The 121,896-nt window shown below is 36.0% G+C and overlaps 1 protein-coding gene across 1 annotated transcript; it reads left to right on the top strand.

Moving 5' to 3' along the window:
- Window positions 1-3,474: 3,474 nt before the first annotated feature.
- LOC149237687 (trihelix transcription factor GT-1-like) lies at window positions 3,475-51,426 on the top strand. Its single transcript, XM_089372748.1, has 4 exons — window positions 3,475-4,180; window positions 50,481-50,612; window positions 50,710-50,955; window positions 51,077-51,426. Exons 1-4 carry the CDS (start codon window positions 3,712-3,714, stop codon window positions 51,304-51,306), a joined length of 1,077 nt encoding a protein of 358 aa, XP_089228874.1. The 5' UTR covers window positions 3,475-3,711; the 3' UTR covers window positions 51,307-51,426.
- Window positions 51,427-121,896: the final 70,470 nt, after the last annotated feature.

Here is a 121,896-nt window from a genome sequence, read left to right as displayed (position 1 = left end):
ATCTTGGTTGCTAGAGTCCCAACATAAGATTATAAGAAGTCGATGGGAACTTGGAGAATACACTTCAGCAATTCGATTTCCTTGGCAAATCGGTTTCTAGAAAGCAACAATAGTTTCCAGAAAGCCAGAGATCGAAGCAGGGATAGTGAGGGGCAAGGATAGTGAAGTTGGAGGAAGTTTTCCAGAGGCAACATGTACATTTGGAGAGAGGTCGAGATATCTCTAGGAGGCTGTGTAGAGCCTTAAGAAGGCAGTTCGATTTGCTAAAGAGGGCAGACATTTTCAGTTCTAGAGGTCGGACAAAGGTTCCAAAGTACCAGAGAGACGTTTTTTCAGGCAACAATAGGTAGGACGACTAGACTGGCAGTCGATTCAGGTAGCATGTGTGCTTGCCAGCTCTATTGTGACGCAGAGCCAACACAGGCCTAATTGGACGACTTGCTTTTTAGGGGCAGCCTAGTGCCAGAAAAGCCCGAAGTGAGGGTAATTTCCCTCTAGATATTTTTGCTAGTATTTTCTCTACAAGATAGTTAGATTTCAACATCTGGATTGTACTCAGGATTTCTCACTGCTGTATAACAATAATAATAATGGTGTCATTTTTATTGTCATTTTATGTGTGTGTGTGTGTGCTAGAATTTTCTCAGTTTCCAATGCTATTATTTTTCCACAATTTATTTGTGAAAACCAAAGTATGAATTATTTGGTATTTGTCGTGGCAAACTGCAAATAAATGGTTAAATAAAATTAACAATTAGGAAAATAATTTCTAGTTGCTGTGATAGATGAAATTTTTCACACCTTGAAGGGCATGGTAGAGTCCATGTGATATGCTTGAATTTCACACATGATTTGTAGTTTTCAAATCTCATTTAGGTCTTGGCTCTTGGTGCCAATGGATTCTTTCTTGTGAGTTTGGCATGCACGAGTCCCTAACATCTCGATGGTAGAGAAGTATGCGAGATATATGGATGAAGTTGATTTACTTAGATAAATTGGTTACAAATGCACGCTTGTTGACAGAACTATACAGAGTTTTGGATGCTTTACGTGAGAGTAAGAGAGATCATCGTCATCAATTTCGTTTTGTAGTTTCATTGCATAATATACATTGACACCATTTGGTATTTCCTCATCAATGTTGTGCTCAAGTTACAATTTTACAATAGTGATTAAGCACAAACATTATTTGAACGGTACTGTCTTCCTACACAAATTTGCAAAAGAGTTTTTTCATTATTCAACTATGTTTAGTTCTAGAATTTTGTAATTTGCCTTTTATTAGTTAAAAAAATATTCAAAGAGATTATATTAAAAAACAAGAGATACAATATTTTTACATGTGAAGGATAATAATAATAATCTAATTTTAAGTTCACTACTAAGTTAGACACCAAATTGATGTATGCTATTCCCTAGATTTAGAGACAAGGGACCAACATCCACACAATGATTTTACTACTAAAATTTACTTACTCTTAACAACGAGATATAATCAAATTCTACATAAAAAAAACTTTGGCTAAATGATTTGACTTTGAAATTGTAAAAAAATATCCAATATGAAATCTTTAATATTACTATCTTAAAAATATAAACATATAAATTTTATTATAATTTAAGTTTTATATATGGTAAAATGAAATTCTATAAATTTTATAAAATTAAAAATTGAATAAAAATTCAATTAAAATCTTTCCCATAAAAAAACTTTAATTTTAAATTTCTATCATGAATTATAAAAAAAATTAAAATGTAATTAAAAAATTTACTCATTTTTGAAAATACAATTTTTGGGTTTTAACTTTAATTTATATAAATTTATTTTGGGTTTTAACTTTAATTTATATAAATTTACTATTATTTAAGGTTTAAATCTATTAGAATGAAAATTTTAAAATATTGTGTAATTTAAAATGAAATAACAATATTAAAAATTGGATTAAAAATTTCAAAAATAATTAAAAATTTATATTATATAATGTGAAAAGATTAAAATTTTTTATTACGTCAATAGGGGTTTTCCAATTTAGTATAGAAGAAATATTGTAATACCCTGTTATATTATATTTATCTAAACATTTTAAATCATTTAAATTATATAAACCTAAAAATAAATAAAATAAATAATTAAATCTCTCTATATCCATATTAATTTTAATTTATCAAATATTAATTAATCTATCAAATATTCAGACACTTTAAATGCAAGCGAAAATCTTTTTTCAAATTTTAACTTCAAAATAAAGATTCACAATGTGAGAAATATAATCTTTCTCATAAGTAACTTATATATATATATATATATATATATATTTTTTGATATGTGTCACTTGGTTTTGACTAATTCTTGGGTGGTGAATGTTTAGTGTTTTTTGTTTTTGTTTTTGTTTTTTTTTTTTTTTATATAAATATTTAATTCTCACCATTTATGATATAAGTTAAAAATCGGAGTCATCTAACGAGGAGGATTGTGTGGAGGGCCAAAAATGGCCGGAATCCGGTAAAAATAATTCAAAAAATCTTGTAGACACAGTGTTTGAATCGTGTTTTTGATGGTAGAAATGGATTCAACACCATCAAAAATGCCTGGGACACCTAAAAATTCGAAGTTTAACAACTATAATTTGGATTTACAAAAATCCTTGCCGGATTTTCTCTAAATATGACCGGAATTTCCATAACTTTGCGGGGAGTTCCTCTGGCTAGTTAGACTACGACTTAAAAATCAAGCTCAGTCATTATTGTTAAGTATTTTGCCAGGAGGTTACATGGGTCTATTCTCGAGAGACCGTTGGGGTTAGACCATGCTAGTTGGACGAAGGGCTTTAAAATATTCCCTTTGGAATTGATCTGCCCAGATTTTCCGTGGATGTATATATAAAAAAAATCAAGGAGCATATTTAATATATATATATCCACGGAAAATTTGGGCTGATCAACTCCGAAAAGAATCTTTTAAAGTCCTTCGGCCAACTAGCATGACCTAACCCCAAGAATGTCTAGAAAAATAATCCCCTTTGACCTCTTGACAAAATACTTAACAATAACAACTAACCTTGATTTTTAACCTATATCATAAATGGTGAGAATTAATTAAATATTTATATATATAAAAAAACACTAAACATTAACCACCCCAACCTACCTTGATTTTTAACCTATATCATAAATGGTGAGAATTAATTAAATATTTATATATATAAAAAAACACTAAACATTAACCACCCCAACCTAAAGAATTGGTCAAAACCAAGTTACACGTATCATATAAAAAATAAATTAAAAGGAAAATATTTTCAAGGATGCCCAGCTTGGAAACAAATTCTTAAATCATGCTAATTAAGGGTGAAAATTATCCCCCCTAAATCTATTCCCAATCTAATAGAGAAAGTGGTCAATTAATACGCTTGCTTTTCCATTTGAAACCGTTCAAAAAAAATAAGGTCCTAGCTACAACAATATATATCACTATCAAAATCCGCATTAAAATTCCATTTTGTGTTCAATCCACTGCGTTCGAACCCCGAATTCAGGTTCACTAACTAGGGTATGCTCTGCACTGCTCTGTGGAGAGTATTTTTCATTCCTTTCTGTGCCCGGTCACCATTCTCGGCCTCTAAATTCTTGAAAAATTAGGCCCAGTAGTACCCTGTTCGCACCCAATTCGAGCTAAAGATTCGAACCTGTGACCTACCTCTGGCCAACGCCATGGAAGCGATTCCCAATGGCGTGCCCCCGCTTCCGCTGGCCATGCCCTTCCAACAACAGCAGCAGCAGCAGCACCACATGGTCCTCACTGAGAGTAGCGGGGATGACCACGAGCTGAGGGCCCCTAAGAAGAGGGCTGAGACATGGGTTCAAGACGAGATTCAAACCATGCTCACCTACAGAAAAGAGTTAGAGAGTCTCTTCAATACTTCCAAGTCCAACAAGCACCTATGGGAGCAGATATCGCAGAGAATGAGGCAGAGGGGTTATGACAGGTCCCCCACCATGTGCAAGGACAAATGGCGGAATCTCCTCAAGGATTACAGGAAGCTCAGGCACCAGCAGAAGCCTGACACGCCCAAGGTAGGATATTATAAGGATATCGAAGATGTCATGGTCGAGAGGGCCAAGCATACGCCGCATCGGAGCCCTGTGAAGTACGAATCTACGATTCAGATGGTGCCCAAAGGTAAGCGAATCTTCATGCTTTTTTTGTGTTTTGCATTTTGAATTTTTTTATAGTCCTACATGGAAAACTTTTGGGTGATTTGAACCTTTGGCAACGTGTAAAATTGGCGTTATTACTTTAAATGTGAACACTGTTGATTGTTCTGTGCGGGGGTTGAGGGGTTGTGCTATGAAGCCTAACTGTGGGGCCAGTACTACTTGAGATTTGAATTTGGAACTCTACCTTTGATGGACAATGTCTCTCCCAAATGATTATGCGGTATCCCCTGGGTAAAATTGGTTGTTGTTGTAATTAGTTTGTGTATTTTTGGGGGAACTTTTTGCTTACTTGGCATGTTATCTGAAAGAAATTTCAGATGTCTCGTTTTGTTTTTGAAGCTGTTGAATTTTTGCCCCATGGAAAATTGTTTTACTATTCACTATCACTTAGTTCCTTCACTGTGATCGAGGACTAGGTGGAGGAGACGACTCTTCTACCCACTTCTTCTGGCCTTGGCTTTTAGTTCCAGCCCCTCTTGACATGTACTCGATGAGAATTCGATAATGTATTCCATATGTCTCTCTGTTACAGAGTTAGTTTAAAAAAATTGTTCTTCGATGTTCTATTGTTGCTGTTATGGTAGCTATAGGAGCTGCTTTTGCACTCCCGATTTGTATTATACTGGTTGTACTTTTTCCGTTTGATGGACCTACTTATGTGGTCTTTTATTGGGCATTAGTAAAATCATATTATTTTGTCTACTGCACTATCATCGTGGAAGTCCAAGGCGAATTGTTTCTGTTCTTTGCTAAGAATAGGTATGTTCAATGTAAAACTGATCTGTAACTCCCAAAATTAAATGCATCCATCACCAAAAATTGACCATCCCCTTGTGTATGTAAGGCAAATTGTTTCCCTTCTTTACTATGAATTGGTATGTTCAAAGGAAAATTGTTCTGTAAACATTTTCTCAGAAATTAAATGCAAAATCATTGCCAAAATTTGTATACAGCATTGCATTATTCTTTTTGAATGCATGCTACCTTTATCTATGGCTCTAATTTATATAACCAGAAAGTTCACCGAAGGATGTTGTACTATATTGAATGATCCTTCAAACTATCTGTTGCTTATGGTGGGTTGCTTCGATCATATGAGGTTGCCTTTATGTAACTTATACTAAGGATACTAAGGATTCTCATGTCTGTTGGTATCTAAACATGCTGGGAATTCAACCCAAGACCTACCCCCGTTTGGTGAACTCTGCTCTATCGCTGAGCAAGATGCCCATTGATGACTGACATTTTAACAACTTGAACTAATCGTGCATGTTGCTACCTCTATATTCTAATATCCTCCTTTAAGCCACACTAGCTCTTGCCACCTAGCTACCATAACCTCCCTGGCTTTTATACTCTAGTGGAAACTCGACAAGCTAGGAATCAAACCTTGGAGCTGCCACATCCAATGGGTTGCTCTGCCACTGAATTACATTTCCCTTTCATCATGGACACCCTCAATGGTTTAATCTAAAGGTGGACACTGCTAGCTCCAATGACACGTGACTTCTTTCCAACCACATTTCCTTTTATCAATATTTATGCTTATGTAAAATGTTTTGGTCCTTAAATGTTAGAGTCACTTGAAAGATATTTGAGATGTCTCTCATTCTCCCTACTTTATGCTAGGATGTTCATGGGGAATTTGACTTTCCTTATTTATCTAGAATCTGGATTCTCAATTTCATTTCCAAATAGTAATTTCTGTGTTTGTTATAGCAGTAAATAGCATCAGTGCTAATTCCAGTCTCATGCTACATGCATGAACTTGTTGAGGAATCCAGTTGATCACTTCTATTTTCTTTTTTCTTTGCTCGCTTATTGTTTATGTATTGGTCCTCTAGGAAGGTCTGAACTTTGGACAAGAAGAGTGCAGACAACGGGGCTAAGGATGCAACGTGTGCTGCTTACTTTATCCTTTGTTAGGAATTGAAATTGCCTGCATTGAGCAAGAAATAATGCAGCGACTGTAAACACAAGTTGACATGGGTAGTTGAATTTTTTCTCTAGGGCATAGCTTAGAATAATTTTCATGTTTTTCACAACATCAAAACATTATTAGTATTATTTAACATTCATATTATTAAACAGTGATAAGAAAATCATTCATAAGCATAAAAAAGCAGTAGTAAATCATAGTAGAAATATCAAGAAACCATGAGACAAGGGACACAGAAATTAGGCATGCAGCTAGGGCAAAACCCACAATGGAAAAACTCAGAATGCTTTCCTTATGAGAGAGAGAAAGTTCCATATTCATCAATACAACAAAAATAACCATAACAAAATGATAGTCAAACTAGTAACCAAGATCATGATCAAGTGCCATGACAAAAGGCAAGTTCCTGAAATTTCAACCCTCTTCAAATTTCGTCCACCTCCTGAAATTTTGGCCCTCCTGTAATTTTGTTAGATCAAAGATGTGTGAGACAAAATTTGATGTGTCCAAATGAGGAGAAACAATATCCTTTATACAGCCTTCAAGTAGGAGTTGAATGGGTGCCTCTTAAGGGCCCAATTGAGCTAATAAATTTGGAGGCAAATTTAAAAATTCAAATTTCCATTTATTTTTCAAGTTGAAAATACCGACCATGGCTACCATATTTTTCTTAAAAATTCAAATTTTCATTTATTTTTCAAGATGAAAATACCGACCGTGGCTACCATATTTTTCAATGTTCCCTCTTAGCCAGGGAGGTACTTTTCATTCTCTCTCAAGATCAATTGTCCTGACCAATCATAGGTCTCATAGCCCACAACCTAAGGAAGAGATCACAAATACAAATCCCTCTTTGTCAAGATCAATCTCCCTAATCAATTATAGGTCTCACAACCCACAACCTAAGGGAGAGATCATTAGTCTCATTGTAAGGAAAGATACATAACATCCATCTCAAATCATCTCCCCAACCACAAGGTCTCACAACACACAGCTTAAGGGAGGAACCAACAATACATCTCTTGGACCATAAAGTCTCACAGCACACAACCTACAAGAGGAATCAACAATACATCTCTTGGACCACAAGGTCTCACGACACACAACCTAAAGGTGGAATCAACAATACATCTCCCTGACGACAAAGTCTCATGGCACATAGCCTACAAGAGTAATCAACAATACATCTCTTGGACCACAAGGTCACATGACACACATCCTATAGGAGGAATCAACAATACATCTCCCAAATTACAAGGTCTCACGATACACAACCTACAGGAGGAATCAACAATACATCTCCTAGACCATAAGGTCTCATGGCACACAGCCTACAGGAGGAATCAACAATACATCTCCCGAACCACAAGGTCTCACGGCACAACCTACGGAAGATGGTCCTAATTATGATGCTATGTAATGAGTGCTCCCTCTTCAAGGGGATTCTCAGTTATTCTAGTTTCTTCACATAAACATCAACAACCATTTCATCATTAGAAATGTAGCCATGGTGGATCTCAAATATTTCAGCAAACAACATTTAGCTTCAGTCGGAGCTTCTTTTAGAAGCAAACATCAACAAATAATGACAGACTTCAACAATGGCTTCTCATAGAGGCAATCATCAGGAACCATAATAGAGTCCTACAGACAATAAGTGGCTTCTCACAGAAGCGAATATTAGTGGCTTCTCATAGAAGGGAATATCAATATCCATAGTCGAATCCAACAGAGAATAAGTGGCTTTTCACAGAAGCGAATATTAGTATCCATAATTGAATTTAGCAGATAATAAGTGGCTTCTCACAGAAGCAGGCATCAACAACCATAGTAGAATCCAAGAGACCATAATCGAGTCACAAGAGGCTTCAACGGAAACAAACATCATCAGATAGATCAATGAACCAATCAGAGAATCAACCAAGTCAATATTAGAGTCTTGCAACTTCAAATCATTCATCGTGGAGATGTCGATGGACCTACAGTCCATTGTGCCAAAGATATGACCAAGCTCATGCCTTTATAAAAGCATCTCCCTCTTGCACATAAGTCATCTACATAGCAAAAAATCGTGGGCTCATCTTTAGCAAATCTGGATCAACATTAGTCTTCAAAACTTCTAGCCACCTTCATAGAAACTTGTTTCAGTCAGGCTGATCTTGTTTGCTCCCTCTGAGTACAAAGCCTATCACGAGTCTTTTTGTCACATTGTTTGTTGTTTCCAACAATTGCCACATCTTGGCAGTCTCCAATACCTGTAAACCTCACTAGGAGGCTATTGAAGGACAAGAACAACCAAGCAAGCCAAGAGACTCGTAATGAAATAATCAATAGAAACAATCAAGATAATACTTTTTTCTTGAGAGTGTGTCAACTCCCTCTTGATCTTAGCCTTCTCTGATCGAGTCAATCTCATCACATCAAGTAGTCCATACAATCATCAAAGATTTGACATCACTAAGGAGTCCACATCATCAAGGAATCCACATCATCATTAAGGAGTTCTCATCATCAACAAAGAGTTTATGGAGTCCAAGTCATCAAGGAGTCCATATCATCATCTTCATCAAGAGTCTACATCATCAGCGAGTCCATATCTTCATCATCATCAAGTAGTCCACATCATTAAGGAATCATCATCATCATATCATCATGGAGTCCATGTCATCGTCAAGAAGTTGACCTAGCCCATATTATCATCATATCATTATCAAGAAGTTGACCTCGTTTATATCATTATCGAGAAATTCATTCAGGGAGTTTAATCTACATCATCATCAAGGAGTCCACAACAAGGAGTTCTCTTCATCATCATTAAGGAGTCCATATCATGATCCATATCACTAGGAAGTCATATTACTATCAAAGAGTTCACAAGGAGTCCATCATCCACATATTCACATCAACATCAACAAAGAGTTCACATCCACATTATCAAGGTGTTCACATCATCAAGGAATTCATCATTAAGGAGTTCATCATCAATGTATCCATATCATCAAGGAGTCCATCATCCACATCATCAAGGAGTTCACATCATCATCAACAAAGAGTTCACATTCACAGAGTTCATCATCAATAAGTCTATATCATCAAGGAGTCCACACCATTATTAAGTCAACATCATTATCATCAATATCATCAACGTGTCCACATCATGAGTTCACATCATCAACAAGCCTACATTGTTATCATCATCAATGAGTCCACATTATCAACAAGTCCACATTATCATTGAGTCCATATCATCAACAAGGAGTCCTTGTCATCATCAAAGAGTTCACATCATTAGTAACGATTTAAAAATAAAATGAAAAACATAAGATACTTATCTTTTCAGCTCCCTCTTAATCTTTAGCCCTCTTACATTCAACCTGCAAATCAACCTTAACAACAAGATGTCAGATCTTCTTAAGCGGAAGCAATTAATCCATAGGCCCAACCCAAAATAGGGTTATTATTTTATTGGCTAGGGTTATTATTTTATTTTAGGTGCCATCAGGATTTTCTGTCTTGATTCAATCATGGGATAATGTTGGCTCCATTGTATTCAGGCCAGCCTTCTCCAGTGACCTATATGTGTAGAATAGGGTGTCCTCCAAGCAATCACAAACCATAGAAATGATTCCAGACCTTTTCGGATCTTGTCATGCATAGAGAAGACAGGCCTCATTCCTGTTACAATGTCCAGACTTCAACCTAGTTATAATACATTGATCTATATCACATATTTCATAGTGCTTCAGCATGTTCTAGTAACATGTAACTAGTATTCCAATTTTTTGATAAGGCTCATAAATATTTTCAAAACTCCTTTTATATTTTCAGAGAGTAAAGCCTTCATAGCATCTTCACCCTATAAAAATTGAATAACATCACCAAGTGAATTCCAGACAGTCCCGTTATATGATATCCTTCATTTTCTTTTAAATAACTTCTGTAAATAACTTATTTCCAGAGTCAACAGTGTCCAACAATTTCTATGCCTCAACATTGTTCCTTACATATGGAGCTTTGAAACAATTTTTCAGAAGTCTAGATTCTTGAGCTCAATGTCAGCCCTTTTGTAGTGCTTGATCTTATATGTAAAGGAGGGACTTAGATTGATATCTGGATCCCTTAATTTCTTGCTCATACACTACTCAGTCACCCGAGATACTGTAGCCTGTGTAGCAATTTGGTCAAACTACAAATCTCATATAATGAGTTAGGATGTGGACAATGGAGGATAGTACAAATTATAAACAGACACTCTTTCCATAAATATCCTCCAGAATTTCGCAAATTTTCTTGTCACAGAACCCTGAGGAAATTCTCATACCACAGAACATGCATAGAGAAGTTCAAATAGGAAGCTCGCATAAGAGAGATAAATTCTATTCACAAAGCTCGGGTCAAGGATCTCTTTGCACTTCAAGATTTAGTGCCTTTAGATTGCATAGACCACTCACAGGAGTTCGCATACAGAGAATCAACGCTTTAGGATTTATATAGGATGTATCACATATAAGATCGCATCAAAGTCAACTCACATTTATAGGATCATAGTGCCATAAAGACATTCGCATAGCCGCACTAACAGAGTTCTGAGTTAATGATCATAACGAAGAAGTTCTCAGAGAATATTTTATACCAACCACAGGATCGAACCAAGCTTCCATCACAAATACTATTACAGGTACGGCCTTTAATACTGGAGATCAACTACAGAAATTGTTTGCGTCCACCACAGCAGTGGAAAAGAGTCTTTCGATCATTATAAAGGGCTTGAACTTTCACAGACTTAATGCTATCATTTTAGTCCTTGACCAAATAAACCCGGATCATACTCAGAACCATTTGGTCGAATCATAAAGCAGGGTTTAAACTTTAAATCCTTCAAAGGAGCTTGGACAGCCACAAAAGGTTCAGATCGGATGCCAAGCAGGGAGTTCTGGATGGTTTCTGAAACTTGCTCCATCACAATTCATAGGACGAACTTTATTGAACTCAGAAAATGGTCACACAGCCTTGGCAGGAACTACAGGTACACGACTTCAGTTTTGCAAACAGAGATAGGTAGCTTGTTGCTGAGGAGGCTTGCATTTGGAAGATACACAGCCTGTATAAGGAAGGGCTACAGAACTCACAAGAATCTCAGTCTCAGCCCTCTTCACATACCATGCCACAGGGAGAGTTACATACCTTCGGACGTTTGGATGTGTTGCAGATCCAGCCTCCTTTTTCATTGCCATAAACTTTTAATTCAGATCATGGAAGTTAGACTCGAAGGTCCTTTACTGTAGCATAAGCATAAATTTGATCCTCATAGAATCGGACCTCATGGTCCTGTACTGTATCATAAGCATAAATCTGATCCTCTTAGAATTGGACCTCACAGAATTCGCATAGCTCAGATGGAAAAATAATTCACAGGTCTTGACTTTCCTCAAACTGCTCTTCAATGCAGTCCTGGCTCTGATTCCTTGTTGAATTTTTTTATCTAGGGCATAGCTTAGAATAATTTTCATATTTTTCACAGCATTGAAACATTATTAGTATTATTTAACATTTATTTTATTAAACAGTGATAAGAAAATTATTCATAAGCATAAAAGAGCAGTAGCAAATCACAGCAGAAATATCAAGAAACCATGAGACAAGAGATACAGAAATAAGGCACACAGCTAGGGCAAAACCCACAATGGGAAAACCCAGAAATGCTTTCCTTATGAGAGACAGAGAAAGTTATAGATTCATCAATACAACAGAAATAACCATAACAGAATGATAGCCAAACTAGTAACCAAGATCATGATCAAGTGCCATGACAAAAAGCAAGTTCCTGAAATTTTGGCCCTCCTAGATTGTCGGCCAATCGGCCACCTCCTGAAATTTCGCTGGATCAGAGATGTGTGAGACAAAAGTTGATGTGTCCAAATGAGGAGAAACAATCCCCTTTGTAGAGCCTTCAAGTGGGGCTCGAATGGAGCCCACTTAATAAATTTGGAGGCAAATTTTAAATTTCAAATTTCCATTTATTTTTCAAGATGAAAATACCGACCATGGCTACCATATTTTTCAACAGTAGTAACCTTAGGGGCTTACCTTATCTGCTGCTAGTAAGTTAAGATATACGCTGCGTGTGCAATGGAAATTACAACATAAAATTTGAAAAGTTAATTTGCCTCTCTCAATGCCCTAGAGAAAAGCCACTTGAATATAAGTTGAGTTCATATGCTTTTTAGTCTACAACACAATGCAAGTGAAATCATGCTGACATGTTATCTTTCCCTTACTGAAGAAACCTTGGATAAGGAAACAAAGAAACTTCTCCATATTTCACTTTTCAAACTGTCCACAAAACTGGGGATGGACAAAATGACCATGCATCTTTGGGTAAATGCCCAAGCTGCTCATCCAAATGAAAGAGAGTTATGATTCATGAAGGTTCGTGGATTGTTTACTAATTAAATCAGCAATTGTGGTTTGCCACTAACGATTCTTTTGTTAAACCCACTTCTCTTATGTTAAAATCATACAATTCACAGATCATGGAGATCAATATTTCATCATAAATAATTATAGATGGAGTTAATGTCAAGAAACCAAAGCATGCACAAGATCCACCTTTGTATATAAGGATGCTGAGCTTATCTCCTTTGCCTTCATCTTCAAGAGTATTTGTTTCTTTCCTGAAAATGATATTTCTGAGAACTGAATAATCAGATCTGATCCAAAAGCAGACACTTCTTTCAGGTTGAATGGAGTGTTGACCTCATGAGAGTTGTTTAGCACCTTCACTTCTGTAAGAAGGAGATGCTTGTCAGTCAGATTGTCTTAAAATCTATCTACATTGCTTAATCCTCAAGAGTATTTGTATCTTTGCTAGAAATGCTATTCTCAAGCACTGAATAACTAGTTCTGATCCAAAAGCGGAGACTTCTTTTAGGTTGAATGGAGTATTTGCCTCATGATAAGTTTGTTTAACATCATCACTTCCATAACAAAGAGATGCTTGTTTGTCAGATTATTTCCATATATATCTACTTTGTCTTCAAGAGTATTTATATCTTTATTAAAAAATGGCAATCCTAGATGAGAATAGTACATCTAGATCTGATTCAAAAGCAAACATTTATTCCAGATTGAACAGAGTAATTACCTCATGAAAAGTTGTTCAACATTGTGTGTGTAATGAGATACTTATAGTTATTAGTCCGATTTCATCCCAAATACTCCTGCCTGCTTGTTGAACAGTGAACCATCAATTTGGTCCCTAAAATGAACCTTTACCATTGAAGGAAATGTGCAAGTAGAGACCTGTAATAGAGATAGACATTGTCTCATAACCTCTTTAGAGACCTAAGGTTTTATTCAAGATCGACATTCATCTCGTAGCCCCTTCACAGAACTAAAATTATTATGGAGACACACATTCCTAAAGATAAACTGCATTCTGCTTATGCCCAGGTGCCATTAATAGGATGTCACTTTACTTTTTTCTTAATTGCTCAAGCGTTTTAGGAAATGGCAAGTGTAAATGCTATGCATAATACCATATAGTATAGACTATCATGTTTACACGTGACTACAAATTTTGACGGTGAACTTCGAATTTTATGTGAAATGATTTGATGATGTGATACCAAACAAAATGACTGGATGAACAAATGCACATTAATACCTAGAACAATGGAAATAAATCTTGGTCAGAGGATCTTTTGCCCCATAATTGAACTTGACCAAAGCTAAGTTAAAAATGCCATAAAGCATACAACATTTACATCAAAAAGACCATTGGTCATAAAATGATTGGGACAAAGGATCTCATGCATGATTGAGTTTAAAAGTAAAAATTACCATCAACCAAAAAATACTACAGGAAATGGTGTTGAGAAATGAACAGCCATGAAGGCTAGTAGATCAAGCCACCTTGTAAGTGGGGAATTTGTTAGAAAAGAAACTTGAGAACTTACTTTGCTCCACTCATTATGTTAGTCTTGGTGTGAGCACTCAATGGAAGAAAATATAGAGGCACAAATTGAGATTTACATTTCTTCCTAGGAGTTGAGTCAACCCTTGGTTGAGCTCGTGAATCCACCTAATCTAAATAAGGTAAGATACTTTTATTAATGGCCAATGAATGACCAAAAAATAGGTCAATGGGATCGAGAGTACATTTGATGAAAATACACAAAGTGTGTGTGCAAAAGCACTTTGTAGGTCCATGATAAAAGCATAAGAAGATAATATCTAAGTGTTTAGCTATGGGAATAAATTCTAATAAAAAGTATCTGATAGAGTGCAAGTACAACAAAAATGCTTTTAAAGCTATTAACACTGAGGAACTCTTAATGTTTGGCTAGTTGGAGTAGGATGTTGATGATGAGTGACATTGAGTGGTAGGTTCTTCATCGGAGTCATCAATAATTGTGTGCGTGTTGATGCACTAGCAAGTTGATGTCCTCCATGGAGAGGGAACTTAACTTCAAGATAGTCGGGACATTCGAAAGAAATGCTCGTTTTAGTGGATTTTCAAAAAAGCCAATGAAATTTGTAGGAGGAAATGTAGGAGGAAGATTGTCTTCATCTGCAATAGGGTTTTATTTACCATTGTTAGGGGATGAGATGTCCATTTGGAAAAAGAAGATATCGTAGACTCTTTGGGATATTTTACCTAGAAAATCCTCCTTTTGATAAGTTGATTGTTGGTAAAAAGAGACCAACTTGAGCTAATGACCTCCCATAATTTGCACTTTAGTCCCTCATGGCTTTTGATGCAAAGGATTGATGGATTAGAGTTAACTCAAGTGTTCCTCAAGAAAAGAAGAGAGGTTGGTTTGCTAGTAGCCATTACAGTGAATGCTTGATGTCGATCATTAAAGACAAGCCACCTTCACTAACTTTAGTTGTAGTACTCCTTTAGACCTTATAGTTTCAAGAAACATGATCCTCCAATGCTCTTATATGTAGAAATCTGTCGCGTCCAATCATGAGCAAGAAGAATAGGTTTAGTTTGGTGATAGAATTGCACATGATGGGAATATTTTTGTAGTATATGTCTTGTTCCCATTCTAAACCCCTCCACACTTTATGATGATCTTATCATAAATGTGATTATTGATGCCCATTAAAACTGAAATCCTTGAGATGTTCTTGAATATGATTTAAATGTAGATGGAGCAATATATTAAAAAGATCCCAAACTCTAACAACTCAAAAGACATTGCTATTCTAGAAATCAAGAGGCAAACATAGAAGCCAAATATGTAGAGAATTGCAACCAATAGTGTCGGAGTTGAAATTTTCATTCAATGGGAAAAGCTCCAAACCTGAATCCTTGTACATAGAGGGTGCACCCTTAAAAATCACCTCCCTTTCTTTTGAGCATTTGAACAAGAAATTATAGAAACCATGATGCAATGGGGAGATTTTGATTTTATCATTGATGGAGCTAGACCACAAGGAATCGATGCATGAAACCAAAGATTGAAAGGATGGATTTTAGTGGTTGAAATATCTAACAAAAGTCCTTTGACAAAGCTCTTTCACTCTCTTTATGATCCAGTTACAAAGAAGAGGTATCCCTTTGTATCTTGATCCTTGCAAGCATCTTTTACTACCCTTCTATTGAACCTTTTAAGTTATTGACAGGTTTACCATTCACTTCTTCGAAAAACATCCATCTATGTGTATATGTATTTATGGTACCACACACACACACAATATAGGACCTACATGTTTTGGTCGTTGAGGGACTCTCAGGCAACAAGAATCGAAGCCATTGCAATGATAGACCCATCCAAAGGGGGGTAGATTATGTACATGTTTGTAGATTTTAGCGGTCAAATTGGTGCATGGAGGTGGGTCCCCTGTCCCACAAACAAGGGGGTCTCATACACCAATTACAACCATTTCTTGACAATTGAGGTAATTCTAATTATATTTGAGTCTCTTTGAGAATCATAGTAACAAGGTTTGGTACAATCTTCGATTTCTATACAGAAGTAGAAGCGATTAGTTCCTTATGAACTATGATTGACTATGCAACTTGTAAGTATTTTGAAGCTATGATTTTTTTCATTCAACCAACAAGATCTGTAGGATCATTTCAATTAGATGTACAAGGTGTCCAATCCCTAATCTCTAGTTTTATGAATGCAATGGCCAAAGTTGAATGAATAGTTTAACTCAAGTATATTATAGTAATTTGGTTAAATTAAGCAAATGTAGTGTAGACATAGTAGAAGATAATTTCACTCTTTGAACTTGATGGTGTTGAGAAATCTAGGGCATTAAGTATTAGGTGAGTTCTCTTCAATTAGTAACATCATGTGAGCATTTTTACTTCTTTAGATTAGGATCTTCTTTTACTTAAGTTATTATTGTTCTTCTTCATCAAACAGCTACCAATGCAAGAACATAAATAGACAAGAGACACAGAATGTAGGCTATGAACCAGGGCCAAAACCTCTCATTCTTTGAGAGGAAAACCAACACAAATTCTTCTTATAGAGATTCCAATTGACGAATACCAAGACCAAGACCCTTGACCTATTTGCCACTCTAAGACCATGACACTAGTTCGCTTGACTGTCAACCTTTTGCTTTTTTCCTCTTCCACTTCGACCTTCACATTGAGACTACATCACTGAGACATTCACTGTGATAGTAATGAGATAGCATCGAGATACATCACTGTAACATCATCAAAAACCTCATCACTGCTTGAGATCTTCATTACTGTAATACTACCGAGATCTTATCACTTGTAGGAGCACCAATACCTCATGAACTATAATGATACCCAAATTGTGATATCACCGAGACTATGACTTGAGCGAAGTTAAGACTGTGATAGCACTTGATCTTTCTTTTTGTGGTAGAACCGAGACCCTTTCATTGAAGTGACATCGAAACAGAAATTGCACCAAAACTGTGAGAGTACTGGACTGTGGGAATACCGAATCTGTGAAGTTGGCATAACACCGAACTGTAGTCTTCCCATATCATCGCACTGTAGTCTTCCCATATCATTGAATTGTAGTCTTCTCATAACACCAAATTGTAGTTTCTATACCCTTGTCTGAATTGTGTTTCTCTGTTATGGCACCGAAACTTCCTCTCTGAAATAGTCATCCAAATTTTAGAGGTGATCCGAACTTCTACCCTGTGGAATAGGCCGAGCTACCTATTTATAGTAGTCTGCTTATGAATTTAAGCCAACATGACCTTATGAAGGGATGTGTCTCTAATTTAGGCGAGCTGACATGAATTTTCTACTTCATCTTGAGGCTGACTTGAAGAGGAGTAACTTGTTCTTGTCTTGGAGGGCTATTGACAATCCTATAGACTTATATACATTTGTAACATGCCCAAGAAGGGTTCTTCATACATGACATTGATTCTTTTTTACAAATCCTAAAGGCTCACAATGGGAGCCATCTAAAAACGCATGAAGCAAGCATTACAATAATAATTTTATTTTGCTTCTTTACATCTTTTACAAAAATCGCAATTACATGTCATTATGAAGACTGAACCTAGTTACACTTTTCAACAGTTGGAGTCCAAAGAAATTGAGATGGTAATATGGTTAACATTGTGATATTTAATGTAGCAAGGATTGACCAAAGTGACTAGTAATACTTAATATATCATTGAAAGCATATCATCCTCATTCTGCAAGGGTTAGAGGTACCAATAATTAATCTATATGAATTGTGGCCATCTTAAGACATGTAGAACCATGTGTCGTGGATATCCTCATCATTTGAATCTCTTTTACATCTTCTCAAGGATAGTCATTTAACTATTCACTTGTCTTCAAACAATTGACTTGCAGCCTATAGTACAAGGCCTTGAAAAAGAGGATGCCTTGAAAGAGGGAATGTTTGGTATATACAAGGTGAGGTTTGGAAGCTTAACTGTATGCAAATGACAAAAGGTTTAGTGCTAGAATAAGGTTTATTACTTGCAAATTTTATGCAGATGTAGGGTTTTATGTAATCATTGAGGTTAATATCAAGCATGGATATAATATCTTTGTAATAAGGGTTTAGAGCTCACTAGTTGTTTTACTTGCATGTTAACCCTTGGCACGTTACATTGTCGTATTAGATGTCCCATTAACCAGTGTATCTACAATTTTGTACACTAACTTTTCCTTAACATATGTTCAGTCTTTGACTCCTTGCGAACTTTTGAGACAGGGTTTTTGGTTACTAATAATCAATATATATTTTATTATCCTCATTGCAACTATCTTATCATGTGCACAATTATATGTTATGTGGAAATCATAATTCATGTACTTTGTCATTCGTGTGCATTCAACATCTTTCCGAGGACATGCATTCACTTGTGTTCAAACAATTAACATCTAGCATTTTGTATAAAGGCCTTTCAAAGAGAGGGTCTTTGATACATCCAAGTTGAGGTTGGTGTTAGGATATTTAGACACTTAAGTGTTAGTTAAGTTCAACTTCAAATATTTCTATTAGTTAAAATTGTGTTTCTTCAATATGCATTATTTGCATTGTTACTTGATGGTCACAATATGTTCTAGACATAGAGTAATCTGATAGCTCATATTCTCCTTGATACTAATGGCTATCAATCTGTCGCTTAACACTCGATTGGTCCATGATCTCTATTTAAAGAGCATGGAGGGTCGTGGTTGATGATTGATGATTGATTGGGAGAACTCTCTTGTGTAAATTTTTTCTTTTGCTTTAATAAAATTGCCTCAGTGACCAGGTTGTTTGGGGTCGTGGATTGTTTCCCTGTTGGATGGTTTTAACCACATAAAAACATTGGCGTTGTGATCTTTGATCTGGTTGCGTGAGTGGTTATCGAAGGTGTTTGTCTTGTATGGAATACCTTGTTTTGTAGAAAATGGTATTAGAGTCCATTTGAAGAATTGCTCTTTTTGGTGATTGAGATCTTTAGCCAGTGTTGCTGCATTTATGAGATCTGCTATTTTTGTACTATTTTTGACTTGAATAAATTTGTCCATTGCATCTGAAATGTTGTTTTAAGCTTAGAACGCCTTTCATTTAATTCAAAAAGGTGTCCATTTGCTCGAGATATGACAATTTTCGTCAGATTCGAAGGTTATGTTTTTAGTGCTGGTTTCAGACCTATCACTTGGGCTTGTAAAAAGCAATAGGCTTATGCTCTTTCTTCAGTAGAAGCAGTGTACTAGGCAACAATTAATGCAAGTCAAGAAGTCTTGTGTCTTCGACAAATCCTTTTAGAGTTTGGACTCCAATAGGAGCATCCAACCACCCTTTGGAGCGACGGAGTGCCATCAATTTCGCTAAAGATCCAGTTAGTGCAATTTTGCCACAAATCCACTTCATCATAAAGCTCATTCGTGATTGAGTTGTTGAAGTGCTCTTTTGCTCTTCAAATGATCAAGTTGCATAAATTCTCACAAAGTCTCTTGCAAAAGCAAAGTTTCTAAACTTCGATCTATGTTAGGAGTTCAGGAAGTTGTCATTAAGGGGTAATAAGGCTCTAATTCTTCCTTCCTTCTCCTATTGTGTGACCTTTGTAAACCCTTCAATCCTATCCCAAGTTTTTCTTGAGGGTGGATGTCAGGATGTGTTTATTAGGTAAGTGTGTTTTCTTACTATGCATTAGTTGCATTGTAACTCGATGGTCATGATATGTTCTAGACATAGAGTGGTATGACGACTCATAATCTCCTCGATACTAACGACTATTGATCCATGGCATAAAACCCGATTGGTCCATAATCTCTATTTAAAGAGCATAGAGGGTTGTGGCCGATGATCAATTATGAGGACTCTCTTCTATAATTTTTTTTCTTTTGCATTAATAAAATTGCCTCAAGTGGTTGTGTTGGTTGGGGCCATGGACTACTTCCTTCCTATAGGGTTTCAACCACGTAAAAGCGCCGGCGTTGTGATCTTTGATCTGGTTATATGAGTGGTTATTGAAGGTGTTTGTCCTATATGGAATACCTTGTTTAATATCAAGAAGATGAATATAATATATTTGTGAACAAGTGTTTAGAGCTTCCAAGTTGCCTTCTTACTTGTATGAAAACCCTTGGCACATGCCATTCTAATATTCCATATCCACTGCTTGTACATTCTTAAGAGCATTTTATGCCCCATTAACTAGTGTATATATGGTTTTCGACATTGACTCGTCCTCAGCCAAGATATAGTTTTTAACCCTTATTCATTTTTCGCCATGTGAACTTTTGGGACAAGGTTTGTAGGTACCCTTAGTAAGGAAGCATAAGGCATGTTTGTAGACTTCTTGCTGCCTCTTGGAAGAATCTCCAGAAATACTTACCAACACGTTCCTTCTCATCTTCAGAGCTTTTTCATACAGGTTCATTTTGTTAGTTTGTCTTTAAGAGCATCAACTCCTTGTTGTAATTCTTTTTCATAGTCGTGGAGGTATTTTAGCATTCTTTCTTGCTACAAGATGAAGGATGTTGTGGTGCTTAATTGAATTGATGACACTTTGTGACTGAAATCCATCATTGCTTTGCTTCTTGTAGAGCCCTTGAGTCTCTTCACAGGTCCAAGGTTTCAAGGTAGACTCTTTTGAAGCTTCAATCGCTAATCGTATTGCATGCCAAGGAATTTGTTGTTCATACTGTAATACTCCTTTTTGATAGGTTGAGAAAGCCAATCTCATGCTCTCACTCAACCATTTGTACCTTGACATCAACTTCATAACAAATAATATGTCAAAGTTCAAACAATGTTAAATGATGTCAAATAAGACAACCAACTGCTTGCCTTCATTGTTATCATAAGTGCAAATTGTGTGCTAGATGGTTTGGTACTTCGTTCCTTTATTTACATCATTTGAGAATTGTCATCACCCATAAATTCATTCTTGTAAAACTAGAAAAGAGTTTGGATAACTTCTAGCAATAGAGGCAATGTCTCCTTTAATATTTTCTCTTCAGGCTGGTGTTTTGCCCACCACAAAGGGGCTTCCCTAAGTGATCTAAGGTATGCGATGTGGTTTCTAAGGCAACAAATCATGCTACTGCCCTAAATTAATAAAATAAAAAATGTGCAAGAACAAGTTAAGGGCACCAAAAAACAAGCATAAGTAATGATTTTAAATGATACACACACTAAATATGTTCACTAATATGTGATGAGCTTCTGTGGTCATGTTTTCCTAGAGATTGTAGGTTAGCATTGGTTCTTAGTTTGCAGGCAGGAGACGAGGAGCTTGGGAGGGGCCAGAGGATCAGGTGGAGTTGCTTGTTTGGCTAGTGACTCACTCCGGAACAGGGTATCTTTGGTAGTCAAAGATGAGTTTGCCAGGTTTATGTGGAATTGGATTAGCGTCGAAGTCTCTCCTTTAAGGGACATCTACATTGCAGTTTGTTACTTTCCCCCAACCTCTTGACCATTTTCCATCCATAATGGCTCAAATGGGGATCCCTTTATAGATTTGTACACTGACATTGCCCAATACTCTGCTGATGGGGAAGTCATCCTCCTGGATGACTTCAATGCTCGCACTGCAGATCTCCAGATCCCAATCCACGATCGATCAAAGGATGTGTTTTGTACCCAGGGGATTGATCCAGATTCAATAGGGCTTCATTGGATGTCAGATGATGATGTTTATGGTAAGCATATATTACAGTTGGGGGAATCCCAAGAGTTGTTGATTTTAAATGGTCTCCCTTGTTTCATAGCCTCCCGCTTTTTCACATGCCATCCATATGGTGGGGGTGCAAGTGTAGTTGATTATGTCCTCCCTAGCCAGAACTTGCTCCCTTTTATTCGCCATCTCTTGGTCTCCCCCATTCCCCTTGCCGATCATGCACTTGTTTCCTTCTCTCTCTGGTTTGACCCTCCCCTTCCACCCCATTCTTCTCCTTGGGGCCCACCCTTAACCACCTTTCGATTTGACAAAGGCGACCCTAACATCTTCTCCTCTACCTTGTGCAAGATACTCCCATCGGAGACCCAATTTTCCTTTCTTGATTCTGCTTCCACTAAACTCCTGTCTTTGATCTGTCATTTGGGAAGCAACACTCAAATCCTTCTCCCACTCCACTTGTTCCACTTCCATCTCCCCAAAAGTTGGATCTTACCTTATGAACAAATGGTACGATGACGAATGCAAGACTCTACATCGAGAACTTAGATATTCTTTCACCCATTCTCATCCCTTTTACTTCAACCTCAAAGCTTCTTATCATCGTCTCCTTTGTCGCAAGAAACAACTCTTTGTCTCTCATAGAAGAGGAGAACTTTCTGCTCTCCTTGCCCACTCCCTAAAACAATTTTGGCGTACCATCCTTTTCCGATGCTCCCCTCTTCCATTCGACCTCGACCCCATAACCATGTTCTCTCACACTTCCAACCTTTATGATATTCATGGGCATGCCCAAATTCATGTTACCTTCCCACCCTCTTCTTGTTACTTATTCTCAGACAAAGATATGAGAGAGGCCATTTGGGTGACGAACAACAGCAAGGTAGCCGATGATGAAGGCTACCAAGCAGAGCTCTTTAAGCACAATTTTTGTGCTTTGGTTAGCTACTTGGCTAATCTCTTCAACCATGTAGTCCATGAAGGTTTTCCACTGGCATGGTCACACCACATCATCCATCCGATCCACAAATCAAGTTCCAACTCAAATCCCAATAATTGCAGAGTGATCATGGTGGGCCACACGTTCTCGAAGTTGTATGCTATTGTTTTACATAGGAAGCTCTCCAGTGACCTTGAGCAGAGATAACTTAGAGCTAGGGGACAAGTAGGTTTTCGACCGACTCATCAGACCATTGACCACATCTTCACCTTCCATGCCGTGATTGAGGAGGCACGACAATGCTCTTCTAAAGTCTATTGTTGTTTTGTAAATTTTCGGAAAACTTTTGACTCTGTTCCGAGGGAAGCCTTACTCCAAAGACTCAGAGATATTGGCATCTCTGCGACCCTATTAACAACTATTATGCGCCTATATGAGTCTGTCCTTGGTCGTCTTCGCACGACTCATGGGATGTTTGATTTCATCCAAAGCACTATTGGGGTTAAATAAGGTTGTCCACTACCCCCTACCCTGTTTGGGACCTATATTGATGAGTTGGAGGCTTTCTACACAAGCATATCCAGGACTTCGATGGCTGCCTTCTTCACCAGTTTTTGATATCTATTCTACTCTTTGTTGATGACGTGGTCCTCCTCGCCTCATCCCTAGAAGGATTACAGAGACAACTGGATGCCTTAGCTCTGTTTTGTGATCTTCGACAATTGACAGTCAACCTGGGTAAAACCAAGGTTATGATCTTCAATGGGGTGAAGGAAACTTCGGACCTTCACTTCCTATTCAGAGGGGAGGAGGTTGAGATCACCAACACGTATACTTGGGGGTGAAATTCTCGGGTCCCCGCTTAAGTTTGCGACCAACGCTTCAGACTCAGATCAACAAAGGATATGGATCCTTAGCTTTTCTCGAGAGACAACGCTTTCGACATCACTTCTAGGACATCTTGTCCAAGATGAGCCTCATGGACACCTTGATCCTTCCCACTGTTTTATATGGCTCAAATATTTGGGGACCGTCTTTACTCGAGTCAGATTGGGCTTTAGTTGAGAGAGTCTAGATTCTTCTTCTCCGCCGCATCATTAGATGCCAACAGACAGTACCTCAACACATCATCCTTGCGAGTTTGGGGGTCAACCCTTTCGTCTTAAGACGGTCTCCAGTTTGGTTTCATTCTTGCATCGTGTCCCGGGCTTTGCAGACTTGATAAAGAGTAGGGACCGATATCCTTACTCGGCATATTGCTCTTCTGAGACTGTTGCCTGTTCTACTCCCTATGGCTGGGCTAGATGTTGGTTTACAAGAGTTTCAAATCTCTTAGAATCAATGGGTATTCAGTTGGATCGTCTTCCTCCTTTTTGATATTCCTTAGATGCTCCTGGTCACCTGTTACCTACTAGACAGGAGCTAAACAAGATCACTAGGGAGGACATCTACATGCTATTCGTCCAAGTCACCTGGGTCAATCCTCTTGGAGGTTGTGCCCAAAGATGGCCTTCTACGATGAGCACTTCTTGGAGATTAGGGACGGGCTCATTGTTCGACCCTAGTATGCGTTTCACCACTGGATGCATGCTCTTGGCATTCCTCTAGGCCAGTTCAAAGTAGGTTCTCATAGACTTAGGGTAGAGACAGACCATCAGATTGATAGACCAAACATTATCTACCAGGTATGTCATTTACAGGAAGTGGAGATCGAGGTGTACTTCATTTTTGGATGCCTTGTCTACTACAAGATCAAAGGAAGGTTCAATTGCTTGTTCAGAGATTCGTAGACCCTCGCTGACTTTTTCAGGTACCCCAATTAGAGATGTTTGGCCCTATATATGCAGGAGGCTCTTAGGTTCCAACCACATATTCTTCAGCCTCCCATCAGGTCAGACCACACACAAATGATCACGACATTTTCCAGGGTACTATCTTTAGACAGGGTCACCAAGAGACTGATTGATACCGTTACATATACTGACTCCAGATTAGTGAGGGTCTGTGGGACCTCACCTTGCCACACGAGATCTCAACAGTAGATCCATCGCAAATCCGTTCTTAGGAGACAAGACTAGGGCCTCTAGAGTCTAGACCTCAGCAGTGCACAAACTCTCCTAGGCAAATATTTAGTGGATTTAATAGTCCACACTTTCCACCGGCTCTTCATCGGGCCAACAAACTTTGTTGAGTTTTCTTTAGTGTTCTTCATTCAGCCTTGGATGTTAGGAGAGACGAGTCTGATCCTCAAGCCTATTAGCTCCTAGATCTTCTCTACCAAGGCATCTTTGCCCCATCATGAGATTCTACTTCATGCACTGTATTTTTCATAGGACACTGTATGGTTCTCCCGCTTTGTATGAACATCATTGTACTCAATAGTCCCGTTGAACTACTTTGTGGTCAATAGTTGGACATAAATATAATTATCTTACCTTATCTTTTCATGAGAAGAGTGAGCTGCCTTGAGCTAGTAGTGGCTTCTTTCAGGCAATTTATGATTTTATTGGAGCGATTTAGCATCTATCATGGTCCTTTTAGAGATTTATCGTTTATTTTGGAACTTTGGAAGAGAAAGTGAATTGATTTGCTTGTTAAAGGAGTGCATTGATTTGATAAAAGGGGAAGCCATCATTTTATCCTTTAAGCTGCCTTTTTCCCCTTCAACATTTTCATATTTTATGATTTCTTTTTAGCTGATTTCAGATTTCTCCTTTAGCATATTTTTGTGTTTCTCCTTTAATAAATTTCTTCATCTAGTATTGTTAGGGTGGGGTTAAGATTCCCTATCGCAAATTTGAAACTGAAATGTTTGTTGTTTTTAATTTCTGAGCAATTTCTTTGTTTTCTATTTCATTTTTTATTTCCAACCTTCAAACTCAATGCTTGGGCATGCAATCCATGAAAAGTTAAAAGCAAGTTTAAGTGGATCAATTTTATTGATAAACCCTTGTTACAAGTTACCAAAAGTTAAAAATCTGCACATAAATGCTTAAAACCAAAAATGAGTGATTCGAATGAAAGAACTAGTAATGGCAGCAATAATGATTATGATACCCAAGCAAAAGGTCATGCTGGGAGTGTTATAGAGGTTGGAAGAGGGAGTGAGGTTGCCACTTCATCAATTTTGAATGAAACTTGAGCCAATGCCAATCTTTGCTAACCAGTGGCATTAGCTAAACATGCAAAGGAGACATTTGATCCCAAAAAAAACCTTTTTTTAAATGCAACCAAATTACTTGGTCCCTTAACCAATTAAAAAACAAGAAAGCAAAGTTTTGGGTCACATTGTTGGACATGCAATGTTTGTATATCCTTGTGTTGGGAGCTATAGTATGGCCTTGCCTGATGTTTGGACTAGCCCTTTCCTATTGTCCAGATTTTCCCTTTGCCCTAATCATTTCTCTCTCATTGTAAACGTGATGAAAATAAACGTTGATTCAAACTAGCTATGATGCTTTGAATCTCCTAAAAATAGGAATTAACAAGAGGTTTTCTAAATAGTTCTTCTTGCGCCAAGCAAAAGGATTAACTTTAGAGCCATAAAATTTATTAGAACCTTTCCTTAGAACAACTTTAAACATTAGTACCTGTGTGTCCCTCATGAACAAAAGTCCACTTGGCCAATTGACCTATGGGTTTCCTTGAGCAACATCATTGTAATAAGTCGAAGCACCGGATCTATGCACCTCTTCCACTACAATTTGTCTTTTCACACTTTAAGGTTGTTTAAAACACCTCAGAATGTTCAGTCCTTGAGAGGAACATTAAATGGTTGGATTGACCTTGTCATTAAACAACCTAGCATTTCTTGATAATTGGTAAGGCTTTAAAACTCTTCAAATTTATGTTCTTATACCAATTCCTCAAGTGGCCCTATAACAAAGGACCCCTTCCATACATCTTTATACCTTGGAAGGTTCTCCATCTCTTTCGATATTTGCATAGTAAAGGGACATAGTAAAGCATAAGATGAATAATCTCCTCATCCTCCTTGTATATTAAACACTTATGAGGGCCATACCTACTTTTCTTTTGCAATTTTCTCTTGGGTATTACAAATGAAAGCAATTGGCTTGGAATCCAAGAGAGTGGAGTGTGGGTTATGGTATTGATCATTAGCTTGGACCTTAGGGTTCCTTAGGATAGATTATTCATATGCTCGAGAGTTGTATGGTTCCCATTTGAACTCCATACATGTGTTTGCTCTAGCTATTGTAATTGGAAGAGTTATATGAATAATAAGAAGGCCCTGCTTTTGTGGATTTTTCCCCATCTTGGGATTTTACCACATAAATTTCTTGACTCCCCTGTGTTATTTGGTAGATCTACTTTTATTTGTTTGATGCTTTTGTAGGAGTTTATATAGAATAGATTTTGGTATATGTTTCTATATATTGTTTTTGGTCTTTCGAACCTTATAGCCAATCTTTGGAGTGTAACTGTGATGCATTGTAGTTGGATTCTTTGACCATTTTTTTCCCCGAAGAAAAAAGCGTAGCTTTATTCAACCTGAAAATAGGGACAAAATTACATTTTGCAGGTGCCCGAGGGCATTACAACCAAACAAACTACCAAAAAAGAAGAGGTCAAGGTTCCCAAAAGAACATTTCTCCAAAAATCAGCGATCTGAATCTGACAACCATGGAACACACAATACATCACAATACATTCACTCTGAAACCCTATGCCAAAGAAACTGCAAAAACAAAAAAAGGGCACATAGGCCCGCCACAAAAAAACCTTGAGGGCTAGCACTGTCAATGGTCATAAGCCCAAAATGAGCCAAGAAAAAATTACAAAACGGGTTAAAACAACCCCTAGAAGGGAAACCCCCACAGAGAACGAGAAACCTGGGCATAGGCTACCTTGGTAGCTGAAAAAGTTTAAGCCTAGAGACAAGGCTGCAGAGGAAACAAGGCAAAAAACCCCCAACAAGACCCTAGAGGCGGGGGTAAGGCCCGAGACAAGGCGACAATATGGAGGGTTGGAAGGGCCACTGCATGCAACAACTCCTCTAGAGTTGGCGACCACAGGTGCAACAAGAAGCTCGAGATTGCAAGAGCCATGGAAATAGGCGGTGGCAGAATCGAAACAGACGAACACCACGCGGACAACGCGACAACACAAATGTCTAAGCCCCAAACACCCAAAACCCAACACCGCAACGATGACCACCACGAACCAACGACCCGAGAGGCACCTGCAAGGAGAAACCGCGATAGATAGAAAAACAGAGGCGACACGAAACAGGGGAGGCGGCTAGGGTAGCTGACCCTCCCCTATGCCCTCGAGATTCTTTGACCATATTAGTTCTTCCATTGTTTCATTTAACAAATCATGACCAAATATTAAAGAGGCAATATACCGTTCAAGCATCATCACCATGTAACCCCGCCATATCTTTTGATTTCCACTCTTGCCTCAATATCATGGTGAGTTTAGAATTTTCCACTTGGTTGAGAGTAAAGTAGCTCTTATTTGGCAAAATATTTACCGAATTTCTAGCGGGTTTGAAATTTTCACCACATGCAATGCATGGGTCGTCACCCAATTTGACCTCATTTCCCTTAGCTACCTTCCAAACAAGCCACCTCCTAATCAATGGAAATGCTAATACAATTGTATTAGCCTTCCACTTAATGAAAGCATCGTGATAAGACTTGCAGGTTTTCTAATTCAATGTTCAACACTATTAGGGGCCACATATTTTTGAATACAACTTGTTCCTAGAGACCTTGGCTTATAATCAATCTCCATCCCCATTTTGTGGCCAAAGTGTTGGCAAATTAGTGGATATTTTTTAGCCCCAATCCATCAAAGTTCAAACCCCTTTGGGCTTGCATTATTTTCCCTTTTACCCACATAGTATAATGAGGGAGGACAATGTTGATAGGGGGCACCCTTGTCTTAACTCTGAACCATGTGGATGCTGAATAATCGATCAAAATAGAAAATGGCATTGATGCAACACAAATGGTCACCCAATTTACAAAATGAACACTAAAGCCCAAGTGGAGGAGCATCATCCTTAAATTTAACCAATTAGCGCAATCACAAGTCTTTGATAGTTCCAGTTTAACAATGTTAGCTTGTAATCATTTTGTCTTTAGAATGGAGTTCCTCTTGAGCCACACTTATATCTTCATTGATTTGCCTACCTGGTAAGAAAACAAATTATTCATTAGAAATATAAACATATATCAATCTCTTAACTCTCATAGCTATGGTCTTTGTCTGTTGCACAATATTTTGAATACTCAATAAAATATATATGAATTTGTAAAGAATGAATGAATAATGAATAATGAATGTTGTTATGATGAATGGGGCTTGGCTTAAATATAGCCTAAGGTTTTCTTATGAATAGTCATAACCTTTAAGACATGACTTTTAATTAATATTCAATATTTCTTTCCATTTTTGGTTTGAAATATGTAGGAGATGGAGCAACCCTGGAGTTATAATATTTTCATTTTTATTTCTTTGGCATTCATTGCAGCTGCTACATATTTTTGAATATCTTTACTAATTCCCTTCCAAAAGAATGATTGCCAGGCATTATAGTAGGTTTTAAAAAAGCCCACATGTCCAACAATTGGTGAGTGGCTTTAAAAAAATCCATATGTCCAACAACTGGTGAGTGGCTTTAAAAATACCCACATGTCCAACAACTTGTCAGTCATGGGACTTAAAATTTGAAGTTGGGCTTAGGTAAATTCTTCCTTTATACCAAAGGATATTGTTGTGCTTAGGTAAATTCTTCTTTTATACAAAAGGATGTTGTTTTTCCATTCAAATTTGGAGTTTTGAACATGATTATTGATTATGGCACTTGCTTTTGGATTCTTTGCATATTTGCTTTGAATTTCATTTAGCCATTTTGGAGCTACAATTGAAACTGCAAGTGACAATGACTCTTTGTCCTTTCGTGAGAGAGCATGGGCTGCTATATTGTCCTTACCCCTTTTATGTAGTATCTCCATATCAAAGTTGGCAATTTTTTTGATCCATTTTTGTTGTTCTGTAGAAAGTGTCTTTTGTTGGACAAGGTGTTGAAAACTATTATGATGTTGTTCGTATCATCAACTTGCTTCCAAGAAGATATTGTTGTCATTTGGCTAGATCATGTGTAATGGAAAGGAATTCTTTGTTGTATGTAGATTTTAAACATTCCCTTTTATTGAGCTTCCTGTTTTTGAATGGCATTGGAGGGCCATCCTGCATCAACACTACCCCTATTCTGAAAAGGTTTTGAAAAATCTAGAGTTGCTAATACTAGTATGGTGGACACAATTTCCTTTAATATTTCAAAACATCTTTCTGCTTTATCATTCCATTGGAATGAGTTTTTTTTTAGAATGTTTGTTAGTGTTGATTTTCTTTAAGAGAAACTGATCTTCTAATTTGATAATTACTTCCAATGATTTTCAATCAATTTATCTTATTTCACATATATCATTAAGCAATTACAATTTTACCTTGGGAAAAACCCAATGTTAGGGAAAACCCAACCTTGGGTAAAACCCAATGTTAGGGAAAACCCAACCTTGGTTAAAACCCAACACATTTGTCTTTTCAAGGAAATTGTTATTCAACAATAATTACAATTCCAAAATTAATCTAGGAATTTGTGCCAAAATCTAGATCAAAGATACCAGTCAAACTTGGTCAAAATATCAACTAGTCAATGCTGGTCAAACCCTTAAAATCATCATTTTTGATAAGCTTTCGACCTAGTCAAACAATGTCTTGTAGTGAACTTCGGGTGTGTGGTTGACCCTTGCAGTCAACTCAGACTTGTGGTTGACTTCATGTGGTCAAACCTGCAATCAAAGATCCTTCTTTCTATGACCAAACTATCCATAATTTTGGTCAAACAAAGCCTCTTTTCTGTGGTAAAAGTTAGCTAGAAACTCGATCAAACACAACTTGTCAACTTTGTCAATCAACAAGTTGGTGCTATGCTTTTGGTCAAACTGAAAAATTTAGTCAAAACATTGTAATTTCGTCCTTTTACTCCCACGTGTAGTTGCTAGATTAGATTAGTTGGATGATCCGAATTGGTCCAAATTGAGGAATTTCAAATGTGTATTTATACTTGTCAACTTGAGAAATTTACCAAGGGTCTCACCTCTTCAAACATTGCGGCCGATTTGATAGTTGGGGCCTACATGAAGCCCAATATATGTATATATATATATATATATATATATATATTTATTTTAATTAATTAATTAATTTATTGACTTTTTTATTTTGTACAATTTTCTTTGGCCAACTTAGGAGGCCTTTTTGGCATGCGAGAATACCTCTCGATGCTACACAAATATCCACAGTTAGGGGAGCGGTTACATGAGCATAACTAAATAAACCTTTGATAGTATCTTGTTAGACACATAAATTATCTTAACTTGGAAATGTTAGTTTGCTCGGGTGATTGTGTGTTTGCCCTAATTTTGTTGGGATCTACCTTCCCTCCTTGCCATGATATCACATATCCCAAATAATCTATTTCTTTTCTGAAGGTACATTGTGACATCTTTGCATAAAATTGGTTCTTTTCTAGAAGAGAAAGAACTTGCTCCACGTACTTTGGATGTTCATCCCATGTTTTACTATATACAAGAATGTTGTCAAAGAAAACCAAAAGAAACTTCCTTTGGTAGGGTCGAAATGCCTCATTCATGGTTCCCTTAAGTGCTCGAAGTTATATTTATTTGTGGATTTTGTATGTTAGGTGAGGTCAATGGGTTGGAAGTATTGAAAGAATTTTGTTATGGATTGGCTATGTTTTGTGACATGGCAAGGTTTATTATGAGATTTTCTAATATAGTGAATTGGTCTTTTAATTCAACGTGATTTCTATCAACCAACCTCTTTAGCTTTGCTTGATTTTGTTGTATGACATTGCGATTTTGATTGATTTGTATTTCTAACAGTGCATGCTTTTCCCTTAACTCCTAAGTGCCACATGCTTTTCATTACTTTGTTTTTGTTGTTCTTTCATTCTGACAATCCTTGCATCGAATTTGCTCATAGACATTGTCTTAGTGACTGGTGGGGTTTTTCGAACTATTTTGATTGAATTTTAAGTACAAATTCCTCATATATATAATTATTTAACTATATATATTTTTTAATTTTTAATTTTTTATATTGTCCTAACTTATTAAAGCTTTTATATTATTCTAATTTCTAAAAGATACCCTTCCTAAGTTAACTATGTCAATGCTCATCATACAGATGCAACTACTTTGAATGTACGAACACAACTTAAAACATATGGTCGGGATTGTATTGATAGAGTGTATAGGGAAATTATCAGGATTATATGGCCAAAAGTGGACATTGTGGTTGGTGGGAATGTACGGACATAGCAGATAGTGTGAGTTGTTGTATGGACAGGTTGGTGGTTGTATGGTGATGAACATTGTGGATTGTACAATGGCAATTGTAGGTTTGTATAATGGCGACAAACAATGTGGATTGCATGGTGGCAACGTTAGGGTAGTACGATGGTGATCTTTAAAAACACTCGCTATATGGTTGGCTTTGATACCAAATGTTGCATGATATTTTCAATGCTCAATAAATGATATATTACTTTGTGAAGAATGAATGAATAGTGAATAATGAATGTTGTTACAATGAATGGGGCTTGACTTAAATATAACTTAAGGGTACCCTTATGAATAGTAATGACCTTTAAGACATGCCTTTTTAATTATTATTCATTTTGTTAGTTTCATTATATATACTTAGTCACCAGGTTCGACGAATTTGAATGAATTAAGTTCGAAATTTGTTGAACTTAAAACGAATACGAACTTATTCGTTCAAGTTTGCCGAATTTAATGGCGAACTCGAATCTAATAACGAACTCGAATTTAATGCCGAACAAAATCGATTAAGTTCGTTTTTGGTTCGAATTTTTTTGCTGTTTTAAAAAAATTTCCAAATCAATTGTGGGCTTCATTGTTCGCCGGAGGGTTAGTTTCATTGTTTGCGTCGTGTGGAGGGTTTCAGTTTGAATCGTTTGATACACAATTACACTCCCAGTCTACAAATTATCTGTTTTTCGTATAGTGGGCGGATCTCTGTTGAAGGAAACCCTACGATGCAGAGATGCAATAAACTTCATTAGCTGCGGGTGACATTGGGGGACTTATAACCGGATTGTTGACGTGTTTGGGGTGGGTTCGGGTAGGAAAGAGCAAAAAGTGAATCGCTGTGACAGGAGCTTCGCAACTTTTCCTGCGAGGAAAGATCCTTGCTTTTCTTACATTCCCCTTTTTATTTTCAATGAAGTGATCCTCTCAATTGAGTTTACTATTTTTTTGGGGTCATGCATTGTGCAACTTAATGGCTTTTGATGGTCACATTTTCTATCCAATGAGAAGGCAAGATTTATTATTGTATTTCCTTGGGCACATTGATTAATAAATGGTAAGTTTATGGTTATATTTTATCAATATGAAATTTTAAAAAAAGAATTTTTTTATTGGTGGAAGTTTTTTTTTTTTAATTTAAATAATTATATTTTTTTAAAAATTACTTTATTTTAAGTGGTTTGTTTTTTTAAGTGGTTTGTTTGTTATGTGGTATTTTGGGTAAAACTCAATTTGGTGGAGTGTGTATTTATGTGTTTCTAAGGTTCTAATTTAAATAGAAACTTTCTCTTTAATTATTATTTTTATTGGAATTTAATAATGATAATCATTAAGTTATGATTTTTACTATAAGTTCATTTCAAGAATGACTTTGCAAACAAATTTAACATAAAACTAACAACAATATATATATGAAATTGATAATAAATATACAAATTTATTAGTCAAATAATAATGAACTCAAAAACTAGTTTAAAAAGAGACAAGGTTTCAAAGTAAGAAAATGATTTGAAAATGTTTCATATGACAAAGGGCGGTTACCCATGGTTGATGAGAAGTGATTGTCATGCATTTAACATCTTAATCAAATTGCTCCAAGGTTATCTATAACCAACCTTCCACTCCATAGTTAAGGGAGAAAGAAACTCACAATTGTTCTTAGTATTGATTAGCCAAAACAAGATGTATGGCTAATGTGCAAATTATGATGAACTTATAATGTAGGTAACAACTCTAGAAGGTTTGTACAACATCAATAGATTGTGGGAACAATGTAACATGCAAGTTTCCCATGAGCTTGACCCCCTCCTTGGAAACAAAACTTGTTGGAATTCTATGACATGAATAGAAACTCAACTAAAGAATTATAGCAATCAGTTTCCCTTAATATATATACATTTTTTTCTTTCAAATTGCTATATGTCGAACTTATCGACAAAATTTTAGTTGCCGAACTTTATTCGAATTTCAAGGTTGCCGACTCGAACTCGAACACGAACCTGGTGACTTAGTGTATATATATATATATATATATATATATATATATAGTTATTATGAGGAAAGAAATCAACCTCCCTCTTGTTGTAGAATGTAACTAGGTTCGGTCTTCATAATGACATGTAAATGGTGTAATAAAGAAAATAATCGACTTGCTTCATGGGTTTCATGAGCAAGGGATTTTTTTTGTTTTTAAAATCAATGTCATGTATGACCCTTCTTGGGCATATAAAGAATATAACTAGGTCTACAAGTTGACTAGAAGCCCTCCAATAGACAAGAACAATCATCCTCTTCTTGATGTCGACCTTAGAATGTATACAAATGACAAGTCGGCTCACATATGGAGACACACTCTTTCAAATGGTCATGTCGGCTCAAATGTAGGGGCAAACAACTATATATAGGAGCTTATACCCCTCGTATTTTCACAGTGAGAAATCTTCGCATATCTCTATAATTTTAGATGGTAGATGCAGACGACAAGTTCAAACTTCTTTTGAGGTTATGGTAATGGAGTATGGACATACAGAAGTTAGGATTCTCTGAGGTTTTGATGATGAATCATAGAGAGAATCTCGCATATCTCTATAGTCTCGTACAACAGATCTATCTGTTGTCTGGAATGGACAATATTCAAGTCAAGCTCAGATCTCAGTATCTGGTGACCAATCACAATGAATTCAGATGGGACAGCAAAGGGAGACAGTTCAATATATCTCTGAGATTTTGGATGGGTAGAACATAAATGAGGTGCGGATCATCCACAACAACCTTATCGACATATTTTCAGAGGTTCTCGGTGGTCAAGACAGCAAGGACTTAGGTTACCACAGTGATCATAGTGCGGACTAGTTTGGGGTGACATTACAATGATATCTTCTTCACTATCTCGACATATATTCATTGTAATGCAGATGGACATATCATAGTGGTACAGTTTGGATGAGGTCTCAGTCCCGTGCTAACAAGATGGTACTCAGTGATGCTCGGTGCTAGATCTCAGCGATACCAAGTGTTGTGCTCGGTAGTAATACGTTGATTAGTGATGCTAGGTGCTACATGATGCAACTCGGTGCCAGTAACAGTAAGAAGGTATGATGTACAATTCTGTGAGGCCAAAGTTTAGGGATATATCACAACGTTTGGAACTTTGGATGTTGTAGTGATCATGTTTTGGTGCCATGAAGAAATTGAAGAATCAAGGAAGAAGGATGACTGTGTCTTAGTTTGGGAGTGACCACATAGGTCTAGGGTCTTGATTTTGGTATTCGTCAATTGGAATCTCCATAAGAAGAATTTGTGCGGGTTTTCCTGTCAAAGAGTGAGAGGTTTTGGCCTTAGCAGGTTGCCAACATCTTGTCTTCTTGTCTCTTTTATTTTGGTAACTATTTGATGAATTAAGAAAACACACTTTAGTAATAACAAGAGAAGACTGTGCTAATATGAAAAGGTAAAAAGTACCTCACAAATAATTATCATCGTGAGAAGAATCTTATTAACCTATTTTCCCTATATTCTTCAACATGGTATGAGAGCTAAGGTGATGAAGTCAAATGAAGGGAAACAAAGAGACATTCAAGGATCAAGTTTCAAAAAGGGCATCCAAACAAGTTAAAAAATCAAGATCTACAAGAAGCAGTCTACAACAGCAAGGGATTTTGTTTCTGTAGTCATCAAAAGGCCACAAAGACCCTCATCAAGTTGTCTACAAAGCAAGGTAGCTCAAAGGACCTTAAAAACGAAGATCACATCATCTTGGAGAAAGTCGAAATCCTAGAAGCAGTTCTGATCTACACTACAAAAGAAGGCAAAGCATATTGAAGGCGAGAAGGCATTGTCATCATATTCAAGGTTATAAAACAAACAAGGATCATCTCCTTGCCCTAGAAGAAGATCATCCGAGGAAGCAAAAATTCATCCTCATCAAAAGGAGCAACGTTTTCTATTAGAGAAAGGCTTTTTCATTTGAAAGAGGATCATCCAAGGGGAAGCTCTAATACTTCTTCAACCATCATCGTGATCAAGTAGAAGAAATCATCTTCACTTGTCAAGTAAGTATGTTTCATTCGTTAATTTATCTGGTAAAATGACTTCGTGGTTGCAAGGAGAACTATAAGTTCGATAGGTCATTAAAGGTCCTTGCATGGAATAAGGAGGATTATCATAGTCCTCGTAGATAAGTGAAGTCATTAAACATATCAATGAAAAAGGTCTCCTTTGAATTCATAGGGAGGAACTCTTAAGGTCCTCTCACATAAACAATATTGGAGACATCAAAGACGTTGGAAAAAAAATTATGAACATTACAAGAAAAGAAAGTTCATATCACTAGAATGGATAAGAGGAGTTGAGGAAAGGAATTCCAAGGTAAGAGAGAGTAAGAAATCATTAAGATAGTCTCTCCCACTATAGGTCTCTTTATGGCTCCTAGATCCTGCATAGGTTATGTCTACAATAAGATGCGGTGTGACATCATGGGAACATCAGCAACAAGAACTTGTGACATCATCACGAGGGTAACAAAATTCATGGCATAAGTAAGTTACCTCATTCAACTTGTGATTTCTATGCAAGATAGAAGAGGAGAAGTTGAGGGCAAAAGTGTTGAGGACTCAAACATTTGTTGGAAGTAAAAGATTATGTACTTTACAGGAAAGATTGTTCTTAGCTTATGAAGGAAAATAACAAGAAGAATCGAGAAGAAGTCCATTTCACCGAAGAAATGGAGGAAGTTGAAAGAAGGAAGAACAAGGAAGTAGAAGCATTAAGAGCTCGTGACACCACCATAGGAAAACATGAAGGATTGCTGGAACAAAATCTATTGTAGTCAACTTTGGAAGATATAACTCTTGGTGACCTCATTGGAAGATCAAAGGAAGAAGTCATCCAGGACAAGTCTCACCGTACATCAAGTTAAAAGGGAAACATCTGCTGAATAAGAATATGCGAGATAGAATTCTCATTAAAGGATTCACCGATCGAGAAAGGAAGCAAGTGTTTCATTAGAAACTCCAACTTGTGGAGTTCATGGGATGATGGCATGATGCCATAAGAAATGAAGCAGATCAAGGGATTGAAGGTCTTTTCAATCAAGGAAGCTGCTAAGAGAAGCCTAGATGACCTAAAGGTAAAATGAGGTATGTATGCTTGTATTTAATATTATAAAGTCATGTCGTATGGTTGCAAGTAACATGGATCACTACTTCTATCTTGAGAAGCATGATCAAGGGAAAAAGATCTCCTCCTCTGAAAGGATGCAGGAAGGCATAAGTCACACTAGATGAAATCAACATAATATGTCCTCATATGAAGTATGAGGTGGTTGACTACAATTAAGGAACTTTGATTGGAAGCTCCTGGGAATGGAATGTGTAAGGAAGGAAGAGATCGTAAGATATGCAACCATGATGAAGGTAATCAACATCCAAAAGACCAAGGAGATTTGACTAGGAAATCTCTTGGAAAGATATGAAGGCTCTGATGGAAGTCTGAAAAAGATGGATACCCTTGACAATGGATATCTTTGGGAGATGTGTCAACATGGATGCAGGATGTTGATACCTACAAGATGTCACCTCGTAAGGTACTATTTGATTTGATGTTATGTTTTGATTTCTTGAATAATATTTGGACAGGTTCATGCAGGGCTACTGGAACAAGAGTTGTGAGTGCAAGTACAACTAGCATTCATGTGGTGGATTGAAATTCATGAAAGAAGCATGATGAGAAAGCAGTAGCCATATGAAGAAGGTTCCAGATATGTACCAAGAAGGCCACTTTCCATGAAGAAAGGAATGACATGACGAACCAAGAAAGAAAGTGATCGATGGCTAATGCCCTACAAGGAAGAAACTTGACTGAATGACATCAAGGAAATAAATTGATCAAGCAGCGGAAGGACCCACGAAGAAGACACTGTTGATGAAAAGGAGAGTCCCTAATTAAGAGGGAGCTTGGGCAAGTCCATGGTCAGAGGGAGCTTGGGTACATTCCTTTACATGAATGGACATATCTTCCCTCGTTGAGAGGGAGAGATAGACACAACATTCTTGTCTTCACTTGGGAAGAAAGAATGGAGGATTGGGTAATCATCTGGCATCTGATGCTCTTTGAGGATGCGTAGGGCATCCAAGATAATAGTAGGCAAGAGGATCAATATTCTTGGAGGGATGGAAACCAAGGATAAGAATAGTCCTAGAAGGTCATACTCAGTGAACACCGGGGTGGGTATGTACCTCGCCAACATTGTGCTATGATCTGATGAAATATAGAGTTGTCAAGGCCCTGCTGTGGAAACAATGTTGGTTACTATGATGCTATACAGATGGATTACCAATCTGATTCTTCTTATGAGAAATTCTTCAGATTGAGAATGACCAAATACCATTATGAATACCTCCTTAATTAAGAGGGAGTGCTGTAGAATGTAACTAGGTTTGGTCTTCATAATGACATGTAGATGATGTAATAAAGAAAGTAATTGGCTTGCTTCATGGGTTTCATGAGCAAGGGATTTTTGTTGTTGTTTTTAAAATCAATGTCATGTATGACCCTTCTTGTGCATATAAAGAATGTATCTAGGTCTACAAGTTGACTAGAAGCCCTCCAATAGACAAGAACAGTGATCCTCTTCTTGATGTCGGCCTCAGAATGTATACAAATGACAAGTCGGCTCACATATGGAGACACGCCCTTTCAAATGGTCATGTCGGCTCAAATGTAGGGGCAAACAACTATATATAGGAGCCTATACCCTTTGCATTTCCACAATGGGAAATCTTTGCATATCTCTGTAATTTCGGATGGCAGAAGCAGAAGACAAGTTCATACTTATTTTGAGGTTTTGGTAATGGAGTATGGACATACAAAAGTTTGGATTCTCTGAGGTTTTGATGATGAATCATAGAGAGAATCTTGCAGATCTCTATTGTCTCGTACAACAGATCTCTTTGTTGTCTTGAATGGGCAATAGGTAAGTCAAGTTCAGATCTCAGTGTTTGGTGAGCAATCATAGTCAATTCAGATGGGACAACGAAGGGAGATAGTTTGATATATCTCTGAGATTTTGGATGGGTAGAATAGAGATGAGGTGTGGATCATCCACAACAATCTTATCGAAATATTTTCTGAGGTTCTCGGTGGTCAAGACAACAAGGAGTTCGGTTACCACAATGATCACAGTGCAGACTAGTTTGGGGTGACATTACAGTGATATATTCCTCACTGTCTCAGCATATATTAACTGTAATGCGGATGGACATATCACAGTGGTACAGTTTGGATAAGGTCTGAGTGCTGTGCTAACAAGATGGTACTCAGTGATGCTCGATGCTAGATCTCAGTGATACCAAGTGCTATGTTCAATAGTAATATGATGATCAATGATGCTAGGTGCTGCATGATGCAACTTGGTGCCAGTAAAAGTAAGAAGGTATGATGCACAATTCTATGGGGCCAAAGTTCAGGGATATATCACAATGTTTGGATGTTGTAGGGATCATGTTTTGTTGCCATGAAGAAATTGAAGAATCAAGGAAGAAGGATGACTATGTCTTGGTCTGGGAGTGACCGCATCGGTCTAGGGTCTTGATCTTGGTAGTCGTTAATTGGAATCTCTATAAGGAATTTGTGTGGGTTTTCCTCTCAAAGAGTGAGAGGTTTTGGTCCTGGTAGAAAGCCAACATCTTTTGTTCTTGTCTCTTTTATTTTGGTAACTATTTGATGAAGTAAGAAAACACACTCTAATAATAACAAGAGAAGATTGTGCTAATATGAAAAGGTAAAAAGTACCTCACAAATAGTTATCATCGTGAGAAGAATCTCATTAACCTAATTGCCCTAGATTCTTCAACACCTCTCAGCCTGAGGGTCGGAGTGATGTTGCTGGTAGCAGGCCAACCCACAGGAATACTTAAGAGTTCAAGAGGGCTCGAAGCTAATAGAACAATATTTATACGCATGAAGCCATTACAACAATATTTATTAAGGCATTATAGCTCATCATGTCACTAATAGGGATTTGAACCTAGGCGGGGAAGATAATAATTATTTTGGCCAACCACACGAGATAACCCCAATTGATGGTTTTATTATTTATTATATATACAACATTGTCATGTTTTTATATGTATAAGTACACAAATAAATGGCTTTGCAGTTTGTGAATAAAGAAGGATCTTCAATGTTGGGAATAAGTGCTATGAATGTGGCATTGAATACAACAAGCATCTTCTCAGATCATGTAGACTCATCTATAGCCCTCAACAAATCCTTTGGAGAAATCCATCAAAAGCTCCACAAGCTAACCATGAGGACCAAGACTTTTGTCATTTTGGAATGATATATATGTATGTAATTATATGCAATATTGATTAGAGATAAATAGATTAGTTAAAAAATATGACACATTGGATAGTTTTCTTATCTCTCGAATTCATGTGTTAAACACATGGGTCCTATGTGTCCTTTGTCGGATGGGTCTCCCATGCGTGACCTAGATGTTTGATATGTGGGCACCAAGAAAGTGTGGGTTTTGAGTTATGGAAGTGCAATAAAGGCCCACTCAAAACAATTGATTCGTGGGTATGTAGGCTTGTACAATTTTGGTAACAGGGTAACTAAAGTCAATATGATAGAGCCACACCATTTGAGGGGTAGTGAGCTTGCCCTGGTTTAAATTTGTGTCATTGTCATGACAATTGATCCAAGTTGTTGCTAGACCACAACTTGATTGCCACATGCACATACATATCTTGTTGACATGTTTTTTTTCCTTTTGGGGGATGGGGGGTTGGATTCTATGTTGTGTTGGATAATTGAATCCCTTTGTCCCCATGTTAGGGGACTTAAAATAGATACACTAGTCATCACTATAATAGAATATATATAAAATCATTTTATTTTTTCCATGGAAAATGTTCTTAGAGAAATCCTCTAAGCATTTTCTCACATTCTATGAATGGTGCTTGTGGTAAATCTTGTTGGACTACAACTTGTACTACTAAAACAAAGGGACTCTGTTGGACTTGAACCAATGATCTATCACCAATCTTTGCCTTGAAATTTGCTTAATCAAAATGATTGAGCTAACCCAATGGGCTCCCTTTCTCTCTGTCTCTGTCTCTCTATATATATGCAACCTAAGGAGAAACAAAGCTAATTAAAATACAACATTGTTAGATTTTCAACTCAGGTTGGATTCCTATGATAAGGGTTGATGGGTTTAGTGGCAGGCAAAGGTGGGGCTGTTTTGTCACTGTGACAAACACCCTCCAAAATTTTGTCTATACTTGAATTTTGGAGCCTATCGTGGATCTTTCGATTGACTTTTCCGTAGTCACTTCTAGCTCTATTAAGTCTTTGAGCTACCCTTTGGATTGTAAGTGTCGAAGTCAGCTGCTTGCATATGCTCGGTCTGTAATGAATTCATGAGTGCACTTCTTCATGCAAGCTCGAATAAGCCTAGCACAGTCTATTAAGACAGTGCTTGCGCTATGTTGAATCCATGTCGACAGTCAATGCGCATTGACATTGACAATTTCTCACTTTTGGATGCGTTTGTACTTCTATTTTGGTGAGTTTTCCAAACTGTTGCTTTGCGCACCCTTGCTTTCGTGAGTGTCGTTTTAATACTTTTGACTGTCGCTTTTGCTTGCGCTCACTTTAATTAGTGTCTTTTTCATGTTATCTTCACTCTGGCATGTGTTGCTTCCATTGTCGGTCGCATATCTCAAGTGTTGTTCACACTTTTCTTGTCATATCAGAAGTGTCATCTTTTGGCGTGGGAAATGTCGCTTATCACGTAAAGTGGAGTTTTGGTTTGTTTCAAGGGGCAATCTTTGTGATAATGAGTTGTTCTTATCATGTAAACATGTTTTACACTCATTTCCAAAGTTTCAAGCCCTGTCGCACAGTGTTGCCGTTTTTGTCGCAAAGTGTATTTTTTGTGTCGCACTTGGTAGGAGCTGTCACAAAGTTGTTGCATTGAGGAAGGTATGTTGTTCATATGTTCTGAGTGTTCCTTGTCATGTCATCAAGTGATCTAAGTGTGTTATCATGCTCAGAGTCTCTTTCTTGTTCATCTTCATCTCATTGATCCAACACTTAGTGCAATTGGGAAAACTCCCCGACCAGGCCAGTTAGTCTGAACTGCGCATTGCACAGTCCCAGCCCTCAAGCAACACCCTTGTCCCTTGGCACTGCGCAATGTGCAACCTTTGCCTTCCAAGACTGTGTACTGCGCAATCACAGTGCTCAAGCTCAACCTTTGACATCAAAAACTGCGCAATCTCTCTCTCCTGCCCAATCAGAACTTCGCATTGCGCAGTCTCAAGGCTTAGGCCTCAACCTTGAGTTCCTGAACTATGCAATTGCGCAGTCTCAAGGCTCAAGCCTCAGCATTGAGCTCATGAACTGCTCAGTCACCAACCTCCTTTGCCTTCCAAAACTGTGCAGTAGGCTGAATCAATGCTCAACCCCTCAGCCTGTCTCATTGAGCTCCTAAACTCAAGGCTTCTTCCTCAGTCCAGCCTCAAGGCTCAAGCCTAACCCTTGACTACATGAGCTGCTCAATTTCGCAGTCACTCAGCCTCTCCCTCATCTTATCACCCGTTTTCGGCTCAGCCAGTGGATCATCATGCAACATCTTAGACTAGGGGTTTATGGGACTAATGTCTTGTCATGAGTGAATTGAAAACACAGGTACTCTGTCATATCATGACGAGATGATGATGAAGAAGATGGAGACCGCCAGGAGACACTTCATTCGCAGCAAGACAAGCTGATCAATCAAGAGGAAGCAAAGGGACATCAAATTGAGACAATAACTGGAGATCAAGTTACATTGAAGACTCCTCATCTCCAAGCCGTTTTGGAGGAAAAAGAAGAAGGTCATCATCCATCTTTCAGACGACACAAATCAAGCAACAACAAAGAATACCCTGACATTGCCATGTCATCATGTAGTCCATATCATCAGTGTCATTTCATGTCATGTCATGAGTCATCATGTGCCACATCATTTTGTGGAATATGTAATTCAATATTGGAGAAATATAATGTAAAGTGGAAGTCCAAGAGTCATTCATGTAATGTGAAAAGTCATGTAGGAAGTCAAAAGGTCATAGAGAAGTCGAACAATCATGAGGGTAGCCCAAGAGTCACAAGGGAGGTGAAGGATCACCCCATTTGTTATATATACACCCTCATGGTACAAGAAAAGGACTTTTCACCTTGGCTTCTCCCATAAGGCATCAGAGAGACAAAGTTAGTACTTTTGGGGAGCAAGTCATGGCTCCAATGCTCCACTATTGGAGCTAGTGATGCTCGTTGTATTCATGTATCTTGGGACTTTTACTTAATACTTGAATCCTAATGGCTGACACGTTTTCATGCATGGATTGTGAATATTTGTAAGACTGTTCTGTGAATATTTATGATTCATGTTTTCTTTCACATGTACTAAAGTAGTTGAACTATTTTGGTTATTTTAGTACTTATCTAATTGAAGATGTGTTGTAATGGTTGTAACAATCGTCGCATCTATGTGGACTATTCTACTTGACGTTAGGCGGTTATCTTTTCACTTGTGTGCGCCTCTACAAGGGTGGTACTATTACCTCTCTCTTAGAAACTCACCTCTCCTCCCTCCGCAGTAGAAGAACCTAGATACACCTGCAATTGAACATTCACTAGGCACACTTGCTTTTCGCAAAGGCACAATACGTTTCTCTCTCTCACTGACAGTTAAAGCCAAGGCAAATCTACAAGTGTTAATTTTAGGCAACAATGGTATGTTCTATGCTTTAGAGCAATTTTACTTCAATTTCTTTATTAGCCCAGTATCAATATTCAGATTAGCAATCACATCAACATGATATTAAAATGCAGATAGAACATTAACATAAACAGTAGAAGACAAGCCAAGATAGGAGGACACAAGATGTGGCACCAGCTAAGGACAAACCCCAATGTGGGGAAACCCTTGATCAAATCTTCTTTTAGTCTTCAATAGTTCAACAGAGAGAGATAGTACAATTTACAAATCTGATAATCTATAAAAACAACAAAAGAGCCCTAACCAAAAAAGTCAACGTTGGTCAACAGGGTAGATTTGACCCTCAACAAATTGGTCAACTTCAGTCTCCAAACAACAAGATAAAACAAGCCTCAAAATAGTGAAATTCAGCCTAGTCAAAGTTTGGTCAAATGGCCCACTTGCGGTCAGCCCTAGCTACAGTCAACACTGGTCAACAATCAATGTTTAGATTTAATTTATTTGCCTAGAAATGTGGCCTGCCCAAATAGAGATAACCCTCACAAAAACACAGCCAAAGGAGGTCAATGCATGTTGGTCAACACTTGGTCAAATTGTCTTCAAATTTCGGCCTCTTGAAATTTCGCTCTCTTGAAATTTCGGCCTTCTTAAATTTCGCTCCTGAAATTTTGGACATGTGGAGAGGGAGAGGCCCAAAAATCTATACCCAATCAATGACGAGAGGGAGAGAGAAGTGCGAAGTGAAGTGTGAAGTGAAGTGTGTCCAAATGAGGACGAGGCATCATGTATTTATAGCAAACCTTGAGGATGAATAGACGTGACTGTTGGGCTTCTGAGCCAACATAAGTTTGCTGGTTGACCTTGACAATTTGTCCATAATCAAAATAAATTCATAACTTCATTTGTACATGTTGGAATCGGATGATATTTGGATCAATCCTACACCTTTGGGAGAGAGGAATCCAAGAAAAATATTAGCTGTCATAAATAAGATAACCCATGTGGAGTTTGGCCCTAGTTGCCAATTTTATCAATAAGAAAATATGGTAACCGGGTTGATACTCCGAATGGGGCTCCGATTCCAAATGGTGTGAGGTCTAATTGAGACTTCTAATCAGTGAGATCCCCTTGGTTGACGAATTTCCAGCACCATCAATAGGATGAAATTTTGCGGCTAGGTCCTGGAGGGGAGGTGTAATAGTTTTTGCGAATGAGTTCACTACAGTCACCATCCATAAAATGTGGGGAAGTGTCCCTAGGTTTCCTTGAAAATAATTGATAATAATAACAATAATACAAGTCTTTTGCCATGAATTTAGTTAATCTTAGGTTTATTTTTTCTCATTTTCTTGACATCTACTTAATTATTGGAGTTGCTATATTCAATCGATTTTAACATCCTGGTATTATTTGGTTGGTATATTTAGATTGATATAAGAGCTCAAGCGAGTTGGATCCCTTTAGCACTTTTTGCAAAATCTATCCTATAAAACCTAATCACAAGAATGTACATGAAGAACATTTGAGATTTACTCACTCTACTAGCCGAAGTAAAAAGATATATAATATTTCATATCGAGTCTTGTATTAGAGTTTCTATCATACTTTAAATTTAGCTTCATGAGAACATGACCTTTAAAGCATAGCCTTTTCTTCATTCTATAAATTTTGGAATTTTGTTTCACATTGCTTAGGGAATATTTTATGGATATTTTGTTGTTGTGATTAGAGGTACTGAGTAGAGGTTTTGTGGGTGGGGATGCTTTTCATGAATAGAGTCATGCAGATATACAATACAGATGTGGAAGGGATTCAAGTAGAGGTGTAGGAGGTTCATGTAGGGTTCAATTGAGAGATTTTGTGAGCAATGTTTCAAACTGTGGTTGCCATTTCATTTTAGTAGCTTGTGATTCTATGAGCAAAAGATGGTTGAGTAGTTCGTGCACAGGGGTTTTGTGGTGAAGTGTTTTGTAGGGAAGGGTCCTAAAATGCATGGAGAGAGGCACTCGTCTTAGAGGTGCCATGATGGCTATATAAATCATCCTTGTACAAGCCCCAATGATTGTAAACATTCCTACTTGATCCCCCTATCCCTATTGTTGCCCCTTTAGACTATCCTTAACCTTAGCTTGCCCCTAGCCCTATCTTTTCAAACATTGTTGTATCGTGAATGTCTTGAATGGATGTTATCTTCATTGACAATATAGGGTGACATGTAGTTGGTGGTAAACAATGAACAACATGATAATTATAGCCAAACAACCATGCCTTGGTGGTAAACAATGAACAACATGATAATTATAGCCAAACAACCATGCCTTAGTGGTGGAAGTGGATTTGAAAATCTCAACCTGAAACAATTGTTACCAAAATGAAAACACAAGAAAATACACACCTCTAAATCTTGATCAGAAACATATCCACATGGCAATTTGAATAGGGTTAGTGCTAGAATAGGGTTTATTACTTGCAAATTTTATCAAAAACATTGATGAAATTTGAGATATTGTGGACTTGTGGTTGATGAAGATTATAAATACAAGATGATTGATGTTATATGGTTTAATCCATAATTTTATGCTTTTTATAACTAATTCATCGTTCCACATGCTTTTGTTGACATATATGGGATCAAAATATATAAAAATATAAAAATCGATCTTGAAAACGCTCTTGACCTGGAAGCTTTTGAAAATTGTGGCCCCTGCTCTCGCTTCTTGCTCCCGCTTCCAAGTAGCCTTGGGCTACCATAACTTGAAAATTAGGTATGGCATTAGCATAACTATAAGTATCTTTTGCCACTTTCCTATGGATGAAATTGTGGGTGCTACCACTATGAATCAACACAATCCCCTTGTCGTTCTTGATACACCCAATCAACTTCAGATAACCAAATAAGGGATGGAGAGAAATTTGAGATTCTTCACAAGGAATTGCTAAGGTTGTTATGTGAAATTTCCTTGAATGTATCGCCTAGAGTTTATTATTCTAACTGTTAGCAGTTTATTTGTTTACGACAAATAACAAATAAATAACTGATGCATTCTTCACAATTAAAAATACGCCAAGAAAGTAAAATAAGGGGTTGAGAAATAGATGCACACAATAAAAATGACACCAATATTTTTGGACTAAAAGTCTTTGAGAAAACCCTGAAGGGAAAACCGATGCAATAGACGAAGGTTTATTTTATTATGTAGCAATTTGGAAATTATTATAACTGGATGTCCAACTGGCTATCCTCCAGAAATATACTGGCAAAATAATCTGGAGATCAAAGATCTCCTTTGCTAATCAACTCGGTCTTCTCTGGTCTGCTCTAACCCCACATTGTCTACCGCTTATTTCCTCTTAGACTGCTGGCTTTGGAATAATTCACATTGCTTGGAAACTGGCTCAAAGTGAGCCATATTACCTTCTTTTTTCATTGGAAACCACTCGCACCTCCTTCCGGAAATAGCTTTGGCCTCTAGTTGCTGATCAATGGCTCTTTCGACAATTCACACTAGGGTTTCTGGCTATTCGCACTGGCTTTTGCTGCCATCTCCGTAGATAATTCAGCCTCCTATCTCCTGTCTCTTCGACATTGGAGAGTCCCTAGAAAAGTCTCCGGAATCTTGCTTCCAAATTTTCTGCTGCTTTCTCTTTGATGCTCTCCCTTTGGTTGGAACTGTGCCCTCACTGAACCTGTGAACTGGGTAGCTCAATTTGTCACAATGATCACTCTGATGACTTTGATGCTATCTCCAAGCCCTTGAACTTGCTCTCATAATCTCTCGTTGAAGACTCAATGACCACGATTTAATCTCCATCAGATCAAATAGACTTCAATAGAAGTCTCTAGAGCAAACTCAAACATTCTTAATTAATTAACTTTAATTTACAACTTTTCCTAGGTTAGGCGTAGGAACTAATTTAATTATGACAAATTAATCTAATTAAGGTGTTTCTCAAGCTTATCTCGCGAAACTTTTTCTGGGTTTTGGAGATCTAGTGTTCCTTAGTCTCGTAGCATCATTTGGGACTAGAACACCTATCCGATGCTGCCATAAACTAACATGTTACTTCTTGAGTAGGAGGGATTGTGTGTTCGAATTCTTGTTCAGGATTGTTGTTGAGTCGTCTTGAAATAATTTTTATTCTTTACCCTTTGAAATACTAATCACAATTATGCGAAAGTCAGAGGCATTGGCGTATAGTTGTCTCTTCTTGGAACAACTGTTGGTTCTTAAGGGAGGGAAGATGGAGAGGTTGGTGAATGTTGCCAAAGGAGGGCATATATGAGAGGTGAATGAGTCTTTTACTTCTGGTTTGGGCATTGATTACCATCTTGGCTTCTTTATCTCATTCATAGGCTTCCAACCAAGTTGTTGGGAATTGCATCCTACCCAGAGAGTGGTCGTGCAATTCACCAAGTGTTGATTTGGTGTGGGCTAATTTGTTGGAACCATAGGGTTATGGTATGGGTTGGATACAAGTGATCGTTAATGATTGTCCCACAATTTTTTCTCAGTGGCCAAATTGGCTCGATTGTCTGCCACTGAATTATTTTCCCTTAAGACTTGAAATTATTGCACCCTGTCAAAGTTTTCACAAAAATGCTTGATTCTTTCCAGAATAGAAACACTAAATGAAAATTAGATGAAGGTGAATCCATTTGCATATGATTGATGACTATTCGAGATCTCCGATTACAATGAGTATAGATGTTCATTCCTTTTCCCAAGTTTAAGCCTTGTAGCAAGGCATAGGCTTCTGCCATGTTATTGGTCATGACACCTAGGCTCGGTGCATAGGAATATACAATTGTCTCTTTAGGGCTGTAGATAGCCCCTCCAGCACCTGCCACATTATAATCAATGAAACGTGTTCTTTTGTGTTTAAGTTTACTGTACTGGATAAAATTTAGTTCAATTGTTTAAAAGTTTATATTTTGCATATTTGATATGCGATGCATTCAACTCCACAAAGGCCCTCATGGGTTACCACCCTTATTACTCACAGCAAACACTCTTGAAGTCGCCACCACTGTACTCTTGACAGGTTGAGCCCACCAACTTCAAGGCCACTACTATTCATAAATGCTCTCATCTTTTCATTGTTAGGTGTATGATACATACCAGATATAAGTTGTGCTGAAAATGACTGATTTTCTAATGAAGCTTCTTTATTAGGCATGTTTCTTTGACTTATCGAGTAATTGGTGATTTGTTTTGACTGAAGGGATATTACTATTGTGGCCGAGTCCTTTAAATTATGGTATCAGTGTATCTTCTTTAACTAGTTTATTTATCGTGGGAGAATATGCGCCCAATTTTTTTTAATGCTAGATAAATAGAAGACATTTTGCATTTTTTTTCTTGATTTGGTTGATCCAAGGAATATGCTACATGACCAACTAATATATGCTCTGTTCTGGAAGATATACTTGACTGCATGTTGCTTGGATCTATTGTGAATGGAAATTTGAATTTTTTCCGTCGGATCTTTAGCTCAGTCTCCTCTCACCTAACATCAAGTCATAAACATTCCACTATGGGCAAATGCACATGAGAAGCATGAAGATAATAAGGTACGTGCCCAGGAGGATGTAGAAGAACAGCAAGAATGCCTAATATGCAGCAAAAATGAACCAAAGAATCCAATCCAGAGGTCATTGAGACCGTATATTTGGTTGAAGGTGATTTATATGATCTGATTAACAAAAACAGTAGGTACAGAACAAGAAGAGTACAATAGCAGAACGGACAACTTACTGGAAGCTCCCCAAAAGCTTCAACCTGAGATTCAATACTGACAAATAATTGTGAAGACACCTTTAAATAGGAAAAACGCCATGCAATTATTCAAAATTCTTCAGAGCGAGGCTTTATGCTATTAACCAGAATTAACTTGATAATTCTAAAGCTTACAATATATTACTAACTTTAATATAACTGCAAATAAATATAATCATTTTTAGACGTGGTTCAACAATAGAAAGAAATGATTCTGGATTAACAGATTGATATGCTTTATGTATCACTTTGTCTACGAACAAATATCATCTGTAGCCGTTTAGGACATGTTATGTTGGTGTCATTATATGCCCCTGTGGGAGAGCATAGAGAATCAATAACCATCAGAGACGTTATGCATTTTTTTTTGAGATTGTTTTTCTGGATTAATCACATAATCAGTTTTTTTGGTCGCAGTGTCGAACCAACTACTGTGGTTCATAATTTTATTCCTTCATTTATGCTTTGATGGTACACTAATATCATCCCCGGAAGAGTTTCTTGGTTGCAGAGTGCTAACTAGCGCTTTGCTTTCATTTTTCTTTCCCATCCATTCTGTTATCTTATCTTTGCCAGTTGCTATAAAAATCTGTTTGAGCTAGATAGGTAGGCATTGTCACAAAATCGTGTGTTAAAAAAAGTTTACAATTTGTAAATATAGAGAAATCAAGGTCGTTTTCTTTGAATACAATTTCAGGTTTCCCATACAATTATCGAATAGATGTTGTAAGGTTAGGTTACAAATTCGAGATATTTCTCGGTTTTCAAGTTTAAATTATACAATTATACAAAGCTGTGATTAGTAGAAATGAGGGCAATTGACAATTTTTGTCGGTGTCAGATTTTGACAGGCCTGCTTTAAATATCGACCAAAGGTTGGATAATGACAGCCAAACAACGTCTTTGTTGTCACATGAGTCACCATTGGCAAATGGGATGAGTCCATGGAGTTGGAGGGATACTAGTGCCAATGGTGAGTTAGCTTGCACTTTCCTTTATCTACTTGATTTTGTCTTGTTAGGAACAGAAATGTAAGAACACACTGACAATTTTGGTTACTGTTTACTCAGGTTTACCTCAGTGGAATACGGGAATGGATCGCAGTATACCTGCAGGGAGGGTTATTCTTGTAAAATGGGGTGATGTAACCCGAAGAGTAGGTATTGATGGTTCAGCAGAAGCCATTAAGGATGCCATCAAGAGTGTGTTTGGATTGAGATCGAAACGAGCATTCTGGCTAGAAGATGAAGATGGTGTTGTCCGTTGCTTTGATCGTGACATGCCTCTCCGAACTTACAATCTGCATATTGATCCAGGTTTGCTTCTACATCATTCTGTTATTCCTATTATTTGGTTGGAATTAGCACACTTTGTTGATAGTTACTATGTATGCAGAATGTTCATTGATATTTAATGCCATTGATTTCACTATTGCAGGTGTGACAGTGAAGATTTGTTATTACGATGGGTCTGGTCGACCAACAGTGACCACTGAGGAGAAGACTTTATATTGTGAAGATGATCTTCGTGAGTTATTAGCACGACGTGGTTGGCAAGCATTGCGAGAAGTTCATGGGTACAAAGACATTGACACGATTGAAGAGCTCCAACCAATGTGTGTCTACCAGCAGGGTGGATTAGGCTTGTATATGCCAAAGGTCGAATGATGATTACTCGAATCCTTATTTGTACATCCTTCAGTAAACTATTTTATCAGATCTTTATGAACTGACCCAAACACGCAAGCCTTCTGGCATCGTAAGCTACACTGCCTAGGCTTTTATCAATGCCAATTTTGACTTGGAATCAAGAGGTTATCTGTTCACCAACATCATGGAGGCATCCCAACTGATTGTTACACATTTCTGCTCAGACGAAGCCATTTCAACTACTTGTTATATCTTTCTGCTCAGATGAGGCATCCCAACCGATTGTTGCATATTTGTACTCACATGATTATTTGGAGAGCTTTAGATAGATAAAAGTTCATTACCTACTTCAGGTACAGGAAAATGTGTACCACGTTACAATATAAGTTAATTTCTCTACTGCAATAATATACCATGAATCTCTTAGATGGTCAATCTTTTCCAGTGCATCGTGTTCTACACGATTTTGAGTTCATTACTTGAAAGGAAAGCTTGTATTCTCAGGTTTGTACATGAACCCTTTCTGATAAAATTGGTTGTTGCTGTTACGCAATAAAAATCAATAATGAATTCCTTGTTTTGCTGAAGTCAATGGTAATCCCCGATAAAATGCCAAAGGTTTCTTTTTATCAAATTACGGATAGAATATCAAATGTTAAGATATTTAAATGGATGCAAATTATTAGCCCCTGTTGTGGGCTTCCCAACCGCTGTGGAACATGCGTACCTATTCAACAATGATTTTGAGCTAAGCCAGCTCAAAATCAAAACCAAGCTCTAAATCAAAACCATGAATAAGTGACATTTAGAGATAGTATTATAAGGATAATGCCTACATGCCCGTGAGTCAGCAAAACCATACATACTCTATATTGAGATGTACACACTTTCAGAGAGGGTAGGGCAGGTTAGGGCGACCTCGGTGAACTTTAGTCTTTAAATTACTAAAAATAAAAATAGCAGGGTTTATACATCATTTAAATTTGAATTTGACAGTGATTTTAAAATTAGATTATTATTATTATTATTTTATATTTTAATTTACATATAGAAATAAATTATTATTATTATTTTACATTTTGAAAATAAAATTCTGTGATGTGAATGATTCCTCTAACGTGTAATCGTGTAAGCCAACCTTAAACCCACTTGTTTCGAGTGAACACAAACCATTTCAGTGGAAAGTTTTATAGACAAATGCATTATTTGATAAAGACAATTGGCATAATTGCTAAAGGATTTTTCTCCCCCAAACTAGGTTGAGTGAACACACAAACCATTTTAGTGGAAAGTTTTATAGACAAATGCATCATTAGATAAAGTCAATTGGTATAATTGCCAAGGGATTGTTCTCCCTGCAAACTAGGTTTAAAGATTCAACCCACTTGTTTCGAGTGAACACAAACCATTTCAGTGGAAAGTTTTATAGACAAATGCATTATTTGATAAAGACAATTGGCATAATTGCTAAAGGATCGTTCTCCCCCAAACTAGGTTGAGTGAACACACAAACCATTTTAGTGGAAAGTTTTATAGGCAAATGCATCATTAGGTAAAGTCAATTGGTATAATTGCCAGGGATTGTTCTCCCTGCAAACTAGGTTTAAAAATTGACGGCTGCATGTATGCTTTGAATGGTTTAGGGAATATTTTTCTGAAGATTTTGATCTGACCTTCAACTTAAAAATGACCCATCAAATACATAAAACCTTTGGTATTATATTCATATATAAAATATTGCACGGTGAAACATTCCTACATAATATACAACATCTATATATTATGCAAACATTTATATAGAAAGTACTCATTATTTTGTTGTATACAACAAATCCTGGCATTATGGACTTCACCTCCACGCTTGGCCTACGATATAATCATGTGGACAAAAGCTACATTTCTGAACCATTCAATGGCATTATGGACTTCATCTCCAAGCTCGGCCTACGATATAATCATGCGGACAAAAGCTACATTTCTGAACCATTCAATGGCCAAGCCAATGAGAAGTAATATTGGTAGTATGAATATGATAAATCATAAGCCATGTCCAGGTCTCCCAAAGAAATCACGTTGATGGGAAGATTGGTAGGTACGGGGAGAATTTGATTCTCATTGGGTTATCTTGAGTTTATAAAGAGACGCTAGTGACCTATAGGATTATCGTTATGGTTCTTTGTTGGAGCTCTCCCAAAGAAATCACGTTGATGGGAAAGAAAGAAATCACGTTGATGGGAAGATTGGTAGGTACGGGGAGAATTTGATTCTCATTGGGTTATCTTGAGTTTATAAACAGACGCTAGTGACCTAGGATTATCGTTATGGTTCTTTGTTGGATGAGTAGTTCTTCACGTTTACCATGCAATTGGGATAGGGGATGCCCGGGGTGAAATGTTTCCTTACGTTCCCCTTTTGTGGAGACAAAGGGGGTGAAGTAGGGGAAACATTTCCCAAAAGTGTGGGGATACATTTTCCCAAAATGGGTGCTCGTGGACATCTCCTCTAAGAAATGGTTAGGTGTCTCAAAATTTTGCTTGAAAACAATAATTTATGAGTGGGGAAGCTTAATATTCAACCCTAGGACTTAAATTATCTTTTATATTTCATTTTAATTTTTTTACTTAAATTTTTAACATTATAAATTGACTTGGAATGTTTGAGAGTAGTTCCAACCTCATTGCAGTTCACGTGGAGAAAGTAGAATTTTAGATCCCACTCAAAATGCATTAGACTTAATGGTTTTCAAGATTTCAAGGTTGGGGGGATTGTAATGTTTTTATTGAATTTTATCATGTATGAGGGTATGTAACTAGCATTTAATCAATAGCACCAAGCACAAAAGTACTCCTTTTGAGGGTAACAAGTATCAAACCTAACAGATATCAAATCTAAACTAATTTGCAATCCATAACTCACTTGTTCAACTTACCAAGCTTATATCTACTCAACTTACCCCTCGATGCTACCATTTAACTGTTGCCTCTCCTCCCCCACAACACTCTTTCAATTCTCATTGTCCATTTTAAGTTTTAAGTTTTAACTTTCGAGCCTTGGCTCTAGATATCGACGACCTTAGACTGATTCTTTGACTTGTCACTCTTTACTATTTTCGAGTTTGAGTTATATCAATTTACTATTCTAGTGTTCAGACTTTAGTGTATACTATAGTCTATTTTGATTAGTACTAATTAGATTTTAGAATGGTGAATGATGAATTTAATTTTTAAATCAATTTAGAATTTGGAATGACGAATGATGATTTCAATTTTTAAATCAATGTAGATTCTAAAATGATGAATATGGATCAATACATTTCATTATTGAATCTGTGGTGTATGTATGAATGATCTATGTATCAATATGAATGATGAGTATGGATCAATGCATTTTTTTTTGGTTCAGAGTTGTTATATTAATTTAGAAAACAAAAAACTACATCATAGATAGTCTCTACTGGTATGCCGTTGGGGAAATAAGACTAGTAGCATAAACTCAAAGGTTTTAAGTTACCCTTACTATTTCTAATTGTTTGATATGAAAACATCAACCATAAACAAAATGAAAGTATTACATAGGCCATGGTGCATACATTGATCGACAACATCATGTTATAAGACAAAATATGAAATGTAGTTTGAGCTCTGAGTGCTTTCTATGTTGTTGTGATGTGTTTTTGATCAAGTGGATAGGGATCGATATTGGTATCTGTTGTTGGGGGTTCAATGTCAGTGATATGCTTGAACGCTAGATTGATTTTGCCATTGACAATGTACATTTCTCCATGAGTTCAACCATTAATGTTTCTAATTTTCTGATCCGAAAGCATAAACCATAAACAAAATGAAAGTATTACGTAGACCATGGTGCATATATTGATCGACAACATCATGTTCTAGGACAAAATATCAATCGTAGTTTGAGCTCTGAGTGCTTTCATGTTGTTGTGATGTGTGTTTGATCAAGTGGCTAGGGATCGATATTGGTATCCGATGTTGGTGGTTCAATGTTAGTGATATTCTTGAACATTAGATTGATTTTGCCATTGACAATTTACATTTCTCGATGAGTTCAACCACACAGATAATAAGCTCTTGCTAAGAGTCTGCGATGTCAGTGAGAACCTTGCTCATAAGAGTTTTGACATGCGAATATAGATTAACCACCTACATGTAGGTTGATGATCTGGCCCTTGTTGAATTGCCTACATTGGGGATCCAATCTCCGGTCTCCTGCTCCACATGAGAAGTAGGGACAAATCTACAAGCTCGCCTAAATTGGTCTTCAATATATGAAATAGCTCTTTGGATGGCTCTGGGGATAATGCATCTATACTGCTCCATGGTGGCCCTAGCGATGTTTGTGTGGGTGTTATGTAGGGAAGGGGAGTTGAAGGCTGGAGAAGGAGGCGGTCCAAGCCTATCACGACAACTACAACCTGAGGGACTAACTAGGTGGCAATGCACCATGATTAAAGAGGGAGCTAAAACAAGGAAAACAAGATAGGAATGAAATAGATTGGCTAGTTGACAACACATAGGAGAGAAAGGTAGAGTGTTTGGGAGGAGTTGTAAATTGACAGGTAGATTTGGTAGATTGCAAGGGAGACAAGACCAAATCAAGAGAACTAGTAAAGTAAAAGCCACCTAGAAAAACAAAACCAAGGAGGGGGATTGAACCCATAATCCAAAATACTAAGTTGTAGTAAACATTGAAAGCATAAAATGAAGCCAATCTTGAAATGAGATACCAGGAACAAGAAATAAAAGGTAAACCTGAGCATTGAAGAGCCACACAAAGGGGAAGCCTGAATAACAATTGTAAACCTTGAATTGTTGAGATAGACTGTGAGCATTAAAGTCTAAGATTGCATGCTTCCTGGTTGCTTGGTCTATTAGCCCAAGATTATTCCAACTGGGGAGTGGTTTCCATGGCTTAAGAGAAGTTGTGGCTACCAATTTCATGTAGTTAGTTGCATAACTAGCTTCTTCCACTTCACAACATTATAACCACATTCTTGCCCTTGTAGAACCATAATTGCCTCTTTGAACTGGGGATTTAATAATATTTAGCGTCGACGTACCTTCTTGAGCACTCACACATTCACATGCAACACTGATGAGAACTTACCTTGTTTGAGACAAGTTTCTTAACGACAGATGGCCATGCAGGTTGCTAGTGGGGGGCGATCTGCGACCCCTCTTCCCCTCTTTAAACCTTAGCTCCATGGTTGTCTTTTTGTTAGATGGATTAGCAGCCTCTGTGGGGAAGTATGGATCAATTTATTTCATTCTTGAATATATATATGCCTCGATGCCCCTCCGCCTCCTAAACTTTCCTAAAATTTGAGGGTACTCCCACACATCTCCTTGTACGTCTTCCCACATCTGCATCCTCTCGTCCTCGAGTCTTTGTGGAACATAGATTTTTGGTCACGTGTAAATCAAAGACAAAAATACTCTCCTATGAAACATGCATCTTCAAGTACGGCATGATATCAAATTTATCTAGAAAAGCATGTTCCAAAAACGAGAAGAAAACCTCTTTTCATTAAATTGCAAAATTGACAACAACATAAAAGAAGTTCGGTAAAAGGTGGATTGTTTCTCATATATTACTTGTTAACCGTTGAAACAAAACATGCCAATCCCTCTTTGCAGAAGCCTCTGTGTGTTCATGTATCCAATTAAATAAATGTAAACTTGTAGTCTACAAGGTGATATATAATTGCCGATGGTTTTATGTGGCTACTTAATTTTGAGTAATGATTTTCATAATTATTATACAAGGTAGAAGTATAAGAACCTCTTGCCATATGACCAAGGCTGGGATAAAAATGATAGTTTTGTTTTCTCGTTGGTTATTGTATAGGTCTTAAATAATGGGTGTGGACATGGTGTAGAGCTGGAATAAGCTAAAAGGTTTTCAATGCGTATTTTGATGGGGTGCACAACACATGGAAACCCATTATATACTTCCTCTCATTCCAAGGATGGTATTCGAGGTAAATCAATTGGTTACAGTGTTGTCAACCTAATCCAATGGGAACATCAAGTGAGACCTGTAATATTCACATAGATAACTAGCCTAAGAACTTGACCACCTGATCTCTTGATTATAGTTCACAACACCATTCAAGTTAACCCATAACGCTATTATGATATTGTATCTTATATATGTTACATAATTTTTTAATATCATCAACCATTCTTTTGGTCCATTTTATGTATTGCAGGGGGAATCCTTTGGTGCTTGTCCTCATTTTGAGGATGGTTCCCAGGGTAATCCCTAGATTCTTTAGGGCACAAGTAAGGCAAATAACATGGGTCACGCCGTTACAACAATATACTCATTAATGGCTTAACATGTTGCTTGTAGTAATCGAACTTTGTTGGGGAGGATAACACTCCTTTCAACCACCTAGGCTATACCCAATTGACAAATTAAATATTTATTCATATCTTTAGTTATATTACAAGACACCCATTTTGGTCATTTTTAGACATCAAAGCATACAAGGACACAAGAAGGAAAAAAACGTTGATGCCTAAAATTGCATTAATGCCTTATAAACACATTGATCAAACCAAGATCAATATTTATGGGAGATATTCACTAATAAGGATTTTCAACAAAACTTATCTCATTATGAAGTTCCGTATATCATTGTTGATGATGCAACAAAGTCAAACTTCAGTTTGTTACCACCTATGTAAAATGATGTATTCTTGAATATTGATAAAGTATGATTCGAGAACTATGACTACCATGACTAGGATGATAAAAGTTTCATCTTTAGAATCCCTTTAATTGTAGAGGTATCTTCATGACATCAAACACCCATCACAAGACGTTCATTAATATCTTCAAGGATAATTTTACAGATTTACCTAATGACAATTTCTTCAATTGCGACTCTGTGTTTTCAATTGAGTTTATTTTCTAGAGGATGCCTTTGATGAAAAATTGTGCTTCTACCTTTGAGGGTAACATCTATCATTTTCTTAACATTTGACTGTGGTAAAGTTTGAATTTGATTTTTTAAACAAATAATTTCATTGCCTTTTATTCATAGAAGCTTGTTCACATGTGTCTATTTTTCCTCCTAGATTGCATAGTTATTGCTTATCATGTTGTTGTTTATGATAACACTGTATTGTAACTTCATGTATAGTTGGTATTCAATCCTATGCTTGCAAATATTTCCTTTAAAGATTTAACTATTTATTTGTTATTGTCATTGTTATTGAAATTTATTCACCTTGTTAGCGTGATATTTCAAATTACATTGTAATGCATTGATTTCAAATTGAGGATTGTGATTTTGTTGATCCAATGTTTTATTCAATTGAAAATGTTTCAATTTTTCTTGAAACTCTTTTTCATATCATTGAGTTCAAATATTTTTTGCAACCTTATTATGTGAACACTTTTAAATCCTTAATTTAGATCTTAAGCACATCATTTGAAACATTATATGAAAATGATTTCGGTTTTAATACCACCTCAATACTTTTAATCCTTTCATGGTTTTGAAAATATTCTATTATCTTTGATTTTTAATCTTAATATACGTTTTTTGGCACCCTAAGTGTTGTTAATGCTATTTGATAACAACCATTTAAGTGGAAATCTCATTTGATTATTGTGTTGATTATTGGAGCTCTATGCACTTGCTTGACTTAACAAAAGTGATGGTAGATCACTAGGGATTTTTTTTTCACATTGCAATTGTTATAAGAATTGAGCTAAACATAAATGTGTTTTTGTGATTATGAAAACAATATGATCAATTAACTAAATAGATAGCCAATTACACTTTGTACCCTATCTTGTAGTATGTGGTATTATCTATAGACTAAAGTTTTAATATAAACTTGCGTGCATAAGGAAAACATTAACAACCTTTTGTCTGCATTGTAACCTTCTTTGCTAATAAGCCTTTGAATAATACTTATCTCTTTAAACATATTTCTTCAGATCAAATGTTTCAAAAGGAGGCAATGGGAAACTGTTTTAGGTATTAGTATTCCTGACATTTTGATCACCATTATGACATCATCTTTAGGAGATAAATTTGCTCAAGGAAATGGAAAACCTCATGCAAATAAAAATATTATCAATTAAAGGAGCAAGGTTATCTATAAGCCAATGTGCCATAATAATTAGGATTAACACAACCGAACCAAATAAATATTAGCAATTTATATATGGTAATTGTTGTGGAGTAGGTGTATAACATGATGCCAAGTACCATTGAGTTTAAAGCCATCCTATGTATTGAGGTTATTTGAATTTTCCTCTATTTCCACAGAGTCTCTAATCATCCTTTTCACATAATAATCAACATTGGTGATGATTTTCGCATTCTATAAGAAGACATGGTGCATGGTATTTTCCATTCTTTCCTAGAGCAAATCCTTTGGATTTGTTATGATTAAGGTTTACATTGTGTTCTTTCATTCTGATATGGAATTGTTTGCCAATATCACCAATATATTGTTTATGAAAGGAAGAAAGAATGGTATACACCCAAAAAATTCATTACTCCTCATATACGAGTTATTCAAGCTACATAAAGATGGATGTCCATTGAGATGAACTGTAAATACGATTGGTTCACATACATATAAACTCTCTAAGTTTATTGCTAAAAATCTAGGCTGTCTCGTGGGAAACATTGATTCATTTATCAAGGATTCTCCCCATTAGTTGAACAATATCTAAAATCTAAGAATGGATGCTAATGATACTCTGTAGTGAGCTTTGATGTGGTTTCTCTATCTACAAAATCCTCATGGGTGTGACCATTGAGCTAATTAGTGTTATGGCGAACGATGATATGAAAGAATTCAACACGGTTGGTTTGAAATCCGCTTGCTTTAGTTTTTTGAGCAGTTCTTTCCGAGCAATTAAGGGGCATCACAATGGGATTGATGTTATCACTAGTTGTTGCTAAAATTTTACATGGAGAATTTTTAAAGAAACAACCATTGACATATTCCCATGGAAGTCTAAGCTATGGAAAATATAAGTTGACGACACTAGTGTAATTTAGCTACATGGAAGGGAAAGTATTAATATATTCCTCGAGGATTTGAATATTCACAATGATAATATAAAATTCACAGTGGAGGTATAAGAGAATAAATATATATTTCTTTTCGATGTCCTTATCACTATGAATGGGATTGACTCTCTAGATCATCAGGTTACAAGAAGAAAACTCATTGAGAAATATTTACATGTTCATTGGTATTAAATTCTCACACAAAACATAGGCATTATTAATGTGCTTGTGACTCGAGCCATCACAATCTTTGACAAGTCTCAAGTAGAGCAAGAAATAAGCCATGTCACCAATGTTTTCAAAAATAATGGGTATGATGAAAAAACTTTCAATTAGGCAGTTAAAAAAGCAAAAAGACCCTAGCCTAGACAAAACCCACCTTTTGTACATAAAATGAACCATAGAGAAACTATCCAATATCCTTAAGAAAAGCAATATCAACGTCACCTTTCATCCTCCTATCACAATCAGGGCTATGGTGGACTCAACCAAGGACGCAATAGACCTATTTTTTTTAAATACATATATACCATTCCTTGTTCCCATGGTAAACAATATAATGGCGAGACTAATAAAGAATTTCAGATTAGAATGAGAAAACACACCATATAGCTTAAGGATAATAGAACCAAGACCTACTCTAGTTGAGAAATTGGAAAATACTAGTCCCCAAATTTGTTTGGAGAATGCAAGAATCATTGCTAAAGTTGATCATTATGTGAAAATTAAGATGAAAGGGCTTGTGGAAATAGAGAAAATTCCAGATAATATTAATAAAGAGGACACTTTAAACTTAGTGATATATGGCACCTTGTTATACACCCACTTTGCAACAATAATGATGTATAAATTGCTATTATTATTTTGTTTGGATTGTGTTAAAGCTAATTATTATGGAAGGTTGGATTTTATCCAACCTTGATTTGATAAATTGCTCCTCCAATTAATAAATTTTATACTTGCATGAGGTTGTACATTTCCTCGAGAAAATTTGTTTCTTGAAGATTATTCGATGATGGTGATTGAAACATCAAGAAAACTAATACATAATGTGGTTCTTCAGCTGCTCCTTTTAAAACTTATCTCACTATGAATCTATGCATGTCTTTGTTGATGATGCTTCAATGCCATACTCCAATTTGTTAACACACATGCAAGACCATGTCTTTGTGAATGGCGATAAAGTGGTATTAGAACTATGAATTTTATGATTAGGATGATAAAGAGTTCCAACTTGAGAATGCTCCTTGATTGTAGAAGTAGGCTTAAGAAATGTGATGTCTATCAGAAGTCGTACATTGATATCTTCAATGGATTTTTACATAGTGCTATTGATTGACAAAAAAATTTCAATAATGGCAATGATTATATAATTTAGTCAATTTGTAGATGTTGTGTTCTTGAGAAATCGTAATTTTACCTTTGAATGTGACTTTTCCCATTTTCTTAACATGAGTTTTGTTAGATTTGATTTTGATTTTTTAAATGAGTAATTTCATTGTCCTTCGTCCATAAAACCTTCTTTATATTTCTAATTTTTACTGTTGATTTGCTTGGTTTTTTCCCATCATGTTGTAGTTTATGGTAACACAGGGTTGCAATTTCATGTAGAAGTGATATTCAATCCCTCACTTGTATGCTAAAATTGTTCCATTCAAATATTAACTTGTTTATTTAATTCTTGTCAATGGTATTGCAAATTACATTATAATGTATTTATTTTACATTAAAAATTTCCGTTTTTGTTTTTGTAAAATCCAATATTTATTCATTTGAATTTCTTTATTCCAATTTTTCTTGAATTTTTTTTCATGATATCATTGAACTCAACTATTTTTTGTAACTTTATCATGTAAACACTCTTAAATATTCAATATAATTATCAAGGACCTCATTCAAAATATTATAGGTTAATAATTTTGGTTTTAATATTTCCTAATTACTTTTTGATAATTTTATGGTTTAGACATCATTCTAATATTTTTGTTTTTAAATATTTAATATAAGCTTTTGTGGCATCCTTGATTATTTGATCTCAAATATTTTTTGTAGCCTTATCATGTGAACACTTTGAAATCCTTAATCTAAATCTTAAGGACCTCATTTGAAAAATTATATGTTAATGATATTGGTTTTAATACCACCTCATTACTTTTAATAATTTTATGACTTCGACATCATTCTATCATCTTAGCTTTTAAATATTCATCATAATCTTTTGGATCACCTTTCAATGTTGCTAATGCTCTTTGATAGTAACCATTTAGCAAAATTTAAGTGGTAACCACTTTTATATATTATTTGTTTCATATAACCATGCATAGGACCTTTTAGAGACTTCAATGTTGTCCATAGGTTTTAACCACGCTAGATCATCGATGCATAAATTCCAAGCATGTAACCTTGAGAAGATCAAAAGAGTTAAATTTGTGCCCTCCCTAGCTGAGGGGAGAGATATTATACATGGCTCATGATTGCTTGAGCTAACTCCTTTGGTTGTTGTTTTACTAATTAGGCCAACAACATTGGAATTCTAAGTGCTTTCTTGATGTCACAAAGGTAGTGGTAGTCTAATCGGAAGATCTTTTCATATTGCCATCACTATAAAAATTGAGGTAAACATGAATGTTTCTTTTGTGATTATGACAATTGTAAATGTAATTAGCTCAACTAAATAAGTAGCTAATTACACTTCATACCCCACTTCAATGGTATAAAATACTACTTGTAGATTAAGATTTGAATCTAAACCTACATTTGTTAGGGAAATATCAATCATCTCTTGTCCATATTGTAATCTTTTTCATCAATAAGGTTCTTGACCAGAACTTATCAAACTTAGGTTTTTTTCCACATGCAAAATGATGTCTATGTGAGGATTGATAAATTGTAGGACTTGAACTATGACTTCCATGATTAGGGTGATGAAAACTTTCATGTTGTGAAGTATCTTTGATCGTAAAAGTAGGTTCAAGACATGAAACACTCATGACAAATTGTTCATTAAATATTTAATAGATATTTAACAGATTTATCGATTGACAAAATTTCTTCAATAATGACATAGCCCCTTTTGCAATTTAATGGATTTTGTAGATAATGTCTTGTTCACTTTGTGCTTCTACCTTTGGATGCAACTTCCTAGTTTTTTAAACATTTGACTTCTATAATATTTTGTTTTGATTTTTTAAACAAGTAATTTCATTGTTATTAAAGATTTCTCTACATTCTTCATTTCACCTCTTCAATTATGTGGTTTTAGTTATGGTAACATTGGATTGCAACTTCATATTGAATTGGCATGTTATGCTTGATTTATGAGTTAAAACTTGTTTCCTTTAAAGGTTTAAATGATTTCTCTAATTCTCATCATAGGTATTCATAGTTATTCACCTTGTTGACATGAAGTTGCAAATTACATTATAATGTATCCATTTCAATTCAAGATTTTAGTTCTTTTTTGGTAGATCCAATATTTATTCATTTGATTTTTTTTTTTTCATTTTTTCTTGAACACTCCATTTCATTAATCTCAACTATTTTTTGTAACCTTATCATGTGAACTCTTTTATACCTTCAATTTAAATTTCAAATGCTTTATTTTAAACATTATATGCTAGTGGTTTTGGTTTTAATACCACTTCTCTACTTTTAACCCTTTAATTTGGATTCATTCTATGATATTTGCTTTTAATCATCATAAGCTTTTGTGGTACCTTTAAGTGTTGGTTATGCTCATAAGATTTCATGGCACCCTTGCTTTGTTAACGAGCCTAGTAACATTCGAATTCTAAGCCCTTGTGTGAATAAAGTTGGTGGTACACCAATCAGGGGATCTTTTTACATATCATCACTATAAGAATTGCGCTAAGCATGAAAGGTTTTTTGTGATTATAATTGTATGATTCATTAAGTTGGATAAATAATCAGCCAATTACACTTTATACCCTATCTTAGTAGTATAAGGTATGACTTTTATACTAGATTTAAAAATAAACTTATGCATTTTACAAAAACATCAACAATCTCATCCACATGGTAACCTTGTTCTACACTTAGACAATCTCAAAGTTTTAGAGTTTAAATTTTTTGAATCACCAATAGTTGATTTAACTCAATTTTAACCCTTCACTTTTTTGGCTTATTCCCTTGCTGAGTCAATCATCTTTGGGCACATTGATAAAAATTAGTTGTGTTGAAATTTATAACAATTCCCCCCCCTGCCCCCCAAGCATAACATTTACTTGTGTACCTTTAGTGACTATTAGTGAATTACTCTTTTCTTCAACTCAATCATGAATATTTACATCACAATAACAAGGTTAGCAATGCCAAAAAATAGTATGTTTGTAGTTGTCTTCTAATACTATTTTCCATCTCATATTGGACAAATCGTCTTAAATTTGCATCACTTAATTATTCTAAATTAAGTTCTTAAAACTTGGCATCATTGATTATACTTTATTTCTTGTACAATATTTGTTGTTATTTTTTTCTTTCAACTAATGGTGTTTGTTCCTTTGCAACTCTTAAGCTCTTTCTTGTTTTAGATGCTTATTCACACAACTTGCTTGCAAGATTAGAATGTGATTTATTAGTGGCCAAATCTTCAAAAAATTTGTACTGTTGGAGGAGCCACTTATTTGCTTGCATATATGTTTTATTATTAATTTCTTTACTTAAAGTTCTTGAAATTTGTTTACTTTAACATGACCACTATCATTTTGTTGTGAACATGAGATGTCACTTTTTTTTTGTCAACTTGGGCATAACATTATTATATTGATATTACGTAGAGTTTAATGGACCCTGAGTTGATATATATGGGTAAATCCTTGTTTTCTTCACTTTGATACACTTTATAAGTTTTGCTAATTCTATGTGATTTCACTAAACAATCTCCTATCATTTTGAATCTAAATGAAACAAATCTAAAAAAATGTCTTTTAACTTGATAGATGCCTTAAGGTAGTCTCACCACACTAGTAACACCTATGAGCTTTTGAAATATCCATGATGATAACAATCCTTGTAAGCACCTTAATGGAGAGATACTTTAAATTTTGGTCCTATTGACATTTTCTTTTCATAGTGATGGATTTTTATATTAAAAAGTTGTGACCATGCCATATATAGAAATACATTTTTTTAAGGCATCCATACCCTAAAATCAATGGATAGGTACAATTCTTTTTAAAAATACCACTAGTGTTTGTCGAATTACTCAAATTCAAGACTTTATAGGTACATTGTTTAAGACACTTAAACACTATCGATTAACAATAATATTTAACAAAACATACTAAACATACTGCAAAAATAAAATGATCAATTCCCATTTATGGATTTAGAAGCCAAATCCATTTGGGTTACTCTGTCAATTATTTATGCTCATAGGGAAAAACCTAGCACTTGCAACTGTGCGATAGCCCACAACACGATCATCCACTAATGCCAATGTGTTAATGGGCAAGACCAGGAGAAATGTCATCAAAATAGTCCATGACATGTGGAGTTTGAGGAACTATCTAAGGTCAAGAGGGGGAGCACAAAGCCTTAGGAGTGAAGTTCGTGTTGGTCATTATGTGCTCAACTAAATCTTGCAAAGAGGCTATGGCATAAGTCATTTCCAGTTGCATCCCTCTCAGTATAGTTATGGAGATGTATGATTTAGATTAAAAACCCCTCAATCTAGGAAGTTTCCCCCTATTTCCAAAGAAATTCCATCATCTTATTATAATCTTAATTCTTCTCCTCGACCTTGTCATTCCATCTTGCTCATTGAATTTCATAGTTCATCACTTTTCCTTTCACTTTGGAACTGTAGGATTTTACCTTCTATAGATAATACCTACAAACAAATTCTTAAAAAAGAAATAACAAAAAAGATACAATGTCAATTACAAAAATGTACATAGAGATTTCTTTTTCTAGAACCCAAAATTGGGAAACAAGATTGATTTTTCATTATATTCCTTTATAATGTTACAATACATTATATACAGGTCGTAGCATTCATAAACCCCCAATCCATTAACATTGGATTAGAATATAATTGTAGTTTTGTTGACCGGGTCTACAAAACCATGGGAAAAACCACCATGCATAAAACCATACACAAAACCTCCCTGTTTCTCCTACTTGTTATTTTATTTGTAGATAGGGGACTACAAGAGTACATAGTCACCAGTCCAAGGTAGTAACACCCATTTTTATCTACCCCAAGAGAACTTCTTAGTGCTCACAAACTTTGTCAATGCATCTGCAACATTCTTTAAAGTGTCAAACTTTACCAGTAACACCTTTCTATATTTAACCATATCCCTCACAAAGTGATACTAAACATCAATATGTTTTGTCTCCAAATGATAAACATGATTACTTACCAAGAAAGTTTCACTTTGGGTGACACAATAATCCTTATAGCTTGTTGTACCAACCCCATAACTGAACACAATATATGTAACTAAACTACTTCCTCGCTTGCATGAGTGGATGCCACGTATTCAAATTCTATAGTTGAAAGTGCCACTACAAACTATCTCTTTCTCATCCAACTGATTTCTCCTTACAATAGGCTAAACACATACCCACTTGTAGATCTTATGTGATCCATATCTCCATCAGTATGCATCAACAAAACCACATATGTCCAACTCTGTCCAAGACTGGTCTACCTTGGTAACACAAACCATAATCACTAATTCCACACAAATACTTAAAAACATTCTTTACTGTTGTCTAATGCTCGTTCCTTGGTTTTGACATAAAATCGTTCATTACTCCCACTGCATGTATAATGTTTGGATTGGTACAAACCATTGCATACATCAAACTTCCAACTACACTTGCATATGAAACATGGGACATATCCTCTTCCTCTTCCCGTGTCTTTGAATACTATTTTGTAGATAAATTTACACCTACAGGAATAGGAACTTTTATTGGTTTACTATCCTGCATATTAAACTTCTGCAATATTGTCTTGACATACCTCCTTCGATTTAACCAAAGTTTCCTCTTTGCATGAGCTATTTTAATTTCCATGCCGAAAATAAAATGTGTAGCACCAAGATCCTTCATGTCAAATTTAGAGGACAATTGGGTCTTCACATCCTGGATAATTTCTCTATCATTTCCAGTTAGCAACATATCATCCACATACAAGACCAAATAAATAACATGATCACCAACTAATTTAAAATACACACAGTGATTCGCTTTGCTTCTTGTGAAGCCAACTCCCTATATATATGTATCAAATTTTTGATATCACATCCTTGGTGATTGATTTAACCCATACATATAATTTTTTAGCCTAAATACTAGTTATTTATTACCCTTCATTGCAAAGCCTTCTGGTTGCTCCATGTATATCTCTTCTTCCATATCTCCATGTAGGAATGTTGCCTTCACATCCATTTGTTCTACCTCGAAATCAAAAACAATAGCAACAAATAAAATCAATATAATAGAAGATAACTTGGCAATAAGAGAAAAAATATCATCAAAATCAATTCCTCGCACTTGGGAATAACCTTTTTCTACTAACCGAACTTTGCATTTATCCACTTTTCCTTCTACATACAAATTCTTCTTAAACACCCATTTACTTCCAATGAGTTTTCTTTTAGCCAAAAACTCCATAAGATCCCAAGCCCCATTGTAACACCATCCTCCCATATCTACCCAAGCAACTGGCAAGCCAATTAAACATGCAATGAGAGGCTACCATGATATGATTCAACGTCCTAGGTAACCTTAAGGAAATGGAATCAACGGAAACACAACATACATACCTCCCTTAGGTGCTTCAGGACCCCAAGGAGCTAATACACCACTCTAGGAGCCCAACCCTTCAGTTAACCTATCATTTAGATGAATTAAACCTAAAGTCGCTCTCACAAGCTTGTCTACTAGCGACCAGAGACCAAAATTGTTAGTTATATGCCAAAGACTCCAGGATTTGAGTGACTTTTTGAGGCCCAAAGCTTAGGTCACTACCTAGAATTGAACCATCTCTCTAAATTAGTAAAATAACATGGAAATGACAGTACTGAATAAAATACTTGTTCAAGACCTTGAATGGACCCCCACTAGCCATGATAGACATTTTTTCAAACACTTAGTAAATATTGAACCTACAAGTGTAAATAATAGATTTGAGCATAGGGGTCTCATACTTATTTGAGATTTTATATGAAGCATTGTCACCTTATCACATTAGCTTCCATTTCATCAATTAGGTCATAGATACATTGATGATTCAATAACAAGTAAGAACATGATAAGATCCACTCATGGTTTTTGTCATAAAACATGTAAATAACCAACATAATAGGGACCAAAATACCAATGAAATCATAGCCATATAAACCACATATAATCCACCATAATTATCATAGAGATACCACGAGAAATAACCTTTCATTAATGATGCAAAATCCAAACATGGGATGGGACTTCCACGTTCCACTCGACCATAGAATGGCTGAGCCAAATCTCTCTTAAGCCATTCACCCTCGTGCCATATTCCAAGCACGAATGTGGGATCTCATAGAACACATAAATCAAAACTCATCCAGGGATTCCATAGACTATCCACATCAACCCATCAAATAATGATTCCACCTCATGACTAGACATCACAAAACCAACATCAGATCAGTCTCTATCCCAACCTTCCAGGGCTCCAAAGTGTTTGTTCCAACCCGAATCCCAGGACTAGTAACTCAACCCACAACTTTTATTAGGCTCTAGAGCATTTGTCCAACCAAGGCAAAGTGTTTGTCCAACCAAGGCTACAAAACTAGTAACTCAACCCACCAAGGGCTCTAGAGAGTTTTTCCAAACCAGGCCACGCGACTAGTAACTCAACCCAAGCTGTTCCAGGGTTCCAGAGCATTTTTCCAACCAAGTCTATGAGACTAGTAACTCAACCAAAGCCGTTACAGGGCTCAAAAGTGTTTGTCCAACCAAGGCTTCTAGGAACTAATAACTCAACCCAAGCTAAGGAAACATAAGAACCAACCAGAAACTAAGAAAATAAACCCACAAAAACATGTCTGTCTAGGAAATGGAAAGGTTAGGCAATCCACTATCAATCCAAGCAATCCTCCATGCTAGTGACAGATCATGACCAAGAAACCACATGCATGTTCCATGCATGACAAAACTAGTGAAGAAATCATACATGCAACTCGATACCTATAAGAAAATCTCATCTAGTTGTTGATCCTGATGCCCTCTTGCACTTTCCTGCTCTTCCTTTTCCTTCTTGCTCCAAAAATCCAAGTATGCCACACCCTCCAAGAGTGCCCCAAGAAAACTCTAAGTATCCAAGAGTATGAGAGACAGAGAGAGAATAATGAGAGAGCTCCAAAACTGAACTGACCAAGTCCTGCCCACTGATCCTGAGAAGTCTTTTTATTAATGAGGCCTCTATTTTGTTCATTTTCCATTATTTTCTTCCTCAGATGCAACTGTGACCTTTCACCTCCTTTTTCTCCTAATTTCCATTATTTTCATAAATAAAATTCCAATTAATGTCTCTTTTCCTTTCCAAAGCGTTTGCTAATTTCCTTAGCCATAATAGCCGAATCAACACCCATTAGGATGTTTCCCCCACCATTCAACTTGGAATACGTGTCCCATCACCGTGGGGGAACACCATCCTCAGTGTTTAATGACACCTATAACCAACAAGACTGTTGAAAACAAAACATGTTGCCCATGGAGCTTTATAACATAGCTCGTTGCAGTATTTACAATGACCACTACTGAAACATTACAAACATACCGTTTAATGGAGCTTTATAACACAACTCATTACGGTATTTACAATAACCACATATACACATACACATTTGGTTCAACCAACAAATAACCATACTGTCTATGGAGATTTATAAATCCAGCTCGATACAATATTTACAATAATATACACATATACACATTTTCTCAACCAACAAATCAAAGGATACAATGCCTGCATCTGCAACAAGGGAATCCAGAGGCTCACACCTCTACCCTCAAGTAATACCAGGATTCACCTCCTTCCCAGGAAGTCCAGAATCCACTGCCATAGTCAAACAACATCCAATGTCCAACGCTATAATTGTGCACCACTTGTCCTCTTAGTGGATAGTTATCGACTTGTTGTTCCATGGCACACTCCCATTGTGCATATGATTCCATTTGGAAATGCTAATGACCCAAACCAAATCCATCCATGACCATCCCTTCTCTACTACACAGTCCCTTGGGAATCCAGTCAACTCTTCCGTGCAGTCACTCACCTTCCAAGTTCCGCTGGCAACCCCATCCCGGGAAATCCATCCCTTGGAAAGGCTTCCTTACATCAGAAGATACACAAACCAAGGCATATACTGCCTCAAAACCATCATACCAATCATAGCATGCTCTTGGAAATCAGTGGATACTATTGGGTACCAGTGTCCCACAATGGCCTTGTTCTTGAAGTGCTTTATCAACATACTGCTCCCTATTTCAATTCCTTTTCTGCTGCTGCTAATTCTTCTAGTTGATTTCGATCACCCAATCGGGCATTTCATGCATTCCTATACCAAGCACATAAATTCCATTAGATTTAAAATAAATTGAAATAATTTCACATCATACCTCATTGGTAGCTCATCAATAAGGTACATTTGCAATCTTGTTCGCTTCCTGTCACAACAAGTCAAACTAGAATATTTGACCAAAACATGTGTAAAATATCACATCAGGTTAGCTCAAAACATAACCATCAAAATCATAAATCACATGTAACCATCATAAACCATAATCATAATTCACATGTAATCATCATAAACAATAATCATAAACCACATGTATAATAAAGTTGAAATAAAATTCCGATACTTATCCTTTGTCAATCCTTACTTATGCCTTTGTTCTTTCTGTACACACACCGGATGGGTTGCCACACCCAACAAACACCTAGTGCCTTCTCCTCCACCAGGTGGACATACGCATAGTGTGCATCACACACATACAACCACACACGCTGTACAACACCATGCAATACATTCACCCAAACCTGACATACCACACATACATCTACACCTAATGTATGACACGGTACAATACATGCGCCTACACCAAGTGTATGACAAAACACAACACGTCTACATACACAATGTACATCACAAAGACATACATTTTCATAATGTGCAACACCACACAAAACATAAAAATACATCTGGTATACAACACAACTCATACATCTATACCTGATGTACAACACCAAACAATACATGTACCCACACAAAGTACAACACAATGAATACGCATGTCACGATACCACGGCTACACAAGGGACATACATAGTACTGCATGCCCGCAACACAACATGTACGACATGCACTCAATCCCACACGTACACTAGTACCACATGTACCAAGCACCACCTGCACAACGTGTGCACAACATCACATGTACATGACACCACCTGCACAATGTGTACACAACACCATATGTACACTACACCACTATACAACATGTACACAATACCACATGTACACAGTACCACACACACGACATGTACACGACACCACATGTATACAACACCACATGCAAGACATGTGCACAACACCACCTGTACATAACACCACTTGTACAACATGTACACATCACCACATGCACACAACACCAGTTGTACAATCATGCACACCACACCATATGTACATAACACCACATGTACAACATGCACACAACACCACTTGTACATAGCACTGCATTTCCAACATGTACATAACATCATCTGTACACAACACTACATATCCAACATGTGCACAACACCATATGCACACAACACCACATATCCATCATGTACACAGTACAATATGTACACAATACCGCATATCCAACATATACATAGCACCATCTATACCCAACACTGAATATGCAACATTCGTACAACACTATCTGTACTACACCATGTACATAAAATTACATAATCAACATGTACACACACTAAATATACACCACACCACATTTACACAACATCATAGGTGAAATAAGTACAACATATACGACATATGCACAATAGTCATACCACACATCCAAAACCACACTGAATCTTTACCAAGCAACCTTTCTTCTAGTGTCTTATCCATGCTTGTCCCATCATGCCGCATACCACATTGCTTTCATTTTGCTGATGTATCCCTTGGTATAACCTATCCATAACATAGACATAATATAATCACATAATATCAAATCATATCGACATGATACTAACCTTGTATATTTTTTATGACTACTCTTCCCAATTGATTCCAAGTAATACCAGGAACCTCTTCATGTCATTTTCTTGCGTAAGAAATCATTCCTCCACAAGAACAATTCCTGATGACCTTGTTAAACAATGACATAGATACATAGAAACATACATACATATACATAAATATTAGCATAAAACAATCATGATCCATGATGACCCTGTTAGATAACAACATACATACATACATATATGCATATAATCATTAGCATAAAGTAATCATGATCACAACATAAATACTATATATCAAGGGTAAGATAACTTCCTTTATTCATGCACAACATTGAGAACCATAATTCCCAACTTAGTCAAGCCATCCAACATCTCAAGTCCATTTACTTTACCTTTTCTGGTTACCTTTCCCCTGCCTATCCTGCCATCGTCCATTTACACCAATGGACCCAACTAGTCCAACTGGATGTCATAGTCTTACCTCCGCTGCGCTTACTCATGCACAAAGATTCAATTGAATCTTACATTACCTTTCAGGTACCACACAATGCTCCCGAGCTCCATCAAATTTCCTCTTTCCCAAGCAATTACCAAGACTTAAAACACAAAAGGAAAGACAAGAAACAACTAAGAAGAAAACCATGAAAGTCAATAAAAATATGACACCACAACAAAGTGGTAAGGCCTTGCACGATACATAAAAAAAACCACAAAGAAGCACAAAAAAACACCAAAATACCACAAGCGCAAGACTAGCAACAAACACCATGACTCAAACCCCATGGTTCCCAAGGAAAGCTCAACCCAAGCCTTCTTCAAGATTTCATGGAAATCTCTCTTGACATGTAACTCTCTGCATCATACTGCCATAAGCACATAACTATCAGCGCATAAATAAATATAACAATACACCAGTTACCTTATCTTGTTGTGCCAAACACGTTGCTTGCAACTAAACACATCCACACCATCTCTCAAGGGACTCCAATTCCCTGGACATATCCACTTGCAACTAGAGACTGTTTAATATACCTGTCAAGTACATGTTCATGACTATAACACATGTCCATGTAATGTCAGAAAAAATCAAGGTTAAGAAGACTCCCTATATGCAAAGCACTCATTTGTTTGGAATTAGGGTTTCCAAACATAGCCTAAGGATTTCTTGCCCACTTCCTTTCTTTTACCCTTTTACCTTGTTGCAATTGAGGCTTATTGTGTACTATCACATCACCCAAATTATTAGTTATATAAACACATAGACCATTACCTTGTCCCATTAATACCAAGCATGTTATCCTGCAACTGCTCACACATGTCAACCACATGTTCCAAATATCAAGACAATCATATCTATCAATTTGAAATCAACCTTTACCAAGACTAATAATCATGTCATAATTCATAGTCAACTCATAGTCCTTAGACACAATGCTACAATTATCACTCACTAATAATCAAGTACATATCGACTGTCTCGACACATATGTGTTAGTACAACCTCTTAGAACAATATCATTTTGGTAAGAAACTCTATAAACACATACTCATATTATGCAATTCATAAAACATTCAACCAACTTGCAAACATACCATGTTAAATAAATCAACTAGACGACATAATAGACACCAAAGACTCAAACACCAAATAGACAACATAATCAAACATTCAAACCGGAAATAGATGACATAAGAAATCTCGTACCTTAATGTATCTCAGGGGAGGCTATCTTGTCTGCACAATCAATTTAGTTAGAAAAAAATATAAATTTACAACATGTTAACTCAAACATAAATAAGATGACGATATCCATAACACTAACTAACTAACATGTTCACATCATAAACTTGTAAGCATTTATCATTTATGCATAGCAATCACATATGTATGATCAATCTAGATTAGTACGACACCATATCAAAAATATGCGGCTCATACCTGAATATCGCAACCATAACCATCTGCAATGGTGAAAACAAGTTAACACAATACATATAACATCAAGATCTTCAATGAAATTAACATAACCATCACGCATATGACCAATCCAAATTACAACATCAAGATCTCAATGAAATAACCCTAATCATCAAGTTAATAGCACATAACAACAATAAGCTATATATCATGCTCATCAACAATATAAAACCTAATCGTCAAGCTAACTTTCATATAGCAACAACAAGTTAACCTATAACATACTCATAAACAACATATCATATAAAATAATCATCAAGTTATCTAACCTAACCAACAATAACAATGTTTACAACCACATGTTACTATCATTCTTGACTATTTGACACATGTGCATATAACTACACTAATCAACTAACATCTATCATGAATGTAACCATAACATCAAAATATATCTACATAAACCTAATATATATAAGCCTAATGCATATGAAAATCCTTAACTTACATACTTGCATGCCAAACATACAATACCTGTATGACGATCTACTCTTACCCCAAAGTCTAATGCTGCAACCTCATTATGATGATCTGCATCTCCTGTTCTATCTCAGCCAACACATTAGCATCATAACAACCAATATCACCATGATGACCAAAATTGCATATAATGACTTCACAAGGCATGTTTGACCTACATTTCATGCATAACTATACCCAAGACCATACATGCATGACAACTGCATAATCAACCATACCCACATAAAGACATACTCCACAACAACACCTTCAACCTTCACATGGGGACATCACTACAACGATGATCAACACCATCCAAATGCAACAAGCACATGGACTACATGCATAAGGAACACATATGCAACCAACATGAAAGCATGATCAACACACAACCCAAGGAGGGCTCAACCATGCTATGATACCACTCTGTAACATCCTCCTCCCACATCTACCCAAGTAACTGACTAACAGGGGTAAACATGCAACGAGAGGCTATCATGATATGATTCAACCTCCTAGGTAACCTTAAGCAAATGGAATCGACAAAAACATAACATACAAGGAGCTAATTGACCACTCCAGGTGCACAATCCCTGAGTTAACCTATCATTTAGATGAATTAAACCCAAAGTCTCTCTCACAAGCTTTCCTACCAGCGACCAGAGACCAAAATTTTTAGTTCTATGCCAACGACTTCAGGATTTGAGCGACTTTTTCAGGCCCAGAGCCCAGGTCACTACCTAGAATTGAACCATCTCTCTAAATTTGTAAAATAACATGGAAATGACAGTATTAAAGCAAATACTTGTTCAAGACCTTGATTGGACCCCCACTAGCCATGACAGGCATTTTGTCAAACACTTAGTAAATATGCAACCTACAGGTGTAAATAACATATTCGAGCATAGGGGTCTCATACTTATCTGAGATTCACTATGAAGCATTGTATCCTTATCACATTAGCTTCCATTTCATCCATTAGGTCATAGATACATTGATCATTCAATAACAAGTAAGAACATGATGAGAGCCACTCATGGCTGCTGTCATAAAACATGTAAATAACCAACATAATAGGGACATAAATACCAATGAAATCACAGCCATATAAACCACATATAATCCACCATAATTCTCATAGAGATACAAGGAGAAATAACCTTTCATTAATGATGCAAAATCCAAACCTGAGATGGGACTTCCATGTTCCACCTAACCGTAGAATGCCTGAGTCAAATCTTCCTTCATCCATTCACCCCCGTGCCATATTCCAAGCATGAATGTGGGATCTGATAAAACACATCAATCAAAACTCATCCAAGGCTTCCAGAGGCCATCCACCACAACCCATCAAATAGTGATTCCACCTCATAGTTGGACATCACAAAACAAACATCAGATCGATCTCTATCCCATCCTTTCAGGGCTCCAGAGTGTTTGTTCCAACCTGGCTCCCAGGACTAGTAACTCAACCCACAACTTTTACCGGTCTCCAGAGAGTTTGTCCAACCAAGTCTATGGTACTAGTAACTCAACCCACAACTTTTACTAGGCTCCAGAGTGTTTGTCCAAATAAGGCTATAGGACTAGTAACTCAACCCACCAAGGGCTCTAGAGCATTTGTCCAACCCAGGCTACGGGACTAGTAACTCAATCGAAGCTTTTCCAGGGCTCCAAAGCATTTGTACAACCAAGGCTATGGGACTAGTAACTTAACCCAATTCGTTACAGGGCTCCAGAGCATTTGTCCAACCAAGGATTCCAAGAACTAGTAGCTCAACCCAAGCTAAGGAAACATGAGAACCAACTAGAAACAAAGCAAATAAACCCACAACACCATGGCTATCCAGGAAATGGAAAGGCTAGGAAATCCACTATCAATCCAGGCAATCCTCCATGCCAGTGATAGATCATGACCAAGAAACCACATGCATGTGCCATGCATGCCAAAACTAGTGAAGAAATCATACATGCAACTTAGTACCTGCAAGAAAATATGATGTAGCTGCTGATCTTGATGCCCTCTTGCACTTTCCTGCTCTTCCTTTGCCTTCTTGCTCCAAAAATCCAAGTATGCCACACCCTCCAAGAGTGCTCCAAGAAAACTCTAAGTATCCAAGAGTATGAGAGAGAGAGAGAATAATGAGAGAGCTCCAAAACTGAATTGACCAAGTCCTGCCCATTGATCCTCAAAAGCCTTTTTATTAATGAGGCCTCTATTTTCTTCATTTTCCATTATTCTCCTCCTCACATGAAACCTGTGACCTTTCACCTCCTTTTTCTCCTAATCTCAATTATTTTCATAAATAAAATGCCAATTAATGCCTCTTTGCCTTTCCAAATCCTTTGCCATTTCCTTTGCCAATTTCCTTAGCCATAATAACCGAATCAACACCCATTAGGATGTTTCCCCCACCATTCATCTTGGAATACGTGTCCCATCACCATGGCCTTATATACATTTTTACATGGAATTTTCACTAGGGCTGTTACACTCATTCTTTTCTAAGGCTGCCATTTCTTCAACCATGGCCTTTTTCCAGAGTTGGCCATCCTCTAAATCCATTTCCTCCCTAACAATTCTAGGATCATCATAAGTAATATAAAAAAAAAAGAATGGAAATCAAATGGAGTATACCTCTCTAGTTTCCTTCTTTCTCAAACTGATCTCCTCAAAACTGGAGTGTGTGGTTCTTCGTCTTCTGATTTCTGTTCTTCAGTGGAGTCTAATTCTTCAGCCTTCAATTCAAACTCTATATTTTGTGGTTCCTTTTTCCTTGGTAGGGCCTCCTATTCCATGAGATCCTTCACTTATCTAAATACCAAATGTCAACTTTACACAACCTTCGTTGTTTCTGGGTTCCAAAGCTTGTAACATTTTAAACAATATTTATACCCAATAAAGATGCGCCTTTCAGATTTACTATCCAACTTGGTTATTTTCTCCTTTGGAACATGTACCTATGCATCACAATGAAATACCCTAAGATGTGTGAGAGGGGGTTTCTTACCAGCCCATACCTTATTTGGAGTCTTATCCTCCAAAGTTAATGAAGGTGATCTATTAACCAGGTAACATGCAATATCCATTGCCTCTACCTAGAATTCCTATCCTAATCCAACACCACTCAATATGTTCCTTGCTTTTTCCATCAACATCTTGTTCATCCTTTATACAACTCCATTTTTTTGAGGTGTGTATGGAGAAATATGTTGTTTTGTTATGCCACACTTCTTATATAACTCTTCGAATTCCTTCTTGTAGAACCCTCCACCATTATTTGTCCTCAACACCTTAATCTTCTTCTTTGTCTAATTTTCCACCAGATCCTTAAATTATTTAAACCTGTCAAAGACTTCATATCTCTTTTTGTGAAAATATATCCATGTATTCCTTGAGGATTAATATATAAATGAGATGTAATACACAAATTTACCCAGTGATGGAACCGACACAGGTCCAAACACATCAATGTGCACTAGCTCTAATATTCCTTCTTCCCTCTTAGCACTAGAGGAACACCTCACCTGATTCTGCTTCTCATATACAAAATGTTCATAGAAATCCAAATCCAAAGAGAAATTAGACACACATTCTACCATACCATTACCATGTAGTATTCAAAGGCGTTGCTCTCCGATATGTCCCAGTCTTTGATGAAACAAAATAGTCTTTCTCAAGAGACTACAAGTTTTTCTAATCCACTCTTAGGAAAAACATAAGTGTTGCAATAATCAATAAAAATACTTCCCAATATCTTGTACAAAGTTTCAATTCAAACTCCCCTCATCAATACCAAGTCTCCTCAAACCATATTGTAGGTATCTTTCTCAAACACTATTTTTACACCTGCATCATCCATCTTGCTTTTAAAAATTAGATTTATGGCCAACCTTGGAATATGAATAACACCAAGGAGTGTTCTAATCCTTCGGCCTGTCAACTTTAACTTGAATATTCCTTGTCTGATGATTGTATTTTTCCTCTTATCACTTAGGAAGAGATCACCACCATCATATCTCTTATATTCACATAACCACTCCCTATGGGGAGTGATATGAAAGGATACAACTAATTCAATCAACCATGCCTCATGATCTACATGTGTACTTGAAGAAGCCAAGTACACATCTACGCCTTCATCTGAGGTGGATTTCGCCTTTGCAGAAGGAACATCATCATATCCTTTTCCTTTCTCAGTAGTTTTGGATCTACAATCTTTCTTGTAGTTCCCTCTTTTTTCACATTTCCATCATGTTGAATTTTCTACAAGATATATAATAGATACAATTTCTATTAGAGAATTACTTTCTAATTATTTTCAAACAATATTCTTATGCCATTGATATCATTGAGAAGTTACACTTTAGAAAACATAAAAAATAAATGTAGAAAAAACAATAAAGATCATAAAAATAAAACTATGCACAATAAAGACAATATTTTTACCTTGGGAAACCCAAACTTGGGAGAAAACCCAAGAATTTTTCTTTAGGACAAATTATTATTTAGCAAGGCTAGAAATCACAATTTGTCTAGAAATTTGTGCCAAGTACAAATCCAAATACTAGTCAAAACATGGTCAAAGTAGCAATAGGTCAATGCTGGTCAAACCAAACAAAATGTTTAGAAGTCAACGTTGGTCTAATAGTAAGCATGAATTGAATTTTTGGCCGTGCAACTCCAATGGTCAACTATGATTGACTACGGTCAAATTCCTGCGCATGTGCGACCCTCCTCTAGCTCAGTCAAATCTGGTCAAGCTTGGCCCAAAATAGTTCAGTCAACTAGGGTCAAAATCGATCAAACAAAGAGAGAAACAACTCCATAAAACACATGTAGTTGTTGAAGAGACATCAAAAAGATGAGGAAGAAACTCAATCGTTTGGTGGAGAAAATGAGATGTCACATCATCTATATATACTAGTTGAATGGGGGTAAATTAACCCAATGGACACAACCTTTCATGAGCTTGACTGACTTCATGCCCCAAAAATAATTTTTTGTTTTCTTAGGTCGAATTGGAGACCTATTTGGCATTCGAGAATACTTCCTGATGCTACATAAAAGTCAACACTCCCTCTAAGCAAGGAAGGTGTTCTCCTTCGCTGCAACAAATTTCCCCTTAACTGAAATTTATCCTCCATAAGAAAAATTCATGAGCTTTCTATGTTGATTCATGTCTATAGATCACTCCATATTGGAGTAGGCAACATCAATTTTCACATGCATTTCTATAGATCACTCCATCTTGAAGTAGGCAATGTGAATATCTTGGGCCATTTATTCCTAGTCAAATAAGGATGGACCGGTCAAAGTCCTTTATGGCTCCTCAGGTAAATGTATCTATATCCCTTGGTAAAATCAGGATGACCCAACCAAGTCCTTCATGGCTTCTCAGGAGAGGACCTTCCCCTAGATCATTGACCCCTGGCCAAATAAAGATGGATCAACCAAAGTCCTTTATGGATTCTCAGGTGAATTTCATTTATCTCCTCTGTTCAAATCAACATGACCCAACCAAGTCCATCTGACTTCTCAGGAGAGGGTATGCATGATCCTACAAAGGCATCATTAATCCCTCTTAATAAGGGAGACATTCTGCATCACGACAAGCTTGTCTATGTTGTATGGAAGATAGAGGATTGGTGAGAATGTATGCAATTTTCTCGTGTGAGGATATGTATTAGAGCTTCACTTCTCCTCTCTACATCATGTATTAGATGAAGTATTGTAAGAAGTTTCCAAAACCACACCGCTTTACGACTTGAAACATTAGCTAAGATATATTGTGCCGAGTCTTTTGTACAGAGTGCAAAAAAACTTTGCTTCTTGCTAAAATAGGATATCATAGCTGATCCCAAGCTAAAGAAACACCTCTAAATGCTATTTCTATCATTTACACTCCTCGCCCAATCCGAATCAATATATCCATGCAACCTCACTTCACCACCTCAAACATGTCTCAAACCATTTCCACCTGTACCACGAAGATACCTCAACACATTCTTCACTGCAACCTAATGTACATTTCTCAACTCAACCATAATCTGGCTTAGGGTGTTCACTACAAAGAAAATATCATGCATGGTGTTAACTGGGTAAATCGAGGACCCATTCAAATGATTGTGCATCATGGGATCCACCAAATTTGAATCTAAATCAGATCCAATCATCTTCTTTAGATTAGTTACCATAGGTGTTGCCATGGATTTGCAATTCAACATATGAAATCTCCTCAAAATGTGAACAATGCACTTCCATTGTGTGAGGAAGATCTCATTAGGTATCTTCCACACCTATAATCTCAATAAATAATGTATCAAACCAAGATCCTTCATCTTCAAACACCGAGGCTAACTCCCTCTGACAATGAAGAAAATCCATCTAAGATAATCGAAGATGCTCCCTTGATCATGTAATCAAGACCTTTTGCCATTGCTTCTCCCTCTATAAATGAAGCACACTCTTCTGTTTGATATGGACTCTTCATAGAAGGCTACAACTCATAGATACATCCCGTCTCTAAGCACCTAGTCTAACAATTTAACCCATGACATCCTCCAGGAAGGCTTCTCCTTTCATTCTGCTTTACTTTTTTCTCCCTCGGATTTGGAAGCCCTTCCAATCATTTGGCATGGTCTTAGATGTCCTAAAAATATGTACGATCCCCCTCCTCGAACATCAATCACTCTTTCTGAGCCTATGCTCAAGCCCCAAGAACCTGACCATTTGGTGATTGGAGCAAAAATCTGCCCATAGTCCCTTTTATGGGAGAATCCTCTTGCCACAAAAAATTCGCTTGTATGCTTCCATTTGATATGTGAATCGTTGCCTTTTAAATCTTCACAATGGACCTATTCTTCCTTTCTGCAAACTCCATTCAAGTGGCTATGGAAGAAAAAAATATACTAAGCAAAATACAAAGACAAGAGGCTGACAAAAAATAAGAATAATAATCAAGGGAGAAAAAATATGAAGTGCTTATATTTCGATTAATGAAGAGACTACTAAGGAATTGTCAACTCCCTCTCTGAAAAATCTATAAGGTAAACTTGGAAACCTATCATGTGAATAGAGGCGCAACTATCCACAAACATTACTTGTAGAAATTCCTAAAGGAAGAATTCCTTTGACTTCTTCTGAAGTGGATGCTCATCATCAACATTGACTACTGATGCATATTTACGTCCCTTCCTTTTCTTCTTAGGTCACTGGGAGGCATAATGTCCAAAATCGTGACAAAGGAAGCACTTGACCTTTGACATATCCTACTTCTGCTGATCTTGAACATGAGTGGGTCTTCAACTTGCATTATTCTTATCAAAATTTCCAAAGTTCCTTCTTCATTTTCCTTTCCTTATATGAGTTGCAAGGACTTAGGTTTCTTCATCTTATGGATTTTGCAAGTTATTCATGGACAACAATTTTGTCTCCTCTTGGATGTGACCAATCCATAACTTATCAAACTTAGGAATATTTTTTTGTGCACAATTCCCTAAATAAATTCCCCCATGAGGATGGAAATCCATTGAGAGTCACTATAAATAGCCTTATATCATCAATGTTATCTCCAATGGTTATAAGCTCATCTCTGATCTGGGAGAGTCTCATAAGATACAAGACAAAAAAATTTGATCTAGTCATCATGACATTACCAAGATGATTTCTCAGGGTTAACTTCCTACTAGTGTTGCTACTCTCATACAATCCTACTAGAGCATCAACAACATGAGGAATCAAGTCGTCCTTTATAGAATCTATCAAGATTCTCTTAGCCTTGGTTTCATTTTTCTTATGCTTGTATTTCTACTCAACTCCCTCTAGTTCTTGAATAAATTCTTCACATGATCCTGAAGATTATTTTCTTCCAAGATAAGAAGTATCCTAGTCTTCCAAGATATGAAATTAGTAACACCATCCAACCTATATTCTACTCCGAGACTTGGCACCATTTTGACAAGAGATAAAAAATTAAATCAAGCTATCGATTACTGTCTCTTAGGCTTACTTCAATAGTTTCTCTTTCAAAAATTCTCTTATCCCATGTTGAATTATCTACAAGTTACATAATAGATACAATTTTTTGCCAGTACTTCCTAATGATTTTCACACAATATTCTTATGCCACTAATATCATTGAGTAATTACACTTTAGAAAACATCAACATTGAATGCAATAGAAAGATGCAAATTATAGAAATACAACCATGCACAATAGAGACAATATTTTTACCTTGGGAGAAAACCCATCAACTTTTATTTGGGAGAAATTATTCTTCAGTAAGGTTTACAAATCACAATTTTTCTAGAAATATGTGCCAAGTACAAATCCAAATATTATTTAAAACCCGTTCAAAGTAGCAATAGGTCAATGCTGGTCAAACTAGCCAAAATGTGCAGAAGTAAACCCTAGTCTAACAGTTAGCTTGTACTCAGACTTCAACCCTGGAGCTCTTGCTGTCAACTGCAATTCACTGTGGTCAAATTCTTATGCACGTTTGGCCCTCTTGCAGCTTAGTCAACTCTGGCCATACTCGGCCCAAAATAATTGAGTCAAATCGGGTAAAACTTGGTAAAATATAGAGAGAAACAATTCGATAAAACAATCAAATCATCCTCCGTTTCTCCACACATGCGGTTGTCCAAGAGACCTAAGATATATGAAGAAGAAACTCACTTGGTGGATAAAATGAGATGTAACATCATCTATATATAATATTCGAATGGGAATAAATTAACCCAAGGGAAACACCCTTTCATGAGCTGGGATGACTTGTCTTATTGGGCCGACTTGATGCCCCAATTTTTTTTTTAATATATATATATATCTATCTATATATATTTTTATATTATATATATATATATATATATATATATATATATATATATAGGCTGACTTAGATACCTCCTTGGCATGTGGGAATACCTCCCAATGCGACAAAAAACTAAACAAAGCATACCTTTACAAATTTTCTTGGAGATTTAGATCTCCTTCTATATTTAGATATCCCACTCGAATATTTATTTCTATTTAAGTTTTGGGGGCATCCTCTTACAAACAAGCCATCTATGTTCTAAATCTCCATGTTTTTTCGTCTCATCTCCTATGAGAACAAGGATGGGACTATTTCATTAAATTTGAAGTTAGTTGCATTAATAGTTATGGAAACAACTAGACTATCCCACGATTTTAGTAGAGAACATAACAAAATAATGCACTTATCCTCATCTAAAATCTTAATATCAACAGATAATAATTGACTTACCATAGTATTGAAGGCATTCAGATGCTTCGTCATTGAGTCTCCATCTTTCATCCTCAAGTTTTACAACTTTTTTCATAGAACAATTTATTTATGAGGGACTTAGATTGATATGAAGTCCCTAACTTGTCCCACAAATATTTTTCTATAGTTGCCCATGAAACATTCAACAATACTGAATTGGAGACATGCAATCGTATTGTGCTATTTTCCTTCCAATCCAACTTGCCCCAGTATTCTGTCGAAATTGGCATTGGTTTAGTACCTGGATCCACAATGATCCACTGATTTTTATCTACGAACATATCCTCCATCTTAAGCTTCCACAACTCAAAACAATGCTCGTTGAATTTATCGTCTCTATCTTTCCACTGTTCTCCATTTCCTTTCACCTCAATAATCGATCCAACAAATCTCCCACTATAATAGGGTCTACCATAGGATCGAGCAAAGCCCCTTAGCCATAAATACGTCCCCTTGAAGCCAAAACTGATTTGATACCAAATGTAGGTTTTAAACTTGTACAAATAATACTTTCAAACACATTCTTAAAAAAGAAATAACAGATTATATACATGGGAATCATAGAAAATATACAAAGAGATTTTTATCTTGGAACACGAAACTTGGAAAACTATATTGATTTTTCATTATATTACTTTACAATGTTACAATAAATATATAGATGTTGTAGCATTCATAAACCCCCAATCCATTAACCCTGGATTAGAATATAATTGTAGTTCCTTTGACCAGATCTATAAAATGATAGGAAAACCCACTATGCATAAAACTATGCACAAAACCATAAGAGAAACTACTAAAAAAAATCCCCCCCAACAAGGGAGGCTATCACCCCATTATAATCCCTCGAACAAGGGGGGCTTCCCTGTGACCCCCCCGTCGTGCATATGGATAACTGTGCAAAGAATATAACACATACCCAACAACATCTTTTTCACACTAGTGGAGACCCTGCACCTCTAAGTTTGCAAAGGATATAATAACTATTGGAGTAATGATAATGCTCCATGACACTCTTTCTTATTGAATTTCAAAGTACATCACATTTCCTAATGTCTCTGCAACACATTTTTCACAACAATAGAGACCCTTCCTTAGATATATAAACCTGCAAAGGACACAACAACTATTAGAGAAATGGTAGTACTCCATGACACTTCCCAATCCTTTAAAGATGAACTAGTGGACACCCAAAGCCTATGTATGATTGAAAACACAAGAAGATTGTAATTGGGAGCCATGAAAACTATGTTATTGATCTTGACCCTATATGGCATTATCCCTCTCACTAAGGTTTCCTTCAATATTTGAAAATGAAAGCAATAAATCATGAATGATCTAGTTAATCCCACATGTAGGATCCATGGGTGTTGAGGTGCAATACTTGAGAGAGAGAGAGACAAGGATACAAGTGGACAAAGAGGGTACATGTCATTTAAAATTCCTCCTTCATATTATTTTCTAGGAGGGAGCTCCCATTCTTAAACCATGTAACTTAATACTGAACCCTGTGGTTTGTGTTGAGGTTCACAACTTTCTCGACACTTGAAAGGCTACATAGTTGAAATCAAGTCCCATATAAGTAACACTTTGACATATTTTTGGGAACATTAAATTTGTAATTGACATTCTAGATAAAAGCGCTGAAGTAATCACCATTAAGTTTCTAATCACTATCACTTTTTAAACCCTTTTATCCTTGAGCAAAATGAATCCTTAATGCTTCTACTTCATTATTAGTGGTTACTTATAATCTCCATACAGAATAAAAACTATCAACTCAACGAGATCATGAACAACTTTATCCCCTCTCATTAACCAATTCCTTAAAAAAAAAAAATACTAAAAATTTTTAAGCTCAATTTTTTTAATCAATTATCATTAACAAAAACCAATTTTTCATTGCCCAAAAATTTCTTTTAGACCATGTATATCATATCAAATGTAAAATAGAACACAAACTAGGAATGCTATTAAATATTATCTTGAATTGATTTATTTATCATCTCTATTATAATTTGAAACTTGATTTTCTATATAAAACACAACTTTTTTTAATCAATAAATAATATATAATTTTTTCCCAACATAGAGGTTATGACTCAACCTTCTTTGTAAAACATAAAGTCGGCTGCTCTTTCATTTTCCTAAAAGAGATTAAATGACTCATAATGTTTAATCATGAAGTGGACATGGAATTGCTTCAAGTTGTCGATAAATTTTATGATGGGACACTTAAGAAGCTCTTTCTTTTAAGATTTCAAACGTCTTTTCACACTATTTGATTCATAGAAACATAAGACCATGGAGGGTAGTGTGGAGTTGGTGAACTTTCTATAATATTTGGAACACATATATCCAATTTTCTATAATAATTGGTATAATATACTTATTAACTATTATAATATACTTATTCTTAATGTTTGAGCAGTTTCAAGTCTACTAGGTTATTGATTAGTCATGTGAACATTTAATTTTTATCATTTCTCTAAATACTACTTTCATATGGATTTCCATATGTAACGATGTTTAGATTTATCATCTCTCTAACATTACTGGGTGATGTAATAATGGGTACACATTCAAATAATTACTTATTATAAGTAAATGCTTCCTAAATATTTAAAAATTTAAGTATAATTTTATTATTATTATAAATATTATTATAATATTTACATTATTTTTTTTATTATAATTTTATTAGTGGTAATGAAGGAATTTAATAATTTCATTTATAATAGTTTTAAGAAGGCAACTCAATTGATGATCGAAGTAATGTGAAATCTGTGAAAATTGAGAGATCCAAGGTTCAAATCCCCTGGGTGTGCCCTGATTTACAGAGAGGAGGACATGTTGTAGACCCCCAAAAGTTTACTAGTAGTTATGTGTCAAGCGGGTTGCTGGTTTCCTTTGGGATACCAAAATTAAAAAAAAAAATCATTTATAATAAAGATAGGAAATGAAGTGACTATATTTAAGTTAGTCATAAAAAGAAAGAAGTAATGCTAATATTGATCTCTAATTTCTGTTAGTGGTAACCAAAGAATTTGTTAAAATTAATGATAAACTAGATTATTCACAATTTCCTCTACAATAAGTATGGGTAATAAATAAATATTGTGACCTCATTAAGTCTCTCACACACACATAGAGAGTTTTGTTCGAAACTCATACCTTTGTAGGCATAACATCAACACTTAGTTAGAAAAGTAGTATTATCGTAGTATTCCTCTATAATTCTTATTAGTTTTAACTAAAGAGTTGTAAAAATTATTGGAGAGAAATATATATTCATTGAGAGAAGATTAAAAACAACCAACAACAAATCATAAACACAATGACCATCTTGGAAAACCCCAATCCAGGCCAAAAGTCAACAAATAGAGTTCTATTAGTCCCTTCACCCAAACCTAAACAAGTTTCCAAGTGAGCCTTCATCGCTCACCTCCCTAGTGTTAGAAAATGTAAAGCGACGACTATTATATCTTATTTTCCTTAACCTTGATAGTGATTGTGAATCTTTTTGTTTATCTTTTGTATTCTCTAGTTAGATATTTCATCAAACAATATCAAGAGAAATAACAGTAACAAAAAGAGGACACATATATAGGCTCTCAACCAAGGCGAAACCCCTCTAAGGGGAAAACTCAGAAACTCTCCTCTTCTTAGAATCTGCTTTAGATGAGATACAAAGACCCAATCCCTAACCAAGTCCTTCTCCCAGTACCAAGTCGGCCTTACTCAAGTCCTTCCTTTATTTTGCACCAAACTGCTACACCTTGCAACTTTGATGTGCCAGCTACAACACTACTACTTTACTTGCAACTTTGATCCAACAAATTCCTCCTTGTAGCTTCTTGGAAACCCTAATATAGCCTCTTCCTGAGACCTACTTAGAGAAAGAAAAAGCTCACAAAATCAACGAGGTCAAGGTAAGGGGTTTCCCTCTTCTAGCTACAAGATTCTTCACTTCGTCCTATTGCAACTCAGACTCGCAACTTCGACCTATTTATGCAACCTAGAAACGTTATAATTTGACATGTGCGAGAGAGGTAGAGCCCAAAAACAAGAAATTTCGTCCTTCCAGCTTCTTCTAGACCTTCTCTCTCCTTCTTCTTCTTTTCCTAGCTACAGATCAAACTCTTTCTTATAGATCGAACTTGTGAGTGAGTGTATGTCAAATGAAGTTGAATTTATTTTTATATAGCTTTCTCAAGGGGTTGAATTCCCTCCTTTAGGATGACTTGATGATCCCAGGGCCAACTTGTACTCTTGCAGATTACAAGACTTTCTTGACTAAAAAATAGTTCATTTTACAAATACAAATTTCCCAGAAGGGTCTTATAAACATGATGTTGACTCCATTGACTCGATAATAAATCCTAAGACCTAAAAAATCGTAGAAGCATAGAGAACATGCTTTTACCTAGAATACCTTCAATAATGAGCATGAAACCCATGCTTTAATAATAATAATTTTCTTTTTTATTTTCTTGTTTGTTACATAGGATACATATTGAAATGAACACAACAATTATGAAGGCCAAAAATAGTTACATTTCTCAACAATGCCTCTTAGTTACCAAGGAGGTATTCATTATTGTACAACTAGTACAACATCATATATAAAATGTAAGAGTTCTCAAGAAGAGTTGGATTGATAAGCCATACAATAAGCATCATCATCATGACCAACACTGTCCCTGAGGTCTAATTGGACAAGCTCTACTTTAATCAAGAGCATTATGCTGGGAGGTTTTATGTGTGATACCACACTACCTATAGAAGGTACATACCCCATCTAGATGTCTAGGGGGTATGTCCTTTTAGGACTATTATTATCTTGGATTTCCAATCCCGAGTCCTCAAATAATATTAGTCCTCTTCAACCACTCTTCTCTTGGATATCTGTCACCTCCTCAAAGAGTGTCGGTCCCTTTCCTTTCTTGAATGCTATATCCTCAAGGAAACCACAAAATCTTACCCAATCCTCCGCCATTCTCTATTGATCACCTGAATATGAGAATGCACAAGTGATGCCCAACATCTCTCCCTCTCAACTAGAGAGGACATCCCTATTCTCCTTTAATCTTGAGAATATAATATTTCTCCTATACAAAGAGACTCCTTTAATCCCTCTCAAAAGCAGAGGAGATATAGACTTCCTTTCTATTTAGGAATTCACCATCACAAAACTTACAACTTGATTCATAAGAGTACTAGCTTCTAGTTCTCCATAGTTTTCTGGCTCCCTCTTTCCTTTTCATCATAGAGTTTTCTTTCTTTCAAGGTATCATGGAGCCACCTTCTCTCTTTGATCTTGTGACAGGTTCCAGCCCAATCTTCTTCCACATAAATTTCTTCTTTGATATTAAGGCATTACATTGAGCCTTTTCAAACTTCAAGTTGATCATAGCTTCTTCTTGAAAGTGATCTTCCTTTGACCTTCATGTTATATTCTTGCACCGCTACCTGTTAATCTCACGATGTTCATATCTTGACTTCACAGTTTCCAGGTACCAGATATTGAGCTTCCCTCAATATCCTTCATCCATACAGTTGAACTTACCTCAAGTTCCATCATATATTCTTGCAACATTCTTCCAGGTAGCAAAAATAATATGTTAACTAGATAACCAATAACAATGAAAATCAGACTTACCTCATCATGATGACTTTCTCGCTCCATCCTCATCTCCATTTATCTTTTCCTTCATGCATCAAAGTGCCTAAGGATCGAACTTGATTACCAATTTACAACTTTTTCTTCTGGAGACTATACTAGATGTTAATATATTCTATAGAAAGTCTTAAATCCTTAAGTAAGTCAAATCTTTTTCTTTTCTCAAGCATCATATCTCCATATACCTAAGCATAATTTTATGACCAACTTTCTCTCCACAATATTCTATACATATGAATCTTATCCAAAATTTTATATCCAACATTCATCCTTATGCTCCCATCTGATCATCTAGTTTTCATATATCTCACACAGAGCCTGCATCCTAACCCATTTAATTCTTTCATCCCTTTACCAGTATTGATTCTACATTACATGGAATGTATGCTAACCTTGTCATGACGCTTTTCCCAAATACCTTCCAAAATGATGGTCTTTCCTAAATCAGGATGTTTCAACTAAGAAGGATGACAACCTCTAACATAATGTTAGATCATATCTAGATGATCAACATGAAAAATGGTTTGTCTATCCATATATCTATATTATCTCTATAAAGCAACTTAATCATGTAAATTCTAGACATGATACTATCATATAATTCTTTCTATGATGCCATGCAAAACATACTATCCTAAAAGAAAGATTAGTCTTCATAGAGAAGTTGATAGTAAGTGAACCTTCTTTAATTGTAAATATCCTTCACTTCTTCCTTCTTTGCCTTCTTCTCAGGTTCTCCCACTATATCGACTACATGATATTCACTCCCTTCCTTTCTCTTGTTTTTCTACTTGTTTGCACAATCCCTCTTAAAGTTTCCAAACTCATTGCATCCAAAACATTACACTTCAGACATATCTTTCTTCTTGGACTTACCAAACTTCCCCCTCTTCAACTTCTTGAATCGGGCTAGAAAAGCTTAATATTTATCAACTGATCCAATATCCTCCTTGACCTTAATTATTCCAATATAAAGTGCACCCACAACTCATCGAAGGGAGTTGAATCCTTTTTGGAGTAGATTTTTGTTGCAATTCTACTCCATTATGGTGGCAACGGATTTAGTACATAGATGATTACCTCAGAATAAGTGTTTGGCTCCCCAAGTCCTTGTAGATGGTTTCTTAGTTGAAAGAATCTAATGAGAAAGGATGCCAAATCCTCATCCATTGATTTATTCATTCTGTACAATTTGTTCCTCAATGACATCATTTGTCCTGTTGTACTTACCAAATACAAATTCACTAGCTTGTCATACATGTCAATGGAAGTCTTCAAATTTTCAACAAATGGAACAAGAGGATCCTTAATTGATTTAACTATGATCCTTTGAGCTCTTACTTCCCCTTTCTTGTACTTTTCTAGTTCTTATGTCTTATCTTTCTCAGGTTCAATAATTTCCCCAGTAACATATTCCATTACTTCTTGTTTTGTCAGTATCAAGTCAATTCTTTTCTTCCATGCTCAATAGTTTGATGCCCCAATAAGGCTAGTTGCTCTCTTTGCAAAAAGAACCCATATGGATTGAAGATTCATGCACAATGTAATAATATGTACTTACTTGATGACCAAGATTCAACTTGATGATGTCTCTAACCTTCTTGATTCTTTCAAGATCTTTGGAAAGTTCTTGATGATGTACTTAAAAGATGTTCCCTAGGATTCCTCCACCAAAAACTTCCAAGATTGATGCCTTAAAAATAGACTTTCTTTTTGTGAGATCAACACCATCCTTAAGATATTGATGTAGTCTTGATTTTATTCAATGTATAAACCCTAGACTAGAAGGGTCTTCTACCAATGAGACTTTAACCAAATTCCTTTAAGAGATGATTTTTCTTATAGTCTTTTTCTTTCAGGCTTCGAGAGCTTCCTATCTTTTGATCAACAATTCCCTTTAGTGTCCTTCCAACTTCCTTCCTTGTTCACCTTTGCTGTGATACCATGTTATAAAGTGTAAAACTTCAACTATTATATCTTATTTTCCTTAACCTTGATAGCACTTGTGAATCTTTTTAGTTATCTTATTTCTTCTTTAGTTAGATATTTCATCAAACAAGATCAAGAAAAATAATAGTAACAAAAAGAGGACACAAATGTAGGCTCTCATCCAGGGAAAAACCCCTCCAAGGGGAAAACACAAAAACTCTTATCTAACTAATAATATGCTTTAGATGAGATACAAAGACCCAATACCTAGACCAAGTCCTTCTCCCAATACCAATTCGGCCCTTACTCAAGTCCTTCCTTTATTCTCCACCAAATTGATACACCTTGTAACTTCAACCTGCCAACTACAACACTACTACTTGACTTGCAACTTCGATCCAGAAAATTAATCCTTGCAGCTACTTGGATGTTGGACATTGGATAAACCAACGCTCCCTGTGTTTTTTCGCGACATGGACTAACCACCTCTCATGGATCCTTATCTCTGGCGATGCGATCGTTGATTAACACCTGCGGGTTTTGGTCTAACGACAATCTTGATTCGAAAAAATTGGTATCAAAGCCAGTACCTTCAGTCTCATCCTTACAACTAGAAGGTAGATACTTAGAACACAAATGGAAAAGTCAAGGAAGAAGGCTTGCGAACCATTCAAAGGTATCACCTCCTCAATGGATAATAAAATTGAGAAAACTCCATTGTTCAATATAAATTTTGAAATATGCAATGTAAGAATGAAGAATTTCTTAATGGCTCAAGATTTTGAAGTTTGTGAATCAATGGTTACAGGAAGCACAATGGAAGAAGAAGTTTCCAAGGAGCATAATGCAACATCTATTAAATCTATCTTGAGTGGCCTACCAAATCCTATAAAATTCAAAATGGAGAAATTCTCATCAGTAAAAGAGATTTCTAAAAATATCCAAATCTTCACTCAAAAGGATTGTTGGTCGTGACCTTTGATCAAGAAGATGATGACAAATTACAAAAAGATGAACCAGATTAGATAATTAAAAATAAAGATGAGGAAAACAATTTCATAAAGGAATATGATGAAGAAATTATTCAAGTAGAATTTGAAATAGATCTTAAGACAAAGCTTGTAAATGCCCTAGAAGATATAAGCAAGTTGAAAAAGGAAAATGAGGAGCTCAAGAAGCAAGCACAAGATGGTGACCATGGCCTTGACAAGACAAGAAAGGAAGTTGACCTTTTGAAGCTTCAAGTACAAGAAAGAGATAAGGAATTGACCAAGATTAAGGAGGAATTGCATCAAAACAAGAAAAGGCATCATGAAGAAGTCATATCCATGACAAATCAGTTGGATAAAACAAAGAAATGGGAAGACATTTTGTCAAACCATCTTGAACAAAGACATGACGAATTGAAAAAATTTGAAGAAAAATTTTGTCAATTCAAGGAAGAGGTATCCTCCCTTAAATCTCAGTTGGAAGAAGCAAAGAAACAAGTACAAGGATATGAAAAGGTGATGGAAGTTTTGGCCCTCCTAGAAGGACAAGTAAATGAAGAAAAAAGGGACATAAATGCTATAGCATGCCAACTAGAAGAAAAAGATGAATAAATATTAAGGTTGAAATCAAATGTTTCGTCTCTCAAGGCCCAAACATGTGAAGCAAAAAGGAAGAAGGAAGAATTGGAGACCAATCTAGCAAAAAAGGATGAAGAATGCAAGATGATGAAAGAATAAATTGATCTCATAAGGAAAAAAATTGACTTGTTGAGTAAGAGTCTAAAGAGATCTCAAACCCTAGATGACATCCTAAGTCATCAAATATCCCCTGTTGATAAATCATGTCTTGGTTATGCAAGTGATGCCTCTAGCAAAATTAATGCAAACACTAATTCACCAAATAACAAGGATGTAGAGAAGCATAAAAGTGATGATAACACCCCGAGTTCCTATAGAGGCAAGGAAAAGAGTCAAAATAAAATTGAAATAACTTTTACTCCAAGAAGACATGCAGATGGGGTAAGAAATACAAGAGGTGATAAATAATCATCAAATAATTTCAAGAAAAAGTAACTTTAGAAGTACATCAATACAACCTCCATCTTCTAGGTACCAAAGTGTGTATATATATATATATATATATATATATATTATATATATATTAATTATATTATTATTTATTTATTTATTTTATTTTTATTATTTATTTATTTATTATTTATTTTTATTTTTAATTAATTATTTTTTATATTTTTATTATTTTTTTTTATTTTATTTTATTATATTTATTTATATTTATATATATTATTTTTTTTTTATTTTTTAATTAATTAATTTATTTTAATTAATTATTTATTTTATTTATTATTTTATTTTTTTATTATTATTATTTATTATTTATTATTTATTTATTATTTATTTTTAATTATTATTATTTATTATTTATTATTTTTAATTATTTTATTTTATTTTATTTTATTTTTATTTTTATTTTATTTATTATTATTTATTTATTTATTTTTTCTTCCGTTATTATTACTGCTCAAATTTTCACATGGCTGAGGATTGTAGGCATATAACAAAATGCATAAAACTGGACATTTAGCTAGATAAGATTGCAAAAAGATACTCCAGTACATTTACCAAGAAAAATTATGCTCCAACATTAATGAAAAGAGAGTCACAAAAGTTTGAAGGAGGAAGTAGGTTCAGAAGAACATGTTGAATGTAGCCTATGTGTTAAATGCATTAAAGATTGTTGCACTAAATTTTACACCTAATATAACCCATTAATATATTTACAATATAAGGAATGGTTAGGTATATAACTTCTTTTAGTTTCAGGTATTAAATAATGATACCAATTATAATTATTTTATTCGTTTTTAATTTTAATTTTAATTTATTTACTATTGTTTTTATTTTTATTATTTATTTAATTGATTTTTTCTAACTAAATATCCTTTTAATATACTTTCATAACCCTTAATATATTTAAAATATAAGGGATGATCCGTTAGATAACTACTTTCCTTTTAGTTTTAATTATTAAATAAAAATAACAATTATAATTATTTTATATATATATAATTTTTACACCTAATATAACTAAATTTGACCGTGGTCCTATGTCAATTTTTTTGCCTAGCTAACCATTGGTGGCTCTGCTCTAACTATTTAACATGCTAAGCTGGATCTGTTTTTTCAACTTGTCCTAACGATGAACCACACTGGTTGGTTCAAAACGCGTCGACAAATGTTTTCTCATGTGATTTTCGCCAAAAAATCTATCGTAAAGATTGTTAGTGATTAATTTAAGGGCTTCATAAGACCATGCATATAGTTAGGGGGAGCATTGGTCAAACACTATGTCAGCAGAAGTAGCTTATGACTTGAAGACGAACATGAGGACATGAGGAGAAATATACTTATCTTGAATATTTATACTTGATAAAGAAAGGAAGAAGGGTTATGAGATAAGAAAAAATATGGGATTGAAGATTGAATACTTGATAAAATAACTCACCCACTACATCTCCTTATTTGAAAAAAAACTTTCCTTTGACTGATGCTAAAATAGCCATTCTTCATTTAGGAAATATTTTCTATAGGAAAAACATGAATGAAGAAATCCAAATTCAGGAATAATGAAGTTTTAGATTATGATTGTTACGTCCAAATCATATTTCAAGGTGATTTTTTAGTTTCAACCAAAATATAGAGGAAGATTCTATGTCCTAAAGGATTCAAAGTTGGAGAAGTTGTTGTACGAAAAATTATATTCTAGAAGGGTGCATAAACAATGTTCTTTCTCAACATTATGTCCATATAAATATAGCATTGTCAGTTATTAATGAAAGCGCATTGTGACAATATGCAGGTCGTTTCATGACTGTTACTTGACATAGTATCAAGCACTTGAGTAATCATGATATGTTCAATTGAGGAGACTGGATATTCTTTTGATGTTGCTACATTCACTGAAGGATACCCTCTCAAGGGTATGAAAAAGAACATCATGATTGGTCAATTAGAACCTCTTTACAATTAGCTCATTGTAAACATGATCGAAGTCCTCTCCAGTTTCTTGTTAATGAAATCATTTATCTCTGTAATTGTTCATTTTGTGTTTTTATCTAAGAGATATTAACTGGTAAAATAACAATTGTAAAAAGAAACGTTGATTCACCCCCCCTCTCAGTATCTCAAACAATTGACATCAGAGCGTAGATCAAGAGTTAGATACACACCCGACTCACGTTGGGGGGGAGATTGTTGGACATTGGATAAACCAATGCTCCCCATGTGTCTCACAACATGGACTAACTGCCTCCCGTGTATCCTTATCTCTAGTGATGCGATCGTTGACTAACACCTGCAGGTTTTGTTCTAATGACAATCTTGATTCCCAACATTGGAAACCATAATATAGTCTCTTCCTGAGACCTACTTAGAGCAAGACAACTCTCACAAGGTCAACGAGGTCAAGAGAAGGGTTTTCTCTCTTCCAGCTACCAAATTCTTCACTTCATCCTACCGCAACTTTGACCTGCAACTTTGGCCTGTTTTTGCAACCAAGAAACCCTAGAATTTCACACATGTGACATAGATAAAGCCCAAAAATAAGAAAGTCCATACTTCCATATTCTTCTAGATTTTCACTCTCCTTCTTATGATTTTCCTGGCTATAGATCGAACTGTTTCTTGTAGATTGAACTTGTGAGTGAGTGTATGTCAAATGAAGTCGAACTTCTCTTTATATAGCCTTCTCAAGGGGTCAAATCCCCTCCTTTAGCCTGACTTGATGATCCCAAGGCTGAATTGTACTCTTGGAGATTCCAGGACTTTCTAGACTAAAAAATCATTCTTTTAACAGTTACAAATTTTCCAGAAGGGTCTTATAAACACGATGTTGACTCCATTGACTCATGAAAATAAATCATATGACCTAAAAAACCCTAGAAGCACAAAGAACATGCTTTTACCTAGAATACCATCAATAATGAGCATGAAACCCATGCTTTAATAATAGTAATTTTCTTTCTTCTTTTCTTGTTTGTTACATAGGATACATATTGAAATTAATACAACAATTATGAAGACTGAAACTAGTTACATTTCTCAACACCTAACACATCACAATTGTGTATTCTCAGGCCTTTAAAAGCCTTAATTAGATGCAATTCACGAGCACGAAACCATGGGAAGTCAAAACCATGTGCCCAAAACCACGGTTGTTTGATCGAGTAACTTTGACTCTTTTATCGAGTTAAGTTTTACTTAAAAATTCCCCCCTTAAACCTTGAATTGGGGTTTCCATTGGCCAAATCCATCTAAATCGAGCAAGTGGCCTAGAACTACTCACCTCGAGGTATTACCCCCCTCAAAGTTTATATCTAGGTATCTGGTAATTCAACATCCCTCCCTATCACATAGGTCTAACTTCATATTTTATTGGTAATTTCCCAAGGTTACACATGCCTTACCAGACCTTACAACCATATGCCCATTTACATACAATTAAAATATTTTTTGACTCCATTATAATTTTTTTCTTGGAACTTAAGCCATTGTTCTCTTACCTGATTCTCTACTCTTCAGGTCCAACTTCTATGTTTGTTATCCTTGTGAATCTATGCACAACGACCTCCATAACCACCTACTTCTTAGCAATGCACCATGGCTCATAAGCATGAAGCATTAATTAAATTTTATTCACCATCATATTCTCCACAAAATTAGTTCATCCAGGTCAAATATTCTTGGAACTTTGAATGCCCTAGGTCCTCAGTGAACATACAAATCCTCACTTCTTATTATATTTTCAACTAGAAAACATATCGAATCTCACACTTGAGATATCCATTAGATCCAAGCATCCAAGCCATATTTCTTAGTGCTATTGACAGATCCACAACCTTAATCTCATAACCATTATTAAACCATTCTTGTTATAGAGTCTAGTTAATCGAGATCTGATACCATGTTAAAATTACTAGAGAGAAATGTAATTGTATTGAGAGAATATTAAAAATATCCAACAACAAATTAAAAATCCAAACATAATGTTTATCTTGGAAAAATACAAATCCAGGGAAAAAACTAACTAAATTCTATAGTCCCTTGACCAAAACCCAACCAAGCTGGCCAAGTGATCCTTCATCAGTCACCTCTGTAGCACATTACAATGAAGTACTCTCAAGCCTTTTAAAGTCTTCATTACATGAAATCCATGTGAAACTAAAACCATGTGCCCAAAACCACCATTGTTTAACCAAGTAAATTTTACTCTTTCATTGATTCAAGTTTTACCTAACAAGAATCTATACAAAATAATAATCAACTACATTTTTGGCAATATAATCTATAACAAGTGTAAGAAATGAATCAATACTTGGCTTTATTTATGTTTAAGTGAGAGAGAGAGAGAGAGAGATTTGAAACCATTATCAATAATCAAATTAAGCAACCATTAAAATGAATGATTTTGAAATACCTAAAAATCTTAGGACAATTTAGTTCAAAAAGCCAGACTTCCTAAGCATAACATCCACATTTAGTTACAAAAATACTTAAAGGATGTTATGCCTAGGAAGACATGCACTTCCTCACATTTTGTGACTAGTACTTGAGCTAAATTCTTTTGGTGTACAACATATACACCTAGTCTTAAGGGACCTAGATGGATTGAACTGTATGAATACCTTTTGTCAATATGGCTTCAATGTCACAAGTCAAAACACTTAAGCTAACCCTCAAGGGTGCCCCCCAAAGAGACATTTAAAAGAGGAAAATATTATATTTTAGAAATTATCACATGATACGTTCGTGAATTGTATGTCACTGACACATAAAAATAAGAGAGACCGTTGAGTGTTCATGTATATATACCAGATCTATTATTGTTGAAAATAAAAAGGAATAATAACCATTTCATTAAATTTGGACTATTAAAATAGCCTATACTAAAATATTGTGCTCAAAGGTGTGAATATTAGTGTTTCGAAAGTGAAAAAATGAATTTTGAAAGCATGAATATTGGTTTTTTGAATTGTGAATTTCATACTTTGGAAATGTCGATTTTTACCTATATTTGAAGGGGCTTAGATTGAAGTTAGTTAAAATTTAATAAACCAGTCCTTGAAGTACTAATTACCTATTATCACCTATATGAATTGTCCCCTGAAAAAGCCATGCATAATCATTCAATATTTGGTTGAAAATTAGGAAAAACCAAACCTTAATAAGGTGACATCCATAAATAAAACATTCATAGAAAGACTAAACACTTCCAAGTGGGAAATAATTTTTGCAACTACTAGATATATATTTTTCTATGGGGAAAGAGTGAACTTTATCATTCCGTGCTTAGTAACATCTAGCAATCTAACTTGCTAGTCTACTACCCTTTTGGATAAATCATCTACTTCTGACTTGTTTTTCTTGAAACTGTGGTTGAAAGTAATGGTTATGAATTTTTTTTGAAGTTCATGGCCAATGGATGGTACCCTAAATATATAGGTTGCTACCTTTTTCTTCTTCTTTCATCCAATTAATCACACATTTTAAGTACTCACAAATTTGAATTTCCCTTGTGGTTTTTTTAGTTGTTATTTATATTGCTTTAAAATTTGCAATTGTTGTTTCCTCTCCCAAGGCACACTTGAAGTTGCACCAACGTCTATTTGATAGGAAAAATAGACCTCTTTCTCCACATGCACTTGGGTTTCCTTTGGAGGCTCCCTCAAAGAACTCCTAAGGTTTTGATGTGTCAATAATGAGCTCTCAAAAATGACATTGATTTCTATCTTTTGGAGATTATTAAATCTACGAGTATACATATTTTATCATGTAAAGAAATTGAAATGGAGAGATTTGAATTCCCTTGGAAACGGATTTAGTCACAACATCTCATATTTCCCAAAGCATTACTACTGGAAATGAATCACATCTTATTACATTTTCCATCTGATCATTTTTCAAGAGCTTATTTGATGGAGTCTCCTTTCAATTTCTCTTTAGCTCTTGTGATTCTCTTTATTTCATCCAAAATATTTGGACAAATGAAAATATAGGAATAAGCGATTTATATATTCTCCATTTAATAATGAGATTTCCAACATGCCACTGATTTCTATCTTTTGGAGACTACTTAATGCATGGATATACATATTTTATCATGTAAAGAAATTGAAAGGGAGAGATTTGATTGCCCTTAGAAATGGGTTTATGCATATAAAACTTCATATTTCCCAAATAATTACCACTAAAAAGAAATCATGGCACCTTACCTTTTCCATCTCATTTTTCAAGAACTTATTCTAAATAGTCTCCTTTCCAATCCTCTTTACTCGTGTAATGCTCTTCACCACATATCTTCTCCATTATCTTTACATGGCATGCAAATTCTAGGGCTCTGTCATTACTCTTTTTACAAATTATCGCATGTTAGTTTCTTGTTTTCTAATGCTATAAGAAGAGTCTAGATTTCAAAGGTGAAAACAAACTTTATACTTCTTTCCACAACCAATGAATATCCCCTTCTAATGTTGGAAAAGTCAGAAATGATCCTAGTTTGACTTTGTATTGTCCTCTTAAAGGATTGGCTAACTATACTAACATATTTGGATAATTTCTAGCTTTGATGGATGGTGCCTCTAAATCTTGTTTGAATACCCTCCACTCTCTTGCTACATCCCTTTCAAATCTTAGATCCAACTTATATTTCCATCTATATTTTCACGAGATATTCTAATTTAGGGATTAGGTATCAACCATGAATAAAAATCCTTTATATTTTTTAGGAAGAAATCAACTCTTCAAATGACCTCCATACCTCATGACCTACTATATAGGGATCCAACCAAGATTGGTTATTTTCCCATTACAAACCTCCCAATCTAAGAAACTACCAATTAATTGTAAATATATTACCAATGTTTTCCACATCATCAACCCCTTAAAGTATTTATTTATAAGGATTTCGATCCATTCGTCCAAATCTAGGTGCTCTATGTACCTTGTAATTAATTTCCATTGCTAAATTCCCTTAAAAGATATTAGTCTCCATATGCCCTTTGCTTCCATAACTTTTCCAATAAGATAGATGTGCTTTAGATCCTATCTTGCTGTGGCCTTGGTTTTCCCAACTTTTGTGGTCACTTAAAAAAAGGAATGCTTTCTTTTCTTTCCCAATAGTCCATAGGAAGGTAAAGCACCTCTTCTTTATCTTGCTTGAAATCCCTATGGGTATGTCAAATAGAGGATGGGAATGTACAGGGGAAGATTCCAAAACAAAAAAATTACTAAAGTCAATCTTCTACCTAAAGAAAGACATTTATTGCACCATGTGGTGAATCACATTCCATTTCTTTTAGAATTCGATATTCAATATTTAATTTTAATGGACATCCAAAATAAGTAAATTATAAGGCCCATCAACACACTCCTAAGCACATAAAATGATGTTTGACCCCACATTTTGCACTTAATGGTATATTTTCCTAGCTTAATAAGTTTATAGAGGATTCAATGTAGTTTTCATGCTTCATGTGCCTTAATATCTTTATTGTGTAGGATTTATAAAGATATTGAGTAGATTTTGAGGAATCTAGCATTGGAGAGACTTTAAGGACTCTCTCCCTGCAACAAGAAGACTCAAACTTGATTGGTTCATAACATTTAATTCCTCCTCCTATTGTTGTGAGGTGGATCTAGGGCAAGATCCCTTATTTTTATGATGTTTGGAGGGAAAGTGAACCCTCCTATCAAGGAGGTTGTTGTCACACGTAATGTATAAATAAGAGATTTGAATTAGTCCTAGAGGTAGTACAAAAGGAATAGATCAAGCTTTTGAATATTTTCTAAACAAATTTTGCAGCATTGTAATTTCTAACACTGATTTTTTGTTAATGGAAGTAATTCCTCATTTTAGTTCTTAGCTTGGTTCTTCTTCAAATAATTTGAGCATCCTTGGGTTGGGCCCACCATAGGAGCTTCAAAGACCTCCTTTATTTTTTTTGCTATTATTTCAATGCTTTGCATTTGCCTTGTTTATCTTTTGCATTAACATTTATGGAAATTATAGTTTGATCTCTCAGGTAGGTATTTTTATGAGATAACCTTATTTTTAGGTAATTTATACAATCTGTTAGCCTCTTAGATCACCGATATCACTTATCATTACATATTTAAATATTTTTCCATTTCATTACATTTATCGTTACAAGTTTTTCAATTGTCTATTTTATTATGCAACCAATATTATGATTACATGGGCTAAACATCATTCCTTTACTAGATGAATGCCATAATTTCCCATCATTCCTACCCCTTTATCTCACCATAGGTTTTCATCTCAACTGTTTTGCTGGCTTGTTGGTCTCTTCCTATAGAAAAACAAGGAATCCTATAACATCATACAAACAATTTGTTTTCTTCACCCGGTTCAAAATAAACTATTGGTTTGGTCTCCTTAATGTATTAGAACATGGATGGGATGTTGAGTATGGAGTTTAAAAACATAGAAATCTCATTAAGCTTCCTTTAGATTCTTTTATTGTATGCTTTTTGAGTGTTCTTTCTTATCCGTTGTAAAATAGGTTTTAGGTTTTCTTTCCAAGAAAAGTGTGCTTTCCATTTCTTGCAACTAGCATAGGTGTGTGCCATTTAATTTATGCAAGTTACTATTAAAATTTCACTTTCTTATAGAATGTTAACCTAATGACTTGACTGGATTTCTGTTCATCTAGCGTACACTCCAACATCTTCCACTTGCATAAGGATTAGAAGAGGGAAGAGATAGTGCTTGTTTATGATACAATGATGAACCCTATTAAGTTTGTACAAACCTTAGGTTGTTAATTAAATCTCATACTCTTAGAGTTGTAGAATTTTTGCTGCAATACCTAGGGCCATCAATTTTGGTGCCTTTGTTGGGGAGGTGTCTAGGTATGCTGTTAATTTATGGTATGTTCTATGATTAGTGCGGTTTACTTCAATTTCTTCTTATTAGCCACTGTTTAACAATCACATAAACATAAAGTAAAATGTAGATAGAACATTAATAGATCGACAGAAGACAAGCCAAGACAAGAGAGACCAGATATGGCGGCTAGCTAGGGACAAACCCCAATGTGGGGAACCCTTTGATCAAGTCTTCTTTAATCTTCAATAGTTAAACAAAGAGAAATAATACAAATACATAAATATGTAATTTTATGACAACAACAACAAACCCTAACTAGCAAAGTCAAGTATGGTCAAACAAGATGAAATTGACCTTCAATATGCTTGGTCAATTTCCCGGTCATCTAGTCCTCCAACAACAAGAATAAGCAACCCAAAAATAATCCCAAAAACATAGTCAAACTGCAATCAACTGAAGTCAAAATGCTGCCCCAAAATAGGGCAGTTAACGCTGGTCAAACCAGAGGTCATATTGCCTTGATTTGAGTGCCAAAAACTGTGGCCTACCTAGGAGAGGCAGCCACACCAAAATCGCACTCCTAAAAAGTCAACACTTGGTCAACACTAGTCAAAACATCTTGCTGCATCTTCTGCATCCTCCCATGTCCTCCTTCCTTGCCCTACTGCGTCCTCCTTCTTCCCATGTGTGAGCTTCTCTTCCTTGTGTGTAAACCCAATCAGCTAAGGAGAGAAGAATGTGTGAGATGAGATGAGTGAATAATGCCTCAACCTCACTTGTATTTATATGATATGATGGGCATGTGTGCCACACATTTAGCTCTTGGCCGACCTTGACAAATTGTCAAGTAAATACAAATAAATTCATATCTCCATAAATACTTGTCGAAATCGGAGGATCGTGAGATCAATCCTACACCTCTCAACGAGAGGAATCAAGGAAAAATATCAGCTACCATAAATAAGATGAACTGCATGGAGTTTGGCCCTAGTTTCCAATTTTAACACTCCCTCTCAACTAGGGAGAACTCCATCTACTAATTCGTCTGACCGTCGGTACTATCTCTGCCATCAAATGCACTGATCGGCTCTACTCTGCTTTGCTTAACTACGAAGAAGAATAAATGATCGATGATGTATCATATCATCCTCCACTAACACGAAGTTAGTCCCAGAGTGTGTTTCATACCACTGTCATTGATCCCAGATCAATGGAGGTCATCCTAGCATAGGGAGTACAGTAGATACAACGATGCATCCATCGATAGTACTACTATGGTCCCTAACCCCATTTCCCTGCTCATTGATCACATGAGAGGTACTTCCCATGAGTCCCAGACCACATGGGTAGGATGCATCGATAGGAGAACTAATCATCCTATCCCTAAGTCGCCATGGGGTATCATAGGGGAAGGTTGAACCTTTCACCCTGTACATAGCGCACCACTAGGGGAGGGTGACTTGCCCCGTGGTCGCATGTTTCTCCAAGAAGTACCCCAAGCCCCTCGAAGCTCCCAGAGCTCAATGTATGCATCATACACGACCCTCATAAGAGGGTCTCTCAACAACACCAAGTCATTCTCGGAAAGTCAATAATTTGACCTTTCCCAGGGGCTTCGTCAAAATGTCGGTGACCTTCTCATCTGTACCGATATGTTGGAGCCTTATTGCTCCCCTCTGCACCATATCCCGGATATAGTGGTACCTGATATCGATATGCTTGGAGCGATCATGAAATATGAGATTCTTTGATAAACGAATCTCGCTATGGTTGTCACACAGGATCACGGTAGAATCCAATGTAAATCCAAACAACTCACTGAAGAGCTTCTACAACTGGACCACCTCAAAAGAGGCCGTACTCGTAGTAATGTACTCTGCCTCAGCGGTTCTCAAAGCCACCGAATTCTTCTTCCTTCTCATCCAGGATATCGAAGTAGATCCCAAAGAGAAACAACACCTCGAAGCGCTCCTTTGGTCCACCACACTGCCTGCCCAATTAGCATCGGTATATCCATGAAGTATCACATCTCTGACAGTGTATCTCAACCCATGAGTGATTGTGCCATGAAGGTATCTCAACAGATTCTTTACACCAATCCAATGTGCGTGGTGAGGATCAACCATATGTTGACTCAACGTGTTGATTGCAAAACATATATCCGGATGGGAGTTCACCAAGAACATCAATGCTTCGATGAGTTGATGATACTTGGTAGCATTTTGCAAAATAGGTCCAGTGGCACTACCCCTTAAATTCTTGAAGTCAAGCTCCATCAGAGTAGCCACGAGCTTGCATTCCACCATACCGAATCTTTCCAATATCTTCAACACATATTTTTCTTGAGATAGGAAAATATCCCCTGGCTTCTACCAGACTTCTAGTCCTAGGAAATAGTGCATCAATCCCAGGGCCTTCATCTCAAGCTCAGAAGCCAACTCCCTCTTACATTTGTGAATGAGAGGGTCTGCACTTGTTAGAAAGAGGTCGTCAACATACAACACCAGTATGAGAGGTTTTCCATCTTCAAACTTAAAGTAAAGGTTAGGGTCGACTTCACTCCTAGTGAATCCCAACTTCATCAAGTAGCTATCAATCCTCTCATACCACACTCGGGGTGCTTGCTTAAGCCCATAGAGGGATTTCTTCAACCTGCACACGTGAGATTCCTGATCATGAATCTCAAATCCTTCGGGTTGTTCCACATAGACTTCCTCTTTGATCGAAACATGTAAGAATGCGGTCTTGACATCCATCTGATGTAGGTTCCATCCTTACGAAGAAACAAGGGCTATGATCGAGCGGATGGTGGTGTATCGAGAAACAGGTGCAAATATCTCGTCATAGTCTATACCTTCCTTCTAAGAGAAGCCACGAGCGAAAAAATGAGCCTCATACTTTTCAACAGTTCCATCAACTCCATGCTTTATCTTGTAAAGCCATTTCGAAGTGACAACTGTTTTGTCCTGGGGTCTAGGGACCACATCCCAACATCGTTCTTCATGATGGAATCATATTCCTCAGTCATAGCATCCTTCCATACTTGATGCTTGACAACTGCGACGAACGATGAAGGTAGATTTTGAATGATCGTGCTCATGAGGGTCAAGTATCCCTGATACCTGGATGGCTTCTTACTTTCTTGGAAGTCCCTCTAGGTGCAATGTGCCCTTCGACATCATCAAGTGTCCCCCTAAGCCATGAAGGCCTCTTTCGAGAAGAGGAAGGCTCTTGCGGAGGGGTATCAATAGAATCCATAGGTTATTCTACATCGAGCATTGTCTCATCTTCCTTTTCCTCTGGTTTCCTGGTGTCAGCTTCCCCAAATTTCCTTAGTATAGGAAGATTATCAACTTTTATAAGAGCCATATCTTCATCAAAGGTGACATCATGACTAATCTTGACTTCCCTTTGACCAACCACATAGATTCTATAGGCCTTAGTATTTTCTCTATAGCCCACGAAGATTCCTTTCTTTCTAGATGCACCCAATTTATTCCTTTTCTCTTTCGGCACATGAAAATATACAGGACTTCCAAAAATTCTAAAATGAGATACGCCAGGTTTCTTCAGGAGTCTTGGAACCCAATGCTTGATGAGGGCATCGGTTTTGCACATATATGGCGGTATTCGCAGCTTCGACCCATAGAAACTTCATAAGCCTTTGATCATGGATCATAGCACGGACAACTTCCACAATCGTACGATTCTTCCTTTTTGCCACACCATTATTCTCAAGAGTATATGGTGTTGTAGTCTCCCTTTTAATGCCAGCCTCTTTGCAAAAGTCATGAAACTCATTGGATTTATACTCAGTCCCATTATCAGTCCTTAAGATCTTGATATTCTTTTCGGTTTGATTCTCGATCAAGGCTTTGAAGTGACGAAACCAGGAGAACACTTCATCCTTCTTTTTCAAGAAGTATATCCAAGTCTTGCGAGAATAATCATCTGTAAAAGTGAGGTAATATAAATATCCTCCCAAAGAATTCACAAGCATCATATCATATATTTCAGAGTGAACTAACTGCAATATATCGAAGTCTTGCTATGGCTTGAGGGGAATGGTCCCCTTTTTGAGATTTCCTTTGGCACATCCTAGACATGTTGCTCTAATTTTAACTCGGGCATCTCGATCACCATTTGTATCACATCGGGTAGAGCTTTATAATAAAGGTGGGAAAACCTCCGGTGCCATATTTCGGACTGAAGAGATGTGTCACAAGTCATGACACCCAATGGACTTCCTCCGAGATGATATAAGGAGTCAACCCGAAACCCAAGAATGAAAGCATCTTCGAAATTATTTTTCCATACACTTACCTTGCCATCGATGAAGGCCACCTTGTAGCCTTTGTCTTCCATTGCCGAAAGAGACACCGAGTTCTTTTTGAGATCAGGTACATATAGGACTTCTAGCAAATGAATTGTATTACCCTGATTCAATTGAAGAGAGACATTCCCTACCCCTTCCAATGGATATTTGGAGTTGTCCCAAAGAATAATTTCTAGGTTGGTCTCCTTCTCTATCAGATTAGAGAGAGCTTCTTCATAACTAGTGAAGTGCCTTGAGGCATCACTATCAATAAGCCAATTTCCCAGCGACTTCGGGGGAGAAGTAGTAGAGAGGGCCGCTGGTAGATAATATTCATCTTGCTTATTGTTAACAACATTATATTCATACCCAGAGTTTCTTGATTTCTTGGAGGGTTGACCACTTCCTTGATTTCCGAAATTCCTCTTTCCTTTGCCATTGAACCTGCCCTTCCTTTGATTGTTGTTGGAATTGCCTCGGGAGTGATTTTGATCATCGTCATGAGATGTGTCCTTTCTATCAGGGCACTCCCTCGTATAATGGAAAATTTTGTTGCAAATGTAACATCTACCTTTCCTTCCACCTTTCGGTCTGACCTTTCCCTTAGATTTTGACCCAGAATTATTTCTCCTTTTAGCATGAGAGGAGAATGCAGCGGGATTGCCTCTAAGTGCAAGCATTTCCTGCTCTTCCACCCTTGTTTCTTCTTGAATGCATCTCACCATCAATTCCTCAAATCCTAGGTTTACATTATTGTTGAGAAGAGTGGTTCTAAATATATACCATTCTGATGGGAGCCCTTCGAGAGTAGTGATGGTCAGTTCCCTATCAGGAATGACTTCTGCAATTGATAAGAGATCATTCTTGATCTCTGTGATCCTTAATAATTAGGCTTGCATACTCTCATCTTTTCCCTTCTTAATTTCCTTCAAATTATTCTTAATGAACAAAACTTAATTTGCATCATTAACTTTAAATAAGTTTATCGTTCTATCGTAGATTTCCTTGGAGGTGGTCAGCTCGGAAACATAGGCCACCAGGTGCTTGTCGATAGAGTCCTGGATGATCTTCTTTGCTTTGACTTCTCCCCTGGTCCACTTGTTCCTTGCAACAACATATGCATTTGATGGTGGCTCAATGATTTTGCCTCTTACATGGTCCAACACTTCCTGCTCTTCTAATGTTAAATCGAGAGACATCTTCCATCCATGGTAGTCGGAATTCCAACAGAGCTTGTCTTCGGCGGGGAAGTGTGATGAGGACCCCATGAAGCCTTTAGGATTGCTTCAACAACCTTCGGTGATTGCTCGTGCTCTTTCTCTTGCTTGGGATTTGTCTTCACCTCAACTCCAATACCATGTTAATTTATGGTATGTTCTATGCTTAGTGCAATTTACTTCAATTTCTTCTTATTAGCCAATGTTTAGAAATCACATAAACATAAAGTAAAATGCAGATAGAACATTAATAGATTGACAAAAAACAGGCCAAGACAATGGACACCAGATGTGGCGGCTATCCAGGGACAAACCCCAATGTGGGGAAACCCTTTGATCAAGTCTTCTTTAATCTTCAATAGTTCAGCAAAGAGAAATAGTACAAATACATAAATCTGTAATTTTTTGACCGCAGCAGCAAACCCTAACCAGCAAAGTCAAATCTGGTCAAACAAGATGAAATTGACCTTCAATATGCTTGGTCAATTTCCCGGTCATCTAGTCCTCCAACGACAAGAAGAAGCAACCCATAAACAATCCCAAAAACACAATCAAATTGCAGTCAACTAAAGTCAACCTGTTGCCCCAAACTAGGGCAGTCAACATTGGTCAAACCAGAGGTTAGATTGCCTTGGTTTGCATGCCAAAAACTACAGCCTACCTAGGAGAGGCAACCACACCAAAAAGGCACTCCTGAAAAGTCAACGCTTGGTCAACATTGGTCAAAACGTCTTGCTGCAACTTCTGTGTCCTCCTTCCTTGCCCTACTACGTCCTCCTTTTTCCCACATGTGAGCTTCTCTTGTGTGTAAAACCAATCAGCTAAGGAGAGAAGAATGTGTGAGAGACGAGATGAGTGAATAATGCCTCAACCTCACTTGTATTTATATGATATGCTGGGCATGTGTGCCTCACATTTAGATGTTGTCTGACCTTGACAGTTTATCAAGTGAATACAAATAAATTCATATCTCCATAATACTTGTCGGAATTGGATGATCGTTAGATCAATCCTACACCTCTCGATGAGAGGAATCAACGAAAAATATATGCTGCCATAAATAAGATGACATGGAGTTTGGCCCTAGTTTCCAATTTCAACATATGCATTGTCTTTAAACATATTTTTTCCTTCTTTCCAGAATTTTTCTTCTGTTATGCCTCACAAAAATAGGGATAAGTCATAATTTTTTTTATTGAAAACCAACACTTCTACTAACAAATTTCCATTTTCATTTGGTTGTGATCCTCTTTCCCTATCCACAAGAACCTTTGAGGTCCTTTTGAGTGAACAAGAAAGGATATTTGAGGATCTTGTACGAGAGGAAATATTTCAGTCCCCACTACTATTATGGCTAAAGAAAAATATTAACCCATTTTAACTTCCACACTTCTATGGCCTAATGATAGAATATACTAACACCTTTATGTTTTATTTTTCGATTGTGTGCATAACCTATGACTACACTACAGATGAGCATAAGCTCAAGCTCTTTCCTTCCACTATGAAGGATGAAATTATTTAGTAGTTCATGAGCCTTGAAGGTAATATTAACTCCACTTGGGATCATATGCAAAAATATTTTAATGATAAGTATCAAGATTATTGTAGAGAAAGGGATGTTGAAGATGATATTTTCAAAATGAATCAAAGGGAAAATGAGTCTTTAGAGGATTATGAGGAGGGTTCTAGTTGAGTTATATAAGGGCACACAATTTCACTATGGAACAAGAATCCTTAAAGCTTGTGATATTGAGAGGATTAAGAGAGGATCTCATGGAAACTCTCAACTTTTTGGCTAATGGAGGTATCTACCAACTCACTTATGATGAGATTAATCAGGATTTTAAAAATCATTTTAGAGTCACTAGGAAAAAAGCTAGAATGGGAAAGATTTTGCTAATTCCTTCTTCTTCTGTGCTTAATAAAAATAAAATAGGAGGAATGTTAGAAGACATGAAAATAAAAATATTATACACATTTTCCATGCAGATGGATACTTTTAGAATTAGGAGAACACAAGAAGAAGTAGAAAAAGCATTAGCTATGTTTCCCCCCAGTGTACAAAGAGAAACCCTAGGAAAAAATGTCCTCTGAATGTTATATAAGTTTTTTATGTATGTGAAGAAAATAATTCTACTAACAAGTGCCCATCTATGCTTATTTTGAAGGTTATTTACCAAGGAACAAAAGGGAACATGGAGTAGTTATGTTTCATCAATCAGAAGAGACCAAAAACCATAAGACAATTTGAATAAGGTATAAATTTCCATTCTGATTTCAATCATAATTGCAATGCTTAAAATCAACCTATCGTACCCTCCTAATCCTTCACGTTGGCCCATGCCCACTCCTTGATCATATTCTCCTTAACCTATTGTTACTCGCTTCCAACCATATTCAACCAACGTCGTCAATGGGATAATACATCACAAGGATGGAAACTTCAAGTGGCCCGAAAACCTACTTTGATGTCTCCTCCTCAACAAAAACAAATACCCCAGATCGTTCCTCTGAAACAACCTTAGATGCATGCTCAACCAAATCCCAATCCTAATAATAAAAAAACCAACCTATTTACTTCAGAGAGATTTATTATCATACCTATTATGCATAAGTCCAAGCAATTAACCTTAGGTCAAGGAAGGTTGTCCAAAATGTCCATCCACCTTCTCCTAATGAAGATCCCGAGAAAGAGAAGGAGGATTCCGTGCCTCAGGTCATTCACCAAAAACCTTTGTTAGGTCCCTATAATACTAGTATAGCCCCTTAGTTTTATTTTTAGTGTAACCCCTTTATTATTATTGTTGTGACCATGTAGTCCCCATATTGTTATTATTGTGCCCTTAAATTATTATTGTTATGTAGGCTCTGATTATATTGTGACCCCTTAAACTCCTATACATAGAAAGGAGGTTTTATCATTTAAATCACTCAATAATTGCTCATTTATGTGAATTAAAGGAGGTTTACCCCTCGAAGAGGCTATTTTTCAAGTCGTTTATCTACATTTTCTTCTATTTTGTGAGCTGGTTGCATAACATTTGGTTTCAGAGCTTTGGATTCTAGGGTTCTGCTTCTTCAAACAAGTCATTGTGGAATTTTTGATATAATTTTTTTTCAACGAGGCTTCAAAAGCTAAAATATTTACCACATGGAGATTAAATGTTAGTGAACTTCCTGTAAAAGTTTCAAATCTTGGTTCGCTATATTTTTGAGATATGATCTGGGGAACTTAGGGTTTTTGCAAGCTCCAAAATTTAGTCTCAAACAGGTGACCTAGGAAAAATCGTCATAACTTTATTTTCAGGAATCAGATTTGAATTCTATAAAAAGTAGCTGAAAATGAGTGGACTGTAGTTTTCCGTGCAAAAATTTCAGGGCCGAAAGTCGAAACAATGACATGTGGAACTGCATACAAATTCTCTCTACTGAAACAATCTATAATCAGGTCATCATGGGAGACCAGACATAACTCTTTCTTGAAGACTCCAATCTTGGTCTGAATTGTGGGGTTGGAAAGAAGACTCAGAGATATACCATAGGACGAAATTTCAGACCTTGGAGCTCCTACAAAGCAAGAAAAAAGTGTGTATCTTTAAAATTTACATTTTTTTTGTTTGAAAAATCGGTTTGAAGTGATTCAAGGGGCTTAGTCAAGATTAAATATCATTTTTTGATTTGAAAATGACTTGAAGCAAGAAAATTGAAACACCTAGTAAGAAACCAGAAATATCTACTATGACACATGAAGAAGAGGAAGAAATGCAACATGAGATATCAAAATTACGAGACCAAGTGCAACAAATATTGCTCTCGCAAAGATAATAAACAATGAAATGGAAGATAAGATGGATGGTTTGAATAATGGTTTAAAATCAGACATGGAATATTTGAAGAATGGTTTAAAAGCAGATATGGAAGGTTTGAAGGAAGGTTTGACAAGGTTGCTACAAGAAATGCTCCATAATGGCGAAAATGTATTAGATGAAACACATGATGAGAACAAAATAAATGTTAATCATGATTTCATAGACTCTAACATTGGATTGAAGACCCGAGGAAGTTTGATGGCAAGGATCCGGTAACATGGATACTACAGATGGAGCAATATTTTGATCACCATAATGTGCAACACACACAAAAGGTACGCATTGCAACTTTATATTTAGAACCCAATCAATTTGTATGGTATCGATGTTGTTTTTATCATAAACCACTTGTCACTTGGTAATATTTTATGGAGGAAATGATAGCACATTATGAGGATACAAAGAGAAACACCTTCTTTATCCAATTGATAAATCTCAAACAAAAGGGTTCAATGGTGAAGCACATTAAGGACTTCCAAAGTTGAATATAAGGGTAAATGATATTCCAGAGTAGCATTAGGATTGATGTCTTCATGGGGACTTTAAAGGATAACATCCAACATGAGGTTTACCTTTGGAAACCTGATTCATTGGAGAAGGCATTTCGGTTGGCAAAGAAAAATTATGGCAACAAGGAAGCCTACCACCCACAACTATAAAGATGGAAGTGTTGCTTCTCCTAGCCTTCCACAATCTACAAGGTTGACACCACAACAATTGGAAGAAAAAAGAGAAAAAGTAATTTGTTATAGTTGTGATAGAAATTACACTAAAGGTCATAAGTGTGCTGTGAAGAAATTATTTTACATAGATTGTGAAGAGGAGGAAGAAAATGAACAAGAAAATTCAAAAGAAGAGGATATACACCAGGAACCAACCCTAGAGAAAGAAGAAATGAATCCGACCATATCTTGTAATGCATTGGAAGGAATTACCACTATTCAAACTCTCAAGATAGAAGGACATATCAAGAAGAAAAAGGTAATAGTGCTCATTGATTTGGGTAGTACCCATAATTTTATTCATTGTAAGATAACCAAGGAATTGAATTGCTTCCTATATCCAACACCAGAGTGTCAAGTGATGGTTGCAAATGGAGGAACTATAAATTGCTCTGAAAAGTGCCATAATATAAAGCTAACCATGGGGGAATATGTATTGAATAGTCCAATGCTTTCCATTCCAATGGGTGGTGCTGATGTTGTACTAGGAGTCCAATGGTTACAATATTTGGGTAAGATATATTTTAATTTTCAAGAACTTCTGTTGATTTTTTTTTGGGAAGGAAAGGAAGTTTAATTAAGGGGTATTGCAAGGAAACCAAGAAAGATAATCAACTCTAATGGCATGAAAAAGCTTCTAAAGAAATAAAAATGTGGTGAAATTGTACAATTATGCTCACTAGAGGTTAAAACATCTAAATCATCTATTTCTCCAGATCTCCAAAATGTCTTGGAAAACCATTCCAAGGTATTTGAGACTCCCAAAGGCCTCCCACCTATTAGTGATCATGACCATGCTATTCATTTGATTCTAGGAAGTGTTCCTCCAAACATCAGGTCTTACAAATATCCTTATGCCCAAAAGAGTAAAATTGAATATATGGTTGCAGAAGTGCTAGAGGCCGGTATAATTACACCTAGTCAAAGTTCTTTATATGCTCCAATAGTATTGGTGAAAAAGAAGGATGGATCATGGTGCATGTGTCCGGATTATAGGGAGCTCAACAAGCTCACTATTAAAGATAAATTTCCCATTCTTGCCATTGATGAATTATTGGATGAATTACATGGAGCAATTTACTTCACCAAATTGGATCTTCGTTCAGGATATCATCAAATTAGAATGAAGATTGGAGACATTCCAAAAATAGCATTTAGAACTCATGAGGGTCATTATGAATTTTTGGTCATGCCTTTTGGAATTACCAATGCACCTTCTATATTTCAAGGTTTAATGAATTCCATTTTCAAACCCTTCCTTAGAAAGTTTGTGTTAGTATTTTTTGATGATATATTAATCTAAAACAAGTCTTGGAAGGATCATGTTCAACAAGTTGACAGGGTGCTCAAACTATTGGAGAGAAACAATTATATGAAAAAACCTCCAAATGTTTCTTTGGAAAACAGGAGGTGGAATATCTGGGTCATATTGTATCTCATGAGGGTGTTAAGATAGACCCTAACAAAATAAAATCCATTAAGGAATGGAAAATCCCCACAACCATAAAGCATCTGCGAGGATTTCCCTGGTTGACAGGGTATTACCACAAATTTGTTAAGAATTATGGGAGAATAGCAGCACCTCTAACAACATTATTGAAGAAATATGCATTTTCTTGGACTACAGAAGCAACTAAGGCCTTTGAACATCTTAAAGAGGCAACGTGCCAAGCACCGGTCTTAGTTACGCCAGAATTCACACAATCCTTTATTGTGGAATGTGATGCCTCAGGAAATGGAATTGGTGTTGTTTTAATTCAAGATGGAAGACCCATTTCTTTTGAAAGCCATCCAATCAAAGGAAAGTATTTACACAAATCTATTTATGAGAAGGAAATGTTGGCAATACTACATGCACTAAAGAAATGCCAACCTTATCTAATGGGAAGACACTTCAAGGTAAAGACATATAATGATAGTCTTAAATAATTTTTGGAACAAATATTATCTTCATAAGAGCAAAAAAAATGGGTCACAAAGATGTTAGGTTATGACTTTGAAATAATCTACAAAAAATGGAAGCAAAATGTTGTTGCAGATGCACTCTCAAGAAAGGATGAGGATGTGCAAGCATTGCATTATGACATTTATATTATCCAACCAGATTGGATAACCCAAGCAAGGAATGAATGGAAGAATGATGAATAAGTGTGGAAACTCATTCAAAAGTTGCAACAAGATCCTAATACATTTGATACATTTAGCTAGAAAAATGATTCATTATGGTATAAATATTGCTTATATATTTGTAAGAATTCCCAAATCAAACAAAATATTATTTTGGAATTTCACACCTCTCCCTTAGGAGGGCACTAATGATTTTTAAAAACCTACCATAGGGTCAAGAAGGAATTATTTTGTGATGGCCTTAAATATGATATTAAAAAGTTTTTGGTGGAATGTTTTCTTTGCCAACAAAATAAAGTTGAGACAATTAAGACCCTAGGTCTTTACAACCTTTATCCATTCCAAGTAAAAATTGGCAGGAGGGTTCAATGGATTTTATCATAGGTTTACCCAAGTCTGAAGGAAAGAGTGTCACCATGGTGGTAGTTTATAGACTTACAAAGTATGCACACTTTTGTGCATTATCTCATCCATTTAAAGCCAATACAATTGTTACTGCATTTATGGAAACAATTCAAAATCTACATGGAAACCCAAAGATTATTGTAAGCAACAGAGATCCCATTTTCACTGGAAATTTTTGGATGGAATTATTTTCTTGTCTGGGTACTCAATTAGCTCATAGCTCATCTTATCATCCTCAGTCTGATGGGCAAACTAAGATAGTGAACAAATGTTTGGAAGGATATCTTCGTTGCTTTGTATCTAATTAAAAAACACAATGGGTCAAGTGGTTACCTCTAGTTGAATGGTGGTATAACAATTACTTCCATACTACAACAAAATTTGAGCCCATTTATGGAACTTTATGGATATCATCCACCATCCATCACAATCTTTAAGAGAAAATTCTAAGGTTCAAGTAGTGGAAGATCAAATCAGGCATACAACAAGTTCTTCGACTCTTAAAGGATAACCTCACTTTGGCGCAATATCGAATGAAACAACACGCAAATCAGCATCACAACAGAAGAAGTTTTGATGTATGCGATTGGGTATTTTTATTACAACCATACAAACAAATGTCCCTCAAGTAAGCTAAGAAGGATAATAAATTATCACCAAAGTACTATGGTCCTTACAGGGTGTTGTAAAAGATTGGTATTGTGGCATACAAATTGGAGCTTCCTACATCTTCCCAAGTGCAACCAATTTTTCATGTTTCATGCTTAAAGAAGGTTATAGGTGACAAGCTCTCAGTTCAAATAATATTTCTAGAACTTGACGAGGAAGGAAAAGTCATATTGGAACTTGAAGCAGTCATGGAAAGAAGAAATCAACAACTACAAAATTTATTAATTTCAGAGTATCTCATCAAGTGGAAGAACTTACCTGCTGAAGATTCCACATGGGAGCATGAAATTTTTATATAGAATCATCCATAACTACTCAAGCATTAAGGACAACACTTTTTTGAAGGAGAGGGGCATGTTAGGTCCCTATAATACTAGTATATCCCTTTATTTTTATAGTTAGTGTAACTCCCTTATTGTTATTGTTTTTCCCATTTAGTCCCCATATTGTTATTATTGTTCCCCATAGAAGCCCACTATTGTTATAATTGTGCCCTTACATTATTATTGTTATGTAATATCTAATTATATTGCGACCCCTTAGACTCCTATATATAAAAAGGAGGTTTTTTCATTTGAATCATTCAAGAATTGTTCATTTATGTGAGTTAAAGGAGGTTCCCCCCTCGAAGAGGCTATTTTTCAAGTTGTTGATCTATCTTTTTTTTTTTTTGAGATGGTTGCATAACAACTTCCCTATACTAAAAGGTTGGAATTCAAAAAACACACACCCCAAAGGAAGCTAAAATTATGGGAGAATTGAAAAAAATATGTGTAAAAACACCTCTCCTCCAAGCCATCAATAATGTTCCCGTTTATAATAAATTCATCAAAGAAGAATGTCTTATAAATCTTGGAAGTAATAGAAGAGATGCCCCTACCATCAAATGTTATTGGGAAACTAATTGACTTAATGCTTGGGCAAGTAGTCATCTGTAAGTATTTAGATCCTAGAAGTATGGTGGTAGATGTGCATATAAACAATATTACAGTTCCAAACACTCTCATTGATCTAGGAATTTACAATCAATTTCATGACTAGGGGATCTATGTTTAAGCTTGACCTCTAGGAGTCCTTGAGAAATACCACTACTGTGTGTAGCTTGCTGAAAAATCCACAATAGAGTCATAAGGTGTAAATGAAAAAGTAATCATCTTGATATAATTTTGGGAATATCCCACAAAATTCCTTGTCCTCCAGCCTAAAACCAAGTTCAATGGTTATCTTCTCATTCTAGGGAGGCCTTGGTTAGCTACTACTAATGCATATGTCAATTGTAGGGCCAGAAACATGACAATGAATAACAAGAAGTCTCAAAAACAACTTGTACTATATCCCCCAACTCAACCTCTTGTTGAACCTAATTTTCCTACATGGGTAGAAGAAGAAAAGGATAATTTTGACATCTCATCACCCTATCTTATGTGTACCATAGAAACAACCTTAAGCAGTAAGCATGTTGATGAACATTAATTAATTGACAATTTTCTACAAAATCAATACCATGTTGTTATGAACATTTATGGGCCAAAAGAGGAGTTATCCCTAGGGAAGCCTAGATGTTCCACAAATAGTCTATGGGAAGAATTATTGGCCGTTGATTCTAATAAGAGAAACATAAAAATGGTGGAAATCAACCCCTCCAAACTAATAAAAATAAGCTCCTCACTTTGATTAAGAGGATCAACTTCTCACTGTCTTGAGGCAACACATTAGTGAATTTGCGTGAGATTAAAAGGGTATGAAGGGTATACATCCATTTATATGCACCATCACATATACATAAAATAAGATCACAAGCCCATTCACCAACCTCAAAGGCAAATGAATCTTGCTTAAAATGAGATTGCCAAGGAAGAATTGCAGAAACTAGTTGATGCAAGATTCATCTATCTAATTTCAGATAGTGAATGGGTATCTCCTTTGGTTATTGTTCCCAAAAATAATGGAAAATAGATAATTTGTGTTGGTTATGGGGAAATTTAATAAATTCACAAGGAAATATCATTTTCCCTTGCACTCCATTGACCAAGTCCTTGATGTACTTACTGGGAAAACATTATTTTCCTTCTTGGATAGGTTTAGTGGATATAATCATATCTAAATTAATCTTAAAGACCAAGTTATATTGGATAGATCCATTCCAAGAAACATTTGAGAGCATAAAGGATAAGTTAATGACAACACATGTGCCTAGATGTCCTAATTGAACCTTTCCCTTTCATATTCACAAATGCATCCAATAAGGAAATTGGAGTAGCTTTAGGTTAACTTGAGGGTAAACTTCCTCATGAAATCTACTTCAATAGTGACAATCTATCTAAGGCTGAATTGAATTACACTATAACTAAAAAAAAATTCCTCACTGTTGTACACTCTTTGAATATGTTTAGAAACTATATTATTTTTGATCAAGCCTTTGTACATAGTGACCATGCATTGATTAAATATTTGATGAACAAAGTATATGTAAATGTTAGGATAATCAACTGGATATAGCGTTTACAACAATTTGACTTAACCATTGTTGACAAATCAAGGAAAGAAAATATTGTTGCAGATTTCTTGATAAGGTTAACCCTTTTTTGTTGATGAAGGGATGGTTGATGATCAACCCCCATATGAGCATATTTTTTCCATCTCACTTCTCTCTCCATTTTTTTTTGACATTTCCAACTATCTAGCCACTGGTCAACTCCCTCGTCACTTGCCTTCAAGGGATAAACGCAAAATCATTAGACAAAGTGCCTCTTATACTTTGATTGGGGGAAGCATTTTCAAGTTGGGACTTGATTAGGTTTTAATAATATTTGTGGGGTAGGATGGGGTCTATGATATCCTCTCAATTTGTCATGATACAACTTGTGAAGGTTATTTTGCTGCAAGAAGGAAAATATACAATATACTACAAGAAATATACTTTTAGGCAACTCTTCATAAAGATGCCCAAAGGTACACTACACAATGTGATGATTGCCAAAGAATGGGGAAGCCTCCAAGGAAGGATGAAATTCCCCTTCAATATCAAGTGTCTTTTAATCTATTTGAGAAATGGGGAAGGGACTTCATTGGTCTTATTAATCCCCCATCTAGACAAAAATACTACATCATTGTATTCACTAATTACTTAACTAAATGGGCCAAAGTAAACATAGTAAAGACAATCACAGAGAAAAGGTAGCTCAGTTCCGAAGAGAGAATATTTTCTACAAGTTTAGTTTTCCAAGAGAGTTAGTGGCAGATCAAGGCATCGGAATTACTTCCAACCCGATTCAGGGAATAATGAAGCAACATCACATTCGCCAGAAAAAATCCACTCCATACTACCTCCAAGAAAATGGGAAGGTAGAGATCACAAAAAAATCCTTAGATAAAAATCTTTGTAAGGTAATTAGTGGAAACAAGAAAGTCTGGATAGAAAGTCTTGTTGAGGCCACCTAGGCCTACAATACTACTTGGAAAACCACCACTGGTTTCATCTCCTATGAGCTAGTTTATGAGAAGGAGGCTTTGTTAGTAATTGAGTTTGAATATCAAACTTTAAGGATGAATTATTATATACATATGGATTTGACCAAGGCATAGGTCGATAGGATACAATAACTAAATTCCATGGATGAGTATAGGATGAAGGCCTTGTTGCATACTACGATAGACCATCTATAAAGGAAAATATAGCATGATAGATACATAGAGCATACCTAGGGAGGATATTATCGGGTAACGGAGGTAGCCAAGGGAATACTATAATAATGTGATGGGCTTATCACATTATTCCTAACTACTTGTGGTCCCTTACATGATGCGGCTAACCACTTTATTTATTAACTATGGCCCATCACATTATTACATTATTCCCTTGGGTACCTCCCTCTGTACCCCATAATATCCCCCCTAGGCATACTACAATACATTAGCACTAGAGCCTTCAAAGAGGTTGATTGGGATCTCTTACATTATTGTAGATTTAAGGAATTCAAAGGAAGTCTCATGACTAGATGGTTGGGTCCTTACCTGGTGGAAAAATTATATGACAATGGCTCTATCAAGATCAAAACAATAGAGGAGGTGCAAATTCTACTCTTAGTATAATGGATACAAATTGAAAATTTAAGGGAATCCCATTTCCAAGGAAGAATTTATAGTTTCAATAAGTAAGGAACTGAATCTGATTGAAGCATCCATGCTCCCAAACCATCCAATTCATGATCGACAGAAAAAGAAAAAATATAGTCTCTAGAGAAAATATCTTTTGAGGCACTTGAGATAGGCTCATTGGCTAAAAAAACTTCATGAGGCAATGAGTGAGTTGGGAAAAAGAAGAGAAAGAGAATGAAGCTCCAGGTGAAAACCTCTTATGAGGTGCTTGAAACAAGTTTGATGGCTGAAAACCTCTATGAGGTAGCCATCGAGGGCCCAAAAAAAAAGGAAAAAAGAAGAAAAAAAAAAAAAAAAAAAAAAAAAAAACATATTTACTTCTCATATTGATTTTGTGCATGAACAAATTTCCTTGCAATAGAAGGAGAAACAAAAGTTAGGTCAACCATAAAGGACACACTATAAAAATTAGAAAGGATAGTATGGAACCCATTTCAATTCATCAACATAGATTTCCTCGAGGTTGGACCAATTGGTATCCTTGTACCATTTTCCATTCCCTTACATCATTCATCTCATATCCCCCAATTTGCATAGGTTTTCTGTAACATTCCTGAAATGCTACGGGAAAATCTAGAACTGTTATAGGAAGGACCTGTCACTGAAAAAGCTATAGGTCCAATTTTTTTTTAGTATCTAGTCCAAATAAGAGCACCAACATGGTCTTTATAATTTCCCTTTCCATTTCAAGCTTCATAAATGTGCTCCTCTCACTCTGTTTTCCCTATTCCACCTTGTAGTAGCCTATTTCCTTCACCTTTTCATCACATTCAGACTAAAAACCTTCTCGATCGATATTTCCTTCGTCCCTTTAAATTATCAAGTCACCTACATCACTTAAGGAGAGTTTTCACTAAGCTTGAAAGGACTTTTTTCCTGCCACAAGAAACTACACAATCTTGTATCAAGATGCAAAGGCCCTACATAACCATCTTTTCTCGACATGTTAGGATCTCTTTAAGGAAACTATATTTTCCAACACCTCCACAAGCTCTAAAAGCACCCTCTAGGATTGGTGAAGAAGTCTTAAGTAGTTATAGGATCCCTTATAGACTACTACAAGATGAACTATACACAAAAATAGCATCAACCAGTCTTTGAAAGCACTTACAACCATGAAATTCATTAACACCATGCTTCCAAAAAGGTAAAAATGAGTTATGGAGCACCGATATCTCTCTGAATTCATCTAAAGCACAACGAAAATTTCCTTGTTGTGCAATGCAAGGATCAAATAGGATGGAAAAAAATCCATCCAATAGTTCAACGCCCACTTTTCTAAGGTTCTCTTCCCATGTGCGAGAGAAAAGTAAGACAAACGAGCTTATCTCCTTGACTGTAGAAATTATGATGTAAATTTGCAGCTGCTCATGAAGTTTAATCAAAATCACAAGACACAAACTTTCTTTACTGATCTGTGGGATTTAATTCACAATATAGAACAACAATATCAAACATTCAATAAGAAATAACACACACACACATAATATTTTTCCAGGGGAAAGAAATATTCTAAAAACCCCTTTGCCTTCTTGCATTAATT

This window comes from Pinus tabuliformis, chromosome 8, assembly GCF_031772625.1.
Source record: "Pinus tabuliformis cultivar Carrire ecotype Pingquan chromosome 8, CPIR1, whole genome shotgun sequence".
NCBI lineage: Eukaryota > Viridiplantae > Streptophyta > Pinopsida > Pinales > Pinaceae > Pinus > Pinus tabuliformis.
Note: the sequence above shows the minus strand (reverse complement) of the source record. Positions and strands in the feature narration are given on the sequence as shown.

Coding starts and splice junctions, on each gene's coding strand:
- LOC149237687 (XM_089372748.1), top strand. CDS start 3,712: ATGGAAGCGATTCCCAATGGCGTGCCCCCGCTTCCGCTGGCCATGCCC. Junction 50,613..50,709: donor GAGGGATACTAGTGCCAATG/GTGAGTTAGCTT, acceptor CTGTTTACTCAG/GTTTACCTCAGTGGAATACG. Junction 50,956..51,076: donor CAATCTGCATATTGATCCAG/GTTTGCTTCTAC, acceptor TCACTATTGCAG/GTGTGACAGTGAAGATTTGT.